The sequence below is a fragment of the Pezoporus wallicus genome, unplaced genomic scaffold (assembly GCF_028554395.1).
Source record: "Pezoporus wallicus isolate ANWC-B61680 ecotype Strahan unplaced genomic scaffold, APGP_CSIRO_Pwel_v1 contig_3486, whole genome shotgun sequence".
Classification (NCBI taxonomy): Eukaryota; Metazoa; Chordata; class Aves; order Psittaciformes; family Psittacidae; genus Pezoporus; species Pezoporus wallicus.
In genome coordinates, this window is record NW_026642292.1 from 3213318 (window position 1) to 3350228 (window position 136911).

General features: G+C 46.9%; 9 protein-coding genes and 1 long non-coding RNA gene across 18 annotated transcripts; 7 read left to right on the forward strand and 3 right to left on the reverse strand.

Moving 5' to 3' along the window:
• The first annotated feature begins 540 nt into the window (after window positions 1-540).
• Window positions 541-19299, forward strand: ISM2 (isthmin 2). Of its 2 annotated transcripts, none has more exons than XM_057428551.1 (6): window positions 541-1256; window positions 15278-15538; window positions 16016-16388; window positions 17214-17354; window positions 17847-17924; window positions 18387-19299. In XM_057428551.1, the coding sequence occupies exons 1-6, from the start codon at window positions 1119-1121 to the stop codon at window positions 18902-18904; spliced, it is 1509 nt and encodes a 502-aa protein (XP_057284534.1). In that variant the 5' UTR covers window positions 541-1118; the 3' UTR covers window positions 18905-19299. The 2 variants fall into 2 exon arrangements, with proteins under 2 accessions (XP_057284534.1, XP_057284535.1); XM_057428552.1 differs by having other exon boundaries at window positions 17853-17924.
• Window positions 19300-29383: 10084 nt separating this feature from the next.
• AHSA1 (activator of HSP90 ATPase activity 1) lies at window positions 29384-35355 on the reverse strand. The gene is made up of 9 exons (XM_057428557.1): window positions 35156-35355; window positions 34656-34846; window positions 34402-34484; window positions 33892-34009; window positions 32172-32260; window positions 31694-31828; window positions 30823-30924; window positions 30241-30292; window positions 29384-29799 (listed from the first exon to the last, which is right to left on the reverse strand). The coding sequence occupies exons 1-9, from the start codon at window positions 35233-35235 to the stop codon at window positions 29627-29629; spliced, it is 1023 nt and encodes a 340-aa protein (XP_057284540.1). The 5' UTR covers window positions 35236-35355; the 3' UTR covers window positions 29384-29626.
• A 336-nt stretch (window positions 35356-35691) lies between these two features.
• Window positions 35692-48565, forward strand: VIPAS39 (VPS33B interacting protein, apical-basolateral polarity regulator, spe-39 homolog). 2 transcript variants are annotated; one of them, XM_057428556.1, is made up of 20 exons: window positions 35692-35696; window positions 35782-35874; window positions 36341-36440; window positions 37768-37911; window positions 38908-38946; window positions 39291-39355; window positions 41864-41920; window positions 42821-42913; window positions 43565-43598; window positions 44008-44110; window positions 44199-44226; window positions 44411-44484; window positions 45027-45102; window positions 45376-45510; window positions 46054-46095; window positions 46489-46578; window positions 46971-47057; window positions 47545-47634; window positions 48014-48118; window positions 48404-48565. In XM_057428556.1, the coding sequence occupies exons 2-20, from the start codon at window positions 35782-35784 to the stop codon at window positions 48422-48424; spliced, it is 1476 nt and encodes a 491-aa protein (XP_057284539.1). In that variant the 5' UTR covers window positions 35692-35696; the 3' UTR covers window positions 48425-48565. The 2 variants fall into 2 exon arrangements, with proteins under 2 accessions (XP_057284539.1, XP_057284538.1); XM_057428555.1 differs by lacking the exon at window positions 35692-35696 and having other exon boundaries at window positions 35727-35874.
• Window positions 48566-53082: 4517 nt separating this feature from the next.
• Window positions 53083-57080, forward strand: NOXRED1 (NADP dependent oxidoreductase domain containing 1; the record flags this gene model as incomplete). Its single annotated transcript, XM_057428623.1, is given in 2 exon segments — window positions 53083-53333; window positions 56477-57080. Coding segments are annotated over 2 exon segments (546 nt in total), but the record flags the coding sequence as incomplete, so codon positions are not given.
• A 748-nt stretch (window positions 57081-57828) lies between these two features.
• On the reverse strand, window positions 57829-60806 carry LOC130609506 (uncharacterized). The gene is made up of 2 exons (XR_008974795.1): window positions 60635-60806; window positions 57829-58235 (listed from the first exon to the last, which is right to left on the reverse strand). It is a non-coding gene; the product is annotated as an uncharacterized LOC130609506 (long non-coding RNA).
• A 20-nt stretch (window positions 60807-60826) lies between these two features.
• Window positions 60827-69675, forward strand: TMED8 (transmembrane p24 trafficking protein family member 8). 2 transcript variants are annotated; one of them, XM_057428558.1, is made up of 6 exons: window positions 60827-60966; window positions 62222-62300; window positions 64870-64999; window positions 65901-66042; window positions 66293-66592; window positions 67697-69675. In XM_057428558.1, the coding sequence occupies exons 1-6, from the start codon at window positions 60876-60878 to the stop codon at window positions 67912-67914; spliced, it is 960 nt and encodes a 319-aa protein (XP_057284541.1). In that variant the 5' UTR covers window positions 60827-60875; the 3' UTR covers window positions 67915-69675. The 2 variants fall into 2 exon arrangements, with proteins under 2 accessions (XP_057284541.1, XP_057284542.1); XM_057428559.1 differs by lacking the exon at window positions 62222-62300 and having other exon boundaries at window positions 60848-60966.
• Window positions 69676-75995: 6320 nt separating this feature from the next.
• On the forward strand, window positions 75996-83452 carry LOC130609442 (rab9 effector protein with kelch motifs-like). Of its 4 annotated transcripts, none has more exons than XM_057428414.1 (12): window positions 75996-76184; window positions 76467-76572; window positions 77064-77186; window positions 77726-77945; window positions 78791-78814; window positions 79622-79744; window positions 80273-80460; window positions 81240-81439; window positions 81755-81846; window positions 82165-82219; window positions 82908-83005; window positions 83149-83452. In XM_057428414.1, the coding sequence occupies exons 1-12, from the start codon at window positions 76021-76023 to the stop codon at window positions 83361-83363; spliced, it is 1608 nt and encodes a 535-aa protein (XP_057284397.1). In that variant the 5' UTR covers window positions 75996-76020; the 3' UTR covers window positions 83364-83452. The 4 variants fall into 4 exon arrangements, with proteins under 4 accessions (XP_057284397.1, XP_057284398.1, XP_057284400.1 ...); XM_057428416.1 differs by having other exon boundaries at window positions 76046-76313; XM_057428415.1 differs by lacking the exon at window positions 78791-78814.
• A 967-nt stretch (window positions 83453-84419) lies between these two features.
• GSTZ1 (glutathione S-transferase zeta 1) lies at window positions 84420-93264 on the reverse strand. 2 transcript variants are annotated; one of them, XM_057428418.1, is made up of 9 exons: window positions 93157-93264; window positions 90124-90175; window positions 89335-89402; window positions 88706-88786; window positions 88105-88230; window positions 87491-87566; window positions 86726-86778; window positions 85429-85478; window positions 84420-84812 (listed from the first exon to the last, which is right to left on the reverse strand). In XM_057428418.1, exons 1-9 carry the CDS (start codon window positions 93175-93177, stop codon window positions 84686-84688), a joined length of 654 nt encoding a protein of 217 aa, XP_057284401.1. In that variant the 5' UTR covers window positions 93178-93264; the 3' UTR covers window positions 84420-84685. The 2 variants fall into 2 exon arrangements, with proteins under 2 accessions (XP_057284401.1, XP_057284402.1); XM_057428419.1 differs by lacking the exon at window positions 93157-93264 and adding an exon at window positions 90715-90830.
• On the forward strand, window positions 90205-117698 carry POMT2 (protein O-mannosyltransferase 2). Of its 2 annotated transcripts, XM_057428411.1 has the most exons (21): window positions 93391-93587; window positions 94214-94298; window positions 95120-95224; window positions 96367-96475; window positions 97375-97483; window positions 99102-99261; window positions 101581-101687; window positions 102670-102752; window positions 103746-103855; window positions 105857-105923; window positions 106780-106849; window positions 108481-108559; window positions 109376-109527; window positions 111209-111300; window positions 112392-112468; window positions 113647-113718; window positions 113927-113986; window positions 114191-114296; window positions 116008-116148; window positions 116792-116906; window positions 117481-117698. In XM_057428411.1, exons 1-21 carry the CDS (start codon window positions 93400-93402, stop codon window positions 117584-117586), a joined length of 2193 nt encoding a protein of 730 aa, XP_057284394.1. In that variant the 5' UTR covers window positions 93391-93399; the 3' UTR covers window positions 117587-117698. The 2 variants fall into 2 exon arrangements, with proteins under 2 accessions (XP_057284395.1, XP_057284394.1); XM_057428412.1 differs by lacking the exons at window positions 93391-93587; window positions 94214-94298 and adding an exon at window positions 90205-90341 and having other exon boundaries at window positions 106777-106849.
• A 13021-nt stretch (window positions 117699-130719) lies between these two features.
• NGB (neuroglobin) lies at window positions 130720-136445 on the forward strand. The gene is made up of 4 exons (XM_057428597.1): window positions 130720-130934; window positions 132285-132396; window positions 133908-134027; window positions 135120-136445. Exons 1-4 carry the CDS (start codon window positions 130828-130830, stop codon window positions 135264-135266), a joined length of 486 nt encoding a protein of 161 aa, XP_057284580.1. The 5' UTR covers window positions 130720-130827; the 3' UTR covers window positions 135267-136445.
• Window positions 136446-136911: the final 466 nt, after the last annotated feature.

Sequence of the window (136911 nt, forward strand, 5' to 3'; positions counted from 1 at the left end):
GAGCACGGAGCCCCGCTTTTGCCCCAGTCCCTGCGCTGAGCCCGCGGCCCCACTCGGTAGAGGAGAGTGCAGGGTCTGGCCTTGGCGAGCGGGATCCGACTCCGTGCCCCAAAGCTTTCCTCCCAGGGGAGCGGCTGGAGGCTTTGAGCGTCTGCTGCGGCTGAGACCCTCGCCCGGCTCCCGCCCCTCCGTCCAGGGCGCCTCCATCCCCCCCCCACCTCCTCTCGCGGCCGGCCCGGAGCCCGAGGCCGCCTCGCCTCGCCGGGAGGGCGCTGCCCCGGTGCTGCGGCGGGGCTCCCCCGGAGGGCAGCGCCCGGTGCCGCGGGGCTTGTGCAAGGCTGGCGCCGCCGAGGCGAGCCGCCGCCCGGCAGCGGAACAAAGAGCCGCGGGCCGGGCCGGGCCGGCCCCGCCGGAGGGGCAGCGCCCCGCAGGGTACCGCCGGGCAGGGGCGATGGGTAAGGGGCCGCCGGGGCCATGCGGCTGCCGGGAGGGGAGGAGCGGCCGGCGGCGCCCGAAGGGGGCAGCGCCCGGAGAGAGCGAGGCAGGGGAGCGTCAGGGCCGGCTGCCTCGCCGCTCGCCCGGGAGGGGCTTGACCGCGCTCCTTGCGAGAAGGAGCCTCTCCCCGGCGAGCGGCCGCGGCCCGCCCGCCCGGCGGTGCCTGAAGAGCCGCGGCAGCCCCGGGGAGTGACTTGGCGGGGGGAGGAGGAGGAAAAGAAATCAGATTGCCGAAGGGATTAGGAAGGGGGATGGGGAGGCGAAGCCCTCTTCTCCCCCCTCCCTCTCCGCACACACTTGTGAAGCTTTTCAGAGTTATCCTTCAGCATCAGTGGCACCGGCGGGCGAGCCCGGGGAAGCAGCGACACTGAAACGTGCTCGGCAATCTGCAAGTGAGATCACAGGGAGCCGAGCGGCCCTGCCCGGGGGACCCTGCCCCGTCCGCACCCGCCGGAGCTGCGCTTCCCGGCGGCGGTAGTTCATATACATTAATGTGTTTCTGAGTTTCCCCTTCTTCTTTTGCTTTCCCGAGCAAGGAAGGACGGGGCTTGCAGCCTTGCGGGAGGGCGTGCTGCCGGGCCGCCTGCCCTGGGCGGGCGAGGAGGGGCGAGAGGGAGGGAGAGATGCCGCTGATTAGACGAAAAGTCGTGCTCATTCTCGGCTTCGTCTTCCTGACAACTTTCCTGGCTGCGGTGAGAGGGCTGCCCGTGAGGAAGCAGCGCAGCAACAGCCCCAAGGAGAGAAGCTCCAAGCTGGCGGAGGTAAGGCAGCCTTTGGGGAAGGATGGAGAGCCGGGGGGGTTCAGGGCCGAGCCCTCCGCAGCCCTACCCGTGCCCAGACGGCTGAGGGGGGAAGCGAACCCCCCCTCCCCCCCCCCAGCGGGGTCATCTGGGCTCTTTCGGGGACGGTTGTGCATCTCCGAAGGGAGCATCTAACACGTGTCCCGCGGCCAAGGCCGCCCGGAGCCCCGGGGGGAAGCAGGGCTCCGTGACTCCCCTCTGCTGGGCTGGCACTCCGCTCGCTGAGGAGCAGAGCCCTTTCCCGGCCCCCGGGATTGTCGGGTAGCCCCAGTTCTGCACTGAGGCTGCAGGAAAGGGGCTGGTTTAGGTGCTTTGAGGGGGGGGGGGGGGGGGGGGGGGGGGGGCGAGCGCCGAGACCCAGCGCTCGGGAGGATCCGTTGCCTCCAGGGGGCAACATCCCCGCAGAGAGGGGTCCAACCGCAACCCGACCTGCGGCAGCATCAGTGGCGTTGGTGGTTTGCCAGGAACTCCAAAATTCTGCTACTACAAAAAGAAGACGTGACGGATTTCAGCCGCCGTCTCCCCTTCCCGCTGGGACGACCTAGCGGCAGATTCCAGAGTGGTCGTGCTCTGTTCTCATCCCCGCAGCCTGCGCGCCGTCCAGCATCCCGGGCAGGCGGCCTCGGGACACCCCCCAGGCTGGGGAGGAGGTCTTGGGGCTGCACCTCTCGCCCCTCTGAGAGCTGGATCCGGCCAGCAATGGCATCGTGGAAGGGGAAACTTCAGCGGGAAGTGAGGGACTGGGAACCAACTGGTTGGAGCTGATGGGGATGACAGGAAAGGGACTGTGAAGAAGCAAACTACCAGGAGGGCAGGAAGAAGGGTTTGAATAAGAAAGACAGACAGCTGAACAGTTAAAGCAAGTTATTTACATCTTGACACTGTTCTCTGGAGAAAAAGTGGCTCAGGTAGCAGAGCTGTGTTTGAAAAATACGGTTTTGAAGAATTCTACTGATAGAAGTGGGTGAAAGGGCTAAGTGGGAAAAGTGGCTATGAGAAAAGCTCTACGAGGTAGAGCAAGATGGGATAAGAGAAGCCCAGCCCTTGCTGGTGATACACAGCAGTGCGGGGAGCAGCAGGTTTGATCTGCAGTGTTCCTTACACTGGCAGAGGAGGTGCTGAGCGATGACAATATACCTTACTGCTAGTTATTGCCAAACCATGGTGCTCATCTCAGGGGAATCATGCTGGTGCTGTATTTTGCTTGTAAGACTTAAAGCACAGACATAGCTGCCGGTTCACTCACCAGGCAAATGCCAGGCAGAGTGCGCTCAGCCTCCAGCTGCAGAGGGAGTAGGGATTTAAGGTGGAAATCCAGGAAAATATTGCAGCCCTGTAGCAGGGGGCATAGGACAAGGACAAAGTGCATATTAGGAAGCTGTGCAGGTCCCCACCACGGGACCCTGCAGCACAGTCTCAGGCTCCTTTTTATCTGATGTCTGAAATACCTCGGGAAGCAGGGCAAGCTTCTGTCAGTCCCAGTTTGTGAGTGGCTGTGAATGGGGAGCGTTGTGTGACCAGCCAAAGATCACATACGGCACTCACAGCACAGCCTCTGTCCCCAGGACTTTTTCTTCTTGCAGAAATACAAACATACAAGTTTATAGGCAGAGGTTTGAGGGTGGAGGTGAGGAAGAAGATGAAGAATAGATTCCTCAGGGGAATGGCATATTGAAAAATGTGGGATGTGAGCATGACATGAATGGTATGGAATAAGGGGTGGTTACTGTCCTGGGTTCAGCAGTAGCAGTCATTTTTCTCCTCCTTTGTAGCTGGTGCAGTGCTGTGTTTTGACTTTCATCCTGGGAACAGAGGTGATAACACTGATGTTTTTAGTTACTGTTCAATAATGTTTACTCTGACCAAGGACTTTTCTGAGCCTCATGCTCTGCCAGGGAGGAGGGGAAGATGGGACGAAGCAGAGACAGGACGCCTGACCCAAGCTAGCCAAAGAAGTATTCCATACCACAGCACATCATGCCCAGGATGTAACTGAGGGTTACCTGGAAGGGCTAGTTCACTGCTCAGTTGGGCTGGGTATCGACGGGTGGTATTGTATTCTCTTCCCTTGTTATTTCCCTTATCATTATTATTATTGGTGGTAGCAGCAATGATTTGTGTTATACCTTAGTTACTGGACTGCTCTTATCTCAGCCTGTGAGAGTTACATTCTTTCAATTCTTTTGTTGGTGCTCCTGGGCACACCTTGTATCCCTCCAGGTACCAGCTTCACACTCTGCACAGCAGGGAGAAAGCGATAGGTTTTGGCATGTGTCTTCTGACTGTGTTGGGAGGAAATCCTCTGTTTCTGGTGCCTGTGGGGAAGAATCTGGAGCAGACATGCCTGGTGTTTGAACTAGAGCAGGGAGCAGAAGTGCAGCAGTATGGTGGTTAGAAAAAAATCCAGAGTGATTTTGGGTCATAGGCACAGATGGTTCCTGTTGCAGCGCTGATACGTCCTGTCTCTGTGGCAGCAGGGCAGCCACAGCTGGAGTATTGGTTACACTATGGGTAATGTCCTACAGATGTGGGTAGAATGAAGGGGGCCAGGAGGAGAAAAATAGAAATGACAGACAGAGCAGATAGACAATCAAAACCATTAAACAGTTACAAAACTTGGCCTTATTTTATTTTAGCATCTTTATGCCAAGTAAACATTTTCCCTTGGTTTAGAAGTGAATGGGAACTTTTATAATTTGTGCTGAGCCTCAGAGTTGTGTTTCTATACTAAAATAATCTAGAAAAATTAAACCCATTCAGGTTTTCAGTAAATTTTGGTGTTTGGAAGTCTTCTAATTGCAGGAAGGATGGAGAGAACACATGCTTTACCTTTGGGCGATAGCCTTATCAGTATGCCCCAAAGTCCTGTGCCACAGTCAGGATCCACTGCTTCCAGTCATTAATTACCAAAGGAGCCAGCATTTGCATTTACGTTTTCTCAGCCTTGATACTGAGTAGAAAAGCTTTGCCTGAGGTACACCGAACCCAGCATAAGCAACAGATGTAGCGAGAATGTTTTCTATTTCTTCAGCCCAATTGACTAGAAGTTGAAACACTTTCTTTCCAAACTGTGACTTAAATCTAACAACAGAAGATAGCTGCTCATTTGGAGGCTTTTTCCTGCTGTTATGGAAGGCAGGTAGGCTCCGAAGTAGGAGGCAGGTGCACAACAGGGGTTTTAGAAGCACTTTTGCGGGTCACATGCATCACACTCTGATGTGCACAGTAATGTGCAAGTCCAAGCACTGACCCATGCCAGTGGCTCTTCAGATTTGGGTAACTGAATACTTGGAAAAGCTTGTGTCTCTTGTGGAGATGAGAGACAGCTCATCAAATTGCTTAACGGTCTGTTTATTTTCGAAGTCAGGAGGTTTAAATGCAAAATATGTTTTGATAAACTTGCTGGACTTCAAAATATTGGCTTTGAGCATCGTTAATAAATATTTGGGCTCTTTCCAACTGATACCAGTCTGCTCCAGTACTCTTTTAGTAAATAGAAAATAGCCAACATTCTAACACACTAGACATGTAAACAGTAGAAGTTATTAGATCTGTGTCAACCAATACAAGCACTTCAATACCTATGCATAGAAACAATAGTACTGGCAGTAGCAGTGATGGGGGTGTTGGTAGCCAGCATCCCAGTGGTGATGGAGCACGGCAGAGGAAGGCGGCAGCATGCTATAGGGGGTCCAAGCTGCCTAGCCCAGTGACTGTGGGCTCGGTGGCAGGAGGGAACTGCTCCAAGAGCAAGAGCAGCAAGCAACCTGAGGCACCCTGGGTTGTTACTGCAGGGCTGGGACAGGGACAGGGTGAGACTCCAGGCTGGAGCTTGCTGTTGGAGTTCCCCTGGTCTGAGTCTTCAAGCAAAGCAAATCTGGTGTCTGTGATAAGTGATAATAGAAAGCAACAAAAGAATACCAAAGGGCTGTAGTTGGCTGCAAATCAGTGGGTTTGTACAGCACCTCGTATGAGAGGCTCCTGCACCCTGAGAAAGAAGGAAACGAGCAACAACAGTGTGTATTATTTACTGATTACCTCAGGCAGCCAGAGTAGCAATGGGAAACTGTGCTCAAACCTGAAGGTCTCCACCAAGATGTCTTCCTTGCTGATTAAAAGCCATTGGTAGCAGTCTTGATTTAAATCCACCTGTCCTGTGTATAGGGAGCCTGAGAGCAGAGGAGTGCTTAGAAATTGAATGTATAGCAGTGACAAGATGCCTGACTGGAGATATCAGTAAGTGCAAAGTAAAGGAGCTTCAAGGTGACGTGGAGTGGCTGTACTAGGTAAAAAGCATTAAATGGAAATATCAACAGGGCCTGAGTGGAATTTGTCAGGAGATTATAAACTGGGGGAGCCCTGTTATTTGGGACCCCTAACATAGCCTACACATGCTGCCTGGGGAGACCACTGGGGCTACTGCGGGGGAGAACACGGGTGTTCGGAGCCTCCCGTGTGCTTTCCCCAGGGCCATCTCGCCGTGCTGTGTGTCTCCAGCGTGTGTTGCCACCCGTGCATGCCAGCCCTGCGTGGGGCACCCGGACCTGCCCTGCCAGGACCCGCGGCTGTGTCAGTAGCAGAGTCATTTTGCCTGCGGATGTGCTTTTTACCTTTTCATTTCTTCAGCAATTAAGCGTTCTTGTCCCTGGCTTTGTCCTTGGCGGAGGTCGGATTTGTGGGTACAAAACGTGCACTGAAGCATCCTTCCGCTCTGAAAGGGGCTCTTTGTGCGCAGGGAGGTACTTCACCCTTTGTAGCAAATTTCCTTTTGAGAAGTGCCAAATTATCTTAGTCAACACAGTTGAAAACCCTCCTGCCCTGGAGCTCAGGCAGGAGCAGAAACAAAAGGGAGCCGGGTGTAGGGAAGCTGCCCGACAAGGGGGCTTCTTCCCTTTTCACTGCACAAATAGGTCTGCTTCGCTCCCATTGTTACAATCAAAGGGGTTCCTGTAAAAGGCACATGTAAGGGGTAGAGATTAGGCATAAATCGCCCTACAGGGCATTGCTCAGCCCTCTCTCTGGGTTCCCGAAAGTGTCCAGCTCTTGCAGACCTTCTTCTTAAAGACAGGTAGGTGAGGACTTATCCTGCCTTCAGTCGCTGTCCCTCCAAGCCCAGCGAGGTGATGCAGGGAGTGTACTGGGAATTAATTCCTGCTTTCTTCTTGTCAGCATCTTAGGAGTAAGGAGTACAAACCAGGGATTTTCTGGTTTATATAGTACCAGTACAAAACTCAGAATAATCCCCAAAACGGGATGCCTGGACACTTTCCACAGGGAAGCCTGATACTCCGAGATACAGTCACAACAGCAAGGTGGCCTGTGCCATCCAGCTCCTCCAAAGCCAATGCTGCCAAAGCTCAGTTTTTTGTATAAAACACCAGAGCTCAAAGCCAAGAAGCAGGGAAGAGACTGCAGCCATGTTTTGGTGTGAAAACGTTTCCATTTGAGACAGGAGCTTGCCAAAGTGTGAGAACTATTTTTTTCTCTGGTACACCATTTTTGCAGGGAACATTCATTGGGTTGTTGGATGCTTTTATGTGGTCACTTGTAAAAGTCTATCTGCATGGTATTGCTTCCAAGCAGCTCAGTTTCTGCACATTCCCTCTGTGTAGTAACTTCTTTGAGAAGCTGACATGAAATATACTTCATCTCGGTACTTACGAGGTGTGAGACCTGCCTCTGAGTCCCAGGTGGCTCTTGGTGTGAAGGGCACTGACACCTCCTGGACTGCAGCTTAGTTAGTCTCCAGGGGAAGGATACAGCTTCAAAGGGAAAAAATGCAATAAATTGCTGCCTTCTGCTGGTCCCCAGTGCTGCTGGACAGGCTCAAGGTGGGGACCTGTCTGCAGATGGCCAGGAAGCACCCATGCATTCAGGGAAGAGGTGGCAAGGCTTGGCTTTACCTTGAATTAGGAGCTGCTGGTTAGCCCAGTCTTCCAGGGCCTTATCTAGCACATAGGACTTGAGTGTGAGGCAGGGCTGCAAATGTGTCCACACCCAAGGAAGCCTCTGTCATTTAGGGTACAGTGGGAGGCTGGTGCATGGCATGGGTTTGGTGCCCTTCAGGTGAGCTGTCCTCCATCCAAGCTCTGACAGCCTGAGCCTGTGTATGAGCAAGCCAGCCCTGCCTCTTTCCTGGCAGCTGAGCCCCAACGCACTCACCAGTCAAGGGGATAGTATCTGTGGGGTGTCCAGGACCTGCCCTGTGTCCCCCTGTGTCTTCTAGCAGGCTAGGAGTCAGGGGGAGGCTGGCGTTGGTCTGGCCTCTTCAGTTTCTGCACTTGCTTTGCTGTATCTTGTGTTCCTTCCTTCTGCGTTTTTGCCTGGGCTACAGTAGGGAAGGAAGCAGCAGCTGGAGCAGTCAGAGGGTTACGGTGTGCAGGCTGACAAACATGGATCATTAGCTGGAGCAAGTTAATGGTTACTGAAGCACATGGGATTCAGAGCTGAAACAAATTAATAGCAACTCGGCCTGATGCATTAAGAGCTTATGTGTATTACAGTTCAACTGTGTTAAGAGAAAACATGTGCCTTAACAGGAGCTTTTGCCAGAGAGCACCAGAGGGTATGGATGTGTGTCTGTTCACTTGCCTGGGGGACCGCTCTGTGCAGTCCCTGTGGGGCCCTACTCCCATACCTGTGCTGTGCTCTATCTGAGCAGCACCCAGCTGGCCTGGTTGCAGCAGAGGTCTTGGGTACCTTCCTCCTCAGGTAGGGGTGCCTCGCCTCCTGCTGGGTTCCTCACAGCAGGCACCACCCATCAAGGGTTGGCTCTTGGACCTATGTGCTTGTGCAGGGTCTCTGGTGAGCACAGCCCTGGCTGCTGCACAGGGACATGTCAGAGGTGTGAACCAGAAGCCCCAGTTTCTCCATTGCAAGGTCTATGCAGCTCATCAATGTGGGAGGCAGGGCAGCCCCTCCTGGGGCAGGTGGGGAGGAGAAACTGAGATGTGGAGGGCTTTCCCGAGAGCCTGCTCCAAATACGACATGGCAGACATGAACCTATTCCTGGCCTTGCCACAGGCTGCCTGAAAGACCTGGGGCAGGCTGTTTTCTTTGTCTGCAAAATGGGGGTTTACAGCATTTTTCTCAGTGTCAGAGAGGGAGAAGATATTTACTGTAGAGAAGCACCTGTGTGTGACACTGAGGGGTGCAACAGCCAGGCATGGTGAGAGGCTTCTACTTGTGCTCCTTGCATTGCAAGTGACCTGGGGAGTCGTTTGAGGGTGCCACAGGCAAGTTACTCATCAGCACACCTGCAGGAGAACTGGCTGTGGTGAGAGGGGCCAGGCTATGCCAACCGCGATGTACGGTGAGGAGCACTCGCAGCAGCCTGGCCAACTGCTCTGTTCTTGGTCTTGCACAAAGTCAACTAGGCCATGCCCTTGCTCCTCATGGTGCTGTGTGCTGCTGCTTCTCCTGGCTGTGGTGTCTTCTGCTCCAGGGCTGGCTCTGCCTTGGGGGCAACTGAGTCACCCAATTTGAGAAGGGTTTTGAGATTACAGTTATCACAGTTGTGAGACATGAAAACAAATGAGAGATGAGAAAGCCTTTGATGCTACTTCCTGCAGCTCTCTACTCAAGACAGTTGGGATGAAGCTGGTTATAAAAGAGAGTGATTCCACATGACCTAAAGTGTTTTGATAACTGCGTGAAAATTATAATCCTGAGGGTGTAATAACTACCTGCACAGCCACAGTTTGCTGCCAGCTGCTTCTGGTCTGCCATAAACAGCATCTGCCCACACAAGCGTGATAACCAAGTGCCTTGTCTGTTCCACCAGCATTTGCAGAGCTGCCTAAAACCTAAAGGGAGATGCTTCAGTCTTTATCTGAAGAAAAAAGAACAAAGCAAAACCAGCACTGAGGTGTGAGCTGATCCTGAGGCAGTGTCATGGTTTAACCCCAGCCAGCAGCAGGTTCAAGCCCCACATAGCTACTCACTCCCTCCCTGAGGTGGGATGGGAGATACAATTGGAAGGTAAAAAGCAAGAAAATTCATGAGTTGAGATCAAGACAGTTCAATAGGTAAAGCAAAAGCCATGCATGCAAGCAAAGCACAAGGAATTCATTCACTGCTTCCCATGAGCAGGCGGGTGTTCAGCCATCTCCAGGAAGGTAGGACTCCACCATGCCTAATGATTACTTGCGAAGACAAATACCACCACTCTGAACATCCATCGCTTCCTCCTCCTTCCCACAGCTTTATAAGCTGAGCATGATGCCACATGGTATGGGATATCCCTCTGTTCAGCTGGGGTCAGCTGTACCTGCTGTGTCCCCTCCCAGCTCCTTGTGCACCCCTAGCCTGCTCACTGGTGGGGTGGTGTGAGAGTCAGAAACACTGTGTAAGCACTGCTCAGCAATAAGTAAAACATCCCTGTGTTATCAGCACTGTTTTCAGCACAAATCCAAAACACAGTCCTACAGTAGCTGTGAAGATTATCCCAGTCAGAGCCAGCACAGGTAGACCAGTGAGCAGAGCAGTTGGAAGATCATGGTCCTGCTCTTGTGCCATAGCTCCTTTCAGGCAGGAATGTAACTGAGGGCAGAAGAAGAGGGAGGCAGCTGGAGGTATCCACTGCCTTAAATTACCTCTGGCAGATCTTCCATAGCTCACTTGTCAGAGCCCTGTGTGATGGCTCCTGCTAAACCACCTGCCTATAAGTATAAAGGTGTTGTGTCTGATTGTTGGGATTGTGGCTCAGGAGGTCTTGAAGACAGGAACAGGGACTGGGAGGCGTCTGCACCTTTCCCATTGTCTCTTGGGCACCCACCCAGCTCACGGCAGCTCTCTGTAGGAGCATGCTGTGCCTTGGCACAGTTCTGGGTGATCCATTAAGCGCATGATGAGTTGATGCAGAGGTCTCTTGCCTGGTGTGCACCCAGTGAGTTTTCCATCTGGCTGAAACACTGTGCCAGTAGATGGGTTATGAGCTGGGAGGATCAAACTACAGCCCTCCAGAGGCTACAGTAGTCTCAGCTGGCTGGGCTTAAAAAGCCCTTTGAGTTGTGTTTGTGGTGGGGTCTTCAAGGAGAGAGCTTGCCCAGCACTATGGGAGGGAGGCAGAGTGGCACGCAGCATTTGTTCCTGTTGATTACACTTCAACCTTCCCTTGTTTTAAAGAGACAACAGTGTCACCTGTTAGCGCTGGGAAAAACCTCTACTTTCTCCCTTCCCGCCAGCAAAAACTGTCCTGAGCCCTTCTGCAAACTATGCTCCAGAGCTCCCCACACACAGGCTGGCCTTCCTCCTGAAGCAACTGACCAGCATCCTTTTGCTTCCATGGCTTTATAATAAAATCCTGCCCTGGAGCTGCTCCTGCCCAATTTCAGTCGAAGATAGATTTTGTTGGAAAGCTTTCTCCAAATCTTCACAGGTTGTTTAGGTGAATATGGAAGGAAAAGTTTTATGGTAGATAAAAGAAAAAATGTTCTGGTTTCTCTTCTGTTCTTGGCTAATTTCATAAGTGGGTGAGTTTGCAACAAACTGCAGGACAGATGTTAAAATAATGTTGGAGAGAGCTTGGGGGGAGGAGTAGGAATACACTTGTGTAGACTCAGCTCTATTCAGGAAAAGATCAATAGCTCTTCTAGTGGGTTCTCATTTCAGTACAGTGTGGTAGGACTATTCAAAGGAAACCTAACACAAGTAGTAATGATTAAGCAACAAAACCCCCATTCCTTATAATTGTAGACCAATGTGATACCAGCCCTTAGCAAATACATCATTTTTCTCACCGCAAGCCCAAAGCAGAGCTTGACTGTTGCCTCTGATCTGACTCCCCTGCGCACAGGTTTCTTTTGTTCAAGCTGAACAAGTTTATGTGCTCACTAATTGGCTCAGGATAGGTGTGGGTGGAAGCTGCGTCCTTGGAGCTTGCCCTGTGCAGGGACTCCCTTGTGCTGATGCACAGGCTCCAGCAATGCTTCGCTCCCGGGGAGTTATCTCAAGCGTACTTGGCTTGGGTTTAACCCCATGGTGAAGAGCAGCTCTGCTCTGCAATGTATGTAGTTACAGAGAGCACTGTCAGTGGGTTCAGTGGCAACTTGTGCCTACAGAGGAACATGCGGCAGGGACAAGTACTTGTGGTTGCGGTGGCGGCATAGTGGTATCTCTGGTTGCCGAAGGGCATACAGCGCAGGGACTATTATGTCGATGTTTTCAGGTTTTAAACTGCTGTAGGATCTGAGATGTCATGTCTCCAATATTTTTTACGTAGGAGCTGCAGCACATGGCCGTTGGTCATTTGTTTTCTGAACCCAGGTTTAGTTCAGAGTGTTAGAGAAGTTTGTAGCAAAATTGCAGATTTAAAGGCCAGAAGAAATCATTAGATCATTGGATTTCTTCCCTAGCACAGATGCAGTACATATGTGTTGACCCCGATGACATGGGTTTGACCGTCTCCACTAGAGATATTGCCACTTTCCTTGTTAGCTTGTTCCTGTGGTTAATCACCTACAGTGTTAAAAACACAATCCTTATTCCTCAGCTGAATTTGTCTGGCTTTGACTCGGATGTGTTGGTTCCTATTATGTGCTTCTGTTCTGGATTAGAGGGTCTCTGGTGCCAGATGGATTACTGCCTTAAAGAACTAGGAAATCAAGTCACTGCTTTTTCTTTTTAACATGACAAATTCAATTATACAAGTCTGTCACTGGAAAAGTCTTTCCATCCCTTGAAACGGTTTTGCAGCTGCTCTCTTTGCCATCTTCATATTTGCAAGCAATTTTAATGGAGGCATATGGACTAGAAATCAGCCTTTAGTCTCTAGAGAAATTATATGTGTCCTTTCCACACACCTTCTCCACACACCTTGTCACCCATCTTGTCTACAAGGTAGGCACAACACTGGGGTGAATTACTGACAAGCTCCTTCCCCTTTCTAATATCTTTGCTGAGTTTGTGCCCCAAGGTCCTACACTGACCCCCTGCACAGTCTCCACTACAGTGGGGAAAGCCTGGATTATGTGGGAAGAGCTCCTGTGCTGGTAGGGAGGCAGTTGTGATCCTGCATATGGCCTTCAGTCTAAACATGCTTTTAACAAACAGAAAGTACATGCTTTTTCCTGAGTGCTGCCCCAGAGTTTCTCTTGGATTTCTGCCCTGGAAACCCTTATTCCCAGCCAGGCAGGATATCCCAAGTGTACGCAGGAGGAGCTGCGGCAATTCCCCCTTCAACTTTGTCCTTTGCTTGGTGCTGGCTGGTTGCAGGAGAAGGTTGGAGCTCAGCTGTGAGATATTATGACTTCTCATCACTGTGCAGTCAGCTTCTATGGTGTGGTGGCAAGTGTCCTTCACCAGTGTCAGAAGCAGAAGGGAGCTGCTTCGACCATCTCTGCAATGGTTTGCAGCCTTTCTCCTGCACTCCATGAAGAGTAGGGGAGTAGAGTTTTCACTCTTCTCTTAGCTGATGCGCTGCAGTGGCTTAGCTCCAGGCTAAATGGCTTTATCCAGCTGTTCCCTAAGCAGGGTGGAGGAGAGGGTGACAAGAGCATGACCCTTGAGGGCAGCTGCCTGTGTGGCTGGCAGGAGCCCCTTGGTTACACAGAGAAGGCACATCTATCTATCAGGGTCACAGTACCATGGATGCTCTGACCCAGAGGGAACACTGGGCCTCCCTGGACAGCTCTAAAATCCATGACTTGATAATCACTTGGGTCAGGCACTGAGCAGGACTGTGCTTTCGAGGGACATCTTCTGATGCAGGGACAAATTTTAGCCCAGCAATGCCTCTGAGCGCTGCACACGTTAACAGGAGAGAAGGGTTGGGTGCTATGGTTCAGTGACAGTCGCTGAAGGACTTTGGGCCATCCAGGTCAGACACTCCCAGCAGTCTGTTCTGGGAGCTCGGTTCACCCAGTGGCAGTTCTGCAGCCAGTTTCCCTGGGGCAGTTTTACATTTTCCCTGTGGGAACTGTACTCTGAATTTCTTGAGCTTGTTTGGGCGTAAAATCTGAATTAGGCACTGAGTGCAAGTTTGGAGACTCGGAGTCTCTTCCTGGCTGGCTTGCTCTGATGTCCTTGTCTGAGCTCGGATCCTATTGCTAGAGGAGACCTTGCTTTCCATGTGTATTAAATTGGGGTTGTCTGTGAAATGAGCTTACTCAGCCCCGATAAGCTCATTACAAATCAGGCAGGAGTGCCAGCCTCACAGGGCTGTTGGCAGCCACTTGTGCTCGGCTTGTGCTGGGCACACGCAGCTGGCAGCAAACCCAGCACTGGTGGGTGGTGTTGTACAGCCAGAACTGGGACACAGCGAGGTTTGCTTGCTTGCCCCCCTTGCTGCTTCTGCTCTTCCTGGGCTCCTCCTTTTCCCTCCCAGGGAGTCCCTGGGCACAAGAGGAGACCTGGCAAGGGGCTGAAACACCACGAGACAGGCTGGAGAAGAGCATCATTCTGTGAGTCCTTCGCAAAACTGCCGTGTTTTAGATGGGGGCAGAGAAAGCTGGGATGGGAAGGTGCAGGCAGAGGGTCTGTCTGTGCCCACGTTTGCTGCCTGCAGTACCACGGTAGAGGGGTGAGCTCCCCTGCTAGGGAGAGGGGAGAGCCCAAGGGCTCTCGCTGGGCAGGCTCCCTCCTCCCCACAGCACTCTCTCCTCCTGGCCCATCTGGTGAAGTATGTCACTGCCCCTTCCCCGCGCCCAGCCTGCTCTGAGCAGCAGCCAAGGGACCAGCAGCGTCCCTGCTGCTCTCTTCCCTCCCCCGGGAACGGGGGGACTGCGGGCTTTGATGTGTGGGCACAGGGCTTGGGACAGGCTGTGTGCGCTCATGAGAGTCTGGCCAGGCTCCAGCTGCCTTTGAAGTGCTCCAGTGATCAGGATGAAAGGGAGGGGAGTCCTTCCCCAAGCCATCTGGCTCTAATTGCAGGTAGAAATGCTTCTCCGCGTCCCCCGTGGGGAGGGGGCACGCCGCTCTCTGCCGCTGTCTTCGTTAATCCCGCGGCTCTCGGCTGGGCTGGCGCGAAGGGCGAGAGCTCGGGAACAAAAGGGGGTTTCAGCCGGGCAGCCAGAAATAGGCGACTTGCGGGGGGTTCGGGCACCTCCGCTCCCAGCCCCGGGCTGCGGGGCCCCGCAGGCCTGCCCGGGGATGGCCCGTGCAGCCGGGGGGTTGCCAGTTGTTCCCATCTCCGGTTTCTCGGGCGCACTGGAGCCTGCTGGCCCTTTGACTCGCGCTTTCTCATGCCAGCGCGCCGAGCGCGGAAACGAGGAACGTGGGAGCTCGGTGCGGTACCGCCGCTTGGCAGGGTGTGCTGCCCGCTTCCCTGCCCGCCGGCCGGCTGGAGCCGCTGCCCTGGCCGGGCTCCATGCCTGCTCCTCCCGGGGTAGGACTGGCTGTGAAGCACCGTGTGCCACTGCAGTGTCAGAGCTATAGGCACCACTGGCAAGTACGTTGTTTCGTCCTGTTTGGCCGGGTTGTGTCTACCATCCATAGCTATCTTTCCGCTCTTCGGGCAGTATCTGAAATCTCAATTAAACCTGTGTTGCGTGAAGTTGTCTGCCCTAATACTGTCACCACAGAGCAATTTATTTATGTGTGTTTCCTCCCTTGTCATAAAGCCTTTGTTATAAACTTTTTATATAAACATATAAAATTATTAATCATGAGCTCTGGTAACTCTGTGACCAGAGGCAGCCTTTGCTGTTACCCATCTCCAGGGCCCAATAACTGGCAAAAAAGGGAGAGCGGGGAGTGGAAAGGCAGGCGAGATGGGCAATGGGACAGCAGAGGTGGGTAGAGAGGGTGGTCACACGGATGAGAAGCCTGAGTAGATCTGTAGGTTGTTCAGGTGCAATGGGGCCGAGCCCTGGCACAGTGCAGGCCACTGGGTATTAAATAACATGTTCATTGCTGCCCTGATGCTGCAATGAGATAGGGTGAAGGAGCTGTTTAGTGCAAGAGACCAGGCTTTCCTTGTTGGGCAGCAGTTGGCTCCCTGCACAGCCACCCTCAGATGTTCTCACCACCTCTTCCCTCTCCAGGTCTCTGCCTCATCTGGCCCCCGTTCGGCAGGGGACGAGGAGCTGCCACCATCGGGCAAGGCGCGGGGCCTGAGGCGAAGCGGGCAGGCTGGCCTGCGGCGGCATAGGCGCCGAGGGGTGGCTCAGCAGCCTGCCAGGAGCCCGGTGGTGCCGCAGCCCAGCAGCACTGGCCAGGACGAGAACCTGCCTTTCATGCTGGACCTGCAGAGCTTGCCGGGGCTAGCCAATGTGGACCTGAGTGCCCAGAATCCCAACATCCAGGTAGGGAGCAGGTCTGCACGGGCAGTGAGGGGATACGGGCCAGCACTGCCTGTCCTCCCCAGCCTCATTTGGTTCCCTAAGAGGAGGAAACATCTCCTGGGTGGGATTCGTGCGGCCACTGCCATCAGTCTTCTTGGTAACTACCAGATGCGAGTAGCTGACCGAGACAGGGTGCTTTGCCACAGAAATTCGGTCATGGCATCTTCCCTGTTCCTACAGCCCCTCTCTGGGGGCAAATGCTCCTACAAGGGTGACTTATCAATTTCTGATGGTGGTGTTGGTCTCTGTGGGTGACCACCAGCCACCCCTACCCCTCCTGCTCTGCCCCTGCTTCAGTCCCTTCCTCTTGTGCTCATTATGTGGTACTGTACCCCAAAGCATCTCTGGCCTCTCGGGCTGGGAACCATTACATGGGCTGGTTGGTCCATCCAAGTGCTGTGCCCTGGCTCACTGCCCTGCCTCATATCTGGCCTCCAGGTGACCATTGAAGTGGTGGATGATCCTCAGGCTGAGATGGAGATGGACTTGTTGAAGGAAACAAGTAATGACTGGTCCCTGACATCCCCTGAGTGGTTGTCTCACAAGGACCTCTTCTGGCCTCTTTTCTGGGAATACACTGACCCCACTGAAGGGGAAGAGGAGGAAGAAGAAGAAGATGAGGAGGAGGAAGAGGAGGAGGAAGAGGATGACAACCTGGATGTAGGGAACAGGGAGGAGGAAGAGGAGGAGGAAGAGGAAGATTACACAGCAGAGTATGAGGAGGAATCAATGCTCAGTGGAGTGGGAGGTGACTGGGACCAGCAGTGGCCCAGGCAGAAGAACTGGATCTTTAAGGACAAATATAATTACGGTGAGTCCTCTTGGGTGCCTGCAGCTGCCCTGCACATGGGCACTGCCCTGCCTCCCTGCAGAGGAAGCAGGACTGCACTGCAGATCACAGCACACTGGTGCTCAGCTCCTACTAAAAATTAAGCAAGCATGCCAAGGAGTAAGGCCAGCACCCAGCTGAGGCTGCTGGCAGTGAGACATGCCAGCATCCCAGTGGGAATTGTCCTTGCATGTAATCAGACTGGAGCCTGGCTTCTAGCAAAGGCATGTTCAGATGAGAAATACCATGTAAAGGTTTAATGGCAAGTACTGCTGCCATTATCTCTGTCCCTGGTGTGTTACCGGTGCCAGAAGCCTTTACCACAGGCCTGGGCATCCTCAGGAGAGGAGCTGCAGAGGGCTAGATGGCAGGTGCTGCTGGGCAGACAGGCCAGGGCACCACAGCAGCTCCCTCCTGCAACTTCCTGGCCACAAGGACAAAACCAGTCAAACTTTGCTAACACATTGATGCTTCAGCATCATGGCCAGTGCATCAGGCAGGTTTGGTGGGGATGGGGATGGGCAGTGCTGCCTGTTTGGGTCAGTATGACTAGGAGCAAAGCTGTAAGAGCAAGAACCTTTGCTTGGGAGCTGCTTCCCTGCAGCTGACAGCAAGGACAGGGTTGGCCCTTGGCACCACATGGCCAGGCACCTCCATGTGCCCTGGGCAGCGCTAGGCCTGCATCTCTGCAAAGGACATACCAGGGACAGGGCAGAGCTGAGGGAGGCCCCGGGTGGCTGCTGGCTCCCTTCCTGCTGAAGCTGTGCTGGGGTCTACTGCTCTCTGCCTCTCCCCTGTTGTACACAGACTATGAAGACGAGGAGGAGTGGAGCCTGTGGTCCCCTTGCAGCATCACCTGTGGCAGTGGCAACCAGAAGAGGACCCGGTCCTGTGGCTATGCCTGCACAGCAACGGAGTCAAGGACCTGTGACCTGCCTCACTGCCCTGGTGAGCCCTTGGCAATACCAGTGCTTGGGCACTGACCGATCCCAGTGTGGGCTGCTCTCCTGCTGCTGCTGGCTGGGCACTGCTCATGCTGCAAGAGATAGTTATGTTTAATGTGATCTGGGCTAATGACCGCAGGGGTTTGTTTCCGTAATGAAGCTCTAATGAGGCTTTTACATGATGCCCAAGGGTGGTAGAGCTGGGTTCCAGCTTGGTGTGCAACTCCTTGCACCTCTCTCACACTGAAAGCTTAAAATGCTCTCCTGAGCGAATGAGCTCCTGATGGAGCTGGCTAAGTCCACTGGGTTTTGCATAACCTTGGGTGGGTCTGTCCTGCAAGTCTTGCTGCCGGTCCACCCTTCCAGGCAGAGCGCCAAAGCATTGGTGGGAGCGGGAGTGGAAGATGGATGGTGTTTGGTGCCCTTATGGAGGAAAAAAAAACCCACCACTCCTGGTGTTCACCCTGGCACTTTGGTTTGTTTTTCGTTTCTCAAGGAGCAGATGGAGAAATGGTCTTCCCCACAAAGGAGACGCCTTTCAAAAGCGGCAACACCACAGAGCTCCTCAACTCAGGTCAGCTTCTGCCTCTGCCTTGCTCTGTGGGTTTCAGTGCCAGACCTCATGGGGACTGGCTGGTGGGGAGGGCTCTGCCAAGGGCTGGCACATTTGGCGTCCAGACCTAAGTCACCCCAATCTCTGCCACAGAAGGCTTCAGCAGTCATACAGGCAAACCCAGTTTCTCTCACAGCCCTGGTACAACATGGTCCTGCTTTACAGTGCACTGGCTGAGGCCAGCCTGCCACATGCCCTCTCCCATGGTGGGTATTGCCAGCCCAGCCCTGTGGCAGATGGGTCTGCCCCAGCATGAAACCTCTTCCACCCTCTTAGTGCCTCAGTGATCAAGCCTGGCTCCAGCTTGTCCCGGGAGCCTGACTGCTCCTGCCTGGAGGTGCTGGCAAGGCCATGGGCAAATGGCAGCTGGGTAAAGTGTGGTGCGGGCTGTGCATGCCCTCACGCTTTGGTGTCCTCCCCCAGAGGTGGACAGCTGTGAGAAGTGGCTGAACTGCAAGAGCGACTTCCTCACCAAGTACCTGAGCAAGGTGCTGACAGACCTGCCCAGCTGCCCCTGCTCCTACCCTCTGGAGGCTGTCTACAGTGCCGTCAACCTGCGGGATGAGCAGCAGGGCAAGAGCTTCCGATGGCGGGATGCCAGCGGCCCCAAGGAGCGCCTGGACATCTACAAGCCCACAGCACGCTTCTGCCTGCGCTCCATGCTCTCCCTCGACAGCACCACCCTGGCTGCCCAGCACTGCTGCTACGATGAGCACACTCGCCTCATCACTCGTGGCAAGGGAGCCGGCGTCCCAAACCTCATCAGCACCGAGTTCTCCCCAGAGCTGCACTACAAGGTGGACATGCTGCCCTGGATTCTCTGCAAGGGTGACTGGAGCCGCTACCACGCCGTACGGCCCCCCAACAATGGGCAGCAGTGTGCTGACAACCCCGCCGAGGAGGAGTACCTCTCTCAGCTGCAGGAGGCCAAGGAGTACTAGCCACAGCCATGTCAGAGCAGCCATGGCTGCTGCCGGCTCCCACCCCACCACAGCCTGGTGAAGCCCTGGCCCTGCCCGGGGGCTCCTCACTGTCGCTGGGCAGTGCAGGGAGGATGCAGCGTCTTCCCATTCCCCCAGAGGGGTGCCTTGGCCCTCCTTGGATTTGCAAGGGTGCCAGAGGTTATAATGGTGTGATCGTCGCCATGTCACATGGGGTGGTCCTGCACCCTGGGATGCCTGGTCTGGCGCACAGGGAGCTGCAGGGAATGGGAGGTGTAAAGGGAATTGGGGGCTGTTCCTGTCTGCTTTTGTTCTCCACAGTCTTTCAATGCAAACTGAAAGCTGAGCGTCTTCAGGGTGAAATGGCCTCAGTTCCTGCTGGCTTCATGCTGCATTTGAGGGGGAGCAGCCTGCTCTTCCCTGTGAGCCTGCCCTGGCACATGCTGATCTACTTCTGAAACTGGGGGTGGGTCCTCTAGGGAGGGACAGGGCTGTCCCAGCCATGCATAGAGTGCAGGTGCCCATCTCCTCGGGTTTTGCATGCATGGTTGGGAAGGAGCAGGGTTTCATGGGTCCAGAGGGTGTGTGGGGCAGCCACCGGCCACCTGGGCTCCCTTGGCAAGGTTGCTTTGCCACTGTGGTTTGGGTTGCAAAAGGGAACACTGCGTGCCAAAGCCAGACACATGTGGACCTCAGAGGAGGTCAGCATGGAGAAACACCACCTGTGTGCATTTCAACCCCTTTGCCTTAGTGCTTAGGGGAGCTGGGTAGCAGCACCCATGCAAGTCCCACCACCAGCCTATCCTGGCAGCCCCACAGTGGGTTTCAGTGCTCAAGAGTACATGTGACACTGCCCAGCAGAATGTGCCATGTTTCCAACCCACAGCACTGCTGGGGGCGGGAGGCAGCTCAGCTGCCACTCCTGCTGCTACTGGAGAGCAGCAAAAAGCACTAAGACAAGTTCTCAATGGGGATAGCAACAAATCAGGCACTGCTGGGTGCACCCAGCATTGCCCTTCTCTGGTCTGCTGCTGGCCTCAGGCCCTGCCCAGGTCCCCAGCAAGAGGCAGCCCAGAGAAAGCAAGTTGTGTGTGCAGCCTGCACTCCTCAGGCTTGCTGCCTGGCCAGGCGAGCCGGTGTGCCTCCACTCGTGCTAATAATGTCAATACCTGGTGTTTGCAGATCATGGTGCTCTCTATTGATGCTTTGGTCTTGCCTGGGTTTTATTCAGCTTTTCACAGGTTCATGGCAGTTTCTCCCAGCATATTCTGGGGGCTCCCAAGTTTCCCACAGACAGGCTAGGCTGAGCATCTTTATCCCTGGACATTCAGTCACTGAACCTGGCAGAAACTTCATAGCTTTCATTTAGCAAATTTTATGCATTGAAGAAAACTAAGGAGCAAGTCAAACACATGTGAAGAAGAATTGAGTCATTGCTAGACTACAGGTTTCACCCAAAGCTGTTGGCTACTCCATAGTTTTCTGCAGGACTCTGTTGGACAAAAAGCATCTGTGTGGATGCAGAGGTCCTTGGTTGACTGTCCTGTGCTAGGTCTGTCCTTTCAGGAGGTCCCATAGCAATCTGGGAAGCCTTGTGGGAGTATCTTTTATATGTTGAATGTATGTTGATCCTTTTGCCTTGGTTATGGATAGAATATTGTGTCCTTGGTTATCAGTACCTAAGACTTCATTGCTTGTGAAAGTATCAATGAAGTTATCACTGAATTATTCTTATCTAACTATTATTCCACACTTGTATCCCCAGACTCCAGATATGGGTGTTATCAGAACAGGCAGACACCATCCATTTCCCAATAGGCATGCAGTCTGAGATAACCGGTATTATATAAAGGGCGAGAAGGAAAGCACAACCAAATAAACATGGATGGTGACCCAGACCATGGTAAATTTTCATGACCATTACATGTTCCCTAGCCCAAATGGTCATTGGCTTACTAGTTTCTGGTAAAGACCTGGTCAAGAGAGGGTGGCAGTGATCTGATGGCTTGGTTCTGGGAGCCTGGCACATGTGTGGGGAGGCTCAGCAACAGACACAGAGGTGTTTGTATGGAATGCAGACAAACTGAGTGGCCAAGGCCATGGAAGGATAAGCTTGTTATCTTCTGTCATTCAGCAGAACATCTTCATATTTCTTCTCCCTTATTATACATAATCATTAGCATCAGCAGAGTCTCAAAGGAGCTTATTTACCATCAGTGCAGACTTCTTTAAAAAAACATTCTGTTAAACTTGCCTAGTGTGCAGTATTAGACCCACACATAGAAGCAGGACCACTGCAAACAGCTGTTTTTTGAAGGAGACTTTCAACAGCTCTGCCAATTTGTTTATTAGACTGGCTGCTTTCTGAGGAATTGCTCTTATAATAAGGACTGTTACCCAGGATTTGCACCCACCTCCTCTTTCTATTGAGTACGTCAGCCAGTCTAACCCCCCCAGAAAGAAAATATCATTTCTGTAATAAATGCAGTTCCCATCCAAGGGCAAGTAGAAAAATTTGTTGCATTGAGCCACCCAAAAAGCTGGTTGAAAGCCAAGTGGCTGTTCTGCCTCGCCGCCTCTATGGTTTGGATGATACAGGCATGACTTGGAGCATGAGAAACAAGAAGCAGTGTTGTTCCTCACACAAGCACCTTATACACCAGGAGGCTTTGTGGGCCACCATGAGAAAAGCAGACATTAAGTAAGCATTTATTTTTGTATCCCATCAAAGATTCCGTCCAGCCCACTGCTATTTAAGTGATAAATCTCTAAGCTTCCACTTCTTAAGTTTATTTTGTTGGGTTTTGTTTTGTTTTGGGTATTTTTAATATGTAATATATATAAAATGCCTTTTATTCCTACAAAATTTCATAGAGAAGATTTCTTTATTCTGATGCTGCAATAAAGCACTTTATATATGTATGTGTTGCTGATGTCATTCACTTGGGACTGAAGCATACGTTGCTATTTGTTTTGGTTGAGAGGGAGGACACCATGTTGAATGCTATGTGTGTTGGATCCTCAGCACCATATGTACTACAAAGACCCACTTGGCTTTGCCTCCTTCCCTTAGCCTTTGCATTTGATGATGTCTGTCTGCAAGAATCAACAGCTAACAGAGACTATCCAGAGCCCGCCACCACAGCCATGGATATGTGAAGCTCTGCTCACAGGGAATGAAGCCTTGTCGTGGGTTAAAACCAGGCAGAGGGCTCATTCACTCACTCCCTCCCTTCTTTGCCCTCCCCTACTCCTGGAAGGACAGAGAGGAGACTCGAAAAGAATGCAACTTCCACAGGTTGAGATAAGAACAGTTTAGTAACTAAGGTATAACACAGATCACTACTGCTACCACCAATAATAACAATGATAAAGGAAATAACAAGGGAAGAGAATACATCACCTCACCACCAGCCAACCGATAACTGGCCCCCCACAACCCAATCAAGCACCGACCCATACCTCCTCAAACCCTGCAGACTCCCAGCCCTTCCGGGTAGCTCCCAGTTACATCCATGCTGTGGTATGGAATACCTCTTTGGTCAGTTTGGGTCAGGTGTCCTGTCTCTGCTTCCTCCTGGCTCCCCCTCCTCCCTGGCAGAGCATGAGGCTCACAAAGTCCTTGGCCAAACCAAAACATCCTTGTTATCAGCTCTGTTCCCGAGCTGAAAGTCAAAACACTGCACTGCACCAGCTGCCAAGAAGGAGAAAAATGACTGCTACTGCTGAACCCAGGACAAGCCTACTACAAGAAGATTATCAGGGTCAGTGCTGAGAAGCAAATGCATTGCCTGTGCCTTAGCCCTCACTTCAGGTTTTATTCTGTACTCAGCCTGGTCAGATCTGACTGCCAGCTGACCTAACCCCAGCACACTGCTTTAAGCAGGTGTTGAGTATGAGAGTGGATGAAAAACCCAGCATCATCCCAGCTGGAAAACTGGTCTGGCAAACCACCTCCATAGCCAACAGCTGATGATAGACAGGATTTGCAAAGCTCTTCAGGGATCACAACTTTTTGTTGTTGCCGTTAATTTGCTGCATAAATGGTGACCACTTCCAAGCTTTTGCTACTTGCAGCTGTTTTCCCTCATTCTCTCTTGCTCCTTTTGCTTTGTGCTGGCTGCACATCTGTCAAGGGTTTTCCGCTACTCCAGCACAGGGCTCTGCTCCACAGCTGCCTGGCGCCACTGCTGGCCCCTGTCCTGGGGAGCAGATGGCTCCTCTCTGTGAAGATGCTCTGAACTTCCTACTGGTCTTCTGTGATATCAAAAACATTGTTCATAGGGTCAAAGCCAGGGGTACAAACTGAACTATGCTCTGCAGGAAAAGAAAACAGAGAAAATCACTCTTTCCCTGGAAGGCAGTCAGCAGTTACTACTGTGTATGTAACATTCCTAACGTGCCTTTGCCTTTTGCAACAAGGTCCTTGCTGTGCCAGACGCTGAACTCTGCTCTGAAACTCCTTGGCTATAGAAATCTCACATCCGGGGACAGAAGCAGGAAGAACTGATGCCTTAATTCTGCAGATGCTCAAGACCTGGAGTTGTCACCTGAAATTATGGAGCGAGTCTGCAGCAGAGTCTCAAGCTGTACCTCTGCCCATTGCTTTAAACACAAGATTTCTTGACCAGTTGAGTCACCTTAGTCTGCCAGCCTGGGCTGGAGCTGGCTCTGCTGTACCAGTTTGCCAGTGTCCGACTTGCAGCTGAGTTGGTTTGTAAACAGGAGGAGCCATGCCTGGATTTTGCTAGGCACAGCATTCAGCATGTCCCTGCTGACCTCCCTTCTTAGCCCCAGATGTGTCAGGAGCAAGCTGTGCAAGGACCTTTGGACTGTGAAGGGATGGGTGCATGGTCAGCTGCCGGCAGGACAGGCCAGGTGAGCGGAGCTCACCTCTCAGGGATCAGCACATGATTTCGTCAGAACATGGTTGCAGCAACAGAGATACCAATAGCTGTTGGTTTGGGTTTTTTTTCAGAGCTTTTGCTCCAGGAATCTGCCTGTTGGAAAGCACACAAGAAGTCCAGCTGGGCCTAGAAGGAGCTGATTTGAGAGGAGAACACAGAAGATGATAATGCCAGGAGAGTTCAGCCAAAGTCTCTGGAGCTAACCTGAACTGCAAGCTTGGCCATGGCCTAGGAAAGAGACAAATGTGGTTGTAAGGGTCTGTGGACCTTGAGTTCTGGAAAGGAAACTGGAGCTCTGGAAAGGAAAAAACCCCTTTCAGGCACCCCAGTTCCTGGTCTGTGAAGGGGCACACCCCGCTGTGTGCCACATTAGCCCTGTGCACTGTCTGTGCTGATGCCAACTGCTCTGTAGGAGAGTAAAAGAGTAAGTCACAGTAGCTGCAGATTTTGGCAGCAGCCCTGCTGATCATAGTGTGAGCACTGGGCGAACAGGAACCTGTGGCAAGACCTGGTCTTCGGACTTTGCATTTGCCTAAATCACCCCAGGGGGTCCCCAGCACCCATTAGAGCCTGTCCTTATGATGCCATGCAGAGGAATGAAGAAAGCACACCGGGGTAGTCCTGCCTGATGTGGCCATGGGACAGGATAGGGATTTACTCCCTCCACCTCTGCAGAGGACGGACCCACCTTTGCAGTTGGGAAAGGAACGTCTTGCCCTCCTTCCCTGCCATGCAGGGTCCAGCTGCCCCTTGGAAATGCCTGAGAGGAGCCCAGCTGGTGGGGTCTAGTCCTGCTTTGTTCCAGCTCCTAGCAAGCATATCAGCTATTCTCTCGTTGCATCACAGGCTTTGGACATGGGGATGTACCACAGAAAATGGATTTAGACTGGCTCTGGAGAAAATACATAGCCTCACCATGGGGATGGGGGCAAATCATTGCTCAGCAGTCCTGCTCTCTCCTGGGCTTCAAGATCTCCAATGGTGGAAATGCCACAGTAACCCTCAGCTTTACTGTTTTTGCAGAGATAGATATATTATTTTCCTAGCAGCCAATCTAAAACCTTCCTGCTTTATTTTAAGCCCACTGCATCTTATCTGCAGTGGCCACAGAGAGCATATTATTGCCTTATTTGCTCCTACCTCTCACAGATTTCAGAATTTTATCATTGCGTTCCCTACTTTCCTCCTTTTCCACGATCTTCTCTTCTCTAGACTAAACAAATGCAATTATTTCAGGCTTTCTTTTGAAGCTGTACTTGTAGACCTCTGGTTTGTCTCATTGCCCACCACTGGGTTTATTCCATGTAATTTATATCTTTCTTGAAGCACGGAACGCAAAACTGAAGGCACTGAGTCTCACATAAGGCTTTTTTAAATGCTATATGGAGAGATTTCTTCACAGGACAGCCCAGCCTGGCCAGGCAGCTTTTGTTCCCTTCCACGATGTTTTAAATTCCTCTTCATTTGAAAATTCATCATAACCCTCCCAGCTTAAATGTCGTTTACAGATGGACAAATATACTTCATTTTTTTTCTCCTGGATCATTTTTCCACTTGGTCAAGATCATTTTCAATCCTAAACTTGTATTCTAAGGGTTTTACAGCACCAGTGGTGATTGACTGATATAAATTAGTTTAGACTTTTACATTATCAATTATATTATCTTCTACACTGACACATACTAGATTTGTTGCAGTGCTATTAGGCGTTCCCTTATTTACTACTAAAAATATCACATAAAGCATTGACTACAGTCTTACTAAAGCTCAAATATTCTGCCAAAGGAAGGCATTAGGTTGAGTTGTGCTTGATGTAGTTGTGATATAGGTGTGCTGATTGTTACTTTTTACCTGATTTGCTGGGTATTTACAGTCTACTGGCTGCATTTTCAGTAGTGTTTCATGAATTGATGTTACAGACTGACCTGATTCCCTTGGCCCTCGTCTCTCTCCTTCTTCCTTCTTCCCTCTCCCCAGCATTATTCCTTATCAAATTCTGAAAGATTGCTCCACTCTCCCAAGTAAGTCTTATATGCCAAACTGTGTCAGGCCCTGCCAAGCTGGAGACATCCAACTCCTTTCACTTTGGCTTTAAAAAAGTATATTGAAGTTCTTCCTATTTTGCCATTGAAGTACAGCTGGGATGATGTTTCAAAGCAGTTTTAATAGTTACTTAGGCTAGGGGCTTTCAATCTCTTTGATTTGTGGCCTGATTGTCCCATAGAAGTTTCACACAGATAAACAATTAAAACATGAGAAATGGACGAGTCTTTACAATTCTATCTAAACCAGCATCCAGTCACTGGCAGTGATCAATAGCAGGTCACTAGGAAGGAAGAGTAAAGAGGACAAACTCATGTTTGTGTTTCCCTGAAGTACTTTCCTTATTGCCAGCAGCTGGTGACCAAGAGGCTCCCAGAGCCAGATGAGGGTTTTTCTGTTTAACAGCCCTTGGTTGTTTTATTCTTCCATAAATTTTTCCACTCCTCTTCTGAATCCATGTAAACTTTTAGTGGTACCATATCAGCAGCTGCAAGAAATTCCAGAATTCACTAAATGTGTTCAGTCCCTTTGGTTGGGACCCCATATTATGGTGGTTGATGGCTGTTCCTTAATCATCGCCATGTGCACCTAATGTGTGTAGCATCCACCTCTGGCCTCTCATCACTGAAAAAGATCAGTTTCCTTCTATCTTTGTTTTCTGATTTTTAACCTTGGTTCTCTTTAATTCACAAGACTTTCCCTCTTATCCTGTGTCAAGTTCAGGATCTTGATGAGCTTCTCGGCAGGAGTATACTGGACCTTGCTTTTCACCTTCACATGATATAGCCCTCCCTCCCCACAATAGCTGAGGGACTGTAGTCTCTCCTGACACATCCAAGTAAAGCAAAGATTTGTACCAGATACCAGTTGTAGATGAAGGAGTAGGTCTCTCTGCGGAGGGCAGGCAGATGTAGTACAGGGACCTTTGCTAGCATGTAGCTACTTAAGGACCAGATCACCTTCACCAAGTAAATGGCTGGTGTAAGGCATCACCACTTCTGTGGCCCATAGAATTAGTGTATCCTGACACACTCTGTGCCTCAGGCTAAGTGCTCACTCACAGCCTGGCCTTTAGCACAAGGTTTCCTTCACCAGTGGATTCATCCAAGAGAATCTACAGTGAACAGCATCCAAGGCATGGATGGCTACACATGCTAATCTGTTGCTGTGGGGATGGTGATCTCAAGGCCACAGGGAAGGGAGCCAGCTGGGGCAGCGCCAGCATAACTCAGGGCAGTCAGTTTTGCTGACGAAGAGCCCTGAAAGCACTAAGTCTGTGAGCCCCATGAAGGCGGGCTGCTGGCTAAGGCCAAAGAGTGTCCTATTAGAGTAGCAGCAGGATGCCCGGAGTAAACCCTGTTTGTGATGAAAGGAAGGCAATTAAAATTCCACTTCAGCTGCCTTCCTGTCCCACTTCCTAACCTTCCAGCGGCAGCAAGTGATTAGCAGGGCCTTGCCTTCTGCTCCCCTTGCTCAGCTGTACCAGGAGAGCCTGGCTTCAGGTGGGCGCAGCTGCCATGGCACAGCCAGCTGCCTGCGTGGCTGCCAAACTACAGCCAGGACAGTGTGATTCAGCTGCTGAGTATGTCCCAAGTTAACTTAGAATGAGCTCATTTTTTCCGTTTCAAATCACTTGGCTGTGAACACACTTGCTGGCCCTGCTGTTTAAGGTTTCCCATGTTTCTGTCCAGGATTTCCCAAACGGAAAACCAAACATGCATGCTGCAGTGTTATCAGTGTACTCGCATTGTGTCACACTCCCGCAGCCTACAGAAATCGTACCATAGCTCATCTGTGTGTAAGAATCTTGGCAAAATACCTGTGGCCCCCTTCCCAGCCAGATGATGCCCTGAGGAAGACAGCCCTGCAGGACATAGGGAAACCTAACCTTATCGACAGATGCCCAGTCTTCGTACAACTTCCTTTGTGGTCTGTCCTGGGTTCAGCAGTAGCAGCCATTTTTCTCCTTCTTGGTAGCTGGTGCAGTGCTGTGTTTTGACTTTCGGCCTGATGTTTCGGTCTGGCCAAGGACTTTGTGAGCCTCATGCTCTGCCAGGGAGGAGGGAAAAGCCAGGAGGAAGCAGAGACAGGACACCTGACCCAAACTGACCAAAGAGGTATTCCATACCACAGCTCGTCATGCCCAGGATGTAACTGGGAGCTACCCGGAGGGGCTAGGACTGTGGGGTTGGAGGAGGTAACGGTCAGAGCTTGGTCGGGCTGGGGGGGGAGGGAGGGGGGGAAGTTATCAGTCAGCTGGTGGTGAGATGTTGTATTCTCTTCCCTTGTTATTTCCTTTATCATTATTATCATTGGTGGTAGCAGTAGTGATCTGTGTTATACCTTAGTTACTAAACTATTCTTAGCCTGTGGGAGTTGCATTCTTTTCGCCTCTCTGTCCCTCTGGGAGTAGGGGGAGGACAAGGTGGGGGGAGTGAGTGAACAAGTTGCCTGACTGGGTTTAAACCACGACATGGTCACAGGTCAGCACCAGGATAAGCACATGATACAAACTTATTTCATAACCCACTCTTAATGTCCATACAAACTTTACCATCAATAATCACTTTGGAATTGTGAGCAGAAAAGGCTAGAAATGCTCTCCATAATTTAATAGGCAATGCAAACGATTTCTTTTTTTAACAGATTTTTTCCCTCTCTCCCTATTCAAGTGGATGGCTACAACACACCATTCACATTGAAAACAAAAGACAATCTCAAAACAGTAAAACTCACCCAAGCAACATTACTTTTCTAGCTTACTAGAGGTACTCTGCAGAAAACAAAAGTGTTCAAATGAAGTTCCTGCCTCAAAGGGAAAACTGAGCATTTCAGTCACCCCTGAGGTTAAGCAGATTGACACTTCTGACCAGAAGTCAATTTCCACCCCCATCCTTAAAATAAATTTATTGCTTTAGAAGACACATCTGGGAACTAACTGTATTAGCAGAAAAGTACAAACATGTTCTTCCTCACCAGTTGAAGCAACAGCTGAAGTGGGGTCAGCCAAAAGTACTCCACCTTGTTTAATTAACAGGAATAAATCCCACCCCCATTAAGAGCCTACAGCTTGCTTTAGCCTGAAGCTCTTGGGAGGTAGCTGACCCTGGGCACCATGACCTGCTAGAACTGTATTGTAGGTGAGTTTCCCTGGTAGTGGTTTGCCAGTTGTCTCGGACAGCAGGTGACTAAATGATTGGCATTCCTGTAGAGCAGGATAGTGCAAGAAAGGATTGTGTTGAAGAAGGGAATGTGCACAGGAGGGGAACAGCTTCAACAGGATCTTACACCCCTTCAGAAACAAGAAGGGTTTGAAACGTTTATTAGCTGCAGATCAAAAGCAGAGAGAAAACGAGCAGCTGCTCAAACTAAAAACTGCATCAAGCTCCTATTCTCTGCTCCCCAGAAGCGAGGAGTAAATCTCACTGGGATCAGCACTCCCCCTTGACCCATGTTTTTCCACACAGATCCCTCCTTCTGCCTATTGACCAACTCTTTGAACTCAAGCTGATCTGAGGACACAAGTTCCACAGTGGGTTTTTTTAAGTTAGGTTTATTTAGCAATAGAAGTATGTACATGTAAGAGAATCCCCTGCAGCACAAGACATGCACAAAGCAATGAGGGACTGAAAGTGGTGCTGCTCAATGGCCTCCTGCATCACCTGTCATCCCACTTTACTCGGCCGCAGAGCCAAGATTAGAAAGGGACAGGTGAGAAATGGATCAGTCCATGTGGCAGAGTCTTCCGGCAAAGCCCTCCCAGCAACCAGTATTAAAACAAGCGGGCACCATAGCCAAATGTCTGTTTAATACCCTCGAAGTAGTAGCGCTGCCAGCCTTGCTTTGTTCTTTCCTCCTCACTAGCAGGAATGCCCTTGCCTTCCAAGCACACCTCCGTCTCACCACCTTTGTCGGTGAAGTTCAAGGCAATTGTTGCAAAGTGCCCTAGAGGAACCAAAGCAAACCTGTTAGCAGTATGCAGTATATGCTGCCACAAGGAGCTGCTCTGCTCCTCCTCTCACACACCACCACCTAAAAGACTACTCAGGATTCTTCCCCACAGGATGTATTTAGGACAGCTGCAGGCCCTTCTCACAAACAGGGAGGAGAGGACTCCCTCTTCATGGGGTTCAAAGCAGTTGCAGCCATAGCTGAGCAAGCTGCTACTGCATCATTCCTAATCCCTGGCCGCTGCTCTAAGTGGTGGCTGATGATTTCGACCTAATCATGTGTGATGTGAAGCCTGGGTAAGGTAAGGTCACTCCAGCTCCCAGAACACCGTGCACTCCCTAATCATGAGCCAGAATGTGGTGTGGCACATGGGGCTGGGATTCTTAAAACACACACAATGGCTGTAATACCACAGTCCATTTCTGGACTACTTACCAGCTGGCCAAGATTTAAATCTCCATTTCATAACAAGTTGCTTCTCAGGCACCTTGAAAAGTGAGAGAGAGACTGAGTAGTCATTTATGTTTTTTTTTTTCAAATCCTGCAATCTAATAAAAAGCAACTAGAACTGTGTTATCTGAAGCCTTAGAGGCCCATTGAGAAATACACACACAGAGGGAAAGAGATTTAAGTGTCCTTTCCACTCCTTCTAGGATGGCAGGCCATAGTACAGCCCTAAACACCAAGACAGTGTCCCTGCCCAGGCGGCTTTAGCAGCAGGAAGAGCAAAGAGGAAAAGGGTCAACTACCATCTTTAACATCCCTCTAATCCCCAAGTAAAATAAAAGACAGAGCGCACGCACGACTAGAAGCCAGATTTTCTCACCAGACTGAAGTTCCATACACTAATTCATACTCTAATCCATACTGTCAGGAATACTTCAATAGCCACAGTGAATATAGGTAACTGCTGGGCACCAGGCAGAACTTCACAGTGAGCTAACTGAAGCACTGATTCAGAACTGGCACCTCCAGGCTGCCCATGAGCAAGATACAGCTGCCCTAGTTAGTACTTACTAGGTCAACAAACTCTCCTGTGACACTGCCATCCAGCAGCTGAAACTTGCCTCCTTTATCAGCCTCCAAGGTGGCTTGTGCATGAGTGAAAGCTTGGACCATCTGAAAAGAATTCAGGAGGAAACCTGTATTACTTGACATCATCTGCTTGCAAACTTGTTGCCTAACGTTTCCCACCCAGCTACAAAAGTTCTTGAAGATGAGGTATGTCAATAGCATAAGGTCTTCATCAAGAAAACACAAAAGCCCTGCCCTGGCCAAAAAAGCGAGGTTAGAGCCACTACAGCAGCATTCTGTCTGCCAAGGGAAAAGAATCCTTAACTTCCATATTCTGTGCAGTGTTCTGCAAGCCACACTTTTGATTTACTCTGTTGATTTCTTAATGAAACCTTGTTCTCAGAAAAGGTCATATTTTTTACTCTTACTAGAAAAACAAAGGAAGAACCTTTGTTCTAAGACCATGTTTAAATAATGTAAGAAATGCTGCTTTTTCTTCTTATACTATATAATAGTCTGCAAGAGAGGAGCTATTCACAAAATGCACTTTGATACAACCGAACCTGAAGAGGAAAAAGCAAAACAAAACAAAAAAGCACACAACTGCAAATACCAAGAGATCCGACCATAAGCAATAACAGATACACCTACAGAGGTGCTGACAGCAGGCCAGAACTGGCTTCTGGCTGGCATTAATTCTCTCTAACCAACTGTGTGAAAAGATGCACATGTGAACCTTAAGCAAGCATTCTGCAGATCAACTTTCTTATTCCATTCTCATGGATTGCGAGTGTCCTACAGAATGCCTTGAAAAGCTTCTTAGGAACAGCCTCCTGTGTGCAAAGAATAATTCTGAGAACAAGCCTGACATTACCTCCTGAGTAATGAATACCCGGTAGAGCTCTTCAGGAGATGTTAAGAAGGTGTCTTTCAAGCTGATCTTACATGTAGGGATCTTGACTCCTATGGATTTGGACTGCGATGTGGCAGTACTGCTGCTAGCAGCCGTCTAACAAAACAACAGCAAAACAAACACATTCCTTTTTTCAGTCCAGAAAAGGAATAAAATTAACAAGTGGTTCACATATCCAAAAGAAAAAAAACAAAGGCCTTTAGTAAAGATGTCATTAGGTACAACCATGTTTGAGTGTAAAAAGCAGATTTATCACTCTGCTTAAATTAAGAAATATCATGTACTGCAAATGAAACAGTCAGGCCTACACCACAGACTGCCAATTCCTGAATATATATATATCCTATAAACAGCACAGGCTGCTCCTGTAAGCACTGGAATGTAATACTCTGTACCTTTCTTCACAAATCCAAAAGCACATTTGCACAGTTTCATTTACCTTGCGGTCTTCTGCTTTAGGAGCCACCTGAGGGGTCGTTTCCACATGTTCACCATTCACTGTGGGCAAAATCATGCCCTGGGTGAATTCTGGAAAGACAGGAATGCGCTCATGAAACTAATAAAAGATCAAACCTTTCAACTGTTCTTTGAAATACAGAATCAAAAAGGGCTTCCTGGTTTCTCCCCTGCCTTTGACAGCACTCACAGCTTGAAACAGTTTGCTTTAAAAAAGTAAACAGACCTCTTTTTACAAGCAATTAATTCTTCTTGCCCCCACTACTCTATTGAAGGCCATACCTGAACCTGCCTGCATTAACAATTAGGAACTTACCTCCTATTCCCAGCCTAGATATACCAATCACTCTCTTCCACGTTACTATCACATTAACACTAGCCTTACACTTGCATAGCTTTTCTTCTCTTTCACTCTCAAATATAAATAGCAAACACATCTCAGATACTTTTACCTTGCTGGTCTAGAAAAACCAAGCCAAGCTTTTCCATTTCTTTTCCAACTGGCTCACCATTTCTCCTTTTATTGTAGTAAAGTTATTTCTAACTCCATCTTTATCTTTTTTGACAAAAGATGCTAGGACTACACACAGAACCCAAGGGAGGCCTCACCAGTGCCCTGTCCAGCAGCATTAGCACTTCCATAACTCCACCAGAAGCTTCAGCCTCCTTCGGTATGTTTACTTTCTCTCCAGCTCTGTCACTTCTGCCTTTACCCATTATAAAACAGTTTGCTCTTTCTCCTTCCTCTTCATCTGTTCAAACTGGCAACATTCCATTATGTATAGCAGAATTACATAATTAATCATATAGCAGAATTCTATTACATATATATATTCTTGTACTCCGCAATACTTGGTTCCCACCTATTCTTCTTTATTCCCACAAGATCATACAGTTCTTCCCGAATAACATTCTTGTTCTCCACTGGGTGCCTACATATCCCACCCTGAACACAAAAGTGCCTGAAAAAACCCAAGGGCACAGAAATTTGATCCTGGAAAAAATGCAACCAGTGGTGGCTAGTACTCACCAAAATGAGTATCTAGCATGCGTAGTGTAATACAGGTAAATGGATATAAAAGCTGTTGTAGCAATCCCAGCCTGCACTAGAGGGCAAACCCAAACTCCATCAAAGCACAATGATTTAAGTCCAACTGCTGGAATCAGATTTATCTTCTAAAAAGATAATTTTAATCCAGATGCTGAAATAGCTCATTCAATGACACCAACAAAAGCTGCAGAGCAATTTCCAGTTGTCAGTTACTCTCAAATCCAGGTAACAATGCCTTTACTAACGTGGCAAAAGAGCAAAACTCTGTGTGTGGCACAACCTGGTTGTGCCACAGGCAGAGACTGATGCTCTGTGTCACTGAGGCAGCAAACATGTTACTAGATTTATTTTCTCAGTATCTGAGCTCCAGCAAGTGGAGGATATTCTCAGTTTTAAAACATCAGTCCAAAAATGGTGTTTATTTTTTGATTATTAATAAATCTCTCTGGGCTGTTCTACAGTGTCTAGAAACAGAAGTGCTTCTTGCCAAACACCATTTTCATAAGAGACAGAACAGTTACTGTTGTTGCTCTGACACCATCCTGTTGAGATGGGGTGAGGAACTAATATTCACTCCTCTCATTACCCCCACCCCTTCTTTAGCATTAGCCCATATGGGTTCCCGTAACACTTCTCCCTCTCAGTTACCTACCTGTTTTGAGAGTGCTGATGTAAGTTTTCATTGCATCTCTAATTTTTTTTGCACCCTCTTGCTTCATCAGGGTCTTTAAGGTAGTGTCAGGCTCATCTTTAGCAAGGCTGACAAGGATCTAAACAAGAAGGACAAGTGCTGGTTTACAAAGCCATATTTTCATGGTCTTTTCCTTACTCAATTCAGTATCAGTTAGACTTTGACTACACTTTCATAAGCAGCAGTGCAGTGTTATTAATCCTTCACTTTAGTTCTGCCTACAGTAATGTACACAAATAACCTAAATACCTTCATGTGCTGTAGAGCCCTTATATGTTACAGGGGGGATGGAGTGAGATGACCTTTACAGACCCTTCCAATCCAAACCATTCTGTGATTCTGTTAACTTAAGCAGCCTCTAATATTAAAGAAGTTTTGAACAAACGGTCCAGAAAAGGCAACACAAAAGAAAATACTAATGTTGTGAGGCTTCCTGATGGAACAGCCATATAGCCAGCATGCTGTACCCACCTCAACTTCATCGATGTCATTTTCATCTGAGAGATTAGGAATCTCCACATAACCTTTGTATTTCACGCCAGTCTTTGAGGTGCCTGCAATTACAATTATGTTTTTCAGATCAACATTTCTTACTTTGGTTGTTGTAAAAGCAAACCTGTATCACAATACAGTACTTCCCTTCATTACTATTTCCCGAATGAGGTAAGTATCCTTATCTTATACTTGAATCTAGCCTTGAAACAGTGGGGGAGCACATCACTCACCAGTCCACGCCAGCTTGATAGCCCACTCATAGAAGAAGATCAGCTTCCCTTTACGGTTATTAATGGAGGCCTCTCCATCCAGTTTGCTCACTTCTGTCACCTCACAAGCCCCTTCCTCACTCTCCACCCTGACAGGGAGGAGCAGAGTTTTCAGCCGCTCTGTGGACCAGTTGGAGGCATCCCGCTCCGTCCTACGGGAAAACCGGGCGCTGTGAGAACCTGGGACGGGCCACACCGCCAAAACAAGCTGCGGCTACCTAACCTTCCCCCAGGCCGTCCTTCCTCCCTGCCCCGCTCCAACACACACACACAGCTCTTAGTACTGATGGGCACCCCACGCACACGGAAACGGCCGCTTTCAAGGGACATCGTCCCGGACAGCCGCACCTTAGCACCAACGCCAAGTAGGGGAAGGAGAAAGAGAGCCGCTCCCCGTGGCATCGGCCTCCTCCGCCCGGGGTCACAGGGTCCTGCCGGGCGGCTATCGCCGCCGCGCTCACCAGTGCCAGTTGTTGACGTTGGTGGCGTCCGCCCGCTGCTCGACGATCCACCGCGGGTCCCCCTCGCCCCACTTGGCCATCGAGACCGCAGCCTCCTCCGCACCGACCGCCCGTGGAAACTGCTAGAACCGCCGCGCCACCTCCCGGCTTCCGCCACCGGCCCGGTCCCTTCCGGCGCCCTTCGCCCGGCGGCGCGCACCGCCCAGCTGCTTGGTTCCGCCGCCCCGCTTCCGGCTGGCTCCTGGCCCGTCCGCGCCCCCACCGGTCGGTACCCCCCGGAGCCGGGCACGCCGCGCCAAGCAACCGCCCCGATCCCGGCTGCCGGCACTTTAGCCCTCAGCAGCCCGCCCAGGACAGCCCGGCGGGGCAGGTGGTGCGGCGGCGCGGGGCACGCCGGTACTGGTAGTACGCGGGCCGGAACGCACCGCACTGTGCCGCGGCACAGGGACTACTGATCCCGGAGTGTCCTGCGCGGCAGCCGCACCTTCCTCCCCTCCCCTGCCGTGCTGTGCTGAGCCGAGCCGGTGCCTGGCGCGGGGAGGTGAGTGGTGCCGGGGGGCGGCGGGGCGGGACAAGCGGGCCGTGACCATGACCTCCCCTGAGGTGGCCGCGCGGTGCCGTTGCAGATGAGCAGGGTTCGAGCAGACGAGGAGGAGTATTGGCACAGCTCCAAGTTCCGGGCCTTCACCTTCGATGACGAGGATGACGAGCTCTCACAGGTAGGGTCCGAGCCCGCCTCTGCCGCGGCTCAGTGTGAGATCCTCGGGTGAAGCCTCTTGTGGGCTCGGCCCTGCTTTCCGCTGAGGGTCTGTGTTTCGGGGCAGGGAGGGATGGAATGTTGCCTCTTGCCCTGTGTGGAGGTCACCACCGGTTCCCGGCTTGTCCCCCATGGTGGCTAGTCCGAAATCTCATTAAGACAGTGGTTCCTCACCTGCGCACCAGACTGCACCTTCTGCACGCTGACCTGTCAGTGTCTGTGTCAGTGGCCTTTGGGCTCCCGGTGGTGAGGAAGGGCTGATGCGTCTGTTGAACACCTACAGGCATAAAATGCCTCTTCCAGAAAAGGCAGTGGAAGCTGAAGAAGCTGTGTTCAAAGCTCTGAAGGATGTTTTTTGAAGGAAATAGGAAACAAAGCACACCTGCAACACTGGTGATCTTTATACAAGCCCTTTCCCTTGTCCTTAGCTAAAGGAATCCAAGCAGGCAGTGAATAGCCTTCGGGATATCGTCGATGATGATGATGACGACCTTGAGAGGGTCAGCTGGAGTGGAGAACCTGTGGGAAGTAAGTGCAAGAAGTGCTGCAAATTATCCTGAGACAGAGGGAGTTGAAAATTAACACTTAAGCCACATAATTGAGTTGAGCTCAGGAATACTACTTGTTATCTAATCCTGCATGTCAAATCTAATTCTAGTCTCTTCAGGTCACATTGTGAGCCACTTGATTTACCTGTGTGGATTCACTGGAGACTGAGCAGAAGCCCAAATTACATCAAGGAATGCAGACAAGTGGAGGGAATTCACTGTGCTTTTCCTAATACATAGCCCAGCTTAGGGCAGATATTTGGAGGTTATGGCATGATATTTATCATCCTCAGCTGGCCTGCAGGATTCTAGGTGATCATTTCCTTGACGCTGCTGCCTCAAATGGCACCATTTAAAGTTCTCTGTGCTTTGTCCCCACAGCGCTTTTGGGAGACACTCCAAGGTTTAGTGTATGTTTGTAGGCTGACGGTTATGCTTGAAGTTTGAAAGGGAATTGTAAGCATTAAGCAAATGTGTTTCTAGTGGTGGTGGGAGCAAGCTCACAACACACAGACTATATGTTCTCCTGTGCTTTGGAGTTCCTGACCCACAGAGTATGTGGTACTAGCTAGCCAAGTAAATTTCCAGACAGTGGAAATTTACATTTGGATCACCCGGGGGACCTTCTAAGAGTCTGTTCTTGTCCTGTGCTGTAGCTCCTCCCTCTGGTTCAGGCCATTTCATTTCCTGCCCGAGGCCTCTACCTGTCAGCTTTTTTGCTCTATCATCACTCTGTCCTCAAATGTGTGTGTTGTGCAGCTGCATGAAAAATAGGGAAACTGTCTCAAACAAGCTGGAGGAAGACATGGGCACTGTTACTGGCAGCATATGCATATCCACATTGAGATATGTTTTGTCTCTGTGGGGAGGAAAACTGTCTTAGTTTTCCAGTGTTCAGGAAGGTATGCTCTTATGCTTCTGTAACTTGAGGAAAGTCTGGGATTCTGTCTTGCTCTGTACCTTTAGAACAAGGATTATCCCTTTGTTGCCTATACTTTATATGCAACAACATAAAAATGTTGGGTGGCCTGTGCATTTTTTTATATAAGCCATAACTAGCTGTACAACACTGGTGAAATCAACCATTTCTGGAGGAGAATGTGCAATGTTTAACAAGCACTGTTACACGAGATTAGGATTCTGTGCACTGCATCTGCTTGGTGCTGAGAGTCATAGTTATCAGTATGTGCTAGTGCAAAGCTAACTGAGCAGGACACGCTTGATAACATTCCTGCTGTGCCATAAGATCATGTTTTACAGACTGGTTTTCTCTTTCTCTGTTACGAATTACTTCTGTCTGCACATAGGTATCTCCTGGTCAATCAAAGAGACAGCCTCCAGCAGCACCAGCTCACTGGAGGGCCGAGACTCCAGCCTACAGAAAGGCTCATCCTCCTATGCTGCTTTTCCCAAACAAGTTTCCTCCTACTCTCTAAGCAGTTTATTCAAAGGTGAGATGGCTCATGCCCAATGTAGACAAATGGGTTTTCAGGAGTGCCAAGGGGCCATTGTGTTATCTAGTGTAAATTGTTTTTTCTCAAGCGTATTGCAAAACAGAGAAGCTCTGATCTCTCCTCAGTGTGAGAGTGTATGTCCTACTGGTCAGAAATTGGAGATTGTCTTGTGCAGATCATACGCTCTCATGGTATGGGAGGGTGTTTTGGAGATAATGGCTCTTTAAAAACCAGGTTGCCACAGAACACCAAGGTAAAACACAGCACTATACAGCAATCCATTTGCATGGAAAACAGCAGGCTAAAAAGGGACTGGCTTAACCCATGTGAGCCTTATTTGATCTTCAGTACTGTAGAGAAGACAGGTTGATTATCCTTTATTTGGCTTTCAGTAGGTTGTTGCTGATGTTACAGTTTGGCCAGCAAAGTATAACATCAGTGGTAGGAGCAGTGGTCACATAGCTGCTTATCGGGGGAGCTGTGCAGCAGGCTGTCTGGAGACTTACACAGCTTGCAAGAGTTCAGCTCTGTTTTCTCCCAGCTGGGCAACAAAACGTCTTTTACTTTATCTCTCTGGGGTGCTTTTTTACTGTTAACTTTGATAGTACAGTGATAATGAAAGGCATCCAAATCACAGCCCTGGTGAATGAAGCTGGCTGTGTTGCCATGGCCTAAGCAGTGCTGTGTGTTTGAGCCTCTGCTCTGCAGGTAGATGAGCGAATTCAGGCTTGCTCTCTCCTGGCCTTAGCAGCAAGAGGGCAGATAGGGCTGGGCTGTGGTATGGTTTGTTATGCCACAGGCAATTTCAAAGCCTTGGGCTACAAGCAGGTGAGCCCCAGCTATGCTGGTGTAGTGTGAATCACTATAGAGAGTGACTTGTTCTACAGTGGCACAGCTGTAGCACACTGGCTTGCAGTGTAGGCATGTGTTTCCTCTGCAAGAGATGTTGCTGGTAAATAGACAGTCTCTCATGAGTGTTTGTTTTGATTTCAGGACGAAACAAACTTCCAAGTTTCCAGTCCCTTTCAGATGGTAAGTTTTGAATCCCTGCCTCATTTTGGGAGAGGTGCAGGTTTAAGTAAACCAAAGCATTTCCATAAAAGGGAAGTGTATTCTTCCTTATGTTGCAGAAAGGGAACTGAATCATGGGTTGCTTGAAAGCCGTTCAGTAAAGAAGTGAAAGAGCTGGCGTGATGGTTTGGGGTAATCTGCGTATGCACAGCTGTCAGCTGGTGTGTTCAGAGCAACTTCGAATTGCCAGTTGGTGCTTGAGTTTGGGTCTTCTACCACAGAAAAGAAAAAAAGAGAATGTGTTTTTGGAGGTGTGTCTGAATCAGGATTTTGATGTGTTACTCGGCTTTGCCTTTCCCTTTCAGCCCTCTCTGACACGGGAGTTAAAAACTATGCCCCAGAGCTGCGCAGACCGAAAGCTGAGTACAAGGTGAGCAGCCTTTGTTTGTAATGTGCTGAGTTCACAGTACTGCCAGGAGAACTTCATCCTCTATTGAGTTCATGGGAGGTGATTAATTGCTATTTGAGACAGCAGAGGACAGTGCAGGGTATAGGACAGGAGCTGCAAAATGTAACCTCACAGGAATTTAGGTGTTCTCTGCTTTTGCTCAGCAGGGAGCTTTGCTCGGGGTCTTAGTTAACTCCTTCTCCTAATGAATGGCCCAGCAGTCTTTGTGAAAAGTATTTCTAAATAGTGCTTTGCCTGTAAGCTGCTTTCATGCTGGGTCAGGTGAGCTGGCATCTTGTGTGCTTTTTTATTTTTTATATCCAAAGGCTTCTAAAAGGGAGTGGCACAGAGGTGGAGCTCCAGTTAGCAGGAATGTTCTCCCAAACAGGCAGTATTAGGTGTTGTAGAATCTAGTGGACTTTGGGACTGGGTGGATTCCTCCTACTAGGTGTGAAGTTGTAGTTACATGTCCCCAGGTCCAGCCAGTGAGAGGACTGAGCACATATTCCCTACAAATACAGACATTAGCAATACTGTCACAGCTGCCCACATGGATTAGCAGAGGCAGAAACCAATGCCCTTACCAGCAGACACATAAACACACAACATTCAAGCCCGATCTTGAGCCTCCTTTCTGTCTGACAAGGATTGAATTCCACTAGTGAACGCACTGTCTCTCCAGTAGCTGGTCTTAGACAACCAGTTGTTTTGTAGCTGAATCCCAGGCCCCAGTATCCTCCAGTTCCTGCCACCTAGACCCTTGAGCCCTTAGGATTCATGGTCCCATTCCAGTTCCTGGTACTCAAGACTGCTTATTCTCCTCACTGGCTGGTTGAGCTTGAAGTTTATTAGCATTCATATGAATACACTTGGAATAGAGAGCCTACCCACACAGGAGGTGGTTAAGTATAGAATTTAATGAGAATATAAGGCAGACTGCAGTGATCCATTGCAGGGCTCAATGAGACAGGCACACTAACTAGCCACGTGTTTAACTTAGCTGGCACCCTGTAGCACCTTTTCCCTCTAGTTTCCCATGTTTGTTCTTGTGTTATTCATTAGGATCCCTCCCTTTCCCTGCTTTTTGTCTTTCCCGTAAACTTCTGTAACAAGCCTCACACATTTACACAGCCCTCTTAAAACATCCCAGGATTCTCTTGCCCTTGTGTGTCATACTAAGTCTTGTGCCTCCAGAGTTGCATGGTGTTTAAGGAGAATTTCTTTGGTTTACTCATCTTGACGGGTTTTATGCAATGGGGAATGACTTAATCTGTCTCATTTGATGGTGGCAAGGAGTGGCCAAGTTGGGGTGCTCAGATTGCGTCTACTGGGTTCTTGGATGTTCTCCACCTGTCCTTGGCCATCTGATCCGTACTAGGTTGTTGTGCTTATGTTGATTAGCCATTAAACACATGCTGTAACAGACAGCACTTCCTGCTAATCAGGAGAAATAAGTGTGCCCTCTTGCGTTCTGTTCTGTGCATGCAGAGGCAGGGATGCCGGAAGGAAAAGGGTTGTACAGCCCCTTAAAGCAGGCAGGAGTATTGTAAGTGTGGTGAATAAAGGCTGAAGAGCCTCAGTGACAGGCTGAGGAGCTGCCACTGGACACAGGTGCTGGAGGGAACCTTGATGCTCAGGACATGTGACATTCAGCTACACTTTGACTTGAGAGACTCATGTCCCCTAACAGGGCTGGATGAATCCGTTTTATTTCAATAAATCTTCAATGAATTTAAAATACAATGTCTTCAGAAGTGGTTCTGGTTATTGCCTTTCTCTGGCTCTTTTGAGGTGGAAGGCTGAATTACAACCACTGGCTCGAGTGCCTCACAAAGACTTGGGTGCATTCTTGGAGCCTCAGTTCAGGAATGGCCATGTAGTGCTTCCAGATTGTAGTGTCTGCAAGCTGCAGGCAAAGAACTTTGGTCATTGGAGCAGTGACAGCAACCTTAAGATAGTTTTGCTAAAGGCTTCAGTGCTTTTGTCATGTTATACTAGTCCTGTGCAACTCTCCAGGCTCTTGTTTGAGACTGTTATCCTTGCATTCTCCACATTGCTGTGGAATGCTCACCAGCAGAATTGTGTCTGAATTGTAACAGGAAACTCCTTCCCCTTCAGTTTTGGTTTTGTCAGTTTTGCACGCGTTTTGCTTGTCTTTCTGAAAGCAACATTGGAACTTTAATTTGCAAGGAAGACAACCTGTTGAAATGCACTTGTTATAAAGGATATGATGACAGACCTTACTGAGGCAATAGAAAAACTGTGTTAGCATCTGAGTGTCTAGCTTCCCTCCCCACCAGCATGCAGGGTTTGCACCTGAACACTGCAGAGACATATCCTACTACGAACTCCCCCTGGAGCAGATGAATAAGTCTCAGAAGCTACACACAGGCCACCATGCTGATCCAGCACAAGCAGAAAGCAGCTTGGGGACTGCTTACATGATCTGGCCTCTCAAATCTCAAGAGTTCTTTATTTTTCTTGTGACAGGATTACAGCAGTGATTGGAGTCCCAAAGATACAGTCAGGCGCATGCAGAGGGGCAAGGTAAGGACTTTCTGCTCCCACCTGCTTGCAAGAGACAGAGGATGGGTGGTCCTAAACTGGCTTACAGTTTCTGATGCTCCTGCCTGTTCCAGGACCAGGGAGGGGACCCGTGTTACTTGCAGCATCTAGCAGGGTAGTCTGGTTGCCTGCTGCTTTGCCAAATGTTGGTGCTGGGATCCCATTAGCTCAGGAGCAGCAAGGCTTTGTTGCATTATTTACCTGAGTCATCCCCTCAGCTAGGCTCTGACAGGAGGTATCTGTGCTGCTGTGTCCTTCTCTACCCTTTCTGCTCCTTGGGGCTGGGTTTATGGAAAAAAGTCCCAGGGTGTGGGGCTTCTTAGTTGGTGGCAAATGGAGGGAGGAAGACGGAAGCAATCTTGGTTACACTGGAGCTGGAATCAGGCTCAGCTGTCTCAGTTTTCAGTGAACATTCAGGCAGCTTGTGGTTTTACCCTGCACGTGTCTCCTCAACGCCTCAGCTGAACTAAAGGCTGACAGGCCTTTATGGGGTAAGAAGGGAGGAAGTCTTACAGCTCTGCTTTTCTTGTCTCCCCTGTGGAAAGGGCCCTGGAGAGTTCCCTCCTTCTGTCAGGCCTGGTGGTTTGTACTGTGCAGGGAAGTTTAGCCTTGCTACAAGAGTGTTTGTGCTGAACACACAATGTCTGCTTCCTAGCCTAGGCAATAATGAGAGCTAATTCTGCAACCCTTGTGAACAGATTTCCAAGGATCATGGAGCATATGATTTCAGCTAAATGAGAAGCTCTCTGCTGGTTAAGAGGGCAGTTATTCATGTTGCTGAAAGGTTTATGGGAACAGAATAAGCAGTACCTTGGGGGTTGGTTCAGCCTGCGGCTTGTCTGGTATCCCATATAAGCCTGCTAATACCTCATCTGTCTCCAGGTCTGCTCTCTTGAAAGATTTCGTGCGCTGCAGGACAAGCTGGTGCTCTTGGATGAAGCTGTGGCAGGACATGACGGAAACGTCATTACAGCTGTGAGTCCTGCTGGGGCCATATAAGGCTGGGACTTCCTGGGTAACCTCACAGAGGGTGCTTTTGTGCGTGCAGTCATCTGGCTGAGTAATCTTGCAAGATGGGGTGTTGTCCTTTACTTAAAATGAAAAAGTTACTGAAAAGTGTAAAAGCTTAAGACTGGGGATTCCATATGCCCTCTGGCTTTCCTGCCACTCTGCAGAATTCATGCCAGGTTAATAACAAGGAACCTGATCCTTCAGCCTTACAGATCTTTGCAGCAATTTCTTGAATGCCAAGGTTTAATTTGTTCATTGCAGCATGGGGGATTTGAGGGGTTCCTCCAGTTTATCTGGCTTCCAAAGCATCAGACAACAAATAGGACTGTGTCAGATCTTCTCTCGTTCAGGTCTTTTAAGCCCTTGAATCTCTCATGGAAAGGTTTTTCTTTGTAAATCTTGGTCTCATCACTTGGGAGATTAGCCATGCAGCTGTGGACTTGGCTCACTGCCTCTTCTGTGTCTGGTGGATAGTAGAATTCAGGCTGTAAGAGCTGTGTCTTCAGAGGCCTTTTGCAAAAGCTTCCCCAGGCCTTGACTAGTTTGCTGTCTGTCTGTTTTAATTCTGGTGAAGACTGATCTGGTCAGCTGAGAGCTGCCTCTCTGTGCTCACAGGTCCTGATATTCCTGAAACGAACGCTAAGGAGAGGTAAGTGCGACTGGAGCCAGGGTTTTTGTTGTGTGTTTCAGTTAAGGGCAGAGGGGCTAGTTCTGTCACTGAACTAAAGTCACAAAGAGAGCATCTGAGATACTGCTACTTTACTGAGCATGAAATATTTTTGCAGTGAGTGTAACATGGGAGGGGGGACGGTGAATGCCCATAAAGGCCCCAGAGAGGAGTTTTGAGCAGCAGTAAGTGGTAGCAGTGATGGAGTGAATTCAGCTGGCAGCCCAGTGAACGGGCTCTTCTCCTGTGCTGTAGCCTCCAAGACTGTGTTTTGAGACAGGATAAGGTTGTTGGATCCGCCAGTGGCTTGCAGCTCTGTGCACCATGCTTGGCCCCCTCTGGCTTGGCAGTGCTAACTTACTTTACCCATGTGTACATTTCTCTCCTGCAGAGATCTTGTTTCGGGAGCTGGAGGTGCGGCAGGTGGCCTTGTGCCATCTGATCCATTTCCTCAAAGAGACGGGTGAGCAGAAGTTGCTTCTGGATCTGCTCAGGTGAGACTCTTGCCCACCATCATGGCAGGGCTGAGCACGCTGCCAGGATCCTGCCTTCAAGTTAATGCTTGCTCATTCTGTTCTGCAGGTTCCTAGACAGGACTGAGGAAGTTGCTGTAAGTATTCCCAGGAGCAGAAGCTCTCTTTCCTCAGGAAAGAGGGAGTGTAGTGTGCAGGGGGAGGCCAGCTGCAAGGTGTCTGCTAGTCACCAAGAGCTTTGCATTCCTGTTTTGCCCTCTGGAGTCCTGTATTTCTCAAATCCATGAGAACAGACTGTGCTGCTTTTCCCTCTCCCTCCAGCTGTCCCAGTACCGGGAACATTTGAACATACAGGATGTGGAAAAAAGGAGGGAGTTTCTGAAAGGCTGCATTGGGTAAGAAAAAATGCAGGAGGGTGGGAGGGATGTCAGTGCTTCACAGAAGGTGGTGGTAAAGAAAATTAGACCTCTGTCACAATGCAATGGCTTATGTAGTTTGAGAGCTGATGTTGGTTTTGCCTCGGTGGGCATGGGGTGTTATGGACACATTGTAGACCAGAGAGGAAGAATTTGTGATCGCTAGTCCAGCAGCATTTGCTGCTTACTTGGAGGCAAAGATGCTTCAGGAACCTTCTGAACATTAACCCTTCGGGTTGTGAAGGATGAAAGCTTGGGTGCCTGAGCACAGTAGCATCAGCTATTTGTGTTCTGTGAGAGGTGTCATTTAATTTTGCCTTTTTTGAAGCCTTCCTAGTAGAGAGCCAGTTGGAGAGGGCAGCAGGGCAGAAGCTTGAGTACTAGCCACTCAGAGTGGGGAGAAGGGGGGGTGTTCGCCACATCTTGATCTGTGGGGAAGATGTTTGGTAGAGAAGAGCACCCTTCTAAGTGTACCTTGTTAAGAGTTGCTGACAGTGTCTCCTCCCTCCATGTCTGACCAGGCTGCCATTTTCAGCTGAGGATACCTCTCATATCCAAGACCATTATACCCTGTTGGAGCGACAGATCATCATTGAGGTATGAAATCTTTCCCGTGGGAGATGACTGGGACTAGCTGCAAGACCTCTGTATGTTCCTGACATATACAACTTTGGATCTATTGAGCCTGCCCTGGCTAGTATGGTTTAACTGCTGTCTAAGCTGCTGTACCAGGCATGTGTGTGAAATACTAGATATGAGACTTTATGGCACGTTGAGGCATTGCTGTCACAACACTCTCTCCAGGTCTCTCCCTGCAGCTAGGTCAGGCAGTTGCCATGGCTCATGTTCACTCTCTTCCTGATTCCGCAGACCAACGACCGGCACTTGGAGATGTCTGGGCAGTCAGAGATATTTAGAAAATATCCTCGCAAGGCTTCAATTCTCAACATGCCATTAGTGACCACCCTCTTCTATTCCTGTTTCTACCACTACACAGAGGCTGAGGTGAGAGTGATGTGGGATAATGGTTATGTCTCGTCTCTGTATCCCTCAGCATGTGGGTGGTTAAACTGGGGCATATTAAAGAAAGAGGGGGAGACAGGTCATGTTTTATCCCTCAGAGAAACCTGGAGAAAGTCAACGCTCTTTGTCCATCTGGGACCAGTTTGGAGTTTTCTTTCGTGCTCCAAGGTGGGACATTGAACCTGGGACAGCATGTCAGGGAGTTGCCTCCTGGAAATCACTGTCTTTTGTTTCTTCCAGAAGTCAGAATTGGCCCTTAATCCCATGAGTCCGAGAGAATGATATACTGATTTTGGAAGTGCTGGATGTGCACCAGTTGAGGATGTAGGGGAAACCAAACCAGAGTGCTGATGGGGTGGGATAGTTGCTCTCTTCTGCCAGCTGTTCTTTCTGTGGCACTGACATGAGCAAAAAGCAGTAAAAACTTGGGGAGATTCACCCTGTGTGAGGCAATCGCCTTACAAGAGGTATCCTCTCCCCTCGCCTGGCCTGCTGAGTTTGCACTGACTTGTCTGCTCTCTCTAGGGAACATTCAGCAGCCCCACCAACCTAAAGAAAACATTTAAGGTGAGTCTCCTGCTGTCCTATCAATGCTAGCTTTAAAATGTGGGCAGCCAAATTGTATTTAGCAAAGGGGCTGGGTAGAAAGAGTTTGAGCAACTCAGTGTTGAGGTAGGGAGGGGGGCATAGCATCTTTCTCGAGCAGAGCCATTCTGGAGGCTCAGAAAGGAAAGTGGAAGCCATGTGGAAGCTTTCACTGAGTGTACCCTGGCTGCAGCAGCACTTGCAAGTCCCCACCTCCTGCTCTCTGCAGTGCCGGCACTGGCCTCAGGCAGTACCTCTCCTTGCTTGGCTGTTGGTGAGGGTCCTGACAGGGTTGGGGCAGATGCCATTCCTACCCAACCCACACAGGCCTTCTGAGCTGTGCTGGTGCTCTGACTGCAGTTTTCTGCCTTGCAGATTCCTGATAAGCAGTATGTTCTGACTGCCCTGGCTGCCCGTGCCAAGCTGCGAGCCTGGGATGATGTGGATGCCCTCTTCACTACCAAGGTGAGCTGCAGAAAGCCTTGCTGAGGACTCTGTTCCAGGTACTGATATCTACTACTGATAGCTGGCTTGTTCTGGAGTGACTAGACAAGACTGGTTTTAATTCATCAGGGCCCAGCACCTCTGCTGCAATACATTCCTTCTCTCCCTGCCTAAGACCTCTCTGCTGGGACTGGTTTGGTTGCAGCACCAAGGTCAGAGAAGGGGATTTTCTGCTCTCCTGCTCTGTTATCAAAGGGTTTTCAGCCAACCTGCTCCCAGCCATTGGATGAAGGGCTCTGCCTGTGGTGCACGCGGTGGTTGGTGTCATACATTGTGGCACTGGGGAAAAGCATTTTCTGGTGGCTGGAGGGATTACCTTTTAGGGTTAACAGAGGGTTTGGCTCTCATTTCAGAACTGGCTGGGCTACACCAAGAAGAAGGCACCGATTGGCTTCCACCGGGTGGTGGAGATCTTGCAAAGGAACAGTGCTCCTGTGCAGGTGAGCAAGGACCTGCTGCTTATGTCCTCCTGCTCTTTGTTGGGATTTGGTGTGTGAATGATTCCCCAAATGAGCCTCTTCCTAGCTTGGAGGGGAACAGCTTGCTGAGCTATGGGATGGTAGTGAGGGCTGGGTCCTAGGTCTGACTGCGAGACGGACAGTGGGGCTACACTTGTCTGGCATCTTTCTCCCCATGGTGCACTGCCACCTTCATTTGCTACATGAACTTTTTTTTTTTTGCTTAATCTGACTGGCAATGGTTAACCCCATCCATAAGAACAAGGTAGCCTAGGACTCTGAGCTTTGTGAGCAAAGCTTTACTGCCTCTGGAGCCCTGAATGGTCTTGTCCTGGTAGCTTATTGCCCTAGGAAAGAAGGGGTCATGTCTGTGTGACCAGTGACCTTAATAGGTTTTGTGACTGGAGTGAGAGAAGGAGGCAGTGGGTACCTGCAGAAGGGAGCTGAGAGACTTTTCCTTCCCTCACAGGTGCTACAGGAGTATGTGCGCCTGGTGGAGGATGTGGAGACACGGCTGAGCCTGGCCACCAAATACAAGTGCCATGATGTTGCCATTGAGGTAGATCCTTGCCCTGTATGTGAAGAGATGGGACAAGAGTCTTTTTCTCCCTAGCTTTCCTGTGCTCTGCCATGTGCCATTGCTGTTATGTGCCTTGTGGGGTTTGTTTTATCCGTGTTGCTTGGGAGCAGTGATACGGTTCCTGGTGGAAAGCAAGTGAGCCAGAAAAATAGCTCCTAGTGGCTCACTTGCTGTGGTGCTGTGGTGGGAACCTGAGGAGGGAATGAAGAGTTGTGGTGGGAACTTGAGGAAGGGATGAAGAGTTGTGGTGGGAACTTGAGGAGGGAATAAAGAGTTGCCCTGCTCATCTCCAGGACACCATCTAAATGTGTAAGTGTCCTCTTCACTCAGCTGGGTGCTGGTTTTGCTGTTTATCTAGACGTATAAGGATCTAAAGGATCGCATCCAGCTGACAGCATATAAATGCAAGGTGGAGCGAGGCTCTGCAGAAGAAGAGAAGATAAACAGCATTCTCAGCAACCCGGTAAGAAACATCTACTTTTTCTGCCAGAGACTTTCATCAGAAATGGCTGTAGATTAGGTGTAAGGGTGTGGCTGTCCTACATACTTTTTATCCCTGCTGGGAAGCTAATCTTACCTTTGGGATTGCATTCAGTATGGGAATGAAGGGTGAAATTGATAGAAATAGCACCGTCTGGCCATAGTTGTTCTTGTCAGGGATTGGGACTCCCAATTCCTGACAACTGACTTGGTCCTGAGGCATCTGTGTTCAACACTGATGTTAGTCATGTCTCATTCTCTCTTCTAGCAAATCCGATGGAAGAACTGATCACCTGTGAAACAGCCTGCTTGGCTGCTGCCTTGCCTGTGAAAAGAGGAAACTCCAAAACCCAGCCCAGTGCCAACAGAGCAACTCTGTTACTACTTATTGCATGATCAACGTTCATTGGTTACAGTGGCTTGTGGGACCATGGCTGGTTGAAGGCAGCTGCTCCAACGTAGCCATGGTACTAATCCACTAGGGTTGATTCTTTTTGGAATCTGATTCTCTTTGACTTGGCTATATAAGCCAGGCAGTGTTTTTGTTTACAGAGGAGGTGGCTGGAGATTATGTTAAGTCTAAGTGGTGCCTGAGCTCATTTTCTCTCACAAGAGGAACGGGTCAGTCACACTCATGGGTCTCTCTACCAGATGATTCTGGTCAGTCCCTGTAACACTCAAGCTGGCTTGGGCATCCTCAGTCATGGCTGTGGGTGGAGTAAAGCCTACTGGGCTGTGTTCTCCCTGCATCAGAGTGAGTTGAAGAAAAGGACCAGCTGTACCTTAGAGCTTTTCTTTTTTTTTTTTTCCCCTCCTCTTTTTTTTTTTTTCCCTTTCCTTTTTTTTTTTTTTCCTGTGGTTTGTTCTGGCTCACCCTAGGAAAAGAGATGTTGTATGGACTCCTGCAGAGAGCCAGGACAGCAGTCCCTCCCAGTATCCTTGTGCTGGCACTCTGCAGCTCTTGGAAGATCCCTTTATCAGGGAAGAACAGGCCCCTAGTGTGGAGCTGATCAGAGCCCTGCTGGGTTCGAAGGAGAGCAAGCAGGGACCCTCTCAGTTGGCACAAACCTGCTGGTCCCAGCAGCTCTTTTCTCAGTGTTATGCCAGGAAGGATTGAATTGCACTTTCACAGAAACACAACTCCTCAGGCAACTGCTGGCTTCATCCTTCCAGACCTCACTTCAGTTCCTTAAATAAAGCTGTCTCTTTCTTCTTGGGCTGTATATTTTGTTCCCATACTGAGCAATTCATCACTCTGTGTGCTAATCCTGAGCAATTTATCACACCTCCCACTAAGTGAGTATGCGGGGTATTTTCTCATGTCCTGAAAAGCACAGTGCGTGTCACCATGGAGCAGCTTTGCTTGCAGAATATCTTACTTCACTCCTTCAATGCTGTCAGTACAGATGAATTAATTTTAATGTAGAGACTTCGCTGCCACAGAGGTGAAGGTTTTGTGTAGTGATGTACCAGTCTGAGGGCAGGTCTAGGTTCCAGCCTCCCTTCTTTTTTCTTTTGGTATTTGTTTTGTTTTCTTTTTTTTTTTTATCCTCATTGACTTATTTAAGTTGGAAGGAACCTCTTAATTATCTAGTCCAGTCCTGCTCAAACAGGGTCACCTGGAACAGGCAGACCAGGACTGTGTCTGTTTGGGTTTTCAGTATCTCCACAGCTGGAGACAACTTGGCTTCTCTGGGCAACCTCTTCCTGAATTTTACCACCCTCACAGTAAAAAGATGTTTTCTTGTCTTCAGATGGACTGTCACATGTCACTTTGTGCTCACTGTCTCTTATCATTTGGCACCCATGAAAAGAGTCTGGGTCCTTACTTCCCCCTCATCAGGTATTACATTGAAAAGTTCCCCCAACCCTTCTCCAGGTTGAACAGTCTGAGCGCTGAGCTTCAACTCATACAAAAGATGCTCCAGCCCATTAGTCATCTTTAGTCATCAGCCCTTTGCTGAACTCTCTCCAGTATGCCTGTGTCTCTTGTACTGAGGAGCCCAGAGCTGGACACAGCAGTCTGGATTTAGAGGAGAAGAATCACTGTGTTTAACCTGCTGGCACCATTCATCCTAAGGCAACCCAGGATGCTGTTGGCTAGGGTAAGGTTTGCTGTCAGCTCTCCCACATGCCCCAGGCCCAGACGCTGCTCGGTTGTAGGAGTTGGAATGGTGATTAGAATGGGATTTGTCAGGGAGCAATGGGAGAAACTGAATATACCCTTGGAGGAATCTGATGAAAGCCGTAAAATAAGTCTTCACATCTGTATTCTCTAAGCATGGGTCCTGGGTGCCCCTGTTGTGATTTGAACAATGATACAGATGTGGAGGAAGATATATCAGTTCAGCAGGAGGGGAGCTGTGATCTGGCTATACCTATGGATACCCTAATCTTGTTCTGCTGTTTGTAGGATGCAGTGTGTGCCCTGAGAACATTGGTAAGTGCTCCCCAGCCTGGGGCTGCAAATGGGGCTGCATTTACATGGACTTTTAACTGTACTTTTTTTCATAGCAATTCAGGTAGAACTCACTAAATAATGTTTTTCTGCTAAAAATATTGACAGTATAGAAACTTCCCCCCCCCCCCCTTTTTTTCAGTTGGGAAGCAGAGGATGCTGTTGTACAAAAGTTCATTATTTGCTTGGAAACGTACTGTGCACCAAATATTAATTTAGTTGTTTGCTTTTTTTTACCAGTCTTATCCCAGTGTGTTGGAGACCTCAACCCTGTTCTTTGGATGCTGGCTAGCTTAACGCCCATTTTAGTTTAGTCCCACCCATTTTTGTGGCCCTTCAAAATTCTCCTTGTCATTTGACAAGAGCCTGGTTGGTGACTGAGGCTCCAGGTTGCTAAGTATTCACCCAACAGCAAAAGCATCTCCCTAAATGAATGGCAATACTGAAACAGAGATGGCTCTCTAGCTGTTTCATGGGTTCAGGGTCAGTTGTAGCAGAAAAGCTGCTTGCTGGGCTCTGAATACCCAGCCAGGAGAGGAGATCAGCCTGCATCATTACAGCAACCGTTTGCATGTGAACTGTCAACTGCCTCATAAACTCTTACATAAAACAAGACAAGTGGGGAGAACAGTTCTCCAGGGAGATGCGTGAAATAATAAAATCCTCTTTCTAATCATCTCAGGGCAGAGAGGAAGGAGGGATTATTAAATGGCTTTTTATAGATCTTGACTGCTAGCCAGATCCCGAGGCTTGGCTATTTCAGCCAAAGGTTTTATATCAGCCTGCATGTTCATTACTGGCAGAGAGGCTGCCTGCTCCATGTCATTCTGCTGCTGCCTTTGCCATGGAGGAACAGCAATGGGGAGCAGCCAAAGTCCCTCTGAGCTGCTTTGGGCGGGCAGCCAGTGGTCCCAACCTGGGGGTGGTGGTTTGTGTTTCACCTGCATGTGCAGAGCACAGGTAACCATGGTGCGGTGCCTGGACATGCTGGTCAGTGACCCGTGCTGGTTCTGTGGGTTCTTGGGTCCATTTCTCCTTGCTTATTACAGCAGACCTGCAGAAGCAGGGCCTTGCATGCTTTTAAACAACCAGTGCTCAGCTGATAGGCTGGGCAGATGTTGTGTTCCTCTGTTGCCTCCTGGCACATGTGCTGTCCATCTGCTCTGCCATTCAGCCTGTCATCCAGAGCCCCTGTGTTGTGTACAGCCTTGTCACTGCCATCACGTAAAACAGACCATGACATTTCAAAGCCTGGATGTGCTGCCGTCATTTGGGACCTCATGGAGTGCAGCTCTTTCTGCCTCTCATGATTTTATTGTGAAATGTCATTGCAGACCTTGTTTGGTCTGCACTGGTTGGTCACTTCCCCAAGTCAGCTTTCTCTTTGTCTAGAAGTTGTAGACTTTGTGGCTATAAATGCAAAAACATGATCAAAAGCAGTCTCCAGGAGCATCCCCTCTCTTCTCTGGTACACTCGTTTCAGCTGCCTTTGCAGCCCTCTGGAAAGCTGGAGCACCTCCTTTGCTACAGTGCCATTGTAAGGCTGCAGCATCAGTGCCCCTGGCCAGGAGCCTATCCATCCATGAGTGGGGGATGAAAGGAACAGACTGCACTGCTGTGCAGGCAGCATGTCCCTGTAGTGCCCCAGGTAAAAGCCCTTTTTGCCTAAACTTAGTAGCAGTTCTTCTGAGGAGTTGCAGTCAGTAGTTCCCCTGCGTGTAGGATTCAAAGCTGAGTCTGGGCTGGCGATAATTTTGTTAGTTAGGAGGGCAGTGTGGTAAGAAAACCCTCCTAGAGGAATCCTGCCACCATACAGGTAAAGCTGGAGTGGAAATAGTGTGCATGGAAGTGGGTATCGTGCACAAGAAGTGAATGGGCAAAATAAAGTAATATGTGTCATCTTCACCAGTTTCTCTGATCAGCCTCCCAGGGGTCACTCTTTCTTTCAGGAGCACTGCTTTTCATGTACCTGCCACCAGTTGCTAAAGAGCTGCCATTTCCCATTGTGAAACAATAGTAACTGTGAGCCTAAACAGGGCAGCAGGAGCTGAGATATGCTTTCTGAGCAAGAACATGGTCCAGAGTCTCTTTTTCTCTTCCTTCAGGCCCAACTTCTATTTCCATGAACATGCTGTTCCTATCGCTGGGCTACCCTCTGACCATCACTATTTCATTGTACACTTCCACATGCACATCTAATTCTTGTGTAGCTGAATGCTGTTAAAGCAGTTACAGTGCTCATCATGCCATGATGGCTGAGTTGCTGAAGACTTTATATGCAGCCTGTAAATGGCTCCTGTTAACCCAATGAGAATGAGCTAAAGGAAATATAAGCTATCCTACTTGTTACTATTAATTTCAGCATCCCTCACCTTAAATGATCCTAAACCAGAGGTTTCAAATAAACCAGCTCTGATTGATTGCCATTGCAATTCTTCACATGAGTGGGAGTTGAGAATATCCCTTCACACCTGCGTGCACAGTGGTAACTGGCATTTGATTTTGTTTGTCCTGCAGGGAAGGTAGGAGTCAATGCTGAATGGCTGGTGACTGTTTTCTCTGCAGCCCTGAAAAGCAGCACGTGGCAGAGCCTGCCTCACCAGAAGGCACTGAAATTACTCAATGACCTCCATTTCCCTTAACGCTACCCCGTCTGTGCAGAGCACAAAACTTCCTGCCCACAGTTTGTGTGCAAGAGTTTCATCAGCAAAGATTTTGCCTCTTCAGTGACTCAAGAGGAGTCACTACTTGCTGAGGTACTACTTGTCCAGGCTTCCTCTTCACTCTGAAACTTGCTTCCTCCCACAGCTGAAGCATGGGTTGTTGAGTTGAAAGACACTGAACTGTTTGTTGCCCTAGGACTGCATATGTGCCAGGGAAGATTGCCTTAGGTGATGTATGAGCAATAGGACCTGGTCCATGAGCCCAAGTCATTTTGTTCTTGGTCCCTGTTTGGCTGCTTTGTTGTCTGAAGCCAGTGATTGGGACTGGGGCATTGTCCTGGGTTCAGCAGTAGCAGTCATGTTTCTCCTTCTTGGTAGCTGGTGCAGTGCAGTGTTTTGACTTTCGGCCTGGGAACAGAACTGATAGAGATGTTTTGGTTTGGCCAAGGACTTTGTGAGCCTCATGCTCTGCCAGGGAGGAGGGGAAGCCAGGAGGAAGCAGAGACAGGACACCTGACCCAAACTGACCAAAGAGGTATTCCATACCACAGCACGTCATGCCCAGGATGTAACTGGGAGTTAGCCGGAAGGGCTGGGGGACTGCAGGGTTGGAGGAGGTATCAGTCGGAGCTTGGTCGGGCTTGGGGGGTGAGTGATCGGTCGGCTGGTGCTGAGGTGTTGTATTCTCTTCCCTTGTTATTTCCTTTATCATTATTATCATTGGTGGTAGCAGTAGTGATCTGTGTTATACCTTAGTTACTAAACTGTTCTTATCTCAACCCGTGGGAGTTGCATTCTTTTCGATTCTCCTCTCTGTCCCTCCGGGAGTAGGGGGAGGGAAAGAAGGTGGGGGGGATGAGTTAACGAATTACCTGACTGGGTTTAAACCACGACAGTTCTTTTTGGCGCCCAACATGGGGCACGAAGGGTTGAGATAACGACAGATTTGACTGGATTAATAGTCACTCGTCACAATGCTGATTTATTGGCTCTCAGAGTTGTTCTCGTTGATCTCACAGCTTCAGAATGTTGTAACTTGCGTAGAGCCGGTATTTGCTGTGTTAGTGTTTATCAAGTGTGGGGCCTGGGCTAAGGTTCTTGTCTCACTGTGCTTTATGGCAATGGCTTGTAATACGGGTGGGCTCCAGCAGCAGGGCGGGACGGACGTGGCCGTGGACTTGTACCTGGCCGTCCGGCTGCTCTTCACCGTCCTGGCCCTCACCCTACTCTCCATCTTCGTGAGGCTGCGGGGAGCCGAGGGGGAGCGGCCCCGGGAGCCGGCGGCAGCCGTAGCGGCTCAGGAGAGCGGCGCCGGGGACCAAGCGGCGGCGGGAGCGGGGCCTGAGGCCGCGATGGGACGGCTGCCGGTGGAGGAGGACGGGGCAGTCGAGGAGAGGAAGGAGGCGGCTGCCGAGCAGCGGAAGAAGGCGGCGGAAGAGCCGAGCCCCGCGGCCGAGCCCAGCCCCTCGACGGCCGAGAGCATCTCCCGGAAGCCCCACGCCGAGCCCCAGGAGGATGCAGGAGACCACGCAGCACTTCCCAGCAAGGCAGAGGAGGAAGAGCTGGACTCAGGAAAAGAGAAGCTGGCGGTGGGAGAGCCGGCAAGCACAGCAGCTACACCAGCCCCAGTGATAAGTACAGCAGCATCGTTTGAGAGTTCTGATGGTTTTGAATGGCCTTTGGGTATCCTTGGGACCTGCCTGCTGATTGTGATGAGGATCAGCATGTTGGCACACACACAGACTGTGTTCTACCCACAACCATTTTGTCTGATCTCAGAAGTTAAGCAGAGTCAGGTTTGGGTCTTGTCTGGGGTTAGACGACAATATAGGGGGACCAAGAGGTTTTCCCCAAGGAAGGACAGTCATGAGTGGCAGGGTGTGTGTGACAATATGGGCAAGTATCTAGTCCACTGGGCCCCTCCAGTGCTTTGGAAGCATCGGAGATGGAAGGCAGCTGTATGGAGTCCCCGGCAACAAGCTGCAGAAACTGCTTAAGGGGACAGTGAATTATTTTAAGCCTGGTGGGCCCATGGCACTTCAGGCCATCAGAGCAGAGATGCAACATAGAGATGGACTCATGATGGAGGGGTGGACTTAGCAATTATTGCCCAGGTTATTCATGAGTGTGAACACTGCACACAGTCTCTCCTGCTCTGAAAGATTGTTACAAGAAATGGAGCCTGACATCATGGACCAGATGGATTCAGCAGCTTTATAGCTACTGGTCCATGCACTTAGATAAGAGTGATGGTATATTGAAAATGTGGGATCTGAGCATGACGTGAATGGTATGGAATAAGGGGTGGATAATGTCCTGGGTTCAGCAGTAGCAGTCATGTTTCTCCTTCTTGGTAGCTGGTGCAGTGCAGTGTTTTGACTTTCGGCCTGGGAACAGAACTGATAGCGATGTTTTGGTTTGGCCAAGGACTTTGTGAGCCTCATGCTCTGCCAGGGAGGAGGGGAAGCCAGGAGGAAGCAGAGACAGGACACCTGACCCAAACTGACCAAAGAGGTATTCCATACCACAGCACGTCATGCCCAGGATGTAACTGGGAGTTAGCCGGAAGGGCTGGGAGACTGCGGGGTTGGAGGAGGTATCGGTCGGAGCTTGGTCGGGCTTGGGGGGCGAGTGATCGGTTGGCTGGTGCTGAGGTGTTGTATTCTCTTCCCTTGTTATTTCCTTTATCATTAGTATCACTGGTGGTAGCAGTAGTGATCTGTGCTATACCTTAGTTACTAAACTGTTCTTATCTCAACCCGTGGGAGTTGCATTCTTTTTGATTCTCCTCTCTGTCCCTCCGGGAGTAGGGGGAGGGAAAGAAGGTGGGGGGGGTGAGTTAACGAATTACCTGACTGGGTTTAAACCACGACAGGCATTGAATGCCGAAAAAAAATCCTATGGGAATATGTAGAGAGGGCAGTGCTTACAGGTAAGAACTTATGGTACTTCATGGACGGGACTATTGAGGATGTTAACACTGCTTGAGGGAAAGGATTCCTGCTTGTGCAGGGCTATTCTAGAGCCATTAGGCTCAGTTTTGCTCTGCATGACACAGTAATGCCTGGAACACTTTAGATTCAAGTATCCAAGTCTGATTGTTTCTCAAAGACCCCAGAAAGAGACTTGTAGGCAGACACTAAATAAAACCATTATTTACCATTAATTAGCACGCTGCTTCAGACTGCTATTGCCCATAAGCACAGCCACCTCTTCCCAGAGCTTTTCCCTGGTTTGACCTGATAGCTGCACGACTGAGAGAGTCTCCCTTTAGCCAACTGCTGGAAATGAGTAAGCTTGTCCAGAGCCATCTTGCCCTACTATACCAGGCAGCCTTTAGAGACTGGCCTACAAAGCAAGGTGGGCCTATCAGCTCTAAGACATCTCTTCCTTCAGCTGCAGCGGAGCCTGGTATGACATTGGATGAGAGGACTTCATTCTCCATAGCTGCTTCCAACATTTTCTCAGAAAGTCCAGAGGAAATAACTATTATTCTAAACCCTTATAAACTCTAACTAAGCCTATATCAGAAAGCTTTGCTGAGATCTCATCCCAGCCTCCTCCCAGGGTGGAACGATGCAAGAGCCAGCACTGTTCACTCTTAATGTCTCCAGCCAAATACCCAATGTACACATTTGCTTCTACAAGTTTCACCCTTTAGGCTGCTCAGCAGACTTGCTTCTCTCTAACTGCCCGAGTCTTGCCTTATTTTGGTCTGAATTTGCTTATTACCTAGCCATCTTGGCCTACAAACTGCTTCCGTTTCACTGGGTTTCTGTTGCAATTTCACTAGAAAGCTGAAATGCAAAACCAAATTACAGTTATTCTGTAGTGGCTACAGAATAAGGGTGCAAAGAACTAAACAGGAGTGGGGCTATTTTTTTTTTTTTTTTTAATTTATTTTTCCATGGGGGATCTTGAGGCAGCCATTGATGCCAGACAATAATAATGATGTAGTCTTTCTGTTGAGACAGGCTTTCATCAGCACTTACTCATACTTCCTTGTTGGTGATAATGTGCTCCACCACCACAGACTGAATATTTCCTTCAAGAAAAAAAAAAGGTAACTGGATATTCTGTACAAATCCACCCAGGACAAAGCATTTTTTATTCCCTAAATCTGCTAGTTCAGCTTACAGTATTCTCTTATACTTGCCATCATCTATCATGTGTTTCAGTACAGTTTGCTATGATAAACCACTGACTGGTTTTGCCTCACAGGAAATAATTTCTGCAGTGAGGCCAGGGATTAGTTACTTATGTTGTAACTAGGCCCCTCACTTAATTACAGTCGCTGACAGCAGCTGTCACCACACCTGTATACCAGTTATTGTGTGTGCTATTTGTCTTACATCTGGGCTTTAAAGTGAGCCCTGTCGGCAGACGCTAAAGCCTGGGAGCTGCCAGGAAGTTGCTATCCATCACTGGTAACTAAAATACGTCTATGATTTTTTTTTGGTCTTTTAAATCAACTCTGAAGCAGAATTGAAAGACAGACAGTGGTACAGTCCGGTTTACAGATTCTGCTTCACAAAAGATTGCAGAAAAGAGCTAATGTAGGGATGTGCTTGCTGTCATCAAAATGCTAAGAGCTGCAATTGCCTTTTCTACAATCAGGAGAAGGTAGAGCTGTACTTCCTTGGACAAAATTCCAGATAATTATGCTGTATTCTGCTGGGCTTCTTACAAGGGTGCAAGTGCAGTGTGAGTCTCTAATCCTGCCTCTGGGTGCCCTGTGATGCAGGGAGGACATCTGTTTCTACCCCAGTCTGGGCTTGTTGCAAAGGAGGAACTGTAGTATAGGGCTCTAGTCCTGCTTCTTTGATAAACTGTGAGAAAGTGAGGGCATCTGCTTGGTTTCCTGATGAGGACTTTTGCTCCAGAAAGAGACCCATGTTGTCTCTGTATGGGAGGGCAATGGATCTGCTGAAGGCAGGCTCCTCAGTCCCTAGCAGCTCTCGTACATGTCATGAAATCTCCTGAAATACAAGACAAAATACCAGGAATCCTCATTTCACTGAAGAACAGCTAATACCATTCATTCTGTATCAGAGCAGCAACAAAAAAAAATGAAATTTCTGATTTTTGGAACAATTTCACACTTAAGGTTGCAACTCAAGAGGGATCTGAACCCATAAGCCCTGTGTGATATTGTAAAGCAAAGCAGATTTCTCCAGATTTACTGTGGGGAATGGCATTGCAGCTGGTCTCTTCATGGCACATATATCTCTGCTTTCCTCTTTGCACTTGCAGAACAAACAAGTTATGGGTGAATGAGCTGGAATCTATTCTGTGTAACACAAAACCACTGCTGTTTGCTAAGTTACACTGTCAACAGAGTTTACGCAAAAGAGCTGTAAAAACTAATTAAGCCAATAAGCCATACTGCTCAGTAAGAAAATGATGGGTGACTGAGCTGCCTGAGACAGCTGCACCTAGAACTGTCAGTGAACAGAACCCTGCTGTCATTTTTGAAGTCACTTCTGTGAATGTAACCTTCAACCGAAGCCTTGAAATACAATTCACAAGTTTTTACTGATCTTTCACAGCTTTTGCTCAAAACTTTTTCCCAGCATTGGTGTGACTCTGAAGAGCAGTACCCTACGTTGTGTGACACCAATAGAATACCAGATCAGTATATTCAGTGGTCTCAATATTTAAAATATCAGTAGAGTGGAATTAAAACCAGCAGTAACTTCACTTGTCCATGCTGCACAGCCTCCACATAATTCACTGTGCAGCTCTCTACCAAACAGCCATTTCCCCTAATTGCAAAAATTTTCTATCTCACTGAGCTGATGCTATCACATTCATTTCTATAGTGACTATCTTGGTTTCAACTGGTTATAGACTTTCTTTGATATTTCTTGTTGGTTTATGTGCTCAGGGTTATGGCCTTAACTTTGCACCTGCTCCAGTACACACTTCCGGAAAGACCCACAGGGCCACAACCTACTCAAAGCTCTGCACACTTGGATTCTATCAAAGTTCTCTAAAACACAAAGAACTGTCAGGACAGGGCATGATCTTCAAGAACATCCAAGTTCCACTGAAGTCTGTAAGATGTTCGCAATTCACTTGCAAGCTTTGGAAAACATTACAGAGAGTCCCATTCCCAAAGCTTGCTGCAGTATTCTAGCCCTGTGGAATTACAGTTTCTACAGGAGGAAGAATGGGTTACAGCTGATATCCCTAACCCATATCTTAATGTTTCTCAGCAGTCAAATTACCACCCTGCATAATCCCTGTATCCCAAATTGAGGCTGAGGCTTTCAAAGCCTATAAAATTATTGCTATCTTTGGTAAGTACAAATGACTAAAAAAGGCTGTCTCTGCTTGTACTTGAGAAATGCTCTCAAAGGGCTCCTGTCTGAAAAAAAAAAAGGATTATAATTTGATGCCTTCTGCACTAACCAGCAAAGTCATGTCACTAGGAAAGGTCTTTGGTGGCATGTTTCATTTCAAACAGTTGATTGTGCAGCCAGGCAGAACCATGGGGAAATAGCTTTTTGGTGCTCTAGAATAAAACTAACAGTGTTCAAACTATAGTCATTGAAGCATAAAGATTTTTCTCTCTTCATGGTTATTTGAACTTTTACCTTGTGTCCTCTTGTGTTGGGGAAAGCAACTTTAAATTATGATGTGAAAAAAAGGCTTTGGGTCTGTAAATGCAGGCCTGAGTCCCTCTGTGGTTTCCAGTAGGGATGGGAGGGAGGGTAGCGACATTTAAGTCAACTTTCTTATTTTCTGAACTTTCAGGAAGCTGTAGCCCTAAACTTCAGCGTACCAGTTAGCTTAACTATGAGTGTTTGTTAAATGAAAGATGTAGGTTTGAAAGGAAAATGACAATTACATATTTATAAAACAAGAAAGAGACAAATGCTGTTTGTGTTCAGCAAAGTGTAAAACAAGGAAGTAATAACATGTTGCCCTTCTGCTGCTTGTGATTGGTGGCTCAATTGCTGCAGGTTAAATCTGACTAGATTTTTAAAAGTTCTACGAGTAAGTGGAAAAATACTGAAAAAAAAAGTTAATTTTGAGGGATATCCAAGCAAGGCATATGCATCTGACTATGCAACTTCATGATGCAAGAGGAGCAACATAGGCTTAATGAAAGGCCAAGCACTTCTGATACACTTTAGGTGTCCCAGAGAGGAAGCCTGCAATCTCCATCCAGCTAAGGATTTATATCTTAAAAGACTCAAGGGGTACAAGTGTTTGGGTGAACGAATTTGGTTGTCCAGTTTCAGGCTCCCTCTCTGAATAAGCCATCTGCCCCGGTGGACAGGCTGTGGCCTAGCTGGCTTGCAAGCATAAAGGGTCAGAGCTGGGCTCCGAGGGGCTGAGGAGGGGTCTCCGGGACCCGTGCCGCCCACACCCGCATGTGGCTGAAGTCCTTGACACCTATGGCCGGGAGGTTGGAGCAGTTCACGAGGATGAGTCGGCAGCCGATGTTGCCGTTGGCCCTGAAGCACTCCTGAGCAAGAAAGCGGAGGGGAAGGCGGGTGGGCCCGGGTCGCCCTCGGCCACTGCCGGCCCTCCGTCAGTGCTCACACAGGCGCCTCGGCTGGCCGTCGCCTTCGGCCCCGCACGCGCCGGCGGCCCGGTCGGCCCTGCCCATGTCGGACGTGCTGGCTGCCGCCGCCGGCTCCCGCTTCGAGGCCCTGGCTGCCGGGGCGCCGGGTGGACCCGCGGCACAGGGCCCCTCAGGTACGGGCTCGGTAGTGGAGGGAGCAGCCGGGCTGGCCGCAGGGGGGAGCGGCTTCCCGCTTGCGCGCTGCCCTGGCTGGGTCGAGCGCTTGCAGCCCGGCTGGGGTCCCTGGGGAGGAGCATCCCCCTCTCCGGCGGCGGGGTGGGCTGGGCTGAGCCGCCCGAGGGGGCGCCGGGCAGTGCCTGCGGGGCTGCGGGCCCGGGGACACGTATTTTAGCCGAGGAGAACGCCGTGAGTTTCCGTGATGGGTTTCCTCCTTTCTGCCGGAGAAGCCGTATTTCCACTGTGGCAGTTTGCTCCCGTGAAAACAAGGTGCCTCTGGCGAAGAGCAGCATCGGGAGTTAGTCCTTGGCTAGCATTTGCTGTACCGGGTGAGTTGGGTGCTGTGGTGCCTTCTGCCGCTGGTACCCACGTTTGCGGGGACCCCGGCCCCGCTGTAAAGGGGATGCTGAGCTCACCTGCTGCTCCAGCTCCCGAAACTACAGCAGCAGTTCCCGGTGTTTCTTCCCGGCAGTGGAATGAGCGAGCGCTGATGGAGGTTTATTAGGGACACGATGCTTTCCCTTGTGAAAGAGGCCCCATCTAGCCGGAAGCCGGATGATCTCTGCTGGGGGCTTGGTGCTGTGTGCTGGAGGTGCCTCCCAGCTCCAGACTGACTCTTCCAAAAGGCCAGCGGCTGTAAGAGCTGCAAAAGCTGGAACTTGTCCGTGCCCAGTTCGCTGCCTTAATGCGACCATACAGCGGGGCAGTGGAGCGTGTACCGCAGTTGCATGGGGACAGAGCTTTCTCAGAGATCAGGAGACTCAGGGGAGACCTAAAGTCATCTTTATAGACAGTCCTTTTAGCAGTGACCGAGGAATTTCCATCCCGTCAGTGCCCTGTGGGAACCACGGCATGATTTTTTTCCAGGGTCTTATCAGCACGGTTTTACATGATGAAATTTGGCCTTGTTCTGTCCTTCCAAAGCGAGGATTGGAGGTTCCTGAGCAAACCCTGCTTCCGAGAGTGGTTCTGCATGAAAAATATGCATGTTTTTTTGTTCTTCCTTTCTTGGGGTTGAGGCAATTAAAAATCTTTGTTCTACAAGATGATAGATATAGCTCAACATGAAAAACTGGTTGGCACAGCTCTTCATTCCACAGCCATGTGACCTTGTCAACATTTGACTGCTGGCTGTGATTTTTTTCATCCTATCTGTGTATTCTTGAGACCAAAATTTGTTTCACCTTCTCTCCGTATATTGTTTGTTGTTAGAAAATGAAGACTTAGCCCAAAAGACAGAGCCTGCAGATCAGCTGATTGATTCTGTGGAGTCCAGTACTTTGCAGAGCAGGTAGGAAGATCTTCTTGTGTATTGTGGCCCACATGCATGGCAGTCTGCTTCACCCCTGTGACCTCCTCCATGTGGCCATTGATTCTGTGTAAGTGAAGAGAAGGGACTGGAGACTGAATTGTCTGCTTTGGGACAGCGTACACCAGAATCAGTATAGGAGAGGCTGTTCTGACAGGCTTAAGGTTGTTTTAAAACTTATGAAATGATGTTTAATAAATGGCTCAGCTGTTCAAATCACAGAATCATTCAGCTTAGAAGGAGCCCTGCAAGCTTTTGTAGTCCATTTTAAAAGCTAATAAACTTTCAGCAGGAAATTTTCTCTACTTTGAAGGATTCCTTAATAATTAGGCATTCTCACTGTCTGTAATTCTGGTGGGAGCTCAGCAAGAAAACACCTTTTACTGTTTTCTTGTCAATGTTTTGGGTTTTTTTTCTTCACTCTATTTTCTGTGTCACACCTTCATTAATGCAGCTGATCAACCCTGTTATCAGATGTTTGGCTTGTTGCTATGTGTTTGGCTTGTGTTTGTGACTGAGCAATTGCACTGGTTACAAGCACTAATACTATATGCAGTGGAGTTTCATTTGCCATCATACATTTGTTGCACAGGATACAATTTCAGAAATGATTTAATTGAATCACACAGTAGATAAACCACAACCACACTGAAAAAAAGGGGAGGGCAAAAATCCAGAACAACCCCCACCACCACCATCAAACCACCCTTCTTGCTAAAATAGCAGTTTGATGCCATGTCGGTTTGATGTTAATGGTATCTGCATGAGCCTTCTTGACTCCAAATGTTTTTTTTCCATCTCTTTATTATGTCCTTGAGTGTTCTTCAAAGAGATTAATATAGACTGTGAGTGACGTGGCCACAGTAGATACTGGATACTTTTAGATGTACCTGATAAATTTGTCTAACTTAATCCCCATTGAAAAGAATGAGGGTTGTCCAGAAGTGTGAGTTGTTTGAAAAGGAATCAGCTGAACCCTGTCTTTGTAAACTGCTTATAAAACTTGTGTAGCTCTTGCTAATGTTTCAATGAATGTCTTGGGCTTCAGTGGTGTCTGGAAGAAAAAATTCCCAATCTGTTACTCCTGTGTTGATGGAGAGCCTTCCGAGCAGTCAAAATTTTTCCTGGACTCGGAGAGAAATTGTTAGAGATCACTGTGAGAGTTCTTCCTTTAAAAAATTGGCCCTTACAAGTGTCCCTTCTTATATTGTTCATCTGCTGCCATTTTGTGTATCATGGTATTCAGCTCATTTGAATTGTTCTTGCAGACCTTCTGGTCTATCATGCCATTCCCAGGAAAGTTTATCATACTGTTCAGAGAATTTAAGTAAGAAATGGCTTTATTTCTGGATAAAATCTCTATCCCCATACGAGGAAAGATTTGGAAACAAAAGCCACATTTGGCCTGTACTAGCCTTCTCTAAGGACGCAGGAAAGAACATATCTGAGTTGAGCTGTGTATGGGGTTTTTCTGGTTTTTTTGTGTTGTTTGTTTTTGTTTTTTTAACTATTCCACACTATACCAAGAGCCTAATCCCTTGCTAATGAGAATTTCTCATTTCTGAAAGCAGACATTTGAGGAAATGCACGTATTTTCTCTTAGTAGTGTTCTCATGTTTCTGATACTTTAGTCCAGTGCATTTGACATTGGCTTTATAGTGCTGTGAGAAGGCTTTGCTCTTTGAAAGGACAACTGTTTCTATTCTGACTAAAGACTAGGTTGCTTCTCATGGAAGTTTCACACTGAGAGTATGTTAGAAGAGACTCTTCTGGCTTCCATCTGAGTTCAGCTGGGATAACTCCAGACAATATGCATCATTCTTTAATGTAATTTAGAAGAAAACCCTCATCAGAGAATGAATTTCAAAAATGTTTGCTTTCTTGCTCATTCTCTTCCTGCTACATACCTTTCTTTTTGTTTTAACATGCCCATTTCTTCGTGTCACAGTGCAGTACTTGGACCTCTTTGCTATTACTGTGCTGCTGCTCTATGTCTCATGGCTTGCTTGTCTGCACAGCATATTCGAATATGACAGAGAGACACCTGGGTGTTCCCTGTATCCCTGGAGACTGGTAATAGGAAAGACATAATGGGCCACTAAAATGGAACGTGTTTTCAGGATGGCTGTCAAAACTGTTCTGCATCTTCACTGATCCAGTTGACCTCTGATAGGGTATGCAGATGTCATGCAGTAGCTAGCATAAACAAAGTTGTCTCTTCTTGACCAGAAAGTTGCTACTGTTTTCTGTACTTGGTACAGTGTTGGTGAGCTGGCGTGCTGTGTGGTGAGTGCAGGGAATTACTGCTGTCTAAAGGATGGTAAATACAAAGTATCTCCCTGAAGTTGCTCCCTCTGGCTCGCATGGAAGATAGCCACCTAGAGATGAGGGCAGAACTTGGATACAAAGGGTTCTGTGTGCAGATGGCAGGTGCTCACTCCAGAAGCTTGTTCCCTTAGTCTATTTAAATTTGAGTTCTACGGCAGAGTGATTCCTCTGCTGGCTGTGTCCTAGGTGCAAGTGCTGAATTGTAGTGCTCTTCATCTGAAAGGTCACAGGCTGGGTCGCTCGTGGAGGCAGGCACGACAGAGGATTCCAAGGAAGGAGCTAGCACTTTGGAGGACAGGGAAGTGTCTGAACTAGAAGAAAAACTGCCTGATGAAATCCAGTCCCTGAAAAAGGTAGGTGTGTGTTTCTTATGTCTGAAAGCAAGGACAGAGTTGCAGCAATAGCTCTTCCACCCTACTGCTGTCTTATGGCTATGGGATTGAGGCTTCAAAGGTTGTGTTAAGACAAAAGTAGTATTATAACACAGATTCAGTCTGATTTGCAAAATCCTTCTTCTGTCTTTGGCTAGTCCTCACTTCCTTGCAGTTTTGGCTTGCTAAGGCTTCAAGGTGATTCTCACTTTTTGCCTCTCATTTGGGGCTTCTGGGAATTCCCTTCTTGCAGATTCCTGGAAGAAGGAGCTGAAAGTGACTGCTGCCTTTTGTTTCATTTAGTGAGCAGCCAATTTGTTTGTGTTACAGATACAGTTGGGAAAACCCACACAAGTAGCACCCAGCTCAGGAGCTGTGAGTTTGCATATATGAGGAAAGAGAGCTGGTCCTAGTCAACCAGATTCACTTTTCACTAGTATGCAGCAAAGGACAGCTTGATTGTAGCTGTAGTATGGATGCACATAGAGCTGAAAGGCTTTCCCTGGAAAAACTGTGTCTTAGGAAATTTTTCCAAGTGTCGTAATCTGCAAAGCTGCTGCTTTGTTGAGAGGTAACAATTAACTCTGAGGCAGATGCAAAGATGTGCCTGCCCAGGGACTCACAGGGAGGCCTAGGGGTGTGTGATTTGTGAGACTAACACAGCGTTTGACTTCAAAGTTCATGGCTTTGATGCTGTGGGGGGGAAAAAAGGCAGAGAGGTGTCTTGGAGCTAGATTGTTCTTTTTAACTAATAGAAGTTTCTGCAGGGTCTGACTTGGCTTCAGAAAGATGCCTAAATTACTAATATGCTGTTTTAAATACAGCTAGAGACTTTCTTACCATGATGGTGTTTGTGACTGTGTTTCTTATGTGCTTTGTGCAGGAAGCTGTTGTTCGAATGACCAACTACCATGTACCTCAAGGAGCAGGAGATATAGTCATGATTCAGTCAGATCACACTGGTGCTGTGGATATCCTTTCAGCTGAGCTGGAGACTGCAGGTCTCCTTGGTGGACAGAAGAAAGGTGAGTCCTGAAAGGACTTTTTAAGTGCCTGTCCTGCCTAGAGACGAGCAGAGGCTATCCTTGAGACACTGCTAATTCCTGCTGGAAATTTGGGCTCTTGGATAGCGAGTAGGAAAGCTTCATGTCCAGGGTTTCTGGGGGCAGGGTCTAGAGTGCAAAAGCCTTATTGGAAATAGCTTCAGTGTTTTCAGGTAACAGTTTGTCAGTAGTGAAAAGTCAGGCGAGCCCACAGTCTTTTCCCTTGTCTCAGCTCAGCCTCCCCCTCTGGCTCCACCCACCATGTGGACCACTGAGAAGACAAAGGAATTCAAAGCCAAGGTGGGAAGAGAAAAGAATGGCCGGATGGTGGTAAAGCGAGGCGAGGTGGTGACAGTCCGTGTGCCAACCCATCCTCATGGGAAATGCATTTGCTGGGAGTTTGCTACAGATGACTACGACATTGGTTTTGGAGTCTACTTTGACTGGACCACAGTTACTAGCACTGCCATTACCGTTCAGGTCAGCGAATCCAGTGATGAGGAAGATGAAGAGGAGGAGGAGGAAAATGAAGGTTAGTGCAGAGCTTATAAGGGTTAATTTGTGGTGCTTGTTGATATGCTGCTGAGACTGTCAGATGTTGTAATTTCCATCTACTTTGTTTACTTAGCCCATTTGTTATCTCTGCAGCCTTTTGTGTTCTTGGTTAGGCTATGATGAGAAAGCACTTAGCCCTTCCTGTTTCAGTGTATGTCAGTGGCTGTTCTTTCCCAAGAGCATTCTTAAAATTGAACACATTGAAAAATAAGATCAGAATTCACTTGTTCAACTTGTAGCTGATAAAAAGATCAAGGTCTCAAATTTTAACTTGGCCAGTTTTCTTAACCTCTCAGGCTGAGAAATTTCTGGCGGTGAGTAGAGGCAAAAAGGTTTTGTTTCTGGGCTTTTTGGTTGGTTGTTTTGTTATTGGGGTGTTTTAGGGTTTTGTTGGTGGTTGTTTTGTTGTTCTTTTTGTTTGGTTGGGTTTTTTGTTGTGGGTTGTTCCCCCCCCCCCATTACATCATTAGCTCCTGCTGACTGTATTTTAGAGGATTGCTGTCTGTGTCTTTGTACTTGTGAAACACACAGTGATGTTGCCTGCTCTGTGGCTTCAGTGTATGTGTGAACAGAGTAGCTGGGTGTCTGAAATTAATTTTGCAGGTTTTCCAATAAGGGCTAAGTTTCTGTATGAGGAATCCTCTTGGAAAAGTGACTGAAGACATAAACACAGTGAGGTTATAGCTAAGAGCTTTCCTGCCTTTCTTTTGCTTCAAGCCTGTATCGCTGGTCCAGTACTGTGCATATAAAGTAAGGTGTCTAAAAGGTAATAATTCCAGGGAGAGGAGACCAGGCTGGAAGGCAAGTGGATGCTGTTCCATCTATATTCCAAAGGGAACTGGTTCTTGGCATGTCCTTTGTCATGGTAAGGAAAGCTGGACTTTGTGGGTATTACTTGCAGAAAGGTCAGCGCAGACACTGTGGGTAACGCTGTCACAGTTAGCCAGCCATATACTTGAATGCCTCTGGTGAATTCTTGTCTTGATCTTTTTCTGGACAACCTAGTAGCTTAGCTGGCTCTGGCTTGCTTACTTGTCTTCTATCTCCCATTCTACTTACTTATCTCCTCTCTCCCATTTAGGACTCGCCCCTGTTGGTGATGTGGAAAGAGGCTCCAAAAGCTATCTGCGGAACCGCTACGGAGAGATCATGCCAGTATACCGGAGGAACAGCCATCGGGAGGTGCAGGCAGGCAGCCATGAGTACCCAGGCGAGGGCATCTACCTGCTGAAATTTGACAACTCATACTCTCTCCTCCGCAATAAGACTTTGTTCTTTCATGTCTATTACACTAGCTGAACTAAAGGGAAGGGCAGGGACGGCAGGCAGGTAATGGTGAATGTAGAAGGCTGCCACCCAACCCTGGTACTGCCTGATGGGCACTGCTGCGTGATGGAACCAAGGCACAATTCTGCTGGCTCTTCTTCGGACACTAAATGGTTTCTCCCCACACCCTCCTTCCCTTCTGTCCCAGTGGTGAAAGGTAGCTGTGTCTGCCTGGTTGTCTACAGGCAGCTGCTTTTTCTGTAAAACTTTGGGAGATCTGCTCTGTGCAGGCATCAGGCTGGGCCTTCATGTCGTAGCTGGTAAATGCCCAGAGGCCAAGTTCAGGTGGTCGTGGTTTCAATCTGTTGCGCTGGTACAAAATGAAGTGAAAATATTTTTGATCCGTTACTATTTTGTGACTAACTTTTCCAACTTTCCTGCTGTATCTGCATCATTAGAGGGTAGCTGTCAGTTGCAGTGAGCCAAAGCACAGCTGGCTTGTCACCTAGCCACCTAGATGTCATCACCTACCACCACTACATGTCACCAGCACCTAGTGCTTCCTCCACTCGTGCGGGTGGGGGCGCAGCTGGCTAGCGGAAGCCTCTGCTGCAGTGGCTTGGCCGTGCTACAACAGGCAGCCCCGAACAGCAGTCACAGCACGTGTTCGAGCAGGGGTGGGAGAGAGGATGCACACCTACAAGTCCATAAGAAGGTTTCCCTACAGATTAAAAATTGGATGTTACACCTGTTGATTGTAGGGGTATGCAGATGATTAAAACTTCGGTGACTGCCAAAAGCTTTTCTATAATCCAGATGCGAAGAAGAAATTACTGCTGTGCTGAGTAAATATGAGAAGGTTGGAGTGCAGCCAAAAAATAGGAAGTATTTCACAGTAGCAGCGTGTTGGTTCACTGGTATTGCTGCCAGCTGGATAATACTGTATGTAGCAAGGAAAAAAGGCTCCCCAGAGAAGTGTAGCTTGTCTGCTACTATTGCTGTTGCAAAGGTATTGTTAGAGAAGAACATCTCTGCTCAGAAACTTGAAAGATATGGGATTTAAACAATCCTTTCTGTGTACAAGAATCAGCAAGGCCATTGCTAACCCTGATTATGTGGTAAAGGGTGGAGTTCCTTGGCATGTTTTTGTGGCTAATGGTGGCATTGGTGATCACCTTCTGCTCAAATACTGGCAGAGTTGAACAAGGATTAAGTTAATCCTTCAGAGATGAATTTTGAATCATGTTTATCTGTAACTTGTTTATTTTAATACTTTTAAATTGAAATCTTTCTCTTTTCTAAGAATACTGCTGTATTTACATTTTTTTATACCTCTGCAGAGACACAAAATAGCTGTTTGCATGGTAATTCCAGTAGAATTCTGAGTTTTAAATCCTCCAGGTAAAGCACCCTTACTTGTTCCTTCTATTGAGAGGAATGATGGACAAACTGATTTTGGGTAGTTAAAGCCAAAGTCTTCACTCTTGTAAGAGGAGTGCATATTTATTATTAAGGATATATTGTAATGCTGTGCAATTTGCTCAATATTCAAGCTCTTATTTTAACTATCTCTGTTTACTTATTCTCTACCATGGAGCAATTTAGTAGGTCAAAATGGTAAGAGAGAGATTAGTCAGTCTACAATAGAGCAGCCCAAGCTGGGAGCAGGAGGAGTGGAAATGCAAAGAACACTGATTGCAGCACAGTGGTTTTCTGGGTGAGCAGACAGGGAGCAGAGTTGGTCAGTGTAAAGAGCAGAGCTGTTGCTGCTTTGGGCTCTGAAAAAGCAAGCACACCTTGAAGGGGGACTGCAAAGCAACCTTGCAGGGAGGCACAACAGTATCAGTATACAGAGCTTGATATCTGCCAGAGTAAGAAGCTCTTTCATTCAGCAGCTTGGGGAGGACTATTCCTGCCTTTAGCCTCTCCTAGGGGACATTAAGGACCATCCTGTGGCCTTTGTACAGCACTTGGATCAGGCCTGAACAATGTGGGTAAGGTGCTGTCTTTTTTTTTTTATAGTCCTTGTCTATCAAGTTCCTAGACATTAAGCAGAATAGGATAGGAAAGACCCTTCTGTCTGACCACACTGTCAGTACTGCCCCACTCAACGACTGCCTTTGGTCCTTTGCTGGGAGTTCCACAGAACCCTGTGTGCGCTGCGGGTTAGTGTATGATGCACTGTCTGGCACCTACTCCACTTTATAATTAGGATTTATTTACAATGAAGTCAATTATTGATACTCAGTTGCACAGGTTATTGCAGGCTAGTGGGTTATCTCCACTAAAAAACTGTTTCCCTTACAGCAAGGCATTCCTGTTGCTAACTTGCAGCTACTTCCCCCTCCTGTCCGTGTGTTGCTCACATTAAGGTTTGCAGTACATTTTGTCATGTTGTAAGAAGTATGGCCTGCCTCACAACCAATTTTGATCCCTCACTCGTACATAAACAGTATGTGCTAGTTTTCAAGCCATTAGTGTTTTTAGTTTAGATGAGTTGCACTGCAGATGGCAGGCCTATTGCTCAGTTCTAGCTTTCTGAAGTGTGGACCAACCTATAAGGCAGCTCAGGTCACTTGTTAAGAACTGTGCCCATCTCCTTGTTTCACTGACTTAAGACCACTTAAGCATTCAGTATGGTTTGTCATCCCAACCAGCATGTGCCTGGACTGCAAATGCAGAGTGCCCATAGACAGGCCTGCTGAGGTGGAACCAAAAGCATTTGGTGTGTTACTCACACCAGAAACTTAAGTTTCCTATAAGTATCTGCTATCTCTTATGAACATAAGATAGTTTTAGGCACAGAGTATTTCATCTGCAGGAAACAGAAGCTTCACAGTTGTACAGAATAATTCCTCTTTTTGCTTGTGCTTTTTTAATTTCTGCATTACATGAGTATGTTGTTTCTCAGGTATTCAGATAGTATTCATTACGCAAGTGACAACTTTTCTTTGGAAGGGTCTATAGTCTTCATTAATTTCTGATAAATCCAATAGTTTGTCTGTGTGGCTAGTGATTAATAGCAGCCATTCCCATTAAAAATCAAATCCATTGTTGGTTCAGACAAGTAACCTTACTTTTCATGCCTTCTTTTTTTGCTTGGTGGATCTCCTGGATTTGTATCCAACCCTGCTATCTGGCTGAGGCAGTGATGGAAACCCTTCTATTCACAGACTTTTGGAACTAGACTTTGGGTCTAGAAAGAAAAATTAATTAAAAAGGGAGTTGCAATTCAGAGAGGGAAATTAATCCTTGAGAAGGGAAAATTCCTTCCTTGTTTCCATGGAAAGAAGATGTCAGATAGGTTTTTTAAATGTGTTTCTTCTCCCTGTGTATTGTTGAGAAATCAAAAAAGTTAAATCAAGGAAGAAGCTTCTTTGCATTTTGGGTTTGCTTTTGTGAAAACACAAAATTGTTTTCCATTTTTGAGTTTCTTTTGAGTATAATTTAGATCTAGAAATAAGGTCTACGTGTTCAGCCAGAGATATGCCAGTCATGTAGTGCAGGACTTGCATAAAAATTAGATTGTATAATTGTTCATTTATAACAATGGGTACAATCTGTTGGGCATTTTTTTATGCCAGGGGTCATAAGATCTCCGTCGTTGTTGGTTTTGTGTGATGTTTGGGTTTTTTGGGGTTTGTTTTTTTGGTGTGTTTTTTTTTTTCTTTAGGTGTAATGTAGCAGCAGGAGTTTAAAAGGGATGTGTTTTACTGAGGAGAGTGAAAAATCGCTTAAATCAGGGGCCACTTGTACTGATTTAATTTACTCACAAACTCTTTGGAGGCCTGTAACATAGACTCTTGTGAAAGGATATTGGTGTCAGATTGATTATTGGTAATGAGCCACTTACATGAACAGGTAAGGTGAAAATGCGTAAAAGAGAGAGCTTAGTTGTCTGACTTCAGGAGCTAAGAAGAAAGTGAAGTTTCTATGCAACTGAGTGTAAAGACAGCAACATACTTTTCATTTTTGCTCTACCGTATGCACTCATTTCCTTGTAACCATGTGTGCTTGTAACCTTCAGCTGTGGCCTGCAGTGGGTCAGTTATTGTGGTGCTGGACCTGGTGAGGTGGGTTAGAGATGAACCTTGTTAAATGCCTAGTTGCTGAAAGACTTACTGATTCATGTGGGGAATTAGGGTATGGAATTAATCCCTAAATAAGTTCACTTTTACCCCACTGCTTATACTCTTCCTTCTTGTTTCATTATCCCTACTAAAGCCACTGTACAGAGGATTTATCACAAGGTGCCTTAGGAGCAAGGAGCATGTCTGAAATAAGAGCCATAGATGTCATTAGTCCAAGGGATTTCTCCTTGGGTTTTTTTCCCATTTGTGTAGAAGGGAGATGCGTCCTAAAATCAGGCAAGGAGAGCCCTATGGGCTCTTCCTGGAGATTTAAGCTCTTCATTAGACTGCCTTGTTGCTGTAAGTTGAGTCATAAAATGGTGGTTTGAGTTTCCTGGTGCCATAAGATCTTTGTCTTCTAAAATCATAAGCTGTTGTCATACACCAAGGAACACCAGAGGACTACTCCTTTTGATATAGTGATGGTAAACCTGAGGACCAGAGGAACACTAGATAGCCACAGAAAAGCATTCCTTGTGGCCATTCATTATTTTCTCTAAAAAGAGTGTCAGAATTCAGCACTGAGTGGTGTGTGCTTATGTATATTGAGACTGGGTAAGAGACCAGAGCAAAAAAGGTGAGTTGTTTTTTTTTTTTTTCTACAAGTGTGAAGGGAAAGACTGTTTCTCCTTTCCTCATATCTGGGAAGATATTGGATGTGACAATGTCACATATATGACTGAGAATATCTCAATGGGTAGAATGAAAAACTGAGAACTGATCGTGACTGGCTAGTTAATTAGACTGAAAGAAGCCAGGAGTTTAGCAGGAGTCAAAATGCTAAGTCATTTACCTAAATAAATTAATTTGATGTAACTTAATAAAGCTTTAGAAGGTACATAAATCTGCAGTGTTCAAGTACGTCTTGCCAGGAGAATTTTCTGTGGGGTTATTCCACGTTTGCCTCCAAAGAGTCTCTGGCAACTTATTCTGAAACACTGGTGCTGTTGGAGCTAAAGACACAACATCAGGCTGGGTGGACAGTGGGTCTGACTCCCCTTGGCTTTTCTGTGTTGCATTCTGGATTTTACATGTTGCCTTCTCAGAAGAATCATACAAGAAATGTACCCTTTATCAGGCAGGGAGAGAGCAAGAATTTTGCGAGCCATTAGTGAGGCTATCTGGTTTAAACCCATCTGGACTGGTGAGTTAAGTCCCTTGGGCAAGAAGCTGGATGCCAGCCATAAAGCTGAGGGCTAAGGAGGCTTTGCCAAATAATGACCTCGCAGTTTAGGAGCTGTGTTTGGAAATTATAAATAGCTGAAAATGGTTTCCTGGCAACCTTCAGGATGCTCTGGTGACTGCTCTCCTCAGAGGGAAGCAGCATGCTCTCAACTCACTGCTCCAAGTTGCTCACATAGATCTTTCAATGCGGAACATCTTGCAAAGCTCATCATACCTTTTTCAGACCTATATCCTTGTGAACTGTGATGGTTGTCAGTCTTACCTATGTGATGTGAATGTTTTTTGATGTCCTGTGATTTCAAAATTGAGATCTCGGCACCAACCGTTTGCTCTTCATGGCCTCCCAAGATAGGAGCTTTAAATGGAGGAGAAGCTATTTCAACAAAATTTGGCACTGAACCTCTTGCTGAGGGGCACAGATGAAGGCTACATTTGTAGCATGCTTGTATTCCTTCTAAGCTTGGTTTGTACTGTTTATATTTGATGTGTTGTGGCTGTTTTGTAAAAGTATATTGGAACTTATTCCCTTTAAATAAACTTTTCACTATGCAACCAAGAACTTGGTCTTCTCTTTAAAACAAGTGTGTGTCTTGATACGAAAAACTGAACTACAGCCTTTCCAACAAACCAAGAATAAAATTAAACCTGGTTTTATCAGTAAAGAGGGAGCACATACTCAAAATGTACTTTGCAGTGTACCAGATGTTATGGCTGTTGATGGATAGGAAAATGTTCTGTTGTCAGCTGGTGATGATGGTTCCAGACAATTCTTCAAATTCTCCAATGCTTGAGAGTATACTGAATGCCTGAAGAATTGGACTGGAACATGCAAGTAGCCAAGCTCATATAATAGACACAGATACTTTGAATGCTTTACCCTCCAGTGCTTCATATTGGTACTTGTCATCACCAATTGCAGAGATTCCCTATAGCTAGTTCTTCCATTATGTCATCTTTTAATCTGAAAGATTAATAACATATCTTCAGTTACCAAGTACTGATTAAATTATCTACAGAAAAGTGTTTTCTCTTCATAGCTGCTTGCCCATCAACTTTATCTTACTATGAAGACTGAAGGAAGCACTTGCTGGTCAAAATGAGAAATGATGACCTGTAGCTGGAGCCATCCTTCCACGGAATCATAGAACGGCTTGAGTTGGAAGGGACTGTAAACATCACCTAGTCCCAACTCATTTGCCACAGGCAGGGACACCTTCCACTAGACCAGGTTGTTCAAAGCCCTGTCCAACCTGTTCTTGAACACTGCTAGGGATGGGGCAGCCACAGCTTCTCTGAGCAACCTCTGCCAGTGCCTCACAATGCTCACAGTAATGATTTTTTTCCTAATATCTAATCTTAATCTCCCCTCTTCGAGTTTAAGACATTCCCCCTTGTCCTGTCCCTACATGCCCCTGTAAAAAGTCCCTCTCAGGTTTCTTGTAGGGCTCTAGGTGCTGTAAGGCTGCTATAAGGTCTCCCTTGAGCCTTCTCCAGGCTGAACAAGCCCAGCTGTCTCAGCCTGTCTTCATAGGAGAGATGCTCCACCCCTCTGATAGTCCTCGTGACACTCCTCTGGACTCGGTTCATCCAACAGGCCACATCCCTCTTGTGTTGAGGGACCCAGATCTGGATGCAGTACTGCAGGTGGAGTTTCACCAGAGCAGAGGGGCAGGATCACCTCCCTTGACCTGCTGGTCATGCTCCTTTTGGTGCAGCCCAGGGTACGGTTGGCTTTCTGGGCTACAAGTGCATATTGCTGGCTCATGTCCAGCTTTTCCTCCACTAGTACCCTCAGGTTCTTCTCCTCAAGGCTGCTCTCAAGCCCTTCTCCACCCAGCCTCTGTTTGTGCCTGGGATTACATGACCCGGGTGCAGGACCTTGCACTTGGCCTTGTTGAACTTCATGAGGTTCATATGGGCTGACCACTCAAGCCTATTCAGGTTTCCCTGGATGACATTGCTTCCCTGCAGCATGCTGACCACACTACGCAGCTTGATGTTGCTGGAAATCTTGCTGAGGGTGCACTCAATCCCACTGTCCATGTCACTGACAAAGAACAGCACTGGTCCCAGTACCGATCCCTGAGAGCTTCCATTCGTCACTGCGCACTTAGGAACTGTCAAACAAGCTGTCCCTCCCTGGAAACTGATGTGTGCCCCGGGCTCTAGAAATGACCGTAATTCGTTACGGAGATGAGAGCAGCCCTGTTTTAGGATGGCCAGAGCAGCTGGCCTTAGTCGCCCGACCTCCTCCCTGCAGCCAGGCCTGCCCCTGCCGCACCACACCCCAGTACTCGGACGCTCCTAAGGCCGGCAGGGGCTCACAGGTGGCTGGCGGCCGCCCCCAGCTGCGCCGCGGAGCCTTAATGGCTGCATCCCGCTACCGGCGCGTCCGCTCATTGCCATGCTCCCTGCCTGCCGCCGGGGCCGGCCGGGGCCACAGGGTAGCGCCCCGGAGGGCGGCCTCGCCTTCTTCGTGCTGTGGGCGCTGCAGGAACCGCCGGTGCGGCTGAGCGGGTGCGGACCGACCCCTCCGCATAGCGCCTGGGAGCGGTGGGCCTTGCGCGCCTCACCTCGGCTGTGGAGCTGCCCGTGACTGCGCCGCCCCAGCTCATGGCTGCACTCCCTTCCCAGGCTGCCAGTTACTTTCTTCATTGCACCCCTGCGCGGTTTCCTCTTTAAGACCCTCCTTGCCCTCTCCCCCGGCATAAACATATTTTCAAGCCTTTTCAGATATTTTTTTTTTTTTTTACCTTCTTTTTTACTCCTTGATGATTATCTCAGTTTTCTGCTGTTTTTCTCCCCCCGCAGCCAATCCAGCAAGATGGGTTTCCAGGCTTGGCTGCCCCTGCCGCTGCCGGAGCAGCTGGTGGTGTTCGGGCTGGGAGACTGGAGCTGTTACTCCCCGGACACGAGCATCGCGGTGGATGTGCTGGTGTCCCCAGGCATCGCCCCGCAGCGGGTTGGCACGCTGCAGCCCACCCGCAGGTTGTGGCGGGAGCTGGTGCTGCCGGGGTGTCAGGAGGGGTGTTCTGGACAGGCATTCTGCTCTGTGGTGCTGCCTGGTTCTGGTGGTGGTGTCCCAGAGCTGCTCAGGCCTGTCAGTCCTCCACCATAGTGTTTCTTTCAAGTGATCCTTTCAGCTTCCTTTTGGCTGCTTTCAGTGCTAGGTCTCTTTTTGTCTTTGGGGTTTTACCAGCTAGTGTGGGAGCAGGAGTTTTCCTCTAGTGAGTGTCACCTGTGGGCTGAAAACCCATGGTTCTTCTGCAGGTCTCTGGTGTGGGAAGGTGACTGGAGAACGGATATTTTTATGGCCTCGTTGGAAGAGATGGACAAAGGCAACTCTGCGAAGCTTGTCCTGACTGTCAATGGACAGGTAAAATAACTGATCCCCTCCTCTGTTCCTGCCCTGGGCCCCCAATATTGTCACCTCAGAGCTACAGAAGTTCCTCTCATATCCTCTCCTTTTCCTTCATTTTGCTACTCTGAGGCAGAGCCACCAAACATGGATCTGTTAATGCATGTCTGTGCTGAACCTAAACCCTCTGTGGTGCTTCAGATCTATTCCCTAAACACAGCTTTGCCAAAACACCTTGTGTTGCAGGAGATAGGTAGCAGAGAGCAATTCACTTCCTGTTCCACTCCCTGCTGGATCTGCGGTTGTTTTACCTTGCGCTGAAGCCATTGGGTTCAGCATCTTCCAGTGGCTGGCTTTGTTTTCCCTTGTTTATTCTGCAGATGAAAGCTGGGCTATTCCCTTGCAGCACATCTGTTCCTTGCAAGACATCTTTTTGCTCACCCATTGTGGATGGTGGCCAGTGCATTTGGTGCGTCCTTCTATTCTCAATGTCTTTGTTTCTGCTGCAGTTGCTCCGAGGTGTTTCCAGCAGTACACCTGTCCACCCCTTCCTTGTCCCAGAGATCACACAGTCTCCAGTGCTTCCAGCAGATGAGAAGCCCTTTGGCCAGGACCTGGAGGATCCTACTGCAGTTACGTGTATCCTGGAGCCTTTCTGTTGGTTTTTCACCCTCTCCTTGCTATCTCCTCCCTCATTCATAGCTGCTCAGTTGATGTCTAGCAGAAACACTTGTTGCCACTCTCTCAGTGGAAACCTGGCTAAGCAAGTTTTGAAACCAAAGGTTAAGTTGTGTTTAAGAAAGTGATGCTCTCCATAGGAATGCCTTTGGAAGGGTGGAATTTAACAGTCCTTGGTGGGATGGTTGATCAGCCTAGTTACTCCTAGCACAGATGGCCTTTCAGCATTTCCAGTTGCCTTGTGTTAGCTGTGCCCATCACAACCAGCAGTCTGAAAGGAGACCACTGGGCATGTAGCAGCATGTAGCTGCATTGCTCAGCATGTATTTGCTGGCTGAAATGGTTGGTATACTGGCCCTTAAGACTCAATGGGAAGAAGAGCCTGAAGACAGCCACCACATGAAACCAATCTCTGGCCCAGGAGCAGAAAAGTTACATTAGCCTCTCAGGTCTTTTTCTTCAGGGCTGATTTAACTGGGACTCTTTATCACAGGTTAGGAGTCAGAGCTCAGAGGTAACTGCTAGAGCATCCAGGCCTGGGAGGAAGGATGCTTGCCCACTGCTGAGGACCCTGGCGGTACCCTGTGCCCTGAAGCCACCATCTGGCAAAGTGGAAGCCAGTGAGGCCTGGAGGAAAAGTCCTGCCCACCTCAAGAAGCCCAGGAAAGTTTTATTTAAACCCACAGCATCTGAGAGAGATCTTGATGAAGAAGGTAACTCTGGCAGCTTCCAGGTTTATTTTATAGGTCTTGTCTGAATGATCTATTAATGCTGCTGGTCAACAGCTTCCTAGCCTTTGCCCAAGGCAAGATGGGTTTCTCTGTCTTGGCTTGTGAAATACTGAGAATGCTCCTTGGTCTTGGATAAACTTCTTGATGAATTTTGCCTATTGGGAAAAGGCCAGAAATGGAACACGGGATACTATTAGTGCTAACATAATATGCCTCTCTCTTCACATGATTAAAAGTGATTTGTAAATGAAGGCAAGTATAGTTACCCTTCATTTACAAAAGAGTAAATTGAGGCACAAGAAAGTTAAATACTGTAACATCCTGTAACCTTTCAATTGGCACCTTTGTTCCCCTACTATCAGCATTGGTTATTATTAAAGTATGAAACATATGGAAAGGAATATATATATCATTAGTATAATTGTACTGAGTTTTCAGCAGTGAGAAGGGAAGCTGCCAAGGGGTTGGGAACAAAAGTTTTAGGTTATGGAGTGTGAATTCCAAGTCAGCTCCAGGGTTTGACCAAGCTGGTGTGTAAACATTTGACAACACAGTGGGCCCCATGTGAAGTGACTTCTTTGTGACTTGTCTTGCTTCTCACAGGGGCAAATACAGCTCCATCATAGTTGCTTCCACTGTAGGCAGTGTGAGAAGTGGAAAAATGAGGTTCCATCAGAGGGGTAAAATGCAGTCGTGACAGCAAAATAGTAGTCAAAGGACATGTGCCGTGTTCTTACTTCTGCATTTCTTCTGATGAGCTGAGCACTTTCCATGGTATGTCTGCTGACTGCTTTCTTTATGGGGCCATCTCTGTGTTTCCTCTGCAGATCTGTCAGTGAAGGAGTTGCAAGGTGAGGATCTGGTTTCTAGACCCTGGTTTGTCTTTTCAGCCACTCGGTGATGCTATTCCCTTTAATGTCACAAGCCTCTTGTGCTTCATCCTTTGTCTCCCCAGTAATCAAGAATAACAAGTAGGTTGTATATGTATATGCTCCTCCTCTCCATGCAATTACCCTCAGTACAGGCGATTCAAGTACTGTCAGGCTCTTGAGGATGTTTCTGTAGGTCCTCTGAATCTCAGTCACACCTCTGGGTTCATAGTACTTTGAGGTAAAGGATAAGATGTGGAATAGACCTTGATTAGAAAGTGGTTTTATGTTGCTCAGCCAACCACAGGGCCCTGGGAGAGGAAATAAGGAGGAACAGAGTAGTAGGAGGAATATCCCTGGAAGCAGCTCCAGGCTTCCAGTTCTGTATATTAGGAACTAACAAGCTGTCCATGGGTAGCTCTCCCTCACAAGGAGTAACACAGGGGGTAGCACAACTGGGATATTCCTTGTGGGGTTAGGTAGCCGATGGGGGGCATGCAAGCCTGTCTGAAGTGGCAGCCTGTATGTGTCCTCATATATACAGGCAGGCTCTCTGTTGGCTCCCTCTGCCAGTGACATCTCTCCTTGTAAGGCAATTCTTCCCCAAAGCAAATAGCAAATCTTCCTCAGGCAGCTTTGTCTCTTGCCACACCAGAAGGAAGTGACGTGAGGCACTTGCCTTCCCGCTTCTGCCCTCGAAGCCTCCAGCTGCCTTGTTTTTCCCAGCAGGAAAGGGAGCTGGGGGTGTCTCACCTGACTGATTTCAGCCCTGTGCTCTCCCCTCTCCAGGCAGTCCCAGCCCACGGTGGTGCCATGCCATGTGCCTCAGTGACCTGGGGACAGCTGTTCTCATTGGTGGAGAAGGTGTTGATCAGCAGCCCTGCAAGGATGCACTCTGGAAGATGGAAATTGGTGGGAACTTCAGGGCTATCAAAAGCAATGGGAGCAGTGGGACCTGAGACAACTCATGCAGGTGGGAGGGGTACTCAGGGGTTTGTGCAAAGGTGTTACATCTCCTAACATGGGTCAGCAGGCTGAGTTGACAATATAGGCTGCCATGAGAAGCTGTGGAGTTGTGTGTGAGAGCCTTCCAGGAGCTAAGGTATAAGTTCTGGAAAGAGCTGGGTGAATTTTAAAGGGTACACAGTCTATGTGCGGTTACTGGTGGAGAATCATGAAATACCATTCCAGTGCCTTTCACCTTTCTGCATCTCACTGATCCTCTCTTCCACCTTACTATTCCCCACCTAGTGAGTGTTCTCCTGCATTATTTACACAGAAACATTTCTGTAAGAGTCTCCTCTAACCCTGAATCAAAGGGGAGGAGGAGATGAAGGGAGCAGGATCTTGAGTACAGATTTTATGACATGTTCTTTAAATCTGGAGAAATCAAGAGCATCTCTGAACTCCTACACCATTTATCTGGTTTTGCTTCCACAGACAGTGATTTCTGGCTTCCAGTGGGTTTCCAGCTACAGAATGCCATGCCATTGTGCTTGCATGGACACACAGCTACCTATGACCCAGAGACCAAGCGTATCTACATCTTCGGGGGCATAAGGGAGGGCAAAACCAACAGCAGCATCTACATTCTGGACACAGTCACTTGGAAATGGCTCCTTGTTGCTGTAAGTACTGCAGCTCTTCCAAGACATGAGCACAGGAGGGGTGGCAGGACCTGCCTGAATGTGGCAATCGATATGCCCGTATCCTTATTCCAGTAATCTTGGTCCCTTGCTCCTGCAGGTCGTCTGAGCTGCTTAGTTGGGATTGACAGATATAAAAAGGCTATGTTGAAAGGCTACAAGCTTGGCAGAAACCAAGGGCTGTGCCTACAATGAGTGAAGCAAGGTGAAAAAATGGCTGCTGCAGAGTGCTGTGTCTGACTGAGGTTGTGGGAGGAAGGTTCTGTATGAGTGTCAGAGGGAAATGGCCTCTTATTTTGTATGGTGCTGTTGAGAGCTGTGCTGGACGCTGAGGTGAAAAGCTGATCTCAAATCAGGGACTGCTCTAAGCACAGGGACTGCTCTAAGCACAGGAACTGCTCAGAGCTCTGTAGTTGCTGTCATGTCCTTGCAGGGAGCCTCATTAGCAAGGGACTATCTGTCTCTTTCCTGGCTAAGTCAGAAGGTGGCTTTTACAGAATAAGCCTGGATGAGTTCATTCAGTTCTCTGATGTGTTCTGAGGAAGCTGGGCTAGGAAGTTATGTTCCTTCTTCCATCAGAGCATTCTGGTGGTGCAGAGTACTCAAATGATGTACTGCCTACCTCTGTGGCAAAGATCTGGCCTAAGAGTTCAATACAGTGAAAATTGAGACTTGCCCAACTCACTGCATGACCCCTTTCCTACAGGTCATGCAGCAAATAATACACTTCTTGTAACAAATGTATGTTAAACTTTCTCCAGGCTAAAGGGAGGATGCCAGTGCTCACTTACCACAGTGCAACTATCTACTGCAAGGAGCTTTTTGTTTTTGGAGGGACTTCCCCCCAGAAGGCATCGATGGCAGTTGGACCCTGCAGCAATGTGCTCTATATCTTCAATCCAGAGCATGAAATTTGGTATCAGCCCATCTCGGAAGGGGAGAAGCCTCTGCCTAGGCTTGGGTGAGAGTGCTCTTATTCCAGCCCTCCAAAATAGAGCAGGAAACCTCTGCTCACCTTCCCTCCCACACCAGTGTAATTTCCTAAATATTTACGTGATTGTTCTCCACTGTTTTCTTATTAAGATAGGGCTATGTTTTGAGCAATGTGACTCCCAGTACCTCCTGTCATGAATCCTGATGGGATTCTGTCCTTGGGCAGTAGAGGCAGGTGTAGACTGAAGCTATGGCAGGCAGCCCAACAGCAGTAGCAAAGGCTGAAACATCGGTTTTGGGAACTGCTAAAGATGCTTTGTTCACTTGCTGCTTCCCTGCCCAGGCATTCAGCTACTCTACTGAAGAACAAACTACTGATTTTTGGGGGCCGGAGGGCTTCTCTCTACCTCAGTGACATGCACATCCTAGATCTGGGTAAGACGGCTGCCTTGGGAAGGGCTGTTCTAAGGCAGGGACTTGGAATGAGGCATGCTAGATGGGGAGGTGCCATTGACATTATAAAAACTGAGTAGACAATGGAGATGGAAAACTATGGGGTAAAAAAACCCAACCAACCAGCCAAAACACCTTCCTGTGGTGTGAGGGGAGGGAATGGGAAAAACAAGAAGCTGTGTTTTTGGAAGAAGCTGGGTAATAAGGCAGGTTGCTGATGTGAAGGATTATGGAAGGTTTTGTCTAGTTATGAGGCTGGGATTTTTTTGACATTTCACCTGCCTTTCCCCTGGCTGTCAGGTTTCATGGAGTACACACCAGTCCCTCTCCTCACAGGACAGCCTTCTGCACGTTGGTAAGATCCTATTGCAGATAGAAACTATCTTCTTTCTCTGTCCTCTTTGAAGCCAGGTTTGAATGGTGCTTGTGATCAGATCTAGTTGTGTATCTACCCCACTAGTCAAAATACAGTGGATGGCCCCTCTGCTGTGGGACCAGAAATTCCTGTGCTATCCTAGTTGGTGCCTGTAGGGTTTGGGGGGTACAGACCCCTTAGGCTCCCTAGTCTCCTCTCCTTTCAGGCTAGGAGAAGTTTTCTGCCATGTGCTAGTGAAGTGTATTGCCTGCTGTTTGGTCTCCACAGTACCTGGGGTACAACAGACACACAGAGAGGGAGAAACTCTTGTACTAGGACTATGCTGTTCCTAAAGCCCTTGCCCACTAGAACAATAATCTAAATCATACCAAAGCCCAGCTAGCCTGCTGTTGCACTCCACAGAGCAAAAACGTAGGAGTTTTGATAGCTCCTTTTGAGATAATGAGGAGCTTTTCAAGCTTGATTATGGCCTGACCTGCAGAGGCAAACAAACAACTCTTTCAGGGTTATTCAGCAAATCAGGGCAGAAAAGAAGCAGAAATAAACTTTCATTCTTCAGCTAAAGCCCCCACCCTCCTGCTGAAATATGTCCCCCCCACCCATTGCTGACTGAGAAAACCCCAGCAGGTTATGCTGTAGTCAGCCTTTGGCTTTGCTTTGGTCACAGTTTTCATGCAGCTCTGGCTGTGTCCAGCCAGAAGGTTCTCATCAGTGGAGGCTGCAATGCCACGGGAGCCCTGCAGGATGCCTTTGTCTTCCACCTAGGTGAGTGACTCTCCCTACCCGTTTCCTCAGCTGAAGTTGACTATGGGCTGCAGTGATGTTTCTGAACACCTAGTCTGGTCCATTTGTTTCATCCATTGCACTAGGAATGGGCTTGTCAATATTGATAGCCCTTTCTCTTTCAGATACTCTTTCATGGAGCACGGTGATCCACCATGACCTCTGCTCTGTGCCCCGAGCTGGCCATACATTGCTTGACCTGACTCCTGCCTGCCTGAATGATGTGGACAAGGGGAATAAAAAGGAGCACAATCTGCACACAGTGTTGGTCTTTGGGGGCTCCAACTGTGTCGGGACCTTTTACAACACCACAGTCAAGATCCAGCTGGACCTAGGATAATGCAGAATACCCAGAATAAGCCTTGGAACAGCAAAGGCTCTTCACCAGCCTGAATACAGACATGGACTGCAATAAATGAGTCCAAGCAATGTGGCAGTCCAAGTATCTGTATGTAGGTGAATGCTCTCATGACACAAGAGATTGTGGGTTTGTAAAGCCTTTCTGAAGGCTGTGGGTATTTCCCTCTTAGGGTAGCTAAGCCAGCATTGGACTGGCAGAAATCCCCTCTGATGTCCCTGGCTTTGGTATGTGGGCTTGGGTGTTAAAACACTCAGTGGGATCTGAGGTGAGTCTGCAGAGGAACACAGTCACATGCTTCTGGGTTTCTCTTCTTGCCCTACAGGTTTTGGAGCTGGAATTCCCAGGATGCTTCCAGCTCTGAAGGTAACTCAGATTTTATTTGGGATGAGTGCAATGGGATTTACACCTGCTGCTTGGAAAAGTCCTCACAGTGAGGTAAAAGCATGATTCTGGTTTGGAGGAAATCTGGGATAGAATTCCCTTGGGCAATAGCCTGCAACAGTGTTAGGAAAACACCTAGTGCAGTGTCTGAGGATGGTAAAAGGAAGAGAATGCTATCATTTTCAGTGTATGGGAGAGAGCTGGTTGTGTCTTGCCAGCTGTGGCACAACCACCTAGCTTTGCTCTAGAGAGACCTTTTATTATAAATTCCACAAGACTGCCGCTAGACATAAGCGGTACAAATCAATTGTCCTTGGTAGTAATTTACTTGTCATTGCAAGGGGTGGCAGAGTTGCCGACTGTTTGCTCTTGCAAGACCCGTGAGACCCAACAAGGGTTAGGATTAAGCTGTCTCCTGTTGGAGACTAGCTCTATTTATATCCATTATATCCACTGCTGATTATGCCATAGCTCTGCAGCAGCTGCAGTGACAAGCAGGCCTACTAGATTAGCAGCACACTGTTACACTGGTTCCCTGATGTGCTTTCTGTAGACAGTAAAGAAGTCCCATGGGGAGTCCAGAATTGGCGCAATACCTCACAGCTCTCTGTGGCCACATTCCCCAACTCAAAGCCATACAAAGGGAACTTGTGATAATTATGAATCCTTCTGGTTTAATCTGCTCCATGGAGATACATCAGATAGAAAAAAACATAGCCAGAAGTAGCTGCAAGCTTTCCAGCACAGGCATAGCTCCTGTATGTCATCCAGGCTACTTCTAGGTCTGTTCTTCTTCCCAACCAAATGAAAGTGAGGCAATAGTACTAGGGCTTCCTGATGGCACTGAAGTCCTACTCAAGCTGTAGCTGTTTTCTTCTTTGACACTCCAGCTTACTTGATTTAATGAGTAGGACAGGACTTCAAGCTCGTAGCTCTGCAGGAGTATCTGGCTGCCGGGATGGGTGGCTTACTTTGAATGCCTCTAACTCCAGGAGAGCTTTGTTTATTCTAGTTATTGTGGGATAAGGACCCATGTCCACTTTGAATCTGCAAAGGGAAAAGAATTTGTGATGAACTATGAGTTGGATAGCCAGTGCAGCAGTGAGCAGAAGAGCAGTGTGCTGTGTCTTCCCAGCATGGAAGAATCTTACAATGCAAATGTACATTTGCATTAAGAGAAAAGGTTCATCCCTGTAGGTTTAAAACCAGACGCTAGATCTTCTATCATCACTGGGCTTTACATAGTGTGCAGCACAGGGTAAGAAGGCACTATGCTTTTCCTGGAAATCATGCAACCACTATGTGCATAGGTTTAAGGCTTTCAACAAATAGATTAATATTTCCCCACTGTGCAGTGTATAAATGTAGGGCAAACAGGGAGAGAGGACATGGCAATGCAGGAAACCTTAACTTTCCTAAGGATACAGATCAGGTTTCCCCCAAGGGCCTCTGAGAAGACAGCACAGCTCCTTATTTCCAAGAACTTCCAAAAGAGACAGTATTTATGGCATAGTAAAACTAATGCAGAGAAGAATCCATAACTGGATAGGGCAGGCAGGAGGAATGCTTTTGTAACAGGCACAAGGTGCAGAAGGTAAACTCTGACAGCCCAGGACAAGGGGTAGGTGCCCTTGAAGAGTTCCTCAAGCTTAGCCTTACTTACCTTTCGGCATTGAAAACTTGAGGTACCAAGCACAGATCAGCCATTGAAACCTGTAAATGTAGCAGAGAAAAGGCGTCAGAGTATGAGCCTGTTCCGTCATTCTTCATTGTGGTGGCAGGCTTTGAGAGCAGGATAGAAATTATGGTATTAGCCAGTACAGAGGAGCTGTCATGACAATCTTGTTCTTTAATCTAGCATTAATAACATGACAGTGGTACAAGGAAAGGAACTTCATAGCAGTCACTAGTAGAAAAACCCATTAGCCTTTAGGGAGCTTCACATTTACCAGCTGATCATGACAACCTTGAGGACATGATGCTCTATGGCAACTGCCTCTGAGTAAACAAGTCTGCTGACAAGCTGCAGAGGAAGGTGATGGAAGGAGGGGAAAGTCTGCATGACTGGGAAAAGATGAGTAAATTTTGCTTGTTTGCATTGCAGGAGTATCGGGCAGCTCCTGCCAATGTCAAGACATGATACATGATAGCACCTTCAGACACAGGCCCAGGGACTCACAATCTGAAAAGAACCAAGGACAGTACAGCTAACTGCTTATCTGCACACAGGCAGCTGCCCTCACCCTACTCCCCATGTCACAAAGCCCTGGGTGCCTTTCACCAGCATAAGATCATGTAATTAGCCTTTGCCTATCAAAGGTTCCAGTTCCATAATGTTCCTACTAGACAATCCTATGCACCATAGGATAGTGCGGGACTCTTCCTTTTTTTTTTTTTTCTTAGGTCTTATAGAAAGGATCCAACTGCCTACCAAACAGGACAGAGGTCTGAGTGGCCTTTAGCTTGGCAAGGGTCAGAACAGCTTGTATGTGAGCGCTCTGAAAGCTGACCATGTTAGAATGGGTCAGACAGTGCAGAAAAATACAATACAACTTGGTTAAAGGTTCCACAGAGCAGAGCTAAGAAATGAACCTGTTTATTGAGCCAAGCTTTGACCTTATGACAGGACACTTTGAACTCCAGATCTCTTAAAGATGAAATATATATAACCTGTTTCCCCATCCTCTAGTAGCAGTCAGATCCTAGATACAGCTGCAGAATCTGGCTATCAGCAGGTTACAGGCAGGGACAAGTAAACATCTCTGTAACTATTTGCAAGTCAGTAATGGCCTAAGTAGGATCCATGCAGCTTTTTCTTACTGTGAATGCACCACATGCAACTCCAATCACAGAAGGGGGTTGTGCTGTGTCTCCACAACTAATTTTCTTTCTTATTTTATGGAATACATACTGGGCTTGTCAGTTCTCCAGTGGTTTATAATGTTTGCTCAGATACTTACTTCATCCCCCACACAGTAGTGCCCAGCAGTGTGCTGCAGAATCTGCTCAAGTGCTGTCAAGAAAGGTGGTACACTGGTGTGAGACATTAGGAACTCATTTGAAAGGGACACCAAAGACCCTTCACACTGGGCATTATGAACAAAGGCATTTTAATCCTGAGTATGAAAAATGGGCAATTTGGGGCAGAGCCTAAAAGGAACAGAAATCTTACAACAATATGGGAGTTTTCAGGATCAGTTTGGGTCTGTCCAGAAGAGAAGATGGGCCTGCCACTGCAGCACATGTGGGAAAAGGTTTTGAGGAAACAAAAAGCACCCTATTTCTCCTGGGGAGGTAAAAAAATACTGTGCTACGTACTAGATTCTGTGGGAGTTTGCCATCAGATACCTTTTGTCTGATTACAAAAGCATATAAATACAGATTGACATGACAGAACTTTTAAGCAAAAGGTACTAGTTTGGGAGCAGCTGGGTGGAAAGAAGTGCTGTCAGCCCTTGTGCTTCACGGACAATCAACTGCTGTGGTGCATAGGATGACCCCAGGCTTCCCCTCTTCCATATGCAGCAGTGGAAGCACCCTATGGACAGCACCTTTCCTCTGAGAGCTTGAAGAACAACCAATCCTTAGGAAGGAACTCTGGGCAGGAAGAGTGCCGTCACTGCACCAGCCCAGGGAGATCTGTTTTTCTGCTTGTAGAGGAAAGTAGGACCCTAGCAGTGCAGCATTTTGAAGAGCCAGTTGATATTTTTGGACATGGGACTTGCCTTGAAAGCCAGACGCAATGCAGTTCTGAGCCCATTCAGTTTTTTTCTCCCCTATTTGTTTCAGGACATTCAGGTTCTGCAAAGATAAGCAATCTCAAGGTTAGATTGACTGCTGCTGGCAGGATCTTGCCCACTGCCTCATCCAGTGGAAGAGAAGGGAGATAAGTTGCCAAGTCTGAACCCCCAGCCCGAGTTCAGCCTGCTAGGTCAGCCCTGACCTCACCCTCACCAAATCAGGCACCCTGCTGTACCTCTGATTTGGGACTGTCCTTCTGTAACAGCTGCCAGGGTATCTATCCCTTTGCCTCTGCCCTTTGGGTTGTCAGTTGTCTTCCCCCTAAAACATCGTAGACCCAGCAGTGGAACCATATGGGTTCAGCTGTTTCTGGAAAGAACCCTGGGGTGCTACAGATTTTCTTTGCAGGAAATAACTATATTGTTGCCATTGGCAGATCAGGCAGAGGCTAAGCAGAGACTTCATCTGCCAACAGTCTTAAGGTCTGCCACACTACTGGCTGGCAACAATTTAAAGATACTGAATTTTTCAGAGGTATTGCAGACTCCTGGATACCCATCCTGGCTTTTCCATTTGCACGGATATGACAAGACAATACCTGGAGTGGCTGAATGCCGGAAACAATGTGATCAGCAATCATTCTGACTTGAGCTCTCTTCTTTGGGTCTTGGGGCAGGAGCCTGGGGGTAGGATGGGTGTCTTCTAGGTAATGAATTATAGCTAGCTGTAATTAACAAAGAGGTAAAGGGAGATTATTGGAAAGATAAGGAAAAGCTCACTTTCTTAGTACCTGGGGAAGGGTTGCTGATCCAAGAGAATACAACGGCTTTTTCATGAAGTTTGTTACTGATCCAAGCAACAGAATATCCCTTTTGATGTCCACTTGTGGCCTTCTTGTCATTTAGCCCAGCTGTAATTTCAGGCAAACCTGGCATGGCCATTTAAGTCAGACTATAAATTGTTTAGTGAAAAGTAGAGTTACAAACCAAAGCTGAATTGAGCTTACCATCATGACAGGAATTTCCCAGCAGAGTCTATGTGCTATTTCTGCCCCCAAGTGGGTTTGTTTATCATAAATCACACCTCTTTTCCAATGCACAAATGAGAGTGTGCAGGGAAAAGATGGGGCAGAGCCATCCCCTCCAGACTGGGCAGCAGGCTGGACTGAACGGTTAACAGGGATGTAGCTGGTAACTCACCGACTGAGAAAGGGTGATGCCATCAATTTTCAAGGCTGGTACTTGCTGCATTGGATTCACTGCCTTGAATTCAGCAGAAAACTGTGGAAACAAACCCTGAGATTACTGCAACAAGAAATTCTTCTGTGTTTTCTTTCTCTAAACCAACCCAGTTATTTTTTTTTTTTTTAACCTGGCTTTTCTTTCTACCTCAGTATTAATATTTGCAGTACTATTAGCTGTATTGATAGCCTCCAGCAAACTCACTGGGGCTCAGGGATCTGCATCCAGGGCCAGACTTCCTTACCTCTTGATAAACTGTCAATACAAGCCCAGGATGGGTGGTACTGCAGCAGTGTCATTATTACTGTTACTGTTCTTCATCTTAGCCCATACTGGCACATCATGCTGGTGGTGCTACTAGGCGCACAACTCCCCACTATGGCCCCCCGAGGAATATCTATTCTGGCAACCCACCCTTTCCTTTGGCAGGCCCTCTGAGAGGCTCAACTGGCTACAACTATGAATTACAGAGAAGCGGCGAGGAATTCAGTGACTTCGCCTGTGAACTTTCTAGTGCTAATCGCAACTCGTCTCATGATCCCCAAGTTCACTACCCCTGGATAAAGCAATGGTAGATATACCCTTACCTGCTGCCCCCCATCCTTGAGGAGGTTCACTGGCACCAGGTCATACGAAATCCCTTTCAGAGCAAGTGCTAGGGAGAGCAGAGTATACAGCTTCAGACAGGCACAGAGACCAGTTTAATTGATAACGGACTCAGGGAAATGCTACCATCTCCATGTGAAGAAAGAATGGTGTTTAAACCAAAAAAGACCCTATCCTTCAAGAAAAGTGTCCTCAGTCCACTGAGAAGCTAGTGCTCTGGCAAATAAAGGACCAAAGCACTAAAGATCAGTACTGGTAAAACAAGTGCATTTTCCAGCATAAGCTTTGCCACTCTTTGCAGCACAGCCTGTCCTGATTTGGCTTAGAGAAGGCAGGGAGCTCTGTGCTCACCTGCAAAACGTTGCTTGTCTCAGTACAAACAGGGACCGTTCCCAGCCCTGCTCAGCAATCAAGACCTTGCAATTTCAAGACCAGAGTCTGAGGCAGTTATCTCTGTAAAAACAAAGTGCAGGGCCCCTCTAGAAAATGTGGAAGAAACAGCCCTCTGCATCACATTGGTTTTACAAAGCAATTATTTCCCTCTTAGCTGCAGGCTGAACAAAGCCCTCCTGTCTATTCTCCTTTCCCCCCCCCCCCGCCCCCGTTCCAGGTGAAGTGTGACATTCCCTTTCCTCCCATTGGGGAAAGTGCCTCACTGTTCCGGGTTCATGTTTGCTGTTCTCTCAATAAGTGATCGATTAATCAGATTAGTGAAGGGGAGGATACTGCAAAAGCACCAAGACAACGAAAGAGAGATCACTAGATCTTACCGATTCTCACTCTCCAAGAGCAGGAGCTTCGGAAATAGCTATAAAGTATTGGCTGAGAACAGAGAGATAGAGTGGTTATTTGGTGAGAACACCCTAGTTTGTAAGCAGAACAACACATGAACAGAAGACATTTCAAGAACTGTAAAACAGAGAAGCACAATGCTTTGGGGAGAGAAGGCTCCTTTCTGAAAGTGGCTGTTCCTGTTTTGGGTGTACAGGTAATATCACTGTCTTTCACGTTGGCCCTCTGAATATTTAGTTACACCTGATGTTTCCAGCAGTGCGCAAGTGTCCTTAGAATTCTTTCTTACAAAGCTTTCCTCTTTGTTCCTACTGGATATTGCTGACTTCTATCCCATCTTAGATCTTTGAAACAAATTCCCCACACACTGTGACAAGCACCCGCACTGAGCGTTGGCGTGCCATTAAGACAGCTTTTCCAGCTATTGAGGGCAGGGCCAGGCCTCTTTCCAAACAAGAAGAGCTCCTGCTGTTTGAGACTAAGGCCAAGAAGGCACACAATTCATCTCTACTTTATCTCTAGCATTGAGGCAGCTTTCCCAGACGCTTCCACCTTGTCCAAGCTCTCACCTTTTCAGATGCCATGGTCAGTGCGTGCAATCTACTCCACGAAATAGAACCAACCTTTTCACTTTCCCTTTTAACTCGGTGGAAATGGGGGAAGGTTTATCTCATAAAGCCAATGGGAAAGGACTGTGCTCACAAATCCGCACCCAGAACACAAAAACCAGCCAGTTAGATTCAATCTTGAGCAACAGCAGTCAGCTGCATCCACATCCTGCTGTAGCCCAGTCCTGATATCAGAACCATTAACCAGCTCTGAGTTTGGAAGCATATTTAGGAACAACCCTTATCTCCCTAGCTGTTTGTCCAGAAACAAATAAGGTATCTAGAGAGCCTGTCAGGTTCCCAGCAGTTGCCAGTGCAGAAATATAGATTGCCCTGGGAAACAAAACACGGAAACTGAAGCCACATGCAGAATTTCTGTTTTACTAGGGAACCACTGCCAGCTCTCTGAACAGGGACTGCCTTTACCCCTATAGCCCTCCTCCCATTAGTACTAGCAGGTGCTGATGGTTTTCTATGTTGCAGGTCTGTGAGAGGCTGCTACTCTGCTCCCAGGCCAACTTTGTGCATAATACAAAGCTGTCTTCTTTCCACACAGGAAACTGGTATTCATGCGTGTCTCTTTCTCTGTATCTCCACCCTCCCAAAATGCATAGAAATGATACCAGAGACTGACAGCAAGGCAGAAAAAGGAAGGGATATCCTCACTGACAGGCTATCTTGTCAACAGAAAACCAGAGACACCCTGAGGATCTCTATGCTCCAGCGCCCTGTAAACTTGATGCTTCTTTTACAGTGTAGATTGGTTCAAACTACTTTAAACAAGGTATGCATTTGATTAAATTAGTGTAGTTGAAGTTTACTGGAGAAATGGCTTTTAAGTGAGGAGGGAAGCGATGCCAGTATTGACACCACTTTCATATACAAGGTTATTTACTGGTTTTCTTTAATTCTCTTCTTCTGGAACCTGGGCATTAGAAATCTTAGCTGTGCCTTTTATTTTCAAATGTCCAGCCTGCTGGCCTGCAGGGAAAGAAACATAAACTGTAACATCAAAAGGGAAACACAGAGCATTCATGACATGCTATTTTTACTTGTTTTCCCTGGGGACCTTGCTGATTTTTTTTAGCTCAGAAACTCATGTCCTTCACCACATCTGTTTCAGACTCTGTCCTCTCAGCTGGCAGAGACATTTATCCTGATCTCTTAGTGTTCTTTGTTGTTTTTGCAGCCTGTGCTAAATTGTGCTAAGCTAATTGCTTTGCTCTATGATTTCAAGGCCCTGAGGGATCTCACCAAAAAAGAACACAGAAAAACAACTAATCCTTTAGCTGGGAAATGTGTCTCCAGAGGCTGGGGCCTGGAGTGATTGCTTAAGTTTATGCTGTTTTGCTCCCTGCAGAAGGGCAGACCACAGACAGAACAATCAGCTAAGGAAAGACTACAGACAATGAGTGTTTTGTTCTCAGTGGACAGGTTTGCTGAGACACAGTGACATTCTATCTAGTCTTCCCTGGAGGAAGAGCTGAGCACAGGCTAGGGAAGTAATGGGGAAGAACTGTCTCCACTTACAACCTCATGAAGTACGGGGTTCTAAGCGGAGTTAATCCCCTTAAGCTGCAGGTTAGACTGGTTGGAACCGGGAAGATAGGAGGACAAATTTGCTTGATGTCTACTAAGATTTCTGCTTTCACTTCCAACTTCAGGGCTGCACTGAGGAAAATTTGGGCCCAAGGCCCAGTCCTGAGTAAAAATCTGGGAAATGCATTTCACTGATGAGGAAGACAGAAGAGACACCCTTAACTTTGTGTGTGTAGCTCTCAGGTTTCCAAACCTGTCTGCTTTAGTATGGTTTCTGGATACCAGCCTCTTTCCAGCCTGTATTTGGGATGCACTTGGAAACACAAAATCTTTTTTTCACCTGTTTCTTGAGACACGAGGGAGAAAACTGCTCCTTGGAGGCTTGCACAGGGGAAACTTCAGTGTCTGAAAGGCAGTGCTTGTATTATGCTGGGTTAAAACGAGAAGGCATAAGCAGGAATGGGTTTCTGTATCCCTTCAGGAGGTGTTGACATTAACAGCTCAACTACTACAATCAGTTAACTTACTACTGTAAGCAACCACCACCACTGCTTTGAAAAGCATTAGTTTTATTTAGAGTGCGCGCAAATTCCTTGCTTTCCACTGAGACACAGAGCTGGGTGAGGCCGGGACTGCGCGAACCTGTTTAACAGACGCCGTACAAGGCGGTGCAGGCCTCGCGGTCACCGCCACCCCGGGCAGCCCGGGCCAGCAGAACCCGCACCGCGCAAGGCCCGGCCCTGCCGGCCCAGACCAGAACGCCTCCGCGCCAAGCCTCGCTTCCTCTATCTCTGGCCCAGCCACAGACCTCGCTCCCTTCCCGCCCGGCGGGCACGTTCCGCAGAGAGCGCAGAATCCGCGTACCTTGGGTGCGGCAGCGATCATCCTGCTCCCCGACCCTCCGCGGGTGCTGCAGTGTGGGCCCCGCCCCGGCAGGGCCCTCCCTTCGCCCGCGGGCTCGACCGCGGGCTCGACCGCGGGCTCGACCGCTGCCGCTGCAGGACTACATCTCCATGCGTGCCCCGCGGCCTGTTCGCCCGCCCCGGACTCCGTACCCTGGGCTGCGCCGCTCCCGGCCCCGGTGCTGCGAGTAGCACAGCCCTGCTGATGCCGGCAGCGGGGAGAGGCCAGGCCGAACCGGGCCCTCCGCGGCAGCGGGAGCTCCGGGAGCCCAGCCGGCTGCCGCCACACTCCGCAGCCCCTCCTGCAGCGGCTCGCCCGGCGGCGCTGGCCCTCGTCACCCTCCTCAGCTTCGCCTCCCGCTTCCACCGCCTGGCGGAGCCGCCACACGTCTGGTACGGGCCGGGGCGGGGTCTGTGCCCGGGATCAACGGGCCTAGCCCGGGCCGGGCCAAGCCCGTTTGTGGGTGGGTGTCTGCCGCCTCTCCCTAGAACAGAGATCATCCAGCACGTCCCAGCTTCCAGCCTGCGCCCCGCTTCCCCGCCCCTGCCATGGCCGGCTGGGAAGACGATCGTGTTTATTGTAGGCGGGTGGTGGGGCGGGATCCAGGCGGTGAGGGCCGTGAAGAAGCATTGTGCTCTCTGGCCAGCCCGCTGCCGGCTTCGGCCTCGCTCCCGTTCCCGGCGCTGCTCTCAGGACGTGTTACAGGGGGAAGGCCCACTACTGAACAGGCATCTCTGGGGATCTGTGGATTGCAGGCTGACTTTTTAACACCCGTTATCACAGTTTGGAATCGAAAGGGTAGGCTAGAGATTGTGAAGTGCCAGTATCAAACCCTTTAAAAAGGACCCTGCCTTAAATATCTGAAGTACTACTCATGATTTCCCAGTGAATTTAGTGCACTGTCTCATTTCCAGTGTATGGCACATATCCTGAATGATGAAAAGCATAAGTAAGATGCTTCTTGGGTTTTTTACTGTCTTCATCATTATAGCAGCTTTTTTCATTTGTTTGTTTTTAGTTGGGATGAAACTCATTTTGGGAAGATGGGAAGTTACTACATTAATCGGACCTTCTTCTTTGATGTCCATCCCCCTTTAGGGAAGGTAAACTGCTCTTCTGTTACATGTCTTAGAATCTACAGGAATACGCTAACAAAAGTATTCCCCTTCTTGTTGAAGGATATAATGAACACCAGTAGCACTCCTAACTGTTGTTGGTGTCATGGTAATCTGCATTCTGTAGCCAGAACCTCAACTTGCCTATTATCTTTTTAATGAAAATACTCTGAATATGGGAAAACAGAACAGTGTTGCGTGTTCAGTATTTGAAAGGCTTGAAATAAAATAATTTCATGGTTTGGAGGGGATGTGTCATAGAAGCCTGCAGTTCAAAGGAACCAAACAGTTCCCCATAGCTTATGTACAAGTGAGATTCTTACCCTGAAAAGGAAAGGACCTGAAAGAACCCTGAAAGCCTTGCCTTGCAATTCTGTAGTCAAAGAACTTGTTCTAGCAACAATGTGCAGTATTGATGAAGGTGTCTCCTGCCTTGTAAAGGTTATCTTCCTGTCAGGCTGAGCCTCCTTAAACTATAGGAATAGGGAGCTATGAGAGAATCTACAGAGACAGAATTGTCTTTGCTAAATCCTCCACCTGGTATTTCTCTTGAGCTTCATTCCTTATAGTCAGCAGCCAAAGTCCTGAGCCCTTCTGATCTTGCCTTTAGACAAAGGTCAATATGTATGTGTATGAATTCTGTACATAGACTCTTGTTTGAATTACGCGTCTGAATTAAGTATCTTCTTATCCTCTCTTATTCTCTGGGTGGAACTTGGCTTCTATAAAAATCTTGCCTGCTGCTGGCTTGGATATTCCTTCCTCCAGTGACATTTCCCTGACCAGTTTTTTTGACCTTTCCTCTTCAGATGCTGATTGGACTCGCTGGCTACCTTAGTGGATATGATGGTACATTTCCTTTCCAAAAGCCAGGGGACAGATATGAGCAGCACAACTACGTGGGAATGAGAGGGGTAAGGCTCTACAGGCTGGTGTCAAGCTGTTCAGCTCTCCTGTGCTTTTCAGTACAGAGTCTTATGTCATAAGAAGAGCTCTCCTGGATCAGAACAGAGGTCTTTTTAGCCTTGTGCCTTGTCTTTAAGCTCTTTGGAAAAGTGGTAGTGGTTGTATTGTGAATAACTCTTAATGTCTGGCTATGAGAGGCTAGACAGGTAAGAAAGTAAGGTGATTATTGAGGCTAACTCTTTTCTAATTAGTGGGACCACTCCTGAGTGTGACAGATATCTTGCCTGTTCTGCAAAGGGAACATTGCTGAACTTGGGCTTCTGTTCACTCTGTTGTGCCTGGCTGCTCTTCTGAGGGAAGCCAAGGATGTCAAAAAGCCAGGATCATCCACTGCCATCTGCAGTTGCCATCACCAGTGACACTGAGCTAGTAAGCTTATGGAGCAGGGGGGGAAATTCAGAGTGGTATTCTATCTGAAATCCTGACTGTACTGCTATCTAGGAAGACCAAGAGCTGTAAAACTGGCAGTGGATAGCACAAGCCAATAGAAGAAACAGTGGCCAATTGCTAGTGCCTAGAAGAAAAAAACCTGGAAAAGCGTATTTTCTTGGTGTAGTTACTGGGTCTCCAGCAATTTATGGTTCTAGATTTCCTTGAACCAAAGGTGGGAGAAGTGCTGGAACCAGACATTAAAGAGAACAGATTTTACTGTGATGCTGCTGTCTTTTGTTTTGATTTCTGTTCTTCCTCTTCTGACTATCCTTGGTCTCATTTGTGTAGGGGAGGTGATACTGGTCTGCTAAAGATGTAAGTTACGGGTGTATTTTGTTCTTAGATTTCATATTCTGGTATCTTGTTAGATTAAGTATGGGGGATGTGTAGTGCACCTACTTGACATATCTTTTTATAACTATGTGATGCATTCTAGTAAGAGAGTTGCTACTGACAGCTCTGCAGAACAGGCTAAGCAGCTGTCCTAATCTGAGCAGTATCTTTGTTCATTTGGCTTTTATCTGATGTTCTCAAGTGAGTCAGTTCAGCTACTGCAGCATCTCCTGTTGTTGGTATGAGTGGAAGATGAAGGAAGAGAAACGGGAGTAGTAATCACCCTGGGGAGGATTATAACTTCTTTCATTATCTTTTCCTGCAGTTCTGTGCTTTTCTTGGCTCCTGCCTGGTTCCATTGGTCTACCTCACAGTGCTGGAACTGTCAAAGTCACTGCCAGCAGCCTTACTCACAGCTTTCATCCTTATTTTTGGTAGGTGTTCCTGCTACAGCAAAATTAAGCAGGTTAATTGTTAAGAAAATCTAATTTCTGCATTATCGTGTGTTACCTAGCCAGTGGATATTAGGGTTAACGAAAGAGATTGCCAAAAGCAGAGTGATTCTGCTGTATGTATATGAAGCTTTTTAATTGATGGTCCCCTTGAGAATTTTACAACCTTTTTTAGTTCATAGGTACTTCTGTTATCTGAATGACCACAGCATTAGATTACATTTTGCCTCAATGCTATGAATTTTTGTAAGACAGACAGGAATGATTTTGCCCAGAAGTGAAATACTGATGTCTCGCATATGAATTATAGAGGTATTTAACAACATTACTGGGGAAGAGTTCACAGTAAGAAATGAATAAAGTTCCTTGTTGAATTGAGCCAGGTGGAGAAATTAACATTACAGGTGGAGAAACCCAGACTGGGTTTTGTGAGGACACATGGATACTGAGGCATGGAGACTTAAAATGCTCAAGTCATTATTTTTTTTTTTAATAGGTAACATCTGAAAAATGACTGTTCCTTTAGCATCTGCTGGCACCTTGCTGGTGCCTTAGTAGGTAGAGCATTGCTATCTGTAACACTTTCCAACTGAATGTGGAAGTTAGCAGCACTTCCCAAATGGTGTTTCATAGATACTGTTCTACCGTGTGTTTTTGTGAATTTTCTGTTTGTTTTGTTGGTGTTTTATGTTTTGTTGTTGTTGTTTGGGTTTTTTTTTGTATTTGTTACTCAAGTAGAAGTTGAAATATTCTGATCTGCTGCTGTTTCTAAAATTTCCTTTATTCCCCTTGTCCTCACTACGCTGAGGAAACTGGCTTTCTGCAATCCTGGATTCACTTTGGAACTACAAGCCTTTCTGACGTTGTGTATCTCTTTGCAGATACAGGCTGTATTACTTTGTCTCAGTATATTCTGCTGGATCCCATTCTAATGTTCTTCCTTATGGGAGCTGTTCTGAGTATGGTGAAATGTAACAGCTGTGCGGATAGGTAAGATAAAGATAATTTTGTTAAATTACGGGTACTCAGCTTTGTCACAGATGACGTATTAGGACATGTTTGCCACTTGGTAGTCTGGGTGAATTGCTGATAGGTGATCACTTCAGGAAATTTGGAGTTGAAAATGGCTTATGGTTGGGGAGAAGAATTTTAGCATGAGGATTTGTGAAACTAGGGAGAAAGTATCATGGCTGGGGTAAACTAAGAGAGATACATAGATTATTTTAGTGTGAAAGGAAATTTATAGAGCTGTGAATCTTGAAGATGAATGTTAAAGCTTTTTAAGGCTTGACTGGAAAGAAGGCTAGTGTAGAGTTTTGTAGGTCAGAGAAGAAGGAATGAAAGATGGATGTAACGTGTTCAAGGCTTTGGTCCTTAATGACAGAAAATATGAATTTGTTGTCTTGAACCAGTTGCTTTGTCTCCAGGCTAGAGAAACACAGCTTGTCTGTGACTGTAATCTTATAAGCACTTAGAAAATCTTGTTAGCTGAGGCAAGTAGTATAATTTATTTGGTTTAGAAGAATTGGTACCAAAAACTTGAGGAAAGTATAGCCAGAACATTTCTGAACAAAGTAGTCAAAATTGCTGAGGGTACTTGCTACAGACCAGTCCGGAGGGGAATGGTGATTTATAGGGTATGTCAAATGGCTTCTTTGTGGCTGGGCTGCACAGAGTAATTTCCCCATAATGCATTCAGAATTCAAAGACATAAAAGCTTAGCATATTGTGTTATGTATGAGCAATTTTTGTTTCATGAAATGCTCAAGAACTGATCACATCAATCTTGGTGTGACTGTGGAACACATGGCTGAAATACAGCCTGCAGTGTCATGTAGGGCCGTCCAAGGCCATCCTCATCTATAACACATACCCAAGGAAGTGCAAGCTCTGAGTTATAGGGCAATGTTTGATCAGTTCTGTGTGCCTTAACCTGAACTTATTTCTCATATTTTGAGAGCTAATCCTGTTTTCAAACTAGTTGATTTTATGCAAGTTAAGCCAGCTGTAGCTATTGTGTTGCTTAGCAGGTCATGGGGATTTTGGCTAGTTGCAGTACAAACATCAAGGCATCAGGAGTCAGTAGGAAGAGGGTTTTAAATTTTACTGTAATATTTTTGCATCTTTTCTCTGTGGTTCAATTTTAGTTTAATTTTTAATTTGTTTGCTTTTTGCTTTGGGTAGATGTTTTCCACTATGGCCTTTCTGCTTTAGGGAAAGTAGTTACTCTTTTTCTCCTGTTGTCCCCCATGTCCTTAGCTTTCTGAGAGAATTAAGTTTACATTTTATGGAGCAGAAGTCCTGTTTCTGTTTTCAGACCTTCCACATGTCAGTCTTTCTTCACACTAGTATTTTAGCTTATACCTGGTGTCTCTGCTTTCTTCCTTAAAAGGAAGGTTTAGGGCTGCCTTCACAAGCCTGTATCTGAAGCCGGTGTCCTTGCATCATTCTAAAATGAATGAGAAACTTGTCTGTCTTTTCCTCATGGGCTCCTGAGAAGATGGAATGTAATTTTGCAGGGTAACTGATTTGCTGTTTATTTTCCTGATTGCAGATGCTGGTACGTGTAGTCATCAGTTACTCACTGAGTGTTCTATCTGTTCTGCAGGCCATTTTCTGCCTCCTGGTGGTTCTGGATGAGTCTCACTGGCATGAACCTTGCTGGAGCAATGGGGGTAAAGTTTGTGGGCCTTTTCGTAGTCCTCTTGGTTGGCCTGAACACAATGCATGACCTATGGGACTTGCTGGGGAACCTCAGCCTGTCACTGGTGAGTGTCAAAACCTTTTCTTTATGTTAAGGGTTTCTTTGTTTTGTTTGCTTTATGATTCCCCTAGTCTTTGACAGCCCTGTAACTAGCAGTACTCCGTCTGTACAAACAGGGCTATCTGAGGTGGGCGATGCTAATTAAAGATGAAGGTTATAATGGAAAAACTATTGCCATACATTTGAAAAAAAAACAAACCAAGAAAAACCACAACCCGAACATGCTTTAGCAGGGTATAATGTCATAAGAGCACAGCAAAAAAGTCATTTTTTTTCCCCAGATAAACTATTTCCTTTCCAGTTGGATGAATTTTATTTCAGTCTAGGCTAAAAATGGTCATTGGGAATGGCTGTACAATGGCCCAAAGCAAGATGTTGTCCAGCACTGTTACCTGACCTTCTGAGGAGCACATGCTACCTGGCAGACAGCCATGTCATGCAGCACTGAGTTTGCATAAGCAGTGCAAGCTCTGGCTCTGCCTCATGAGAATATGGGGGCATGGGCCGTATAGCAGTAGTGTGCTATAGTCTGTCATCAGTCATAGGAATGCTCTGTAACTTGCATTCTCCATAGCCAGTCCTGAGGATGAAAGCAGCTATAGCCTGCTTGATTTCACACACATGTAGTTCTTACAAGCTGTAAGTTTGCTAGTGTGTTTGAGTGCCTTGTTCTAATATTGCATTTTGTATTTTGGGACTGTGAAATCTGCTGTTTGGAGAAATACCTTTATGTTCCATTTGTTGTCTTGCAACCAGCAGGAAAATAAATTCTCCAAGCACATATTTTAAAAGATGTTCAGTTCTCCTCTTGTCTCAGCCTTTTCTGAAGCTTAAATTCTGTTTCTTTCACTTATGTTTTTTTTCCTGTTTGTCTCATAAACAGTGGGGGTACTGGGGGACTTCTATTGCCACTGTGTGATTTGTTTTCTCTGATTAATGTGAATCAATATGGGCTGCAAAGATGCAGTGTTCCAGCTCTGGAGAAGCACTTCTTGAGCAAAGTCAGTTAATTGCATTTGAAATTGAACAAATCCATCATGTCTAAGCTTTCTGCGAGCAGACAGCTGCACAGTGATTTCATCTGTGCTGCTGGCAGGAAAGGCAGCAAGCCCCTGAGTGTTAGAATATGTAAAGAAATTTACTCCAGAAGGTAGATGCTCTCTGAATAACTCTTTGGCAACCTTGGTGCTTGAGGAGAGGAAGAGAGGGGAAAAAAAGTGACGATTAAACCTCTGAAAGCCTGAATAACTTATCTCTGCATTTGTTAGAAAACTACTCATGATTATTTACGTGCAATGTTTTGGGGACTAATTTGGTTTCTAGAATGCTCAGCTTATCTTGGTCCACTGTTCTGTTTTGCTCTATGCTTTCAGTTGCATTTTCTTTTTTGATTTTGCATTGAAGTCTGTAGTTAGAGAAAAACTTTTCACAAAGATTGAAACATATTGTGGTTGTTTTGACCAGGGAACTGGAGATTAGTTCATGTGCCTCTCCTCTGCATAAATTTGGTTAAGTACCATCAATCATTATTTTGCCAAATGCTCAGTGGTTATTAAGCTCTGCTGAAGTACTTGAGCTGAGAAGCTGTTTATTTTGTTGACTTCAGTGAGTTCTTAGTTTTGTAATGTGTTTAGCTTTTTTCCCATTACTCCTGAAATTTTTGGATCTAGTATTGAGGGGTGGCAAATGATTAGCTTAATGATAGGATGATAGGTAACATGTAAAAAAATATTGAGGATAGCAAATACATTTGCCTTCATCTGCTTTGAAGTTGCATATGGACATGTAGCAAAAATTTTTAGTATTTAACTGTTTTCTTCTCCCACATGTTTCTTGGGCATTTGTGTACAAACCACCTTTCTAGGTGATTTAAATAAAATACTCTGCTTTCATGTTGAGGCAGGTGAAACACAGGTTTTGCTGCTGACTTCTGACTGAGCAACAACAGTGTGAAGGTGTGTGCCAGTGATAAATTAAGGTCCTTGTTTTCAAAATATTGTCAATGGGAGATATGGGAGCTGCTCAACCTCCTTTGCCAAAGTTACGAATGGTCAGCACTTTGGAAAGTTAAAAGCTGCTATTGCCTTTTTTTGTCTTCTTCCCAAGACCCTGAAATTTCAAGGCACCACACCTTCAGCTTCTGAAGATGTGTAGCAAAGTCTGCCTAAGCTTTTACCTCTTTCTAGGCCTTTTTGAGGTAATTCTGCAACCTGCTGAGCTTGCTTGCATGGCAGACTATAGGACCACTATTAGAGTACTGTGAAATAAGGAGTGGAGTTGTTTCTGCAGCTTCACTGTTTGATCCAGGTTGTGTTTGTTACAGGTCACGTTTGGGAAGCATTTACTGGCTCGTGTACTCTGCCTCATCCTGCTCCCGCTTGTCCTCTACGCGGCTATGTTTGCTGTTCATTTTACAGTGTTAAATAAAAGGTATTTCACAATGTTTTCTCCAGAAGAAGAATCACTTGTCTTTGCTTCGAATTAAAGGCTATTCATTATGGAGTTCTCTGCTTTTAGTGTCAGAATCACAGCCACAAGCTGTGTCTGTTTAATTCCCTACCCAAACTCTTGCATTGTTCTTACAGAAAGGCTCTGGCCAAGCTGGCAGTGAAACTGAATTTGAGCTTGAGACTTTCTGAAACACCAAGCAAGAATTCTAACCAAACTCTGTCTCCTTCTTTTCCTCCTCTCTTTCTTGGACCTGAAAATGTCTCAATTCCATTCCATTCTCTTTTTTTTAATTTCTTTTTTTTTTCTGTTTTGTAATTAAAAAAAAAAAGTCGCTGCATTCCTGAAAAATCCTTTGGTTGTGGTTAAAAAAGTAAGTCTGAATGTGCCCAAAGGGAGGAAGGGAGAACTCTTCTCTGAATGCTTGCAACCAGGGGATTCTTTTTATGTGGGAAGAGCACAACAGCTAGTAAAATTGCCAATATTTTTCCATATGCCAGCATTAAGAGATGAGGTGAATAAGTGTTTAACCATAAAAAAGGATTATAAAAATAAACCTCTTTTTTTCAGTCTAAGTCAACTGGTCTACCACTAACTTTTTAGCAGAAATGACACTTAAGGAGCCACAAAGAGAGGCTTTGTTACATCTAAGCTGCTAGTGGGTCAGTTTACTTGTCATAAGAACACCTCCAGAGATAATTGATGGTGCTTTGTGCAGGGTCAGTGTGTACATTTTTGTGACCTCAAGTCTTTGCAGTTCTGGGCAATTTCCTGCAAGACTGTATCTGCTGTGATTCACAGTATTTGAGATGTGTGCATCTAAGGGAGATGCAGTCATTCTTCTCCTGATGCCATATCTGGTTTTATTGTTTTCCTTCTGTAAAAACAATTTGTTCATACATGACAGAACTTTGTATGCCTGTTTTCAGACTGAATTGTTAACATTCTTTGCTCTCTTTTGCAGTGGTCCTGGGGATGGTTTCTTCAGTTCAGCGTTTCAGTCCCAGCTGATTGGGAACAATCTTCATAATATCTCCGTTCCAGAGCGTGAGTATCCAAAAGAAGAAACCACTGAATGTTGTCAATGTAGGGGGGGGGGAATTAAATAAAACCATCATCTCCTGTGACTCAGTGCAGGACAGTGCAGATTATGCCTTCCTGGTCAGATCCATGCTGCTCTTCCATGCAGTTTTACTTATAAACAGAAAAGGAAAAGGCTGAAAAGAACACCGTGTTTAGTACGTGGTCACTACCTGTTTCATCATATTCCTTCTAGAGGGAAAGATGCCATTTTAAAGGATTTGAATTTTGTGTGCATGCGTCTTGTTAGTTTTTGGCTTTTATGTTGCTTGAGACAACAAAAAGATTTGTCCTGTTCATCTTAGGTTTGTAGGTGGTCAGATGTGGGATTTTTTTCCAAAATATGCGTTAATGAAAAGATGAAAACTCTCAACTCCTTAATGACACAGCGTGCTCCTGGTTCAGCAGTGCTGTATTCAGCAGGCATATGAATTTAGGGGAAGGATGGCTCTGTGGTTGTTGTCTGATCCTCAGGTTGGCTAGGGACTATTGAACAAACTTTAATATGGTTTAGCTTTCTCATTACTTCAGTTTTTCTCTGACTGTTCGCTGCTCCAGAGCTGCTAGTGGGAGAGCATTCTCCAGCACTATTCTCTCGCTTGTGCTGGGAGGCTATGTAGGAAGGTGTTTTAAGCTAGGGTATCAGCTCTGCTATCTGATAGCTGAGCTTGCCTCCCTTCCCTCTTGTGTTGCATGCAAAAGAAGTAGAGCTTGTTTATTAAAACTAGGTGGGAGAATTTTAAGTGTTTCAGCCAAGTGTTATGTAACGGTTTTACTGAATTGTGGTTGAGAATGGAAGATAAGCTTGCAATGATCTGTGTGGAGTAAGTGTCAAACAGGAAACAGGCTTTCATCAAAACAAAACAGGAGAATGCATGCCTAGTTGGAGCACTGCAGACTAGCTGGGGAAGATATTTGTAGGAGAGGTGCCTTATGCCTTCTTTCTTCCTTCCCTTGTAGACTTGGCATATGGATCTGTGGTCACGTTGAAGAACCTCCGAATGGCAGGGGGATACCTTCACTCCCACTGGCACCTCTACCCAGAGGGTATTGGGGCCCGCCAGCAGCAGGTTAGTGTGCTGTGGTAGCATTGCCTCTTGACTGCAATCACTGTAGTCAATGGTTGTAGCTCCCTTCCACTGCCCATATTGTTCAGGGTTGTTGTGACAGGACCTATGTATTTACTCAGCATCTGTTACCCTCTCAGTGTCACAGCTGTGCACTTGGCTTGGAAGTCTAAGTAAAAAGGATGCTAGAAGAGAGCCTACCACATTGCACTGCAGAGGTGACTTAAAGTAACAAGGCTTTGTTGTTGTAGCAAGATCCGTAGGTTGAGGCGAGAGGACTTAAAAATAATTCTCCATACTGAAAGTGCTGTTGCTACCTCAAAGAAGGCTGTAAAACTTATGTTTAAAACAGAATTAATTTATCGTAGGTTTCAATGCTGTGTTTTAAAAGCAACAGGACTGCTGTATGTTGTTTCACTCCTGCCACTGGCCTCTGTGACCTTACGTGAATTACTGTCCTTTTGTGCTGTGCTTTCTTCATCCATTGACAAAGAATCTGTAAGGCTTTACTCATTAAATTAGAGCTTCTGATTAAATGATTAAGCAGTAAATCAAAGTAAAAATCAGAAATCATATAACTATTGCTAATTAAGTAGTACAAATTTTATATTAATTTCTTATTTTTGTCTATCACCATCAAGCTTCACAAATCTTTGTAGTTTCTGCAGCTTTCCCAAGATATATTTTGCAGTTTGCATGTTAGTGTCTAAAAATTGTTCTGAGCTCCTTGAAAGAAAGTTGCTAGAGGAAAGCAAGTGTTTAACTCCTTTCAGTCACTGTGATGAGAAAGAAGTTTCCAGAAATTAAAACTTTGTCTCAATATTCTTTTCCTGCTGTCCTTCCCAAACAAAAGTTCTAATACTCTCATGTGACGTTGACATTTATTACCATAGATGGAGATGTCATACCAAAACTAGCTCAAAGATAGACAGAATTCAAGTGCAGAGCATGCTTTATGATACTAAAAGCAGGGAAGGGGGTATTTGAAGAGAATGCTGATGGGAGTTTCCTGCAGGGTAAGTGAGAAAGGGTGGAGATTTCACCCCCCTGTGCCATGGAGGCAGGACAACGGAAGGGAACTATGAGAGTCTGGGGGCTGTGGAGAAGGGAAGTGAGCTCATAACTTAGAGGAGATTTAGGGAGTAAAATATGGAGACTGTAATAAAACTGCTTTCTCCTTTCTCTCCTTTCCTGATGATAAAACCTCAAGGTATGAGGTTCCACCTCTAGTTCTCCCTTTTTCCCCACCCTCAGACACTTGTGTATGTTCTGTGTCTCACTGGGCCATCTGCTTTCACCTCAGTGGGGGACACAGATCTGAGCCTAGGCTAGGGTCTCACAGAACAGGCCTTGTTGCTGCTGGAAAAGGAGAGTGAGCAAGGTGAGCACAGTTCCCCTTGCTTCTCAGGAAGGCTGCCCTTGGGAGGAGCATCCTGGGGCCAGATGGTTTCCGCTGCCCATGGTAGCAGTAAGAGCAGTTTCTCTGTGTGAGGCTGAGTAGGTCAGTAAGGATAAGCTGGGTAGTATGTGTGGCTTTAACAGCTGGTCCCAAATTCCTTCTTGCCTTGCCTATACCTTTTGGCAGAAGTTGTCACAGGCAGCCTGTTGTCTTACATCTCTACCAGTGACAGCTGTCTGCAAAGCCAGTGCTGTTTCTGTTTTCTCGTTCTGGTATTGGTCAGTGACTATTCAGAAAGTTCAGGTTTGGATATTGTGTTGTAGAAGGAGCCTCTGAAGTAGTGTGAGAGGAGGTCAAGCTAAATGGTTGGAGGCTGGTACTTGTGATGCATGTGAACCACCATTAAGCATAAGGGGCTATACACTGAGTAAAAGGTATGATCTGGGTTAAGGATTGGCCTTTCTAGGGGGCACTGTCATAAAAGTAACACCAGGCTTTCTATGTTATTGGTGCATTTATTTGGGACTTCAGTTTGCTGGTGAGTGTGTGTTTGCCATCACCACCTTTTTTCTTGTTTGGTAAAATAATACATCATGTGGTTTCAGGTCACTGCCTACTTACATAAAGATTTGAATAACCTCTGGATTATAAAGAAACATGATTCAGACACAGGTAACAAATGCCAGTAAAGTGCCTTTTATAACTGCTGCTTCAGTTTTCACTTAAATATTCAGAGTTCCCTCCAGTGCAAAGTATCCTTCATGGATATGAGGGGCAGAGGAGAAAGAACAAGGGAAATACGGTTCCATCTTGACAGTTGCTGGTTTTATCTATTGTATTTTGTGCAGCCAAAGTAAATAAGATTTTCTTAGCTAAAGGTTGTGTTAACAACTTTTCACCTAGGTAAGGCTGCAGATAACAGAGGAAATTATTCTGAACTTGGTTAATATTTTGTGGAATCTGTTATTGTGGCTGTGGGTCTTAGAGAATTCTGATACATTATGTTTAACTGATTTGTATGAATGCTTGCTTAGGGCAAGATAATATTAATGAATATGAAGATCTATGGTTTGCACGTATCTGTTGTTTTAGAATATTACATAGTATAGCTGAGGCGTGTTTAGCAGAGTTTCCTTTCTTTACCTGCAGCATGTGCATATAAAACCAAGAACTGGCTAAACAATAAAAAATGCAGATAACTTAGATAAAACATAATCAGAATCAGTGTTGCAAGAGTAATTTTATAGTTCATGGACTATATGTGTGTATATATATATAGTTTATTTTTTTGTGTGTGCTATCCTGACCAGGCATCCTCTTTACGGGCAGTATGTGCTGCCTGGGGCCATGTTCTTTGGAGCAGCATTCTTTAAAACTAGAGCAGTGGTTTACACCAGGCTTACAGAGTCGACACAGATTTGTTTGCCTTGTATTGTCTGCCTGAGGCATGAGAATTCCTAAGAAACTTTGTAAGATCCTGATATGTTTGTCAGTGCATTGATATGATAAGGTTGCCTTCCTTCAGCAGATCTGTCAGACCTCTCGATCCCTGTGGAGTTTGTGAGGCATGGAGATATTGTTCGTCTGGAACATAAAGAGTAAGGATGATTTCTGGGTTTCAAGGATATTGCATGATTGAACAGAATTGGTGGGAGACTTTTTCTGCTGGAGACTACATTGTTAGGCCAGCACAAGCAGGATGTGTGGCAGAGGTGTCTGTATTTCCACATTTCCAGTGTTTGGTTTGTGGAGTTTTTCTTCTGTGGTTTGTGCTTTGAAAGGTGTCTGTCAAGTGGAAAACTTTCATCAGAACCACACAACTTCATTAAAAATACCTTCCTGAGCAGAAAAGGGATTTGTTCAGCTGTGTGAGGTGCCATATTAAGGGTAACTCTTCTACAAAGAAGCAATTTCAAAAACCGTATTGTTTTGCTTGTTTCCACTCTCTAAGTTTTCTAGTGTGGGGTTTTTTGTCAGCATACTGCAAGTATCCTGTCCTATGTGTATAGGCAGTATCCAGTGAAACACTTGGAACAAGAATGTCAGCTGGTGTCTTCCCTCTCTGTAGTATAGAATCATAGAATCAACTAGGTTGGAAAAGACCTTTAAGATCATCAAGTAGGGAGTTCCTGAGAGGAAGCAGTGTAACCCTGGTGACTTGGTATTTAATCTTAATCTGACTAATGTCACTGAGCCACAATGCCCTGTGCTGTTGCAGCTTTGATTTCTTAATGGGAGGTCTAAACTTGTCAGCCTGGAAATACTGTATTTGGTATCGTGTGTTCACAAATCATTGCTTAGATTTCCCAAGTGATTTTAAGAGTTTAAAAAAAAAAAAAAAGTCTTGAAAAAAGTCTTGAATTGTGGAGTATACTATCAAGTAATTGATAATGAAGATGATAAAATCTTGATTAGGCAATACTGGTTACTTCCTGTTGACGCCTCCAGATTGGAAGGTGGAATTGTGGTGCTGCGGAAAAGATCCGGCAGATAGCGCTCGTCCCCTTGTGTGTGAGCCTTCTCCAGCATGGGCAGAGGGTGTCTGTGCCCATGAGGCCGGGCTGGATGCTGCTGCACTCGTGATGATGGGGGTCCGCTGTTTGAGTGGTTTTATTAGGTTTTATTAGGACCAGGGTATGGCCAGGTCTTTCTGGCTGCCTCACTTAGCGGTCCTGGTTAGGATGGGAAGCTGTTTGTCTGCACCATGTACAGCTGGTGCTAATGGGGGCCATTGATTCCCCCCTCAGTAGATCTGTGCCCAAGTCATAAAATCTTTCCCCTCAAAAGTAAAATCCATAATCAAGAGAGGTCAGGGTCTGGCGTTGCTTCTTGCAAGAAGTCCCATTTTTACTCTTCATTTAAAAAAAAAAAACAACACCAAAAACCCAAACAAAAGAAACAACCCACCCCCAAAACAAAACCCAAAAAACCCTAGCAATGGCTTTTCCACTCAAAGGTAGTGGATTATTGCTTGAGGGTTGGATTTATTCATGCTGTCTTCCTTTTCGAGCCCTGCCCAGTGTAGCAGAAGTTCAGAGTTGCGTGGTGGGAAGCAGCAGATTCACTTTGTGGACCCCATTGCTGTTAAGGCTGCATCCTGCCCTGCCCTAGGCTGGAATTTGGTGGTCAAAGCACCAACAGCTCTCTGAATGGCTCAAACCAGAGTTCTTGTCACAAATTGACTGAGATGTAAAAGCAAAACAAGGTTTGACTTTTAACTTTGTTTCAGAACTTCTAGAAATCTTCACAGTCACCAGCATGAGGCTCCCCTGACAAGGAAGCATTTTCAGGTCACTGCCTATGGAATAGTAAGTGAATGGCAAAATAAAACAAAAGCTTCTTTTGGGGAAAGTTCATACCAGGCCAAGAGGTTTTATTCTTTGTCTTTTAGTTTGTTAGCTAAGGTGATAATGTACATTAATGTAATTATGTCATGTACATTAATGATAGTGTACTGTACTGGAGAAAAAACTGATTTAGTATGAAATAACTTCTCATATTTAAGGTCTATGTAATGTGAACACAGACAAGAAAATAATTTAAGCTTTTACTGCCAGTTGAGCTTTGGCAGTATTCAGCTCCTGAAATGCCAAGCTGAGCAACCTTGAAGTTGCTCTGACAAGTATTATTTTATGTATTTGGCCTTGTCACATAGACAAGTGCCTTTTTTTTGACAGAATGGTGACAGAATTTTGAATCACAAAAATGAAATCTGCTTTGAGGGTTGAATTTCTAACTGCAAGAGGTTGTTGCCTGAACCCCTTTTGTGAAGCTGCCAAGTTAGCCCTGTTTAAAATGTAACTTTGAGCCACAGTCAAGGATGAATTGGAAGCAAAAATATTTAAGGTTGGCAAGATAAAGATGTATTTGTGAGTGGTTGCTCATGTCTAGAATCATCTCTTCCTGATGGGGAATCTCTTCTGTGAAGTCTGAGCGAGGGTAGCCTGGACTCCTTTGTTTAGCTTTGCCACCATAAGAATTTCAGCAGTTCTTGTTTGCAGTGTTTCAATCACATACGTCTTTTAGTTGGTGTTTTTGGTGTTTTGTTTTGTTTTTGTGGGGTTTTTTTTTGATGGGGTTTGTTTTGTTTTGTTTGTTTCTCCTATGGCATTTTTGCATGATAGAACGGAACAGGAGACTCCAATGATTTTTGGCGGATTGAAGTGGTAGGCAGAAAGGCTGAGAAGCTGATCAGAGTACTACGGAGTCAAGTCCGGCTAACCCATGTGGCCACAGGATGTATATTGGGCTCTTCTGGAAAGATTCTGCCGAAATGGTAAACGGCTTGTAATCTCCCTCCACCCCTAGAAGGCCTTGAGCTGACATGTTCCTTTGCTCAATAGCACTTTTAAACTAAGCAATAACCATATTTCCTCAATTTTTTTTTTGTCTTTAAAACAATAAAAAAGTAACTAGCAGGTACTACAAATATAACCAGAGGAGAAGATCTGAGTTAGGGTTATGCAGTTTGTTACAGTGGAAGGTATAGAGCTCTGAAAAATAATATCCCTTAAATCCAGGAGGGGATAACAGATGTGTTCAAGGCCCATTTTATCCTTGGGGTTCACAAAAATTGCTGGAAACTGGGGCAACTGATGCTGTTCCATACCAGAATCTTACAAATTTCTTTTTATTGGTATTCATTTATTTTGTGGTTGGAAGAGTTTCTGCCATTTTTGCATGCAACATCTGAAGCGGGGGCAGCGGTAACAAGCTGATATGAGCAGGGGTCAGGATTTAGTATGTCCTTGAATTATATATTTTCATCATTAAAATGAAGTATACGCAGAGACATCCAGACTAATGCCAAGCAAGCTGGTGTATCCGCAAAATCGTACTGTGTGGGATGGTAACACAGGTCCTAAAGCAGCAGGCTGTGCTGTCATGTTGCTTCTGTTTCCAGAGCAGCCTCTATTACTGCTAGCTTAGGTTTCCCTTCACTGTTATGGTAAAAAGGGCTTCTAAGGAATCCTGTGGATGCTGAATCATAGTGAGCATGGGCAGATACCTGTGGTGACTGCCTGGCCAGGACTGCAAGTGCCATTTAGGCTTTATCAGTAACACTGGGGTCATGCGTAAATAATGTGATTTTTATTTTTTTTTTAAATAAATGGCTTCTTCTGTCAACAGCATTCAAAAAAGTGGGGATTTTTTTTCCCCTAACACAAACTTACCCTGTGAATGGAAGTTATTGCCGCAAAATATTGGTGACATTAAAAGCCGAGGGGGGAAAAGTACTTGTTAACTGCAAAGAAGGATGGGTAGAGTATACTGGATTTTTATATATTTTTTAGGAATTTAAAGGGTAGTAATAGCTGTCGTTCAGAGAATGAAATGGTGATTAATGAATGGAATTAATTAAGTAGTGGAGTTAAGTCTGCTATGTGGTGATTGGTAGAAAATTCCTTATTAAGCTATTACATTACTGTGGAATTTGATGCACTTTCTCCCAAAGTTTTCTATGTAAGGTGCTAGAAATAGAGTGACAGACTAAATGAGCAGTTGGTGGGATCCTCTAAAGTCATTCTTTTGTTTCTGTAATGCAGTTGCTGTAGGCATGGATTGACTTAATGATGGTCTCTTTCTTCCGGAGAGACTGTAAGGATTGGCTTGATATAGTTTCTAGTTGTCAATGTGGATCATCTTCAAAAGTTGCATTAGTTATGTATAGGCATAGGTTTGGGGTTTAGTTTAGATGCCCAAAGTTAGTTACAAATGTGGTTCACATATTTGGTAGCATTTTGATGCTGGCTGCCTTGCAAATCTGGTTTGTTTTCTACATAGTGCTTAGAGCATGTAAGAGTGCAGCTGCTGGGGTTGAGTGGTATGGTAGGTGTTGTGGGAAAGTATAAAGGTAAATGGGGAGAAAATCAGACATGAGCTGGAAGTATGGAATGAGCTGGAAGTATGGAATGATCATTTGTAGGATGGTGGCTAACTCTTTTGCTGTTCCTCAGGGGTTGGGAACAATTGGAAGTCACCTGCACACCATACTTGAAGGAGACTCCCAATTCCCTCTGGAACTTTGAAGATCATATTAACCCTAAGCGTAAGTCATTTTTTTCCTTTTCGAGAGTGTGTCTTGGCTTGTTGTTAAAGAAAGGGATGAGCTATCAGATGGTAAGAACTGACATTCACTGTTGGTATTTGTGTTTCTTTCCTGAATCAGGCATGATCTTGCTGAACTTGGGCCATTTGTTCAGAGATGCATAGCTTTTCTCCACTTGACTGTTTGTACTATAAGCTGGTGATAACGCTTTAAATGTAGTCGAAGTGTTAAAACTTCTTAAAGGATTTTGAGGTCTTCATGGGTAACAAAAGTGCGTAATTTTATGGGCACTGCAGTAGAGGCTGTTATTAACATAATATTAACATATTATTAACATAATTTATTGGGAATTATTGTGATCAATATACAAATATCATACATACTTTGATTATTTTTTTTTCTTAAAAGCTGAGATCCACCTTGTTCTGTCCTTCCCTCTCTTACTGGAGGCATGCTAAATAATGATTTTGCAGTACCATCAAGAAATGAATAGAAGTGTGACAGAGAACCAGATTTGCCAGTAACGACAGATGGGCCTTGTATCCTCATCCAGGAGTTAAATATGTGTCACAGCCTCATTTGGCCTGAATAATTTGGTACAATTTTCATCCCATGAATTGCAGATGACTTGGGCTGAGTTATTAAAAAAACTAATGTTCTTCAACCTTTCAGAGCAACTATATGCAAACCAAAGGAGAGAAATCCTGGACTGTTGACTTGGTAGAATTTTCTTTTTGAATGCATTTTACATTCCCATACTCATGGCTCATTTACAGATAAACAGCAGCTTACGAACAATATGTCTCTGATTTCAGCTAGAAATACAAATCTGTTAATTTCATGGACTTTTATCTATTTCTCTTGCTCCTGAAAGTAAAGGAAATCTAGGAGTACATCAGTTATGAAATTCACTGGGGGATACTTTTGACTGCAAGCCTCTGTGTTTAGAATATGAATGAATTGCGCAGGGAATTAAAAAAGGTGCTAGAAGCAGATTTGTCACAGGAGGAGAGAGTTCAGTTTATTATGAAACAGGCAAATAAAAGTAAACCATACAGACTTCTAATCTATTTTTATCTCTTTTTCTGAAGTGCCCAATATCAGCCTGGATGTTTTGAAGCCCTCTTTTGCAGAAATTCTGCTAGAAACCCATATGGTTATGATCCAGGTAGGGTATCATTAATTCTAGATTATTACTTTTCTCCTTCTTTTATCTTTCATCAGAAAGAAATAGCATTTTCTGAGATATTTGGGTGACAGCTGCAGGCTAGGCCAGAATTTACATGCCTCAGCAACCTACATGTATTTATGCTTAGAAAAAGGGATGGTCTTTCAGCTAAATCTTCCAAAAGTTTGGTAGCCTTGGGCTTGATGCCTGGCTGTGCTGTTAGTATGATCTAGCTGCTGCCTATTTATGTAATCCCTCCACTGCTGAAATTCAGTTCTGTAAAGGAGAGTTGGAAATTTTCCTTACATTACTGGAAGGTTTTAAAGTTAAATTAATATTTGCGAGGCAGGAGGATATTCCTGTGGTCAGTTAGAAAAATGAGCTAAACAGACAGGAGAACAATAAATGTTTGGGTTGAAAATTGAATTTTATTTTATTTTTTTTTTTAAGTTCATCAAGGTGCTGTCTTTTCTGCTTTCCTCTTCCCTGTTTATCCCTGAGTAGTAAAAAAAAAAAAGAAAAAAAAGCTGGGTTTAATATTTTTGAGGTGGACTGCTGTTGCACTCTTTCTCTATGATTGTTCTTTGTGCCCTTGGCCACAGCCCTTCTGCTTCCAGCTTTCTATCCTTTATCTGAAAAATGAGAAATTACTATTTTGAGAAAGGAGTTTAAGGTTTTATTTGCTACTGTTTGTAAAGCTCTTTTCAGATTCCTAAGAGAAAGAAGGTAGTCAAGCAAATTATTATTAATGCTTAACATTTCCATGGCAACCTGTGATAATGCTGTCTCAGGTAAGGAAGCACCTGCATGAGTTTCCATGGAGATAATCTTTCTGAGGCCTTTTTTTCAGAGTGGAGGGAAACCTATCGAAGTAGTCTCTTAATGAACAAAGGTCTTGCTTATGCAACATGTGTCCTCAGTGACAGAAAAGCTGAAGAAGATAAATGAGAGAATGCTTCCTCTAATGGTACCCAAAGAACATTTTCACTTGCACAGTAATATTAAAACATTCACTGTGCTCATTGTGGCCATCTCTGGAAGGTGATGTGTTTTTGTAGTCAGAAAACAGCCTTTACTCAGGAAGAGTATTCATGTATGTTTGTGTACCCAGGCATTTCTGGGCAGGCTTTGCAGCATAACTGCCTGCTCATTTGAATTTTATCTTGACTTACCTGTAGGGAAATACTGCCCTCAAACCAAAGGACAATGAAGTTACATCCAAACCTTGGCACTGGCCCATCAACTACCAGGTATATTGATCAGTCCACCTTTCTTTATGTGCTTTTGCTGTGCTGCTTGAAGCACAGCACCTCTTAATTTTGTTGAAGATGTCAGCTTTGTTTGTAGCATCTGAGCTGCATAGGTGGGAATTTGAATTTGTTTCACCTTTGACACTGTGAGAAATACAAACTGGACTGATGAAAACCCATTTTATTCCCTTCTGATCTGTTTCCTCAGGGCCTGCGTTTTTCTGGTGTAAATGAGACCGATTATCGGGTTTATTTGCTGGGAAACCCGGTAAGTTGGAGTGGGAGGTTCCAAGCCAATTTCTTCATCAAAGTTTAGCTTAGTCTTGCTTCTGCCAGTGACAGTGATTCACTTCCTCCTCCTCCTTTTGGACTGTCTCTCTTGTTGTACTCTTATGCTTCCATGTAGCTTTTAATTTCCTCTCACATGTACATGTCCAACCTAGTCTCAAATCAATCTTTTTTCTCTGTGTAGGTGATTTGGTGGCTAAACCTCATCACTATTGGACTGTATCTTCTGATAACAGTTTCCACTGCAGTGGCCCTGAAGAGAGGTGTCCAGCTGACGTCTGAACTCAAAGGTGAGGTCAGTCTTCTTACCCTGCCTACACTATAGAATCTTTATTATAACATCCTTGTTTTCTGATATGGAGAAGCTCATCTTGAAATTAAAAATCTTTATTTTTTTCTATTTATTTATAGTGTATTAAAACCTTGTGGTTTGAATGAAATACACTCCAGGCAGCTGTATGTACTAAACACTAAGCTATATAGTGCTTTGAAAGTGCAGCACTGAATGATGTGACTTTGAACAAAGGGTTTTATACAAGAAATAATCACTCTGAACAACTCTCACAATTCTCACTTTTTGCATGGCAGACTGTTCCTGACAAGTTTACAAATTTCCTAAACCTGTTAAGACTTTATCAGAAATCCTCAAGTCAGCAGGGACCCTGAAACATCTACTTAGACAAAGAAGAAAGCTCTGGAATATTTGCATAGGCAAGTTATGTGATCAGTGGCTCCTCAAAAGTCTTACCACTCCTTTGCTGAAGATTTCAGAGCAGGAATGGGTATAAACTGGCATCTTAAAGTGATCCAGAGATAAAAGTCCCAGGAGGCTTTTCCTACCTGGTCTGCTTGCAAGAGACAATGGCTTGGATTAGTCAGTAGCTCGCATACCAGCTCCGCTTTGCAAGTGATCACCCATCCTAGCATGGGAGTTGCTTATGAACTGCTGAAGAGCCAAGGTGCTGGCCACAATTGCTGTCAGTTACATTGATTACTGCAGCTCAGAAGTGACCAGATGTGTGTATCTGTTAGAAAGATTATATTTGATCTGGACGTATCAGTAGGAAAAGGTCAGGGAAACTTTCCTGATGCAGAGATCTACTGGTCCCATGGGTTTTAGCCTATTCTGCTTTGCAGGCTTCCAGGGTGTTTTTTTGTAGTAGAGATATTTATCCCACATATATTACTGGTAATAGGCTTCCTTTTCATAAATACCTTTTACAGGCACCTTAAAAGTGTGTGGGTAACAGGTGTGTGCCAAGGATGAGAAGCCAGAGCTTGGGTTATTAAGCAATATCCACAAGGAAAAGGGCTTCATATCTCAAATAGGTTAATAGTGAACAGGACAGATCTTAAAAAACATACTGGAAAGAGCTGCCTATATTGGCTGTAAGGGAGACAGACCAATTGGATCAATGCTCTGCTCTCAAGCTCTGGATGTGCTCTGTACTACTGTGCTATGCGTGGTGTTCTGAAATGAGAAACATTTCCTGATATTTATGCAAAGCAGATGACAAATGGAATCATAGAATACAAGAGATGAATTTATTATTATAATGATTCTTTACTGCATCCAATGCCAACATCACAGAGCTTTTCACAAACCCTAGTAAGTCATACTTTGACCATTCCAGTTTAGATCAGTGTCTGCTTCTTTCACTTTTTTGTAGAAATTCTTCTAAACCATGAATTCAGTTATACAATAAGGTATTGGCTAAGCTGCACACAGACACCAGAGCTCTCAGTCCCTTCGCCAGGCTCTGAAAGTGAGGCAACATTTCTTTCCAGGAAAGGCTGACAAAGTGATCATCTGGATGGCTTGTATTTCATTGCGGAAAGAATAAAAAACACTAGAAACTGGCATGACCTGATTAGTCTGACGTATGTCCTGAGAAACTGTAAGTTTGGTCTTAACATAGAGTTTACTTAATGTGATAAGGTTTGCAAATAGGAACTGTTGCTGAGATTTTCTCTGCTGAATTCTGTTTATTTGTGTTCCAGAACTGTCCAGAGTTGTGCTACATGGTGGAGGGCAGATCATGCTGGGCTGGCTCCTTCATTATCTCCCTTTTTTTATGATGGGACGAGTTCTGTACTTTCACCACTACTTCCCTGCTATGCTTTTTTCCAGCATGTTGACAGGTAAATACTAGAGTGTGGGAGAAGACAAGGCAGAAAAACAAGTGAAATCCTGTTAAATGGAATGTTTTCATACTAAGCATTCTTTTTTATATGTAGGTTTTCTGCTTGCTTGTGCAAAGCTCTTGAAAACACTGACTAATTCAAAATGTTTTTCACAAAGCAGCTTGCAGTGCCAAATTGTCTTGTTTTTTTTTTTTGTTACTACCCTGAAGAGGCAGTCATATCTAGTGCTTAGGGCATTTAAATTTGGAGATGTGATTTCTATTCTCTCTTGTTTCCCTGTTCTTATATATGTTTTTATACAAGTTATTTCCCTTTGTTTGCTGCCCTCACTTTTCTGTCATATCTGTTTATAATTCAGTCTTGGTAGGTTTTCCTATACATTGTTTTGTACCAATTTAGTTAGCGTCTGGGGCACAGATCTCTCTGGCATTTATTCAGATGGAAAGGTAGGATAAAGGAACCTTCTCCTGATCCAAAACAAACCCTATAGTTCTGAAGGTTACCAAGATGAATTAATTTAAAAATTGACAAGCTTTTGTGATGGTAACAGAGCTTTGTCAGCCCAGTCTATGACTGAATGTAGCAGGTCTGTTCTTTGGCCTCTGTATTGCTTCTGACTTCTATCTCTTTCTTCTCCTAGGAATCACCTGGGACACACTACTGAAGTTCTTTGCTGGGTTCTGGTCACCCAGCACTGCAGCTAGAAAAGTATATGGAGCAGGGTTCCTGGCACTGGTTCTGCTCATCATTTACAGGTGAGTGCTGAAACTGAACTTCTCTTGAATGTGTGATAGTCACTGCCTTAATGGAAGCCTTACTGCCTATTATTTATCCTTAGCCTTTGTCTCTTTCTTCTCTGCTGAACTTGTCAGACATTATCCAGCCCAATCCTAAACCCTCAAATTTGATAAAATTCAGTATCTGTGTCCCAGTAGTGTGTTATGGAACATCTTTCCATTGCAGGGAATGTCTTTTATCCCAGCACTCAGTGTGAACACTATTCTTCCCCAAACCCACAGTTCAATGTTTTCTGGTTCTAGTCCCAGTGCTGGATGGTGCCAGGTCCCTCAAACACAGGCATATTCTTCATAGCTGTATGTTTCCTCAGCAGGGTTTTCTCCAAAGCTGTTGCTTTCTAAGAGAAAATACCACCTGTGATAACTGTACTATGTGTATATTGTGTTCAGCAGAGGTTAGGAAGTCCCCAGTGGAGCTTAGAGCAGCCCAAAACCAAAGGTCCTGTAGGACATCTGTATGAACTAATTGCCGCAATGTTCTTGAAACAGAAAACTCTGTGGTCCCTGATGGGCATTTGGTTTCTTTCCACAGCTTCTACCTCTTCCATCCTCTGTCCTATGGGATTGTAGGACCCATGGCCTCTGACCCTAGCAGCCCCATGGCAGGGCTACGGTGGATGGACTCCTGGGAGTTCTAGAGCCAGCAAAGGGAACCTGGGAACAGTGGATGGGAAGCATGAGATCTGCTGCATGTCAGGCTGATTCTGGTGCTTTGGAGACATGTGATAGTAAAGTTCTCTCTCTGGAGAACCCTGTTGCTTTGGCATTTGTTTGCACTGCCTGCATTGGAAGATGCAGAGGATGACTGTGAGAAGGTCCTCCTAAAATTACTCATGTCCTGAAACCTTAGGTTATATTCCTGGACAACTGGCTGCTTAAATCTCAAATATTTTGAGCAATATCTATCAGTCAAACAGCAGTGGTATTCCAGCAGTCAGACCCGTACAAGCTGAAGGCTGTGTGTAGTTGCATGATTGTATGTGTGTCTTCGTGTAATCTGACTGTTACAGTGAGACAGCATCTGGGACATTAGGACTTTTATTATTAAGAACATTTTTTTTTTTATGGTGAGATTTTTGAAAGCTTCCTGTAAGTACGTGGGGACCAGCATTCTTCCCTGCCCTGCTGTTGGTGGGTTTTGTTCTGACCCTGAAGTTTTAGAATTTGACTGGAAGGGGTTTGCTTGAAATCCCCTGAGCCACTGTGCCTTGCCTGTCTCACAGACCCTCTGCAGACAGAGGAGGTGGAGATAGTTTATCCCTCTATACGGCCTTGCTTTTTTGGTTACCTTTAATCATTTTGTATTAACCACCTAACAGGCCTGTGCTCAGAGCCAGACTGTTCCAGCTCAGCACTTTGTAGCTTCTTTGAAATTCTGTCTGAAACTGCCAAGGGAATTACAGTGGAAATAGCAGGTGATTTATTTTCTGCCCCAGCATGCTGTGAAGGTCAGACGCCTGTGGCTTTTGTAGAGTCTGAAATGACAGCTTGAAATTTTACAGACAGCTGTCATTCATCTTTTGATCCCAGCTATTCCAGTGCCAGTACCTGTGCTTTTAGGGGAAAGGTTTCACCTTAATAAATGTGGCATCTGCATATCTGTCTGTCAGTGCCACAGTATCTGCTCGCTGTATTCCAATATTGAGCATGTTACCTCTCATAGATAGCTGAACATTAAATTACCCTATTGAAGGAAATGCAAGGCCAGACAAAAATTCTTTGTCTGTTAAGAGTCAAAAGCCATTGGATATTGAATCCACCCCTTCCAAGAAAGCAGAATTAAGTTTATCAGGTGCCTTTCTCCTGTGTTAGGTCCATTTTTTGTAAATGTTCCTTTTATTCCACCTCCTGTTCTTTTAACTTTTGTCAGTTCAAGGTTGCTATCTTGTAGCATCCAACATGAATGACACTTAAGACTCCAGCTGTGTTCCTGTCTCAAGTAATATTTGCAGAACTCTTTTGTGTATGTTTCAATGAACTGAAGCCTTTCATTTCTTGCTCTGCTTCTCAACCTTGCATCAAAATTACAGGTACAGCGAGAGAAGCAGGTGAGCATGTCTGTCTTTAAGCATGAATTGTGCATTCACTTCTCTTACCAAATCTTGAATTATCATGTATTTCTTGCAACACAGAAGGGCAGCATTAGCATAATTGTTCTGTGTGGGGCACTGAGCCTCTAGTCAGACTTGCTTTCATTCCTTTTTAATAGAGATCCATAGCATTTTTCAATAAGGCAGCTGCTTGCTATTGTAAGGCTCTGGCTTGGTATGTCACATCTGTCTCCGGAAGTTGACTCCTATGGACAATAACTCAGATGGTATAGACCAATGCCTCTGATTCTAAAGGTTTTATGTTAATCATCTGCTGGTAATACATGGTGGGAAGTCATTGTGCTAATTAGCTACTGGGTTTGATGATTCTTTTCCACTTGCTATTGCAGGAAGTGCTCCCACTGCATGAGCCAGGGGTTCAGAGAGGTGATGTATATGCAAGAAGGATGAGGGAGAAGGCTGCAAACTTCTACACATCCTGCTTGATCTGACAGCAGCTGTGAATTGTTACCTGTTGGCAGTGTGGCTGGCAGACAGTGCAGTGCTGCCATTGTAGCAATGTGATTTGGGATCTTCTACTTTTGGTGAGATTATCGGCTTAATACCTTGCTATCCTGAATATGAGCTTTCCCTAAGGTAGTCCCATTGCCGTGGGGAGGATTTGCCAGAAGAGCTGATCAAAGCCATGACTTAAGGTGCAGGGTTTTTTCTAGCACATACAGTCAATCACACGCTTGCCCTTATCATTAACAGCAAAAAATCCCTAAGAAACTTGTGTTTTGGAATGGCAGTTTCTACTATTCATCAAATTAAATTTGTGGGAAAGCAAAAATTGACTCAGTAACCTTGGTTACTTGGCTTATTATGAAGAGGTCAGCTTTATGGGAGCTGCCTGAGGAAGATGAGCCAGTGTGTTCCTTTGGCCAGGGTCCCTCTGTCCTTTATTGCTAACAATCTTTTGTGTGGGGATTGGCAGCTGAAGGTGGCAAGTGTCATGCTCCCATCCCACCTTCCTGTGCACAAGCCCAGGTTTCAGGTTTATTTTTCTTTAGGACTGCTATTTCAAAAATCCTCTGAGAGCACTTGACGGGTGTTGAGACTAATGTGTTTCTTAGGCCTTGTGTGCTGGTAAGGAAACAAAGGCGTACAGTGAAGAAAAATCTAGCTATTCCACAAGAGGGAGCAGCCTCTAGCTCACTCTTTTATTTCTGGTGGGTTTGTGTTTTTTTTTGTGGTTTCTTTTTTCTTGGTTTTTTTTTTTTTGGTGTGTTTTTATTGTTGTTGCTGGGTTTTTTTGTTTTGTTTTTAATTAATTTGATCTGGAGTTAAAAGTACCCAAAGGTCTACATTTGAATACTAGAGGGCAGACATTTCCTCTGCACCCTCTGGACTCCAAGGGTTGTGTTCTCAAAAAGTGTAAATTGATGTTGCTCTATTTTCTGTCAGGAGAAAAATACTGAAAAATTACTTTAGTTAGAATTTGACCCTCAGTCTTTGATTCTCAAACCCTGTCAGGCCATAGCTGGAACATCGTGGTAACCAGCATTTTGTGAGGTCAACAAAGTACAGTAATTGGGATTCCGTTACTGACTCTGAATTAAACTGTATGAGTGGTGCAGATGTGAGGCAATGAGTGCAGCGCATTCTGCTTTCTGAGCGGAATTTGGGCTGCTTCGGTTCAGTTTTTCCATTTGTGCTCGTGGAATGACTTAACATTAATTTTGAGAACTGCTTATTAGTCCTTTTTCCCAACACATGTGGAAAATAGCTACCGGTACTTTCCGAGGCCAGAAGATGCTGTTCTCTGGAGCAGCTGCTCTCTTTTACTTTGCTCGACAGGGCTCCTTTTATCACTGTCAAAGTGTTTCATCAAATTGTATCTGTGGATACAAATCACAAAAAGCTGCAGGCTGCCACACTCCCTGGTTTATATTCTTTTTTATGTGTAAACTCTATTTTCACCTTTTTGGAGGATAGATAGAAGGCCTTTGGGCTCATCTAGCTTCATCCTAGACAATCCGTCCATCTTAAAAGGCTCCTGTTAATAGTCACTTCAGGACACAAGTGCACACACCTGTTCCAGCGGCAGGGACTGGCCTATTTCCAGGATCTGGACTACTTGTGCTATGAGACAGTTGTGACTGTGAGGAAGATTTGAATAGCAGTTCCTGTGCTGAGGTTGCTCTTGCTTGAGGTGGAGGACTTCATGTCATGCACTGCTTACCAGCATTGTTCACAAGCCTGTGGGTGAGAGAGACATCACCACTCTCTTGTCTGCAGTTTTCTTTTACCGTGTTGATTGGGAGGGCTTATTGATATATAAAGGGCACTGACAGGACCTGTCTTTTGTTTCTCCCTCCTTCCTTCTTCTTCTTCAAGTATGGCCAAACTACAGGAAATGTCTTTGCTTCTCCTCCAGTTTTCGGGCTGTGCATCCATTTCTTACAGGTGCCTGAGCAAGGGGTAGGACAGGACACCTCCTAGTGTCCTGAGCAGATGAATAGATGTCACATGTACTGAGAGTAAAACTAGAATCTTGTTATGGAAAGGCAAACAAATGTGTAATTTGATAGACCCCTCCTGCATTCCTCTGAGAATCATTTTCAAAGGACTTGAGAGTGAACTAGCTATCAGTGTGGAAACCCAGGCATTTACCTGAAATTCTCTATTGCCGTGCTTAGTGGCTTAGCTTCCAGAGGCCATGCCTGCACGATTTACCCTCTGGGTTGGCACTCTGCACCCAGGTACCATGATAACACTGTTTCTTCTTCTCAGGATACTGCTGGCAATGTGAAAATCTTCTTAGTGGCGCCCTGTGCCTCTGCCAGCTGGGAAATATACTTAAGTTTGGTTTTTTGCCCTTTACAGTGAGTTACCCCAGATATTGGCAAGTGTGTGTCATGAAGGCAAAAAAGTGTGGACTGTTATAACATCATCAGGCTCTTTTCTGCTGGAAAAGGAAGGCTGAGGATAAGAACACCATGTCCATAGCACATGTGCTGTCTTCAGAGGCCTATGAGCTACAAGCAGTCAGGACTGAAAATTGTCTCTGTCTTCTTTAAAGTACCAAGACCTTGGTTTCATGGTTGGTTGTGAGTTGCTTTACTTGAATGTGAAGGGCTATGATTATCACAATATCTGAGGTAGCGGACATACTAGCACATAAAACACTCCTGCTGAATTTGTAATAGGTCCTAAAACTTTGCCAAGTGAGTTCATTGTGTTTTACAAGAGGCACTGTTTGGAGGCATCCTTGGAGAACTGGCCCCTGTCTCAGCAAGAGTTTGGAGTAGCAGTAATTCTGTCCTACATTCTGAACCTTACTAATGCTGTGTGCTTATGTGCGTGTGTGTGCATATGTCCATGAACTGAATGTATTCTAACTAAGGTGCAGTTACTGCATCATAACAGCGTGGATGAGAGGATGTTCCCTTGAGCTATAAGTGTATTTTGTACAGGAGATACAGAAAATGAGGTACAATTTGGAATTTAATTTTGTAATAAATACCTCTTCTTTCAAACATTCTCTTTGTGTCTGTATCTTGGGGTGGTTTTTTCCCCCTTTTCTCTCTCCCTCACTTATAGGTTTGAGGTAACAACATGAACTTTAAACAGACCCATTAGAGAGTTTGATCAAGGACAGCGGTGATCTCCATCAGCTTTTAGCAGACAAATGTTGCTGGACTTCAGTTCTAGGAGGTCAGGTTTTACTGCAGTTGAAGTGATACACTGATAAGCGCAGCAGGAAATGAAAACAGTACATTTGGGTGAGAGTAAAGCACTGTGCTGAAGAAGGTTTGTTTTTCCGTGTTAAAGATGAGTTAAATAGTAATTAGGTATAATGTGCTGGGTTAATGGGTGTATTCATCAAGCTTCTGGTAGGTTACCTATGAACACTTCATTTGACAGATGAAGCACTCTATTTGGGAACCCAGCATTTTTCTGTAAGTCATTCTTATGTTGAGTGTGTAGTGTCCATAGCATCAGACTGATGCACAGTGTTGTATAAATGAGGCCCTTGCTCTGAACTGAATGTAAGAGTATTTAATAAAGCCAAATACTGTAAATCAGAACCTGCTGTATGCCAGCTGTAGTGACAGGGCAGCGTATACCTTTGAGTACAGTGTAACAAGGGATCGCCATCCTTGGGCTGAAACTAGATGGGAAAAACAAAAATAATACAACCCTTCTTATTTGGGGCTCCACATTGACGTCCAGATCAGCAGTGGAGGAGAGCCAGCCAGTCTGTTTAAACATATTCCAAAGGCCACTAAAGTAAAACCAGGACAGCTAGAAATTGGACTATGGCCTGCACTAGGTGATACAATAGGCTAATAGATAGTTACTGAAAAGCCTATTAACATCTTGTATTGCTTCAGAAAGTGCAAGTTAGTCTTTGAACCTTGTCTGCTCAGGGCTGCCTTTCTGGAAGGAAGGAGTGCTGATGGAGGAGCACTCCTAGGGTGTAGGGAGACAACCATAAATAAAATGAAGTATTGTTCAGAAAATGGTGGTAGTATCTGAAGTAAAGCTTTTCAATGCCCTCTAGAAGAATGGCTTCTTTCTGCAGGTAAGTGATCTCATCGGGGTGGACACTGGTGACTGATTTCATTTGCATTTGTTTTGAACCTGCCAGGTTTCTAGGCTTCTGAATTCCAGCCATTATCCTGCTGCATGTTCCTCGACAAGAATGAAGCTTTTTTGTGACCTGGTATTTTAATATAGATTTTGTGCTCTGTCTTCAAGCTGCTACTTAATCTTCTTTCTACTAACCAAATAGAAACTTCCTATGCGAGTTGCTTTCTCTAGCCCCCAATCTTCTGTGCCTCTTTTCTCATTCTGTTCAGTTTACCCATATGGTTTCCCAAATTGTACACTGTTCTCCAACATTAGTCTCCCCAATTCCCTATGCTGAAATAAATCTTCATTGCTCCAACTGCTGCTTCCTGGTTTAGATCCAAGGATTGTGGCTGCCGTACACTTGGAGTTGTTTTCTAATACACCATCTCTAACTGTAGCTGTGGCCCATGTGATACATGCTCTGGAAATAGAAAGTTTGTGTTTTATCTGAATAGGCATACTCTATCAAGTGTTGATTGCTGTAAATTGCTTTTTCCTATTTACCATTCTTGCAGTCATTGTTTTATCTCCAGATTTCATCCAAATCTAGTCATCCTGCTGTCTTACAGCTGACATCCTCTCAGCTGACAAAAGGTAGCTTTCAGGCTTCATTCATCTCACCTTTTTCTTCACCATGTATTTTCTGAACTACCTGGATTTCTCCACTGACCAGAAGGGAATTTAGGTTACTTGCCCATATGAAGGCATCAGTGTTGAGTCAGCTGAGTCCAACCCTGGCAGTGTGTTGATCCCTTGGAATGCTTTAGAAACAATAACTATTTGGTTACAAGGTGGAGAACTGAATTAGCTGAGAAGTGGGGAGGATTGTTTCAGATGAAAATGTGAATGTGTGTGAGATGGCACATTTTTATTGAAGATTTATGGACTGAGAACAACCAAGTAAACAACGGCAGTGCAACTGAGGAAAGTGAATTTAAACAATTTGATAACTTCCAGGCAAAATACCATTGGAAGCAAGTCTGAGGAGTGATATTTAAATAAGGATCAACAAGAGCACAAGTACCAACTGTCCCAGTGCAAAGCAGGGCCAGGAAAAGCCAAAGAAGCCAAACATGAGAAGCTGGCCAGCAAGTTAGTGATTGACTTAAAATACAAGAGAAAAGCATCCAGAAAGTGAGAACTCAAATTACTAAAGGCTGCTGTGAAAGAGTCACGCAGAGGGGGAAAACAAAAAGGCTGCTTTACAAAATGAAGACATAATGAGGGATATCAAAGTTAATGAAAAACTGTTAGGACACAGGTAGTAGGAGATGGATCAAGAATTAGAGCACTACTTGGCAGAGATGGAAAAGCATGAACTGACAGATCTCTGAAAAGATGATGAACTCTGAAAAGTTGTACACCCTTCTTCAAACGCTTTTATAATAAACTCCCTGCTGCGTTCTTCATTGTTTGTGCTGTTTTTTTTCGGGCTGGTGAGTTTCTTCCTTACTAAGTCATCCTAGTTGGCCCTTTTGAGTATTGCCACATTTTATACTCTCTAAGTCTGCTGAAATTTCTTTGTTTCAAGCATTATTAAAAAAACCCCAAACAGTAAGTATGTTGGAGGTACCCTCAAGCAGCTCTTGTAGGGCTCATGAGTGTCCTGTGCTTGCTGATTTTAAGTCTTCCTTGCTAACAGTTGCTGTTTAACATCATATGTAGTTACTAATGGATTGGGAAGTGCTTTATAATGTGGCATAAGTACATCATTTCAAAGCTTTGGCATTTTTGACTCTGGGGCTTGCAAGGCCAAAATTTCTCACTGATCTGGAGAATTATTTGTGACAGAGCCCCAAAGCTGCAATGGCTCAGATAGGTGAGGAGGAGAAGACTTCAAGCAGGAAAGGATTCCACATACAGAAGCAATAACACATGGGGTCTGATTTAAGAGCAGATGGCTGTGTGCAAAGCTGAAAGGTTGTGATGCTAGCATCGTCCTGCCATGAAGGGATGGGTGCAATTAAATGCAAAATCTTTGTTTTAATAAAACATGTCAAAGATCTTGTTCTTAAAGACAGTCGCTTTAGGTCAAAATATTGTAGGTGATGCCCTGGTCAATAGTGTCAATTTAAATAGCAAGAAGGAGGGAAAGACCAGACAGAGGTGAGATCAGAGAGTAGACAACCAATGATCACTTCAGAGATGAACGCCAGCAGGACTTCCGAAACAAGATAAATCCACACTGGAAACTACAGAGGAGGCTCCAGAGAGAGTAAAGCATCTAAATGTTCCAGCAGCTGAAGAATGATCCAGTCCAGAAGTATGAGGACAATTGGAGGAAGATCCAAGCCCATGTGCACCACGTCTAGGTAGGACAAAAGCCAGATAACTCTGGTAACACACTGCTTGCCAAGTTGCCAGGCTTATTAGCTACAGCACTGTGTTCAGCTAATGAGGCTGGAGAGCTTTGAGACCACAGCTGCTTGTATCCCACCAGCGTGGAATACGCACACATCTGTAGTGGTGTCTTACGATCAAATTCAGCTTGTGTGTCAATGTCATGGTAGATAGACTTTTTAAACTCCCTTTGGTAGAGTGACCTACAAAAGGCAGAGGTTTCTTCTTGAAAGATCAGTGTGGTGGGAGTAGCAACTGGTGGATCATCACTGTGCTAGAGATCACAAGGTGAATAACAACCGAGGTAAGGTCTGAGCATCTGCAAATGCCAGACCTGGTCCAACAGCCTCATAAATCAACAATACTCAGGCTAGCAGCTCTCTGAGTGGTCCCCTTTGGCTTCTCTCCCCACTTCATGACCTGTCAGCCTTGGAGTGTTTGCACCTGCCTGTATGAACTTGCCCCAGCCGGCCCTGGGAGATTCAAGAGGAACCTAGGAGATGTCAAGTAGCAAATTAAAGTCAAAAGCTTTGTCTTCACTGTTTCCCCTACCTCTGCCTATCCCCCTCCCCTTAGCCCAAATCCTCATGTTCAGTAATGCTGTCCTGCTCTCACCACAGGCATGGTGGCTGCCAGTGAGCTCTGCAATTGTTGCCTTCATTATTTTATGAGCATATTATTCCCTCATGCATTTCTTTTGCTTCTTGTTATGCAACTGTGTTTTGCGATTTGCTTTGCTACTGAGCTGTGCTGCATGCACCATGGCCTGAGGTGGTAGCTTAAGACAGCTGGGAACAACTTCTGCTCCCACCTGAGGATGGGGATAGGTGTCTGGGGAAAAGAGTCTGTAGTTTTGAGATGGTGGCAAGAGGAAAGAAAGGGGACTGGCCAAGCCCAGGAGTCTGTACCTGAGGGTACAGGGAGCCTGCAGCAGCTAGATCAGAGTAGCATTATTCATGAAGACTCACAGATGTAGAATTGGAAATTAGGAGTCCAGAGGGGATTTGGGTTTATTGGTGCAGCAGCTGGGATAAATCCTGACAGTGCCACAGCAGCATGTGCAAAACAAAGTCTGGGCCAAGCTGGTGGGGTGTCCTAGGGGAGGAAGAGTCATTCCCCAAGCACCCTGAACCCTGAGCACAGGGTTGGGGGCTGGCTTTTGTGAGCTTATTCTCAGTTCTGTCACACTGTTATATGAGATTGGGCAAGTTTCTTTTCCTGTGGGTAAACTAAGGCACTGAACAAGTAAAGCTGACACTTGGCAAGGGGAGTTACGAGTGTTGGTAATGTAACTTGAAGGGGCTGTAGATTATAGTGACACCCACTTCAAATTAAGAACATCATAAATCTGTGTTCTTCCAAAGCACAGCAGAGCTGTATTGTCTTCTTTGCAGGTCAGTGAGTTTCTCCGGAAATCTGCCTCCCCTTTCTCCACATGGCCCACAGATGATTTTGGAGCAGCCTCTGCTGCTGCCCTGGTGGTTCTTCACTCATGAGAGCTCCAGGGTCAGTCTTGTAGAAATCCAAAACATCTCATAAAAGAGCTGAGCTGCCAGGCTACAGAGACAGAGCCAACGGAGCTGGGGACCATCCCGGGAAACCCTCATGCCATGGGAAAATTTGCAGTGCTCAATCTCGTGCTGCATCCTGGGGCTTTCTCACACTTGAAGGCACACAAAATACTTCAACAGATGAGGTTTGCTTGTTTGTTTTTCCTTGTACTTTAAATCCTCTCGACTTGTGCTGTCAGCACCTCAGTGCTGTGGCAGCAGAAGAAACTCATCTGACAGCCAGGTAGCTGCAAGGGAGAAGCTGCTTTGCAGGCAGGGAAGAACATCATGTCTCCTGAGCCCTTGCTCTCTTAAGTCGTGAAAGGAATGGTGGCTCAGATGTTTCTTACCCCTGAGTTCTCCCTGTCTCCCACCTCAAGTCCCTCCTTACAGCTCCCTCCTCCTGTGCTGGAAGATCTATGCTGTCACAGGTTAAAAAATGCTGGTTTTGTTAAGGGAGAGGGCATATACCAGTGCTAGAAGGCAGCAAAGGAGTGATTTCACTGTTCAGAGGGGTGGGGAAGGTGGGGAAACTGCTTCTGAATGTACCCATACCCTGCCCAGAAGGAGCTGTTGCTAGGGGGTGGGAAAGGAATTAAGTCACTTTGGCTCTTAGACTGCTAAGTGTCATACCAACACAGGGTTTGGGTACCATCAGGTAGGCAGGGGTATGGCCTGCCCACTGCCCCTTTCATCATCTGGGGCACCCATATGTTCCACAGAAGAAGGTGACACATCACACGTATCACCCTCATTGCTGCCATTATGTCTGGTCTGTTCTGATACTTGTGCCTTGTCTGCAAGCACTCAGCATGCAGCCACCATCTGCAGCACAGAGGGAAGGTGCAAGAGGGAAGACTTTGGACAAGAGCCACTATTTTTCCATGCCGTCATGGCTTCACAGTTACTGTCTGAGATACCCTTGCCGTTAGCTGAACCTGTATCTTGTTGTTTCCCTGGGATATGATAGCTGGTAAGGTACCTGCACGGACCCAAGGAAGGGTGTCATGCATCCCAGCTAAGCTTTAGGAGCTGATACTCTTATTTACAACGTGCTTTTGTAGTGCTTCTTTTGCTCCTCTATCAGCCAGCTCTGTATGTATTCAAAATGTTGCTAGGCAAACACTCAGCCTTGGTTGCTGCTCTGATTGCACATCTATGCTTCAACTCTGCTCCTTGGTATCCTGTGGTCTAGGAGAGACTCTCCACTCTCCTTCCCAGCACCCTGACAGCACAGTGCTGCCTGCCTGTCTGCTCCGCCTCTTTGTTGGCAGGGCCAGGCTGAATTGTCCAGATGGGCTCTGGTGAAGCTTCACATCTGTGTGGCTGTGATGACAATGTCAGAGCAGCTTGTGCAGATGCATGTAGGATGACAGTTCATTCTCTTTGCTGTGTTTGCCACTCCGATCAGATTAACCTTCAATTTCCCACTGCTCCTTCAGGCTCCTTGCAGCTTCAGCAGTTATCAGCACACTGATTTATCATCAGTTCTCAGTGTGAATGTCTCCTTTGCAAACACACAGCTAAAATGCTGGGTTTAGTTTGAGCTTCTTGTGGACCAGAAGATGGTGGCCACTGCAGGAAGCACTGCAGGCTGGCGGGTTGCCTGTTCTGACCCTCCAGCCATGAAATGACCCTGCAGCTTGTGCCTGTTCTTTATTATGAAATGCTTTCTATTTATCCTCTGGTCTCTAAGAAGATAGCTGTGTAGAGATCACGCTTTTCAGGCTTTTCTTCTTGGTTGTCATGAGAGCTAAACCGCTATATTTTAACAGGAGCCATGATTTAACAGAAGCCATTTGCACCTCTCCAGGACCTAGGACCTTTGCCATTAAGTCTTTTCTCACAGTGACATTCAAAACACAGTATCCCTGGAACATAATTTGTTTTCTGGCTCAGTAGCCAGAGATCTGTGAGTATTTGTGGGATTCCTTAGTCCCATCTGACAGTTCAATTCCTTTGTGAGTTTGGACTTTTCAAGAGCCCAGCTTTGGGACACTGTTTTTCAGCTTGCAATGTACACAGAGCTTTTCCTATACAGCGTCTTGTCTGGTCTGCACTGAGAAGGAGAGGTCTCCAAAGCCCAAGAAAATAGGTAATTAATTCTGGCACTTGCACAGATGTCTCCTGTGGCTTCCTGCTGTCACTGCAGTCAGCGCGGCTCTTCAGAAGGGCCTCTGGGAGGCAAGCTGGGGCTGGGGCTGAGGATGTAACACTGTGCCTTTGAACTTGCCTCCTCTCAGAGGTTATTTTCAGTACTCCAAGGAGAAGAGCCTTCATTCTACTTACACTGAGCCTATGTGCTGCTGGGTTGGGTCAGAGGCTGCTGTCTTCTCTCCTGATTACAAGAAAGAAGTGTGATTTTTAGAACCAGAACTTGTAATAAGATCAGTGCAATTGTTACTTCAGACCAGACTGTGATGGTTTCAGCAATATTTGTGCTTCTGTGTTGCTCACATCCTTCTGAAAACCTCAATGTGCATGGCTGCTCTGGCTTTCCTGGTTTCTGTTGTGCTGCTTAAGCCCTTGCTTGCCCCTTCTCACTTTTGCGGTCCATGCTGCCCAAATTCCAGGGCTCAACTAAAAGCAGTGTTTCCTTTTCTCTGAACAATAGAGAGAAGCTGGGTGTCCTGAACATGTTTGGCATGTCTTCTGATTTGTTGTTAACATCTTTGCTTGCTTCAGCTGGTTTAATTTGCCTTAAACATGTATCTTGCAGCGTTTAGACTGCATCTGTCTGTGGAGATAGCTGTGGGGCGTGCTGAGGTGGAAGTGGCCAAGAGCAAGAGGCTGCTGTAGTGCTGAAGCATCACCGAGGACCTCCACCACAAAGTTACGCTTGGAGCTGTTGTGAGCGGCCAACGAAAGCAGCCGGGTCCCAGTGGTCCCCTCGCTAGCACTGCGCTGCCGTACTGCTCTTCGTCTAAAACCGGGCTGATCAGAAAATGTCGAGCTGAACGAGCTGAACTTTCTGCTCCTCAGCTGCGAGCCCGGGGCGCGTTGGGGACTGTAATTTCCCTTTTTCCTTCCCTTCCTTCCCCTACCTTCCCCTCAGTGGGAAATGTAAAGTGAGCTCTTCCTTGCCGAAGAGGTGGCCGGGGAAGCCGCGGGTGGAGGAGAGGGGCACCGGGAAGCTGCGGTGCCGGCAGCCCGCCCGGGGCAGGGCAGGGGGGGCGGGAGGAGTGCGGATGAGGGACCCCCAGGTGAGCACGGCGGGGCCTCCCCGGGGCTGCGAGGGGCGGGCGGCTGCCGGTGCCAGCGGCGCCGGTGCCAGCGCCTCGCCTCGGGCAGCGAGGGGCAGGTTCCCCCGCCCCTGCCATGGAGAGCGGGATGCCGCTGTCTGGCAGGCAGCGAGCGCTGATCAGGGAGAGCTGGCAGCGTGTGAGCGGCAGCCCCGAGCAGCACGGCCTCGTCCTCTTCACCAGGTGAGCGCCGGGAGGGGATGCGGCCACCGGCGCCCCGGCACTGGCTTTCCCCCGGACCCACCCGGGGGCAAGGGGGGGTGAATGGGCTCCGCTTCTCGGAGAGGAACGCTTCTCGGCGATGGCTGCCGGGCTGCCTTACCCGTCTGCTCCCCCCTCCGTGGTCCGCGGGGAGCAGCGCGGGGATGAAACCCCTCACCGCGAAGCCGCGGCTGTTGTGGGGCAGCGGCGGGGGGACACCATCCTGTTCCCACCCTAAGCGGAGACAACTTTGTCCCGGGGAAAAGGAGGGAGAGGGCAGGGGGCAGTTTTTGTGTGCTCCTGCCCGCTGACAGCCCGCCTTGTCACTGTTACTTCTGCTGCCTGGACAGCTGCCTGTGCGCCCAGCCTCGGGGAGCGTGTGGAAGGGACCCCCCAGTGCCCCGACACTGCCCCAGGCACTGGCCTGCCTGCTGGGAGTGAGTCAGTCTCGGGGCAGAGGAAATGATGTGCCTGGGAACGGCTGAAACCCAACTCCTTGCCTCCCCTAAGCAGATTAGTCTCTTGATTATGGGAAGATGAAAAGGAAAAATCTATGAAAAGCCATTTAAAAAGAGAGCTGAGGACCAGCTTCTGGAGGAGGACGTAGCAGGTGGGAGCCAAACCTGACAGAGCAGGGCTGTGAGCAGAGACAGTACTTCTTGGGAGTTTCAGTGAGGGGGAGAGGGGTGCAGTAGTTTAATGTGCAGGATGGGGAGAAGAGAGACTGTCTTGCCTGAATTCTCTTTGGACTCCGTGGAAAGCATCAGCCTGTTACTTCTTCTTGGGTGGCTGCTCCTAGACCCATATCTGCCTGGTATACACTGGCAGGGAAGATGGGGAAACTGGGAGCTGGTGATGATGGGGGAGAGTGGGGTGTTAGCTGAGTTTGTACATGCACCCCCTTGCTCAAGTAGGAAATCTGGCTGATGGAGCTTGCAGATCCTCCCAGATTTGGGACCTTTGGGGCTCAAGGGGGTCATGAAGTAGGAATGGGAATTGTTGGGACAACAAACAAAACTTTGGGGGTGAGGGCCAGTCTGGGAGGAGCTCCAGTGTGCTGGGACTGTTCCTCAAGTGCCATAAACACATAATCTGAGAACTGGGACGGTGGGCTAGGGAAATAGAGACTTTTTGGCTCTAAGTAACCTGGATCGCTCCAAACTAAGACTTCAGAACTTCTGTGTCCTTTTCAGCTGGGGAGTGAGCAGTAAGTGGGAAGGGAGGCAGAGGGGGGCTGAGAGCATGCTTCTGGTGGGGTTGTTCCTGGTGTGAGCACAACTTTAACTAAAGCTGACAAGTGAGGCAATGGGGGTTTCTCTCTTGCTGTTGCAGGTTGTTTGACTTGGACCCTGACCTGTTGCCCCTTTTCCAGTACAACTGCAAGCAGTTTGCCAGCCCTCAGGAGTGCCTCTCTGCCCCTGAGTTCCTGGATCACATCAGGAAGGTGAGAGAGGGGCTGTGGCGTGGCTGGAAAGCAGCCTCCTTGGAGGAGGAAGCCCTTAAGCAATGGTTTGGGACTGTGGTGTGTCTGACTGGGGTACGCATGGGAAGTCTCCTCCTGAGATGGTAACTGCAAGGGCTTACTCATGCTATCAGAAGGTATAATTGCCAGGCCAAAGTGCCCTACCACAGTGGGGACAGGATGAGGATGTGGGTTGTGGTGAGTAAGAAGCACCATGCTGATTTCCATGACCTCATCTGAGAGTGGATTGCCTCTTGTGAAAGTTGGAAGCCCCCTTCTTCTACCACGGAAGTGCCCCAGTGAGCTCACGTCTGTCCAGACAAGGACTGAGCCTCTGCTTGGTCACATGCTGAGCAGGAGGTGGCGCAGAGCTGGGCAGTGGGCCCAGCTCCCATGGACCCACTGGTGTGAAGAGGCTGTCGGTGTGGCTGCAGAGCCATAAGGCCCACAGCATCTCTTGGATAGCCGCTGGGAGAGGAGCAATGCTGATGGCGCGTGGAGGAGCTCATGCATGGGCAGAATTACTCCCAGTGCAGCAGAGACCCTCTGCTGAGCCCTGAAGAGCAGCCACAGCCTTCACTCTCAGAAGACTTTATAAGCTGTCTTTAAAACTCCACCTCCAAACCAGTTTGGTGCCTCACTTGCCTGTCCATTCCTTATAAGAGGCTATTTCAGGACCACGCACCTCTGATAGCTGCAAGCTTGTTGTCATTTTCTAGTCTCTGTGTACCAGCAAAGTTAAGTCTGTTTTTATTGTTTTGAGCTGAAATAGGTCTTTGCTCTTGTTGGAGATAATTTCACAGCTGAAATTATAGAACACAATTCTATCACCTCTTGGCTTTGCCGAGCCAACCATGCCTGGCTTTAATCTCTTTTTCTAATTCAGTGTATCTGTTCCCTTCATCCCTTATTAACCCTTCTCTTTCCTGTTTCCATTTGACTCTTTATGCTTCTGGGAAATGATTGTGGTACATGCTTTACCAGACCAGGTCTTTTGGCTGAACTATCAACCCCATCTCCTCAAAATACCTGGGCTGATCTTAGAATTGGAGTTACCTTATTCACAATTACCATCTTGGCAACACCTAGTTGGAAATTCTAGTCCTGGCAACTTCTAGGGCTCCCCTGCAGCTGTCTTGAGGTCCTAAGAGCTGTAATGACTGCATCTGCATTAGCTTTTAGCCCATAATTGCTCTGCTGTAGGGTTGTTTACCCCCTCTGGAACAGGGAGGCCAGCAGTGCTGCTTGCTATGACACCTCTGGCAGTGTCCTTTGGCAGGATGTGGTGTGTGCTGCTGCCAGCATGTCTCACTGATGTGACACATGGATTGCAGTAGAACAAAGGAAAGCTCAGAGGGCATCTTCTGGCCTGGGAGGTGGTCATGCTGAGAAGGGTGAAGTAGAGGGGTCAGACTCTGTTCCTCTGGGAGGGCAGCAGAAACTTGCTGTTAATGCCTTAACGCTGTTGATGTTTTGCCTCTCTGCTCCTGCAGGTGATGCTGGTGATCGACGCTGCTGTGAGCCACCTGGAGAACTTGTCCCGCCTGGAAGAGTACCTCTGCAACCTCGGCAAGAAGCACCAGGCAGTCGGTGTGAAGGTCGAGTCTTTCTCGGTGAGGAGTCCTCTCTTACCCTACTATGGCTGTGTGTGTGCAGCCCTGCCTGCAGCCCTCAGCTATCCCCATCCCGCTGCACCCACTGCATGTATTCAGCTGGTTGGAGCAAAAGCTGATGGCTCAGGGAAGTCCCCAAGCTGCTGATACCTGCCGAGTGATGTTGGCTCTATCAGGGAAACCCTTTAGCTATGCTCGTTTTCTGCCCTCCCCAGTAAGCCCAGGGATAATGGACAAACAGGAGCAAGGCATTCAACCTGCTTGAAGAGGACCATGATCTGGGGGACTGCACGATCAGCCTTTGCTCTGGGTCCTGCATCACTACATCACATGCTCTAGGCAAACCTCACAGCACCTGGGAAAAGGAGCATCCAAGCCCCTCTGTATCTGTGCTGGAGTGGGGTTCCTGCACCTCAGCCCCTGTTTTCTCCATGGCAGTAAGACAGGATCATCCTCCGTGTTATACCCTTGCTTACTCCTCTCCTGCCATCAAGCATGGACAGAAGTGCTGGATAACCCAGCAGAAAAGGGCAGGTTGAAGGAAAGGTTTCTAACTAGTCCATGGCTCCCTCCTGTCACTGCTAGCTTTGGCCCTTTTCAGAGGGAGCAGGGCCCCCTTTGCTTGAGGTGGTGACTCCCACCAGTCCTGTGCTCAGAGTGCCAGTGCTCTTGGATGGAGTTGCTTGCAGCTCCCTGTGGAGCAGCCTAAGAGGTGGTGAGGCAGACCTTGAGCATCCAGCCTGGGGTCTGACCAACTCCTCTGGCATCAGGGCATTGCCCAGCTCTGCTGATTGCTGCTATGCCGGAGCATTGGTCTGGCTTCCTCTATCCGGCGATGATGGACGTGTACTTCTCCCCTGGTGTTACAAGTGTGGTCAGCCCTTGCTCCCTGCCTGCACCCCCTGCTCACCCAGGGTGCAGGGTGAGGGCCAGCACAGGGTAGTAGAAGGGGAGTGGTGTGGCTTTGCCCCACTGTTGGAGGAGGAGCAGCTACCCTGCAGTGGGAGAAGTCCAAGAAGGTGGTGAAGTGAGAGAAGGGGCTGCGCATTGTCCCCTGGTGCTGAGCTTGACATTTCCCTGTTTGTTTTGCAGACTGTTGGTGAGTCCTTGCTGTACATGCTGGAGAAATGCCTCGGCACTGCCTTCAGCCCAGATGTGCAGGAGGCCTGGAGCAAACTCTATGGTGCTGTGGTGAAAGCCATGCAGCGTGGCTGGGACACCCTTCCAGAAGGTGACTAGATCCTGCCAGGCACCCCCACCCCTGACCACACAGCAGTCCTGGGCAGGGGGAGTACTCGCACCATGCTCTTTGCCTCTCTCCACCTCTGTCTTTCTCTGTGCACCAGCCCAGCGTCATCTTCTCCAGTCATGCATGGTTTGGGGCTCTCCCAGTGATTCCACCTTGCTTTGACACAATCGCATCTCTGCCTTTGCTAAGCGCTGGCAGGGTATGTCTCTGCAGTGAAGCCTAGGAGAGCCACAGTACAGGTATGCTGCCCTGCCCCAGGTTCCTTCAGGCTAGCTGGAGCACCCATGTACCTACTCTGGTTTTTAGCTGGCTCATCTTCCCTCTGCTTGCTGCCCACCCTAGTTAGATGACAGCTAGCATAGGCCTCTCAGGCTTATTTGCCCAAGATCCTATTTGCTCAAGACTGTTCACTCCTCCTGAGCTGCTGTGCCCCATTCAATTGTGGCAATGGTGGATTTGGCTCCCTGCAGGGGCAGAGGCAGCAGAGGTGAGACCTGGCCATGCCGTATGGCTGTCCTCTCCAAACCATGTGGGGACTTTTTCTCCCTCTCCTTTCACCAACACATCAGTACCAGATAGTTAATCATCTCTTGTTTTGCCTCTCCCCTGGATGAGATCCGTGGCTTTTCCTTGTGTCAGGTTGGCCACAACGCAGTGTATTTCCTAGGGATGCTTTGGGCAGCAGAGTCATGTTAATCACAAGGTGAGGCTGCTTTTAGCAGGTCTGGGCTGCCAGCTGAAAGGCTTCGTGTTGGTTTGGTTGGTGGTTTAACCCCCGAGCCAGCTGAAATGCAGCAGCAGCAGTGGCTCTTTACTGCTTTGTGTTAAGGAGGGTAAAGTAAATACAAGGAAAAGATGTCTTAAAATAAAAACGAAGGTTGTAATCATGTCATGGCAACAGCTTCCAGAAATCATTCCTGGCTCTTAGCCAGAGGAAGCATAGCTGGAATTTCTCTGTTGATGCTGTCAGGACCTGGAGCACTTCCCAGCTGCACACAATGCCCATCTGCGGAGCTCCTTGCCCTTTAGTAAACCCTACCGGCCATACTTCAGACACAGCTGATTCAGAGCAAAGGGAGGCACCCAATTAGCTGTGTGCAGCAGGATGGAAATGAAAAGACAGCACCTGCCAGAAGAAATCACAGAAAATAGCTGAAAGGCAGCACCTGAGGTCTGGGGGGGGGGGGGGGCAGAGCTGAACTTGAGCACTTTGAAGAATTGTTCATCTTCGTGGGGAAGTAGCTGAGGGACAGGCAGAACCATGTTTCCAGCCGTTACTTGCCCCAGGGCAAGGACATGGAGCAAGTGTTCAGTTATTGTTCAGGCAGTGCCATTTTTGCTGCTACTTCAGGGCAGGAGGAGCATGGCACTGAGGGCTGAGGTGGTTCTGTTCTAGAGATGGGTTCCTCCTATGTTCAACACCTTCCAGAAGAGCAGTGGCTGGGGGGAGGCACTAGGTGTGACGGAATGGTATGGGGCAGGAGGGTTTGGGAATAGGGATATCCTCTGTGTAACACTGTACTGGGGCAACAGCCTTCAGCGTCATGGGGGAGAACCTTCTGGCTCTATGTGATAGGTAGGCAGCTGTGTGATGGGCGGGGTGTGATGTTACTGCCCCAAACCATCCCTGCTCCC

Bases quoted from the DNA above. Each gene is read 5' to 3' on its own strand.
- VIPAS39 (XM_057428556.1), top strand. From the start codon at position 35,782: ATGAGCAGGGTTCGAGCAGACGAGGAGGAGTATTGGCACAGCTCCAAG. The intron at 45,103-45,375 runs GTATGAAATCTT...CTGATTCCGCAG, and splicing joins AGCGACAGATCATCATTGAG to ACCAACGACCGGCACTTGGA. The intron at 48,119-48,403 runs GTAAGAAACATC...TCTCTCTTCTAG, and splicing joins ACAGCATTCTCAGCAACCCG to CAAATCCGATGGAAGAACTG.
- GSTZ1 (XM_057428418.1), bottom strand. From the start codon at position 93,177: ATGATCGCTGCCGCACCCAAG. The intron at 90,176-93,156 runs GTACGCGGATTC...CTCTGTTCTCAG, and splicing joins TGATCGCTGCCGCACCCAAG to CCAATACTTTATAGCTATTT. The intron at 85,479-86,725 runs GTAAGTATCTGA...CTACATTTACAG, and splicing joins ACTACTGTGTGGGGGATGAA to GTTTCAATGGCTGATCTGTG.
- POMT2 (XM_057428411.1), top strand. From the start codon at position 93,400: ATGCCGGCAGCGGGGAGAGGCCAGGCCGAACCGGGCCCTCCGCGGCAG. The intron at 94,299-95,119 runs GTAAACTGCTCT...TTTCCTCTTCAG, and splicing joins TCCATCCCCCTTTAGGGAAG to ATGCTGATTGGACTCGCTGG. The intron at 101,688-102,669 runs GTATTTCACAAT...TCTCTTTTGCAG, and splicing joins TTTACAGTGTTAAATAAAAG to TGGTCCTGGGGATGGTTTCT.
- TMED8 (XM_057428558.1), top strand. From the start codon at position 60,876: ATGTCGGACGTGCTGGCTGCCGCCGCCGGCTCCCGCTTCGAGGCCCTG. The intron at 60,967-62,221 runs GTACGGGCTCGG...GTTTGTTGTTAG, and splicing joins CGCGGCACAGGGCCCCTCAG to AAAATGAAGACTTAGCCCAA. The intron at 66,593-67,696 runs GTTAGTGCAGAG...TCTCCCATTTAG, and splicing joins GGAGGAGGAGGAAAATGAAG to GACTCGCCCCTGTTGGTGAT.
- ISM2 (XM_057428551.1), top strand. From the start codon at position 1,119: ATGCCGCTGATTAGACGAAAAGTCGTGCTCATTCTCGGCTTCGTCTTC. The intron at 16,389-17,213 runs GTGAGTCCTCTT...TGTTGTACACAG, and splicing joins TAAGGACAAATATAATTACG to ACTATGAAGACGAGGAGGAG. The intron at 17,355-17,846 runs GTGAGCCCTTGG...TCGTTTCTCAAG, and splicing joins TGACCTGCCTCACTGCCCTG to GAGCAGATGGAGAAATGGTC.
- LOC130609442 (XM_057428414.1), top strand. From the start codon at position 76,021: ATGGGTTTCCAGGCTTGGCTGCCCCTGCCGCTGCCGGAGCAGCTGGTG. The intron at 76,573-77,063 runs GTAAAATAACTG...TTTCTGCTGCAG, and splicing joins TCCTGACTGTCAATGGACAG to TTGCTCCGAGGTGTTTCCAG. The intron at 81,440-81,754 runs GTGAGAGTGCTC...TTCCCTGCCCAG, and splicing joins AAGCCTCTGCCTAGGCTTGG to GCATTCAGCTACTCTACTGA.
- NGB (XM_057428597.1), top strand. From the start codon at position 130,828: ATGGAGAGCGGGATGCCGCTGTCTGGCAGGCAGCGAGCGCTGATCAGG. The intron at 130,935-132,284 runs GTGAGCGCCGGG...TTGCTGTTGCAG, and splicing joins GGCCTCGTCCTCTTCACCAG to GTTGTTTGACTTGGACCCTG. The intron at 134,028-135,119 runs GTGAGGAGTCCT...TTTGTTTTGCAG, and splicing joins TGAAGGTCGAGTCTTTCTCG to ACTGTTGGTGAGTCCTTGCT.
- AHSA1 (XM_057428557.1), bottom strand. From the start codon at position 35,235: ATGGCCAAGTGGGGCGAGGGGGACCCGCGGTGGATCGTCGAGCAGCGG. The intron at 34,847-35,155 runs GTGAGCGCGGCG...GTTTTCCCGTAG, and splicing joins AACGTCAACAACTGGCACTG to GACGGAGCGGGATGCCTCCA. The intron at 31,829-32,171 runs GTAAATGAAACT...TTGTTTTGTTAG, and splicing joins CTAAAGCAGAAGACCGCAAG to ACGGCTGCTAGCAGCAGTAC.